Below are 136,157 nucleotides of genomic sequence, written 5' to 3' on the forward strand. Positions count from 1 at the left end.
GTGGGAGAGCAGTTGTCTCTTCCTGACTTCCATGAGCAGCCCTATCGTGGGTTGAGGGCTGTCCGGACCAAGATCATCTGGGATGACCTCTGGTGCCTCTACCGTAAATTCCACCTGTAGACTTTCTTCACATTCTGGGGGCCAACTCAACTGGGAAATGGCACAGTTTCCAATAAGGGCATGGTCTGTTGGAGACACTGCTTTTAGGTGACAGAGGTCCGGTCCTTCCTATGTCTCACTTAGGGCAATTCTGCTGCCAGCCCGTGCTGTCATCCCCACTAACACAGCTTTAGGCAAGCCACTGCTCCTTGCAAAGCCACTTTCCTTGTACCGTGAAAGTCTGCCCATCCCTGCCCCAGCCCCGTCCCCTGGGGCCTGGGAGACACAAGGACCTTGCTGGGAGCTGCACTGCTGAGATGGCTCCAGCTCTTCCCCTGAAGAAGTGGGGGAGGGCACCTCACCGCGCTGCTCCTCACCCTCCCGTGGCCACAAAGCCTGCAATGCTTCACTTGCTCCTTTTTATTTGGCACTGTTTCCAGGACAGGGGCAGGGTACAGCAGGGATCAAAGCAGGGGCTTCGCTAGCCTCATGTCCCCCATGCCCAGCAGCCCCTGGAATTTGTCAGTAAGGGACAGGGCATCCGGGATGCCCAGCCTCCTCGCAGGGCTCACTTCAGTCTTGGATTTGTTGCCGCGTCTGGCCTTGACCTTCCTAGGGGTGCTAGGAAGAGCTGCGATGTCCAAGGGCAGATACCACAGGGCCCGTCCAGCACTGGGGCTGGGAAGGCGCTGAGAAGCAAGAGCCTCCTCAGTGTGGAAGAAGGGGAGAGAGGGAGAGATGATCAGGAATGCAGAGGGCATAGCTAGCCCTTCCCCCAGGTGCTAGGCAGCCCTGACCCTGGGACCCGACACTGTCTGCAAGTCGCAGTTGGAGGCCCACCTTTCTTGGCTTCAGCCCGCCAGGTGCCAGCTTGAGATGAGAGTTGGGTGGGAGGGAAATGAACACCTTGGCCGTAGGTAGAGTCATCAGGGCCTTGCCTGTGGTCGACAGGGCCTTAGAGCCCAGCAGCTTGTGGGGCTGCAGACTGAGGGCCTGCCCCTGGGCTCCGAGCACACGGGAAGAAGGCAGCCGGGCCTTGGCGTGGAGACTGGGGAGGTGGTACGGGGCTGCGGGAGCAAGGGCGGCTCTGAGGGCTAGGGAGGGCCCAGGGCCGACTAGCTGCCCGGTCAGTCAGGTGTGTGCGGAAGGTAGAAGGGTGGGGTAGGGTGGAAGGGCAGGGACATGGAGCCCTCCCGGGGCCTTCTCCAGGGACAAGGGGGGGAATGCAGGGTGGAAAGTCCAACAGACCTTGGTCTGCATCCCAGCTCTGCCCCTGCTGAGCTGTGCAACCTCGGGGAACTTGCTTACATTTCCTGATCCCTCAGCTGGAAAACGGGGGTAACAGCACCTATCTGGTTGGGCTGCTGGGAGGACAAAGGAGGCTGGGTGGTGGCAGTGTGGCAGCTCAAGGCCCCTTCCTCCCGAGGCTACTGTGTGCAAGCAAGGGCACAGCCTGCATCGCCGCCTGGAGTGGACACAGCTAGGAAAAAGGCTCCATGAGTGTCGGCTTTTACTTTGGCAGGGGAGGGGCTTGGCAAGTGGGACCCTGGGGTGCTTTGGGAGAATGGTCTTACCCAGGGCCTGGGGGTTCTTCGGGCTCAGTGGCAAGCGATCCAGGGGGTGGGGGTGCCTGTCTCCACTAGCCCAGGTCATGGTGAGAATGCAGCCCATCCTGGAGCTGGTGGGGTCCCACTTGCGCAGACTGGGGTGGGCCAGGGCCTTGACACTTCTCGCCTTGCCTTTCTTCCCCTTCCCGGGGACTGCGGTGACGGGGGTGAAGTCCGACTTGTCAGCATGCCTCTGGCTTCTGGCCCTGGCCGCATTCCGAGAAGAGGTGGGGACCCCCGAGTCCTTGCCTTCCCCAGAGCCTTGCTGGGTCAGCAGGTGTGGGAATGCTGGGTGGAGTCTGAGCCGCCTGGGACACAGTGCCATGGGCTTCTTGATGGTGCAGCCCTCCACCAGGAGCCGGGTACCCATGTACTGGGGCACTTCCACAACAGGCTGTGGGCAAGAGAAGACCAGGCCCACTCAGTCCTCACCGCCCAGCAGGACTAGGGCTGAGGCATGGGAAGGAGCCCCACAGGCAGTTCCTGCCATGCTGCCCGTCCCCCAGCGCTGCAGCCAGATCAGCCCTGGTGCGGGTGTGGGTCACTTCCATGATGAACATGGGCTAACCAGATCCTGCACAGACAGACAAACGGCAGCAAGGATGCCCAGGAGTGAGCAGAGGCCACAACCTTTAGGGTGGCAGCATGTGGAGAGGACAGGCAGCTGATGTGGCGGGCAGAGACCAGGCCTGTGGGAGGTGATCCCATACAGTTAGTTCTTCAGGCCTGTGAAGGCAGCTGTGCTCGGGGGGATTCACAGCCTCCTCTGAGCTTGGCATTGTATGAGGGGCTCCTGACTAAACACCCTCTGAGCAACAAAACACATGGGAGCCTGTTGGAAGTAAAGCTGTTTGCATGTTCTAGCCGCCCCTGCCAGAGAGAGAAAGCTCACCGGTCAGGATCACAACCAACAACAAGTGGAGACCTGGTTAGAACCTAGCCACTGTGCAACTGTAACTGCAAGAATCAAAACCATCAGGGGAACAGGATGACAGGAAAATGTGTCATTTGCATACAGCCTAAATCTCACCTTACAGTATAATTAATCATTGCCAAGGGGAGGGTGCAGCTTATCACCACCATGATATCTGGCAGCTGCTGCCTTAGCCCACGGTCAAGTTCGACACCAGTAACAGGGAGACACTGAAGGTATGTGCCTTGTGGAAAACATCCTGTCTCACCAAGAGGTCTGACCTAGCATCTGGTTTACAGAACATGCAGACACAGAAGCTGGAGTTCAGCACCACCACAAGGAGCCAATCAGACAGATCCAGAATGTGGGGCGGCTGCCTGGCCCTGTCCAGAGGCCCACCCAGCAATGAGATGCAGATGGCCTAGATTCAGACAAGAAATAAAGCAAGCAGCACAAGGCATGTGCTCTGGTGACACTCTGGCCTGACATGGAAAAGCTGACCAGCACTGAAAGGCCAGCTGAGGGCCATGTGACACTGGGCGAAGCAGAACAGCCCTGGGTCACATATCCAGGGCAGGGCCCCGGCACCACAGTGGAATCCTGGCCTTGGCTATGTTGCATTTTTCTGCCCTGATATTTTCTCTCATTCACATTCCGTCAATCTGAAATGCCAACAACATTACTTTAAAATATCATCAAGGGAGGCTGTTGCTGTGGCACAGTGTGGGAAGCTGAGACACCCACTTCTCTCCTGGCTGTTCCTTCTCTGATCCAGCTCCTTGCTAACCTGCCTAGGAAAAGCACCGTCAGATGGCCCACATGCTTGGGCTCCTGCACGCAGTGGGACAAGCCTGGTTTTGGCCTGGCCCAGCCCCGGCGGTTGCAGCCGTCTGGGGAGAGAAGCAGACGATGGCTCTGATTCTTGCTCCCTTTCTGCGTCTCTCACTTTCAAAGAAATACAATCTTAAAAAATGTAAAATAAGGTATCATGAGTAACTGTCACAAAGAAGAGGCCCCTCTCTGTGCCCAGAACAACAGCAAATGCTTCATATCATGATCATCATCACCATCACTGTAGCTGCTATTAAACACCTTCAACTGCACATCCAGTCACTTAACAAGTGGAAACCCTCCCAAGCTTATGAGGCAACAAAGACAGCAGCAGAGCCCTGGGGGGCAGGGAACTTCACTCAGTCCCTGTGGGACTGAGTGCTAACTTTACCTTTGCTTTACAAACAGGAGACCCACGACCTCCTGTGTCCTCATCTGGGGTCACTGCTTAGGGACCGACCTTGCTCCAAATGCTATGCTGTGCATGTCTCTGGAAATACCAGTGAGTGGGTATCATGTAAGGTCAGGGGCCAGCAGTTAGCCCAGCGCCCAGGCACCTATATTCTGTGACAGACTGCCTGGGTTCAGAGCCTGGCTCGGGTTCTTGCCCCCAGCTGCCTGCCGACACACATGCTAGGAGGCGGGAGGCAATGGCCGAGGGACATGGGTTCCTGCCACTAACATGGGAGACCTAGACTGAGCTCGGGACATCCACCTGGCTGCAGCCCAGACCCCAGCTTCTGCTGCCATTTGGAGAGTAAACCAGCACAGGGGTACTCTCCCTCTGTCTGTCTTGTCTGTTTCTGTTTCTAAAAAAAAAAAAAAACTCATGTTGATTTTAGTATAAAACATTTTGAACTCTTTGAAAAACATTTTCCATGATCTGACGCCCCCTAATGTTACCCAAGCGTTAATGCAGTTCCTTCTCCCAGACCCCACAATAAGGGGGTACTACCCTGCTATATAGACACTGAGCCCAAGGTCAAGGGGCAGGACTAAGCCTAGGGCCTGGGTCTCGAACTTGGTCTGGAGAAAGAGGCAATCTCCCAGAGGCCCTGCCTGGGCCCAACCAGCTCACCTGCTTATAGATGAGTTCGAAGGCTCCTGTGTCGCAGGTGCGGTCCAGCCGCCGGTCAATGACCACACGTAAGGTGTCAGCTTGCACACTGGCACAGAGCCGCGAGGTGACGGGCGTGGAGGGTGCCATGGAGGGGCTGGCATTGATCTCGATCAGCCAGGGGCGGAAGTCCTCACCGAACACAAAGTCAGCCCCGTAGAGCTCAAAGCTGGCCTTGCGACATTGCACTGTATCCTGTGAGGTCTGCAGCGCATGGATCACAGCAGCCTTCATGCCAGGCACGATGATGGTGGCCCAGGCATGCGGGGCCCCCATCTCCTTCAGGTGGGCCTGGAACTTCTGGCTGCACCACATGTTGTCTGCTGGCAGCAAGGGATGCCGGTGACATGAGGTCTCCAGGTGTTTCTGGATGGAGTTGTTGCACAGGTGCACCGCACTAGGGCAGAGGGCAGGATCTCATTGAGGGAATAGGACACAGTTGGGCCTTCCACATACCTTTGGGGCTAGAAGCCATCTCAGCTCTGAGTGGACAACACCTGGGTGCCACACTGAATGATCTGGGTTAGGAGGGCAGGAGGTGGCAGGGGGAACACTATGAGAGCAGCCAGATGCACTCAAGGTTCATCATTGGCACTGACCGGGGTCTCAGGCAAGTCCTTAAGCTGGCAGGTTATAAAGAACAGCTGAGAGGACGGACACACGGGGCTTCCACATTCATGGACATGAAGCCCCACCACATGTGAGTGCCCACCACTGGGTTTCACACTAATGCTTCCATCGTCCACATGTGGACATCAGCCTCCCAGGAGTTTCTGTTGGGCAAAAGCCACCCAGCCTGGAGGCTGCCAACAGGGAACCTGACCCCGGCCCATGCCCCATGAGATGCTACGGCTTACCTTGCCTATCTCCGGTATCCCCTGGCCTCCCTTCACCCTGCCTGACATCTGCTCTTTTGGAACCAGTGTCCCTGTAAGCTCTTAGGTTGCTGTATTCCTCCACACACTGCTCGTCTGCCTCTCCCTCCCAGGCTGTGAGCTCCCCAGTGTCCAGAAAATGTGTGGGGTGCACACCCAGCCAGTATCTGTCAGCTGTTGCGTCTGGGTGACTCTGCTGTGCCCTCCTTGCCTCTTGACCTGCCAGTCCCCACCACCCCCCAGACTGGGAGCCCCTAGGAGCTGGGCAGCAGGACTCACTTGTCCAGGTTCTTCAGGGAGAAGGGCTGTGTGGAGAAGCGGATGTAGCTGTGGCGGTAGAACCACACGGTCAAGGGGTTCCAGTCAGTGACCAGGAACCACTGTCTCAGGTCAAACTTGGTGCCGAAGATGAGCAGGGGCCGCTCGATGTACTTCTGCACCACCCACTTGCCGTCCTTCATCATGAGCGGGTTGCAGTCCACCAGCTTGAGCATCTCCTCCAGGTGGTCCATGCACATAATGCCTAAGGGCGAAGGAGCAGCCAGGGGTCGAGGGTGGGCTGGGGCCAGGGAATAGAACACCCCAAGTTCTCATCCTCACAGGACGAAGGGGGCCCTGTGGGTAAGGCAACCTCTTCCACCTCAACCTGTTCCCTCCAGCAAAGCAGAGAATTTGTAAGAATATAAGTTTTTAAAAGTTTCCTGGCCTGGTACGATAGCCCAGTGGCTAAAGTTCTCACCTTGCATGCACTGGGATCTCATGTGGGCGCTGGTTCTAATCCCAGATGTTCCACTTCCCATCCAGCTCCCTCCTTGTGGCCTGGGAAAGCAGTCAAGGACGGCCCAAAGCCTTGGGACCCTGCACCCATGTGGGAGACCTGGAAGAGGAAGTTCCTGGCTCCTGGCTCCTGGCTTTGGATTGGCTCAGCTATGGCAATTGTGGCTGCTTGGGGAGTGAATCATTGGACAGAAGATCTTCCTGTCTCTCCTCCACTCTGTATATCTGACTTTGCAATAACAATAAATAAATTTTTAAAAAGTTTCCAGTTTGGAGCCTGGCACAATAGCCTAGTGGCTAAATCCGGATCCTATATGGGTACAGGTTCTAGTCTTGGATGCTCTACTCCTCATCCAACTTTCTGCCTGTGGCCTGGGAAAGCAGAAGATGGCCCAAAGCCTTGAGATGCTGCACCTGTGTGAGAGACCCAGAAGAAGATCCTGGCTCCTGGCTTTGGTCGGCTCAGTTCTGGCCATTGCAGCCATTTGGGGAATAAACCAACAGAAGGAAGATCTTCCTGATTCTTGTTCCATATGATCTGCCTTTCCAATGAAAACAAATAAATCTTTGAAAAGTCTCCAGTTTGGTTTGATTGATAACGAACCTACATATAAATAAAAATGTCCTGAGTGCTAGGTTTTTGTGAAACATGAATACATACAGTACTTACTCCCTCCACTACCCTCACCTCTGTGTCACAGCCTATAAGGAGGCACTGGTCACATCCGACAGCCCTCTGGTGATGACTGACTGAGCACTAGTGTCACCACATCCACATAAGGTAGGTGAGGAGGGGCCTGCTTTTATGGGGAGATGGCTCCAGAACAGCACCAGGCTGGGTTTCCCATGGATTCCCCCAACTAATCCTCACCCCAATGCAAGTGCCAAGTATCACCACAGAGAAAAAAGTGGGGTTCAGAGATGTGCCACGACACATGCATGGCCATGCAGAGCATTGGTAACAAGGCTGGCTGGACTTGTACCCAGGGAAGTTTGCCTTCAAAAGAGTACACTCGGGCCCAGCAGCATGGCCTAGCGGCTAAAAGTCCTCTCCTTGAACGCCCCGGGATCCCATATGGGTGCCAGTTCTAGTCCCGGCAGTTCCACTTCCCATCCAGCTCCCTGCTTGTGGCCTGGGAAAGCAGTCGAGGACGGCCCAATGCATTGGGACACTGCACCCGCGTGGGAGACCTGGAAGAGGTTCCTGGTTCCCGGCTTCGGATAGGCACGCACCAGCCCGTTGCGGCTCACTTGGGGAGTGAAACATCGGATGGAAGATCTTCCTCTCTGTCTCTCCTCCTCTCTGTATATCTGACTTTGTAATAAAAACAAATCTTTAAAAAAAAAAAAAAAAGAGTACACTCCACCAAACTCCCTGAGCCTACAGTGGATAACAGACATGACAGAATGTCAGGTTTTGGGAGCAAGGGCGGACCCCCACCTCGTCCACGGGACTTGGCTCCTGGCTTCACAATCCACACGTTGCGGTCTCCCTCCATGTCCATCTGGGGCACCACGGCCCGCAGCCGCTGCAGGGTGTCCTCACAGCGTTGTACCTGTGTCTCCAGGTGCCTGAGTTCCGCTCCCTCACTGTGGGAAAGACAATGGAACTTGGGCAGGGCTGGGCCTGGGGGCAGAGGGGTGGACAGGTCTCTTCCATATCCTCTTCCACCCTCAAGCCACTCCCTGCAGCCCAACACCGCACCTCTGCCACCTCCCTTCCTGTTTGTTGGAACTGCTCCTGCAGACTGCAGTCATTCAAGCTCCAAAGATTACTGTGTGATAGGCACTGTGCCCAAAGTTTTCCACACGAGGGATCCTCCATAAGTTCATGGAAGATATGCACCCAGAAAAATTAACACACATGCATTTCCAAACTTGGTTTTCATAGCAAAGTAAATACCTTTTATTCCCTTTTTTCATGAGCTCTTTGAACTTGCCTGGCATTCTAACTGGACAGCTGCTCCCTTTTGGAGAAGAGCAAACTGAAGCCTGTGGAGTTTGGAGACTTGCCCATGTTCTGCTGAAGCTGGGCCAGGACTGGAACCACCTGACCCTCTGCTGGCAGCTGCCCACACCCTCCCTGCCCTCAGAGTCCACTCCCTTCAGATCTGCACCAGGGGCTGGTTGCTGATGGACAGGGCCCCCCTCATTTAACTCCTTTAGTGCACCTGTTCTCTTCAGGCATGATCACTGAACTCCCGAGGGATTCTGAGGGTGCCTTCTGTGAACTCCTCACTGGATGGCGCCCCGGAAGCCTGACCTTGTCTTTCCTCCAGTGCTTTGCCAAACCCCAAGGCCAAGCACTTTGTGAGGCATGGATCAGAAGCTCAACAGGCAGGCTAAGGGAGCAGGTGCCTGGCTTGGAAAGTTCTCTGATTCTCTGGAAACAAGCTCCATCCACTGTAGCATTTGAGGAGTGAACAGCAGGTGGAAGTGCACACCCCTCCCCAATACTGCCTACCATGTAAGTTAATGAATCTTTAAAAACAAAAAGGCCATTCTGTTTTTTTTTTTTTAATTTACTTATTTTAAAAGCAGAATGACAGAGAGAGGGTGTACAGACTTTCCCGTCTACTCCACAACAGCAGGGCTGTGCCAGGGCCAGGCCAGGAGCCTGCAATTCCACATGGGCCTCCCACCTGGGGTCGGGCCTGAGCCATCTGGCAGGAGGAAGATGGCTCCGAAGTGAAGCAGCCTGGACCCCAATTAGCACTGGGCTATAGGATGCCATGGTCACAAACAGTGCAACACCCAACTCCCCCAACACTTTTTTTCCTCCCTCCCTCCCTTCCTTCCTTCCTTCCTTCCTTCTCCCCTCCCTTCTTCCTCAATTTTTAAGATTCACATATTTATTTGAAAGGCAGAGATAGAGACAGAGAGAAAAAGAACAAGAGTGAGCAAGATTTGAGCAAGATTTCATCTGCTAGCTAATTCCCCAAGTGGCCATAACTGTCAGGGCTGAGCCAGGCTGAAGCCAGGAGCCGGAACCTTCACCCAGGTCTCCCGTTGTAGGGGGGCATGAGTACAAGCAATCAGCTCCCCCATTTTTTTTTTTTTTTTTTACTACTTTTCAGGTGTATTAGCAGTGGGTTGGACTGGAAGCTTAAAGTGGGGACTCAAAACGGCATTCACATGGGATACCAGCACTGCAGCCGGCAGCTTAACCTATGATGCCACAATGTCAGCCCTCTCTCTCCTATCAGGAGAAGACAGTAGCCATTGGAGCAGTGCCAGGAACAGAAACAACCAGACAGCAGGGGCTTGGCAATGTTCATGCCAAAGTCCCAACACTCTCTCCCAGTCCCGGGTACAAAGTGCCTTCTCACAGGAAGTGTGATGGAGCAACTCAGAAAAGTCTCAACACAACGGTTTTCTTTACAGGGTGGCAGGGTGAGAGGGGGGATAGAGGGAAATCGATCTTCCAGCTACTAGTTCGCTTTCCATATGGGAACCATGGCTGGGGCTAGGAACTTGGAACACTCCATCCTGAGTCAAAAAGACCCAAGCACCTGGGCCATCCTCCACTGCTTTACAGGTGAAGCTGGATTAGAAGTGGAGCAGTCAGGACTCAAACTGGTACTCACATGGGATGCCAGCCATTGCAGGTGGCAGCTTAACACACTGTACCGCAACATCAACCCCAACAGCATGGTTTTTGATTTATTAAAAAGGGAATAAAACCTATCAGGGTTTTATAGAGTCACCTTGTTAAAAAAAACTTGCTGATGAGACAGATCATTTAAGGAAAATATAGGGTTGGTGTGGTAACTTTACAGGCTATCCTCTTGCTACATTTCCAACACCCCATATGAGCACCAGTTCTAGTCCTGGCTGCTCCAGTTCTGGTCTAGTTCCCAGATTATGGCTTGGGAAAGCAGTGGAGGATGGTTCAAGGATGGTTCTTGGGACCCTATACCCACAAGGGAGACGAGGTAGAAGCTCCTGGCTTCAGATTGACTCAGCTGTCTGGCACGTTGGGAGTGACCCAGGGGATGGAAGAACTTTTTTTCCCTCTGTTTGACTGAATGTATAAATGTGATTCATGGGTATGGGGCCACAGGAGGCTGTATTGGTTGTGGTCGGCAGTGTTTTAGCAGTAGCCTCAATTTGGAGGAGTTCATATGGCCCTGTGGAGGTTGCCCTGGCACTGCACACACAGAGGCCTTGCGTGCAATGCTGTGTGCCCTGCTGAGACCCGGAAAGAAGTTCCTGGCTCCTGGCTCTGGATTGGCACAGCACCAGCTGTTGTGGTCACTTGGGCAGTGAATCATCGGATGGAAGCTCTTCCTCTCTGTCTTTCCTCCTCTCTGTATATCTGCCTTTTCAATAAAATAAACAAATTAAAAAAAAAATGCTGTCGGTGCCCGGTGCCATGGCCTAGTAGCTAAAGTCCTCGCCTTGTATGCATCAGGATCCCATATTGGCTCCAGTTCTAATCCTGGCAGCCCCACTTCCCACCCAGCTCCCTGCTTGTGGCCTGGGAAAGCAGCCGAGGACAGCCCAAAGCTTTGTGACTCTGCACCTGTGTGGGAGACCCCCCAAGAAGCTCCTGGCTCCTGGCTTCGGATAGGCACAGCTCTGGCCATTTTGACTGCTTAGGGAGTGAATCATTGGATGGAAGATCTTCCTCTCTGTCTCTCCTCTTCTCTGTATGTCAGCCTTTCCAATAAAAATAAATAAATCTTTAAACAAAATAAAAGCAAAAAAACTCATGCTGTGTCAGGGCCAGCATGGTGGCCCAGCAAGCTAATCCTCCACCCCTTGGCACTCACATCCCATATGGGTGCCAGTTTTAGTCCTGGGTGCTCTACTTCCTAACCAATTCTCTCTTTATACCCTGGGAAAGCAGCAGAGGATGGGCCAAGTCCTTGGGACTCTGCACCCAAGTGGGAGACCAGAAAAAAGTTCTGGTTCCTGATCAGCTCAGCTCTGCCATTGTAGACATTTGGGGAGTGAAACAGTGGAGGAAAATCTGTCTCTTCTTTCTGTAAATCAGCCTTTCAAATGAAAGTAGGTCTTAAAAAACAAAACGGAACTGAACAAGAACACACAGTGGCATCTGAGAAAAGCAGAGCTCATGTTCCCGAAGTCTCAGTTTGAAAATTGCCAAGCCAGGACTTGAACTTGGGAATACGTGGTGGCACAGGCCATGACTGGGTGTAACTGCACTACATGAGAGTGCAGAAGAGTGGCTGGTACCTGGAAGGTGTCAGGAGCAGGTGGGTGCCCCCACCCCTACCCCCGCAGCAGGTACTCACTGGACCACTTGGTAGTAGCACTGCAGAAAGAGGGCCCAGCCATCGGGGCCCAAGTACAGGGGGACCCCCACATCCCTGTCGATGTCCAGGTGTGCCAGGGTGCTAAGGTGCTCCTCACACACACTCAGAGCCTTGTCTACAAACTCTGGGGTCACAGTTGCTATCTTCTTCTCTCCCTTCTTGAGCTGTTTTTCTCCTGCAGGGAGAGGGAGTTGCCTGTCACTGCTGCATTCACCGCAGGTAAGCTGACATGTGCCACCCTCCAGCGTCCCATGGCCTGTCACCAACAAGGCACAGTGCAAACCCAGGCTTCCTAGTGCCCTGTGAATGTCACTCCCTGAAGCTTTGCTCTCGACTCACCTGAGATCTCAGCTCTTAATTTTGGGTTTCCCTGTTCCAGGGCCTGTTGCATGTTTGAGGATCTGTGCTAACTGCCCCCATGGCCTTGATGGCATGTTCCCAGCATGTACCTCTGGCCACTCTACTGCTGGGACCCCTAACACACTCAACGATGTCTGAGATGCACTTGGGAAGCCTGGCTGAGGTGATCCCCCACATATGTGACTTCCTGGGTCTTCCTGTGCAAGAATTCTGGGCCCACTGCCAGAACTCTTGAGTATGCTTCGGAGTGCAGGATGAAGAGACGAGCAAATGGTGCAGGGCCAGCAGTCAGAGGGTCCTCAGGAGCCCTTCCCACTCCAGCAGGCTGCTTCCTACGCACAGCACAAGAGGTCCCTGAGCCACCCTCCACCACCCTGCCTCCTCCTCAGCTATGCAGGTTCCCACAGGCTCCTTCCTGGCCTCACCTCTGGGAGGACCAGCAGAGGCACAGAAGTCAGGTGTGAGATGGCAGGGATGGAGGAAGGCCTGTGAGGGTGGTGTGTAAAAGGGCAGGAGAACCAGCAAATGGGGAGAGAAGCTGGGGAGCAGGCAGGTGGAAGAGGAACCTGAAGGCAACCGCAGGTGGGTGAGGAGACCATAGTGGCATGAACAGCACAGCGCACGGGCTAGTCAGCACGTGGTGGGGTGGTGCATGAGTAGATGGAGCAGTGGATGGACATGGTGGTAGGCAGGCATGCTGATGGCCAGATGGGCATGGATGAATAGGAGGACACACAGCCAGGGGAGGGGCGCTCACCACAGCACCCACCTGGGGCCTCTTCCTCCTTGGCCTGGCGTGAACGTGACTTCCTTTCGGACTTCACCACCAGCTTGAGCACGCTGCGGGCGGCCGTCAGCCAGAAGTCCTCTGCTCCCGGGGCAAGGAACACCCTGGTCAGCCCCAGGCTTGCAGCCTGCTCTGGTTCCGGAACCTCATCATCACCTGCCCCATGGTGGATCTGGAACCTGACCCCACATCTTCTGACTCTAGACCCTGCTTTGGAGCCTGATTCCCACTTCAGCCAGACAAGTAGTCTGAGACCTGACCTGTCTTGGCTCGGGTCTGCCATCGGGATCTGTGTTCTTCCATTCCTGCTTAGCTTTCCACACTTGCTCCTGACTGAGGCCCCGGGCCAATTTCAGACTGGGAATGTAATTTAAACCCAACATCTAATCTGAATCTACATTCTGATCCAACCAGAAGGTCAGCTGCAGATGGACCCTTCTCTTCCTTGGAAGCTCAAAGTTCATAACTTGTTTAGACCGTGATTCTGCCAACAGAACTTGTAATAGGCCTGGAATCTACTCTGGACTCCAGACTCTGCCAGTGCAATGATGCAATGACTTCAGTTAGCACCTGCTCCGTGCGGGAATGAACCCACTGAGGCTCATCAGGAGGAGAAGGTGTGTTGAGCTAGGAAGCTCATTGAGGGCAAGCACATTAGGGAGACTGGGACAAGGGCAGAGAAGGAAGTGTGCCCAGCAGACACGGGTGGGTGGAGAGGTCAAGACCAAAGCTTTGCAATGGGAGTCTGGGGCTGTAGCCTGGAGACAGGTGTCTCCTTACCTATGAAGGCCTTCTTGTCATCCCCGGCCCCCAGGCGATAGCAGCGTGGGAAGAAGGAGTCGGCATCAGCTTCGTCAAACCAGGGCAGGTTACGCAGGTTGAGACACAGGCCTACCTGCAGAGTCGGCAGCTGAGGGGCGGGCTGGGGACCGGCCCAGGGGGCTCCGGGACAGAACATGGCATGGCGGCCTCAGCAGGGCACGCTCACAGCCCTCACCCCGCCTGCTGGGCCTGCATGATGTGCTCCAATCTCTTCCCCCGCCCCCAACAGTCCAGGAATCCTCCTCATGTACCCCAACAATCGGATGGCAGATGCCTCCTACACAAAGCTCTCCCGCTCCATGCCCTTGGGTTTGGTGTCTGTTCTGGCTCCAGACCCACTGGAAACCACTCTCATCATGCTGTCCACACCCGCAAAAGACATCTGTGCAGAGGCCTGCCGCTTCACACTCCAGGGTACGTCTCGCCCTCTCCTGAGAACTTTCCTCTTGTCACGGGGCAAGGGGCCCCAGGCTGCCCTCCGCAGGAGCCCACCTTTGTGGTGAAGGCACCAGCCCGGGCGTAGTGGTTTATTATCTGGTCCTTGCAAAGGAAACGGCAGTCCAGCACATCCCGCCGAGTGGTCCAGATGAAGTAGGGGGTCTCATTGCGAACCATGCGGGACTGAGAGGAGAGGGAGACAGGGAAGCTGGTGAGGGCAGCATGGCCTGCAGCAGTCCATCCCATTGACCAGCACGGAGAGCTGGGGGTGGGGCAGGCACAATGTGTTGCCTTGCCCACAAGCTCCTTGTGTGAAGTGAGAAAACACCGCTTTCTCAGAGGCATACCCTAGATGAGCAAGGAAGAGGCCAGTGGGTGGCCTTCCTGAGACTGGGTGATAAGCACTGACCAAGCTCAATGACTGAATGCTATGCAGTGTTCTGGCCCCTGGCTATCTGCGATGTGCCCAATTGCAGGACAGTGGAGTCAAGGCTGATGGGTACACAGCATGTCACAGATGCTCCTCTGTGCACCCACGTCTCTCCCTGTTCCCTCAACTCTGAGGGTTAAGAGAAGGAGTGTGCAACAGTGCTGTGTCCCAGGCCGTGTCCACGTCATCTCAGTCAGTCCTCGCCACTACCCCAGCAGGTGGGGACCCTGGTGATTCTTCCATCACAGACAGGGAACTGAGGACCAGGGAGAGTGACAGGCCCGCCTGAGGACTTGTGAGGCTGAGCTGCAGGATCAAGTCCTTGGAGCTCAACCCTTCCTGACACGGAGAAGGGGCAAGCACATTTAGCTATTCTTTCCAAGCTGTGGTACCTAACCTGGTTATGAACCCCTGGCCTCAGCCGAGGTGCATGTAATACACATGGCCATACCTGTCGCAGTAACAGATCCTAAGGCCCCCTGCTGAGATGAATAATATGGAATTTGGGGGTTTTCTAAATCATCTCAGAGGCAAAGGAGAAAGACATATGGATAGGCAGATGGACAGATGGAACTGCCATTAACTAGTTTACTCCCCAGATGCCTGGAAGCCAGGAACTCAATCCAGGCCTTCTTCACGGACGGTGAGAACTCAACTATCTGAACCAGCTCTTGCTGCTTCCCAGGCTGTGGTGAGCATCAGGAACTGTGATGGAGCCAGGCCTTGAGTTAAGCCAGATACTCTGATATGGGACATGGGTGTCCCTGCAACTGGCTTCATTACTGGGCTAGATGTCCACCCCAAACCACAGGGCTTTTATCTGGAAGGAGGCTATGCCAGTTGCTGCCTCCCCAAGCAAAGTTCTAAACTCCAAGCCACCCTTGTCCCAGCTCTGCTAAGCCCCTCCCCACTCTGTGGCCCACCCTGCCTTCACACAAGGCATCGCTTCTCCTTACCACTGGGGAACTGAGAAGACAGAGGGGATATGATAGCCCTAACACTAGCCAGCTGTACCCCAGGGCTCACACTCCCTACCACAGCCCCCACTGTACCCCTGCTTCTCCCAGCCCCCAATTTCCAGCCTCACCATTAAGGCATGCATCCCTTCCACATCGCCACATTCCAGAAACCCTTCGAAGTTGAATGGCTGTGGTGGTTGAAACTCTTCCTGGTCGTCTTCATCCTCTGTGGGCACAGAGCCTGGTGAAGCCCTTGGCCCTGCCCTTGACCCTTATCAGGCCTCAATCTCAGGACAGGGGGCCCCCTCACCATTCTCGGGGGTGTCGCTGTCACCTGCTGCCGAGTTGTCCAGCTCCTTCTGGGGCGGTAGCAGAGCCGGGGCGCCCATATGATGGATCATCTTCTTCTCCACCCAGCCCCTCTGGCGCAGGAGGCAGCGGATCACCGGGTAGTGGCCCTGGATCATGAAGATCTTCTTCTGCTGTAAGGGGAGTGATGACGACTGGTTTGAAAAGCACAGGCTATGTGGCTGCTGCCAGTGGGCAGCTGGGTGCCAACGACCCAGCCCTCAGGACAGCGCCACATTCCAGCAGGAGACACTGCTTATTAACGAGGAGAGGCAGCTCAGAAACACACCTGACAGTGGTGCAACAGTTCATCCGTACCAAGCAACTACTACATGAGAAGCACTGAGCATCCCCAGCAAGCACGCATGTACGCTTCTGTAAGCCATCCCACTGTACTGGTTATGAAACTAAGGCACTGAGACATTGAAGAGCTTGCCCATGGCCGCGCAGCAGTCAAATAAAAGGGCAGTAATTTATATTCAGGCAGTCTGGCTCCAAAAGTCACAGATTAACAGGGATTCAGAGAAACCTAAAAATATGAGGGGACCAGGGTACAGTGTTGTGGCACAGCAAAGAAGGCCACCACTTACAACACTGGCCTTCTATACAAGCACCAGTTCAAATTCTAGCTGCTCCACTTCTGATCTAACTCCCTGATACTGACTCTGAGAAGCAACAGCAGATGTCACCCATGTGGGAAACACAGATGAAACTCCTGGATCATGGCTTTAGTCTTGACCAGCCCCAGCCACTGTGGCCATTTGGGGCAAATGGAAAAATCTAACTGCTTCTCAAGTGAATAAAATAAATCTTTTATTGGAAAGGTCAATTTACAGAGAGGAGGAGAGACAGAGAGAAAGAACTTCCATCTGCTGGTTCACTCTCCAAGTGGCCACAATGGCTGGAACTCAGCTGATCTGAAGCTAGGAGCCAGGAGCCAGGAGCTTCTTCTGGGTCTCCCACACAAGTGCAGGGTTTCAAGGCCTTGGGCCATTCTCTATTGCTTTCCCAGGCCACAAGTAGGGAGCTGGAAGGGAAGTGGAGCAGCTGGGACACAAACCTGCATCCATATGGGATCCCAGTGCATGCAAGACAAGGACTTCAGCCACTAGGCTAGTGCGCTGGGCCCATAAAACAAACAACAACAAAGAACAAAACAGGAGTGGACTGTCAAAAGTTCACGGAAATTAGAATTAGTTTATTTTGGTGCAAATTTTCTGAAATCCATGCCATGTTTCTTTTATTTGTTTTAATTGGAAAAGCAGATTTACAGAGAGAGACAAAAAAGATTTTTCATTGGCTGATTCACTCCCCAAGTGGCTACAACGGCCAGAGCTGAGCTGAACCCAAACCAGGAACCAGGAGCTTCTGGGCCTCTGACGCAGTGCAGGGTCCCAAGGCCCTTGGCTGTCCTCTACTGTCCTCACAGGCCACAAGCAGGGAGCTGGATGGGAAGTGGAGCAGTTGGGACACCAACTGGCACCCATATGGGTCCCGGTGCATGCAAGGCAAGAATTTAGCCCTGAGCCATGGTGCCGGGCTCCATGATATACATCCTCCCTGAGGTTATGAAAGGCCCCTTTGTACACAGCCAGGGAAGTGACTGGGAGCCAGGTGGATGAAAAAACACACACAAAGGCCTTAAGGCTAGAAAGAGGCCAGCAGGAATACAAAGGACTTCAGAGCCAGTGGAACCTGGAAAACGGGAGAACTGGGGCTGCCATTGTGGCACAGTGGGCCAAGGTGATGCCTGTAATGTCGAAATTCCATATGGGAGCCAATTTGAGTTCTGGATGCTCTACTTCCCACCTAACTCCCTGAAACGCACTTGGGAAAGCATACGTGGATGGCTCAGGTGCTTGGTCCTCTGCACCCATGTGGGAGATCTGGAAGAAGCTTCTGCCTAAGCCTGGCCCAAGCCTGCTGTTATAATCACCTGGGGAGTGAACCATCAGATGGAAGATTCATCTCTCTGTAACTCCATCTGCCAAAGAAATAAACCTGAAAATATGGGAGTGTTGCAAAGGCTGCAGCCAGGCTGCAGGGGGCTCTGCTGGCCTGGGAATGGACTTGGACTTCGCGCTGAAAGGAGCATGAGAATCAGGCTAAACTAAGAGGGAGCATGCTGCAGGCTGTGTGAGTTTACATCACTGCTGTGTACAGGACAGACGGATCAAGAACCAGGTTGCCAGTCAGACCTATAGTTAGAAGGCTGCTGTGGAAGGCCCCTAGGCTAACCCTCCATCTGCAAGCACCAGCATCTCATATGGGTACCAGTTAGTGTCCTGGCTGCTCCACTTCCCATCCAGCTCCCAGCTTATGCCCTGGGAAAGCAGTGGAAGATGGTGCAAGTCCATGGTAACCTGCAGCCACGTGGAAGACTCAGAAGAGGTCCCTGGGTCCTGGCTTCAGATCGGCACAGCTCTGGCCATTGTGGGCATTTGGGGCTTGAACCAGCTGATGGGAGATCTTTCTTAATCTCTCCTTCTTTCTGTAAATCTCCCTTTCCAATTAAAATAAATTAATTAAAATAAACAAAAAAGAAGGGCCCATCACGATGACTCAATGGCTAAAATGTCACTTTTTAAGTGCCAGGATTCCAAATGGGTGCTGGATCATGTCCTGGCTACACTTCCCATTCAGCTCCCTACTACTGCACTTGGGAAAGTGGCGGCAGATGGTCCAAGGGCATGGGCCCTGACACCCCTGTGGCAGAGCAGAATGGACTTCCTGGCTTTGGACTATTTCAGACCTAGCTGTTGTGGCCAACTGGCAGGGGGTGTGAACCAGCAGACCTCTCCCTTTCTTCCTGTCACTTTTGTAATTTTTTTAAAGATTTATTTATTACTTTTTATTGGAAAGTCAGATATAAAGAGAGGAGGAAAAGACAGAGAGGAAGACCTTCCTCCACTGATTCACTCCCCAGGTGGCTGCAACTGCCAGAGTTGAGCTGATCCAAAGCCAGAAATTAGGAACCTCGTCTGGGTCTCCCACGAGGGTGCAGGGCTCAAGGTCTTGGGCCATCCTTGACTGCTTTCCCAGGCCAAGCAGGGAACTGGAAGGGAAGTGGAGGAGCCAGGATAGGAAAGGCACCCATATGAGATCCCAGCATTTGCAAGGCAAGGACTTTAGCCACTAGGCTACTGCTCTAGACCCCCATTTTAAAAAGATTTATTTATTTTTATTGGAAAGGCAAATATACAGAGGAGCAAAGACAGAGAGGAAGATCTTCCATCTGCTGGTTCACTCCCAAAGTGGCTGAAACAGCCGGTGCTGTGCCAATCCGGAGCCAGAAGCCTCCTCTGGGTCTACCACAAGGGTGTGGGGTCCCAAGGCCTTGGGCCATCCTCTTTGCTAGACCACAAGCAGGAAACTGGAAGGGAAGTGCGGCTGTCAGGACAGAAACCAGCACCCATATGGGATCCCAGCGCATGCAAGGTGAACACTTTAGCCGCTAGACTACTGTGCCAGGTCCCAGTTTGACTTTCAAATCAATAAGCCTTTACAAAATGGAAGGGGGTCCTGACAATGATTGGCAAAGGTGTGAGGGTTGAGATTTGGGTGAACGAGAGATTTCTATCTTGAGCAGCTGAGAGATGGGGTAGACCAGAGACTGCGGAGAACTGTGCGTAGCACAGTCGCAGGAAAACAAGGGGCAGGAGTCTGAAATGGGAGAAGTAGGACTGGATCTGGGCGCACCAGGCCAGGCTGGCGAGGACAGAGGGGGTTGCATGGACCCAGCTGGATTCACAGTCGAGTACATGGGTTCCCAGCACGTACTTGGAACACCCACAGACAGTGCCCGGCTCCCAGTTTCAGTGTGGCCCAACGCTGCCCATGGCACACACAAATGTGTGTATTATATATGCTATATATACAATATATGTTATATACATAAGCAAAACAGAAGGAAAAGGGAAGCGGAACCACGTCTAGACTTCTGCCAAGTTCTGTGGGGAGGTAGTCTTTGTTGTGGTGGTTAAGAATGCAGGCTGGGGCCCGGCGGCGTGGCCTAGCGGCTGAAGTCCTCGCCTTGAAAGCCCCAGGATCCCATGTGGGCGCCGGTTCTAGTCCCGGCAGCTCCACTTCCCATCCAGCTCCCTGCTTGTGGCCTGGGAAAGCAGTTGAGGACGGCCCAATGCATTGGGACCCTGCACCTGCGTGGGAGGACCCGGAAGAGGTTCCTGGTTCCCGGCTTCGGATCGGCGCGCACCAGCCGTTGCGGCTCACTTGGGGAGTGGATCATCGGACGGAGGATCTTCCTCTCTGTCTCTCCTCCTCTCTGTATATCTGGCTGTAATAAAATGAATAAATCTTTAAAAAAAAAAAAAGAATGCAGGCTGAGCTCCCCCCACTCCGGGGACCCATCTAAGCCCCCCATCAGCGCCCGCTGACCTTGACAGCTCTCTCCACGTGGATTTTGGCATTTTTGAGGCGGCCCATGTGGTGAGACACCTTGGAGAATCCACCCCACAGGCAAGAGGAACCTGCGGAAAGATGCCAGGCAGGGCAGGCTGGGGGCACAGCCTAGTGCTCTCTTCTGTCCCCCACCCAGCATCTTCCTTCTCGCAGCAGCCCGTCCAGGCTGTGCGCCATTCCGGGCTCACCGTCCCGCGGCAGGTCATCATCTAGGGCCAGAGAGTGCAGGGGGCCCAGGGAGCGAGGATCTGAGGTGCTCTTGGGGTGCAGACCCTGGGAAAGCTTCTCGAAGGCTTGATCCAGAGGGTGCGCAGGGGCAGGGCTGCCGCTCGCACAATCCCCCTCCGGCTGGGTGGAGGCGGGCCCAGGCCACTGTAGCTGCCCGGGTGATGGTAGCCCCTGTCGCCGCCGGGAGTGGCGCACCCAGGGCCAGCGGGCAGCGGAACTGACGCGGGGCTCAGGTGGCTGTCGTTCCCCCGGCCAGCCGTACCCCAAGCCGCCCTCTGGGTAGCACCAGGAGGCGGAGCCCAGGCGCGCAGGCCCCAGCTTCCCTGCGCTCAGAAGCAGGAGTCCGCAGCCAGGGCCCTGCATGCGCCCTCTCACCGCCTCCCTTGGCGCGCCGCAGCCTTGGTGAGCGGGGCTTTTGGTCCCAGGCCCCGCCCTCTGTTTACTGTCGCCTTGGAAACCATTCTCTAGGCATACAAAGTGTGGCAGCCGGTTCGGGAGCTGCAGTGGATCTCTGGGGGCTCCAGTGGTTCTTCTCCCCGCGGGTGGGGATCCAGGCCTCACCTGCCAGAAAGGCAGCTCTGAGCTGCCCGTTAGTGTGGGCATGCTGGTTTCTCAGGCTGTTCCTGAGAGCCCGAGGCTTGGGTCATTCTCCCTTCATTCTAGGGTACCACACACTAGGAACAGGGTATGCACTGACAAATGGCAGCTGATCTGAACTTCCAGCTCAACAGGAGTTGAGGTGGGGGCATGAGCAAGCAAAGGAATACAAGGGCTGCAGGTGTTAGGTGTGTTGATGAAGCTACTTGAGCTCCACAAAGCAGCTCCCAGGAGAAGGGGAGGAGCCTAAAGGCAGGGCATCTGAAGGGGATGGGAGGGGGCAATCACAAGGGGCAGAGCTCAGCTCCAAGCCCTGAAACTTGAAAAGAAAAACCCAGCTCACTGTGAGTCAGCTGCAGAGGGAACTAACGGGTTGCTAATTGGTTAGCCCCTGGCCAGGCCCATCAAGCCTTTCTGGAGAGGCGTCATCCTCTAATACACCAAGGCGAAGAGATGCCAAGTGACTGGCCTCCTGATTCACGGAGAGGTGATCCTGGACACTCAGCGAGACGGCAGCTTCCCCCTTCGGTGGAGCTGCACCGTATCTGTCAGCTGCTCACAGAGGCCCCAGGCAAGGGCAATGCAACACCATGTGCAGCTCGTGTTAGTCTCAGGATATAGCTGTTCTTACTGGGAAGTCAGTTCCCCCTACCTGGTTTGAAGACGAACCACACCATCACCTTCCAACAACCCCCAGGCCCCAGCCCAGGCTCGTAGCTGTAGCTGAGCTTCCTGAAAGAAAGGCCCCCGGGCTGGCCCTGGCAGACACGCAACACATTCTCATCAGGCTACCAACCTGGTTTTAGGAACTTGGGACCTTGAGGGACAGATCTGTGAAAACCCAGGGTTCTGCCTGGCTGAGGCAGACAGTGCCCTCTTGGGACAGGTGCTGAGCAACCAGCCGCCATGTGCACGTGTCCACCCAGTTTCACCGGGAGCACCCCGCTTACGGGCTACAAAGCTAGAATGCAGCCATGTGCTCGACAGATGGTGTGACAGCTCAGCAAGGCAGAGGACAGGGAGGTCACAGAGGTCCTGTCATAAAGGGCTGACAGCCATACAGGCCATCCCCACCCCAACCCTCCCTCCCCTCACTTGCCCCTTGGAAGTGTCCCGGACAACCTATCCTAGAATTCCCAGAGGCCCCTGCCTGGTGATAGTGAAGCCTGGTGGCACTGCCAACTCTCACCCAAGGCAGGGAGGCTGTGCCCACTCGCAGCCTGGAGCCAGCCGGCATCCCACACTGGGGGATGCTCGCGCCACACCTCCCCTCTGCAGAAACTGAGGCGCTCAGCACCACGTTCAGAACCGAGTCAGGACACGCACACGTCTGCTTTCCTTCCCGTCCATCCAGCTGTCACTTGCGAGTCCTAGCACTATCCAACCTCACTTTCTGGTTTCTGGAACAGCAGTTCTGTTTGTCACTTGAGCTCACAAGCACCTGGCATGCGACAGTGGGACTAAAGAACAGATTTTAAACTTTATTTAAATTGAAACAAATAGTTCCATGTGGAAAGCCATTACTGCTTTAGCAGAGGCAAGATCCACCTTCTTGCTCCAAGGTCAATAGGTTTGTGATGAGCTACTGGAGCTCGTCCAAGTTCTTTGTCCCTAAGACACTGAGATCCCTGCTTCTCCCAGGCCACCTTTAAGTGCACCTGAGACCATCATCTGACAGCACTCAGCTCTGGACAGTTACCAAGTGGCTTCAGAAATACATGGAGCCTGGGTGAGGGCCCTGGGAGGGCTAACAATAGGACCAAACAGTGGGCTGTGTATGCTCGCCCCTACACACACACACACACACACACACACACCACAGACCTCATGCAGCCCCAAAGGGGCAAGAAGAGACTTTAATCAGGAGGGAGGGCCACCAGAACTGGAAGAGAAGACAGAGAGTGTGGGTACAGAGGGGCCAGAGCAGGCATTGAAGACAGCGAGCCAGGACGCTCTGGGGCACTCACCTCTCCCCCTCCGGCACAGGCACTGCACTGGCAGGACAACAGGTTGACCCTTCAGCTGAGAGACCACCAAACAGCCCCTGAAGCCAGAGGGTGCCTGGTTTCTGGGCCCCTGCTCCCAGGCATGGCTGGTGGTCACCAAGTCAGCCTTGTCCCCAGCCAGAGCTAGGTGGCTATCTGCAGAGAGCTCAGGAAGCTGGTAGGGGATCCCCACCACTTTTACTGGGCCCAAGGAGGATCAGCACTGAGAGGGCCGGGCAGAGCAACCCGAGTCGGGAACCATGTGGGGTGCTACTGGGGAGAACAGTCACCTTTGGCTCCAGGCCCGCCCAGACCCACGGCGACCAATAAGGTACGATCACTAGGACCAGTCACAGCCACCGCAGTGGAGGGTGTTTGTTAAAAAAAAAAAAAGAGAGAGACAAAAAGGTAGTCTCCTACAAGCACAGTTTAAATTTCAGACTTAAAAAAAAACCCGTCCCGGCCCAGGGGACTGAACGTGACAAGCCAGCCTGACCAGGCACGAGTAGCCTTCGGGCACGCCCACTGCATCCTCGCCCAGCTAGCAAGCACACCACCCCCTCCCGCACCTATCGCCCACCCCAACTGGCTTCCCGCTGCTGCCATCGTCGCTGCCACTCTGGGGAGGACTTCAGGACGCCTTCGCAGACACACGCAGACATGGGGGAGTCTGAGAGGGAGGCCACGGGATTCAGCCAGACAGCTTAAAACTGTTGAGAGAACCAAAAGGCAGTGAGTGGTGGTTATCCAGGTATGCTGAGGGTCCTGCTGGGACGTCGCCAGCCAGCTGTGACCACAGGACATCTGGCAGCATCTTGCCCCGTGAGCCGAGCTGGCCTTCTAACTGAGGCTCCCAGGAAAGGGCTTGGGCTGCTGAGGACCCAGTGGAAAGCGTCGGGGCAGGGCTTTGTGTCCAGCCAGTACTGCCCAGGAGAGTCCTGGGTGATTTATACAGCCTTGGAGCTTGTGGGCCAATGCCTGTGGCTGAACCCTGCTCCGAGCGAGCGCTGTTTCATACAACCCATGTTCAGGAGAACATGAATCAGCTGGCAACCTTGAATTCGGGAGACTCCACGCACAAACACGGCCTCAGAGTTCTCCCGAAAACTGGAAAGTGAGGCCACCATGGGCAGAGCTGTGTGGCACAATTTCCTTCAGGTGAGGTGCATACACTGAGCCCATCCAGCTCACAGGCCTTGCAGACACTTCCTATCGGACCACCCTGCCACCACCAAGGCTGTAGCCTCTGCCAGACACCCAGCTGCCAGCTGAGACCTGGCAGGCAGACCCAGCCGCATGCTCTGGGTCCCAACAGACAAGGGTTGCTGGGAAGGCGACTTCATGTCCAGAGCCCTAATCTCAGCAGCAAAATGGGGGTGAAACCTGATCCAGAGACTGAGCGTTAAAGGGTTCCTTAGCTCTGAATCTGGTACAACTCTAAGTGCTCGAAGTAGCTCCACACTGGACACTCAGCTGCCGCTAGATGCCTTGTGGTGCAGGCCCAGGGCTCTGGAGCCCTCATATAGTGCTCAACTCCTCTAGAAGGAACCTACTTACAAGAGCTTCCTCATTATTCAGCTGAGGGACGGGGACCGACCGAGCCAGGCAGCCTGCAGTGGAGTGGGCTGCAGGGTGTTCGCAGGGTGTGCAGTGCCTCAGTGACTGCAGCTACCATGTGTGCCGGCCGCCGCCCCTCCCCCGGGCAGCGGGTGTGGTTTCCATTTTTAGACATGCATGCAGGCTCCTTCAGAGCCAGAGCTATACGCAGAGACAGGAGTACACACCACGTTACCATCTAAGGCTCACAGACAACTCTGAGCGGAACATGTCAACAAACCAAAGATTGTTTAGAAAAAAAAAAAAAGGAAGGCACGTCCCAAACATCTAAATAAAATAAAACCAGCTCCTCAGTGTAAACAAGGGCACTGCTGGCCTTTCGATTAGAAAGACACAAACAATCTAAGAAGGATCTGGAGAGCTAAGGCCCTTTAGTAATGAAAAACAGGTCAAATAAAGATGCTGAAGCAAAGCATTGAAGTGTGTGCCATGATGAACTAAGGCAGAGTCCTGGAAGCTCCCACATGCTCTTCACTCACTTCTGGGACCTGAACTGGCATAGCTGAGGTCCTGCGTGGGTCCCTCCTTATGAGACCTGGCTGGCGGTACACACCCCCAGCTACCGGAAACACCTCAGCAGGCTCCAAGAGGGGTCCCCACAGCCCCTGGTGGACCTGCCACGCACCTCACGTTCTAGAGGCCACAGGGATGCCAACAGGCTGCTGGCACAGTTTGTGGTGGGTGCTAAGTGCTCCTTCCCTGCCAGAAGGAAACAAGGACACCCTGGCCTTACGTTCTTGAGGAACTCCTCCGCCACGATCCGTGCCCGGGCATTGACCGACAGCTTCATCTCACTGATTTCCTTGTCGATCTCCTCCATGAAGTGGATCACAAAGTCTACCAGCTTGTGCTTGTACATCTGCTCGGTGTGGAAGTTGGTGATCAGGAAGCTGATGTCATAGCCCTGGGGGAGAGGCAGCAGCATCGGAAGTCAGCACCAGGCAACCAGCTGCCATGCTGCCAGAAGGCTGAGACCTGCTCCCGGGGCACACATCCTCTTAGCTCCGGGCGTGTGTCCCGCCTCCCCGTCAGCAGAGCCTGCTGGGAAACTGTGGTTGGAAAGCTTCACTGGGAAGACTATGGCCCAAACAGCTTTGTGGTCAGCGTCAGTCAGTGATGCAAAGGGATCTGTAATCTTGTTATGGAAGCAGCTACCCCTGTAGCAGAATGTGTGGTCCAGACAGACTCCGTGACAGGTTGGATCTGGTATCTTACTATTTGGGCAAAGCACTGTATATGAGTAACTGTGTCTGTTCAGGGTCATTCCGGACATTAAATCCAAGACCAGAGACAGACGCTGGCACATGGCCAGCCCACACCAAGTCTGGGACAGTATCAGCTCCAGCACTGAGAACAGATACTATGAGCTGACCTGGCAGGCAGTCGGAGGGGAATCCCAGCACACAGGCAGGCAGCAAGTAACCAGTGTCAACCAGGGCTCTGAGAGGCCACAACAGAGTTGGTGGCACATCTCAGTAAGGAGTCTGACTGCACCACGTTCTTTCTGCCCAGAGGAGTAGCAACTCTCCCTTCGGGGGCCGTTTCCACAGTGGAGGCAGACTCTACTCCCTAAGCTGAGCCCTGTGCTCAGCTCTGGCAGCCAGGGTACCAGTTCTAGAACAGTGACAGAATCCAAGGTCCTGCAAACACTGGGGTCACGGGCCCTCACCTCCACTGGTTTCCTTCGAAGGATAAAGAAGTTCTCTGCCCGCATCATCATGAAGCGCATGAACTTGTGACACAGAATCTTCTCTATTTCATCAGCCTGGTGAGAGAGCACAGGAGCAACAGAGTCCCTACAGCTGACATCCTGGGTCAGGAAAGCCCGGAGCCTGGGCTAGCCAGGGGCAGTGACTGCTGTGCTGGGGCACTCTCGATCGTCCTGACAGGAGGGTCGAGGGCAGAGTCTACGGCAGGGTCTTGCCTCACATGCGGAGGCACTACCTCAATCTCAGCACACCCACTGCACAGGCTAGCTCCGGTGACACAGTCCTCAGCCGCCCACATTTCATCCCACTCCTTCAGTGAGCAGCCAGGAACACTCGGGGTATCCGCAACAAACGTGCAACAAGACCCACAACTTCTGCTTTTGGATTCTGTATACTTGAAGGGACAATTTTGCCAACCACTTGTTAATTTTGGGCTTTAACAAGGAAAACAGATTTCAGGGTTAGGGTTTCCCACAGACAATAGTATCTAGTCTGAGCTTAGAAGCCCTGTTTTGCTTTCACTGTCTCTACTTCCCTTCTCCAACAGCAGGTGATTATCTTTCCCATTAAAGGCATAAAATCTCTTCTCAAACAAATTTGAGTAAAAGGAAGTAGTTCCATTTTTTAACATCTACCTGGTAAGCCACCCTTTGGAGGATACACACAGAACAGTCATGGGGTAGTGGGAAAGCAGCAGTGCTGAAGCAAACCCCAAGTCTCAGTCTGAGACCCTCACAATCCAATCACTCCCAGTGCGGTTAGCTTCCCCAATCACACGTTCTCTCCATTCCTAAGCTGCAGCTCTGCAACCCAACACCGAACCAGGCCCAGTGTCTCGGATGTTGCCTGTCCTGCCTTCTAGCCTAGTGCGAGCCCCACAAGATAGCACTGGAGTCCCCTTTTACCCTGCTGACCATTCAGTCTGGCAGATCACCTCCTGAATACATTCTAGGAAGCAGAGCCTGGAATTCCTGAACCCCCAAACCAGGAATGTGGGGATCCCTGCTGGACAGGCAGCCTCACCTGTTTGACAGCAATGCTGACCCGGACAGAATTGATGGAGCCCTCGATGAGCACCTTCTCCTTCTCATTCCTGCTGATCGTGACGGGCTGTAACAGGAGCTCCTTGCTACTCCTGAAAACAGTCGCAGAGATCTCAATGTCGCAGAGGGACACAACACTTGGGGATTCTAGGATCGTGGAGATCACGATGGCCAAAAAACACCGGCACACAGGGCTGTAGGCCAGTGAGCATGTTCCACAGCAGACAGTGCCCAACCCCTGGCGTCAGGATGAAAAAGCCTCGAAATGCAGCTTTGCCTGCCATCGTCTTTGCCAAGTTGCCCTGCCGAATCTCAATTTTGATTCCTATCCCACTGGCAACAACTGAGAGATCAAAAAGGGTCAAATGTCTAACAGTGTGCTGCCATATTCTGTGAACTTGACAAGAGCGAGCTGATTTTAACAACCGAAGACCACAAACCACAAGGGAAGCCCTCGGGAGATGAGGGCAGCATCTGCCCACAGCGGTCTCCTTTAACACCAACACAGAAGGTTTACTGACTCACCACTGGCACCTCGGTCAGTTTAGGACAGTGGATGTCTCTGGACCTCCAGAGACTTGCTGTGGGATCTAAGCACACGGTGTGAGCTGATACCACCATGAAATGCCCGCATCTGGCCTGATGGTTTCAAGATGCTGGTTTAGACACCACCAACCCACACAGGGATTACAATCCCAGCTCTGGCTCCCAATCCAGCTTCCTGCTTCTGCAGACCCTGAGTGGGTAGTTGGTGATGGATGACTCAAGTATAAGGGTCTATGCTACTCATTCTGGCATTCTGGGCTCTTGGTTTCTGCCTGTCCTTGCCCTAATGTTGGCAGATGGAAAATCTTGGTTTGCCTCTGTCTTTGTCTCCTCCATTTTACTCTGCTTTTCAAAAGAAACATAATACATACGTACTTACAATTTTTTTTTCAAGGACTATCTGGAATAGTATGAAAGAGAGTTCATACTGGAAGGAAAAAAAAATTCTTGATCCTTAAATTAGAAAAGTATGCAGGGGCCTGGCGCAGTAGCCTAGTGATTAAAATCCTTGTCTTGCACACTTCGGGATCCCATATGGGCACCAGTTCTAATCCTGGCTAATTCACTTCCCATTTAGCTCCCTGCTTGTGGCCTGGGAAAGCAGGAGAGAATGGTCCAAGGCCTTGAGACCCTGCACCCACTTGGGAGACCCGAAGAAGCTCCTGGCTCCTGGTCAGCTCAGCTCTGGCTGTTGTGGCCACTTGGGGACTGAACAAGCAGATGGAAAGTTCTCCATCTCTCCTGCTCTATGTAACTCTACTTTCCTTCCTTTTTAAGAACCATTTATTGTTATTGGAAAAGCAAATTTACACAGAGAAGGAGACACAGAGAGAAAGAGACACAGAGAAAAAGATCTTCCATCTGCTGGTTCACTTCCCAAGTGGCTGCAATGGCCAGAGATGAGCTGAGTTGATTTGGAGCCAGGAGCTTCTTCCATGTGTCTGGCCCGCAGGTGCAGGATCTCAGGGCCCTGGGCCGTCCTCGATTCCTTTCTTAGGACATAAGCAGGGAGCTGAATGGGAAATACAACAGCTGGGGCAGGAACTGGCAAGGCAAAGATTTAGGCACTGAGTCATCACTCAGTCCCCTCTCTTTTTTTTTCTTCTCTTACAGGTAACTTTACTAAGTTTCATTTCATTCACTATAGGCACACATTCCCATTCCCGTTGTTTTTCTTCAAACCCTTTTCTTAGGTTCATTTGTGAATTGCTTTAAGATGTGAATAAAGTTAGAGTATCAATTTTTTGCAGAAAGACTGCACAGTCCCTCATGCACCAAAGGGCTTTACTGTATTTCTTTTACTGATGTACTTTAACAATACACGTGTAGTCATTTTTAAAAAATCATTTTTTTTCGGCAGATTATACTATCAGTTGGTAGAAATTAAACAAGAAGAGGAAGACACAGCAAAGCAAGAAGCTATGCCCAAAACACAGCCAGGGCAAAAGAATTCCATAAGGTGAGCAAGGGCTCAGCCAGACGCTGCCCAATTCCAGTGCGTGAAACAGCCATCACACAACTGCTACATTTAATCTTCATTCTTCCTACAGAAACTTCAAGTCAAAAAACACTTGATGACTTCCTATAAACCAGTGTAAAGTTCAAAGTTAAAAAAACTTTTATTAAAAAAAAACCTTTTATTTAAGTTCTCCATGTTGCAATTCCTTCACTGTACACTGTAAAAAATAAATAAATAAATAAAATAAAGTCCTCGCCTTGAACGTGCCAGGATCCCATATGGGCGCCAGTGTTAATCCCAGCAGCCCCATTTCCCATCCAGCTCCCTGCTTGTGGCCTGGGAAAGCAGTCGAGGACGGTCCAAAGCCTTGGGACCCTGCACCCTCGTGGGAGATGTGGAGGAAGTTCTGGCTCCTGCCCTTGGATTGGCACAGCACCGGCCGTTGCGGCCACTTGGAGAGTGAATGATTGAATGAAAGATCTTCCTCTCTGTCTCTCCTTCTCTCTGTATATCAATTCCAAGCAATTTACTCTCAGATCTTTAGAGCCAAGGGGCTCCCCCTGATTCTTACGGTCTCACATCCTCACATAATGAATGACTAACTCTACTTATCAAATGAATCAATCTCACATGGGATCCCAGCACTTGGGAGGTGGAGGATTTTCCAGGTGGAGATACAGTTTCAGTCCCCCAAATAATTTTTTTAAACGTCATTAATCAAATTATCACACCTGATCCTAAGCTACCAGTGCCTCTGACAGCACCTCAGGAAACTCCGTCAACAGCCCAAGATATCCTGCAATCCCGGTTCCAGGGAACTTCTCCCCAGAGTTCCGTCCCATCAACCCACTGACCCCATTTCCCCAACTCTGATCAGGTCCCGCTATTCTGACAACTCCAGATCCAGGCTCCCCAGAGCCCCCAGCGCAGGGCACTACACCCCTTACCCACCCACCCCTTGCGTTCCTACCTGACTTCCACCTCAGGCTATTCTGACAACTCCAGATCCAGGCTCCCCAGAGCCCCCAGCGCAGGGCACTACACCCCTTACCCACCCACCCCTTGCGTTCCTACCTGACTTCCACCTCAGGCTTGTTGTGTCGTTCCACCACCTGAGAAGAGAAATTCTCCAGGCAGAGAGCAGCCTGCAGCGTGGCCCGCACGGCACTCAGGTAGGGGCGAAGCGTGGCAGTCTGCAGAAGGCCCAAGGGCAAGATTAGAATCCAGCTCCCCACATCCTTCCTTCCATCCATCTGTCCCTGTGCGCGCACGCACACATCTGGAGCTGCCTGGTTCCCATCCACCATACAGAACAGAACAGAGGAGGCCTTCGAGATGCCTTCTGGTCCCAGTCTAGCCTGGTGACTGCCAGGGGACAATTCTGCCACCTGCAGATGTGGGGGAGGGTGCTACTGACATCAAGAAGCAAGAGCGGGGCTTGGCGGCGTGGCCTAGTAGCTAAGGTCCTCGCCTTGATCCCATGTGGCAGCTGGTTCTAATCCCGGCAGCTCCACTTCCTCTCTATCTCTCCTCCTCTCAGTATATCTGACTTTGTAATAAAAATAAAATAAATCTTTAAAAAAAAAAAAAGCAGCAGCAGCATGAGCGGGCCATTCTCCGAGCGGAGCAGCCTGAGGCACCACAGAGAAAGCTGCAGCCCTTCACAGCCCCGAGGCTGACACCCACAAGCTGCACTAGGACAACAAGGATACAGGCGCTGGTGTGCCATTCCCCACCTCGTGAGAAACTCAAACAAGGAAGAGCATCTGCACCTTCCACTAGCCCCACCGGGTAGGGGGCAGAGATGACAGCTGTGACATGAAGAAACTGCCTGTCCTCTCCTCCAGCAGGAGACACTGGCTTGACCGGACACAGAAACAGGACCAGGCGCATCAGGCCCTGAGGAAAACAGCAGAGACCTCCCACTGCACACTGCAGCCAGTGCCTGGGGCAAGCCAAGTCCCCCCTCAGTGCCAGGGGAGGAAGGGGCTCCCACGCCTGCAGCCAGTGCCTGCGGCAAGCCAAGTCCCCCCTCAGTGCCTGGGGAGGCAGAGGCTCCCACGCCTGCAGCCAGTGCCTGGGGCAAGCCAAGTCCCCCCTCAGTGCCAGGGGAGGAAGGGGCTCCCACGCCTGCAGCCAGTGCCTGCGGCAAGCCAAGTCCCCCCTCAGTGCCTGGGGAGGCAGGGGCTCCCACGCCTGCAGCCATGGGCTCATGTCTCCGCGCCCCAGCCATCACACACATCTTCCTTCCTCACACGGACTCTGCGTAACTTCCCCTTTGTGACAAGGAACTCGGCCATCTCAGTGGACGGCTCTCCTCTGGAGAGTGAGTCTTAGTCTTGGCAGAGTAGGTATGTCTAGCCACAGCCCACTGGCCACACCTGGCTCGGCACCCAACCGTGTTCAGCAGGATGCATGAATGAATGGACAGGCGACAGATGCAATTGACTGAGGTTACAATAGCACAAAAGGCACTGTGGGCTGCTGAATGAGACACATCCTAGGTTGAGTACTGGTTTCACTCTGTTCTTGGTGTGGGAAGGCCCCATCGCTGGGGCTTTCTTAGGAGGAAGTGACAGAACTGCGCGTGTCCTAAGGGTCAGAGAATGGAGGGAGGCCCGAGGGAGGTAGACAGCGGAAGGGAGGCTCTTCAAAGAGCCCTGGACAGTGGCTGAGGACAGGACTAGCTCTGGAGGGAGATGGTCAAGGTGGCGACTGCCACAATTTCCAAGAAAGTGTCCACCCAGTGGACAAATGAAAACAAATAGTGACACATGTAAGCGAACTCTTATCCCAGGAACAAGGACAAGCTCAGAGGCGCTCTGCAACCGGAAGAGGCAGGGGACACTGACAAGGGTTGGGACAACTTGGTGGGGTAGCTCCATCTCCACAGAATAACGAGGCAATGTTTGTCAGCTTCCATCAGCACTAAGGGGTACTCCGGGGTGGCCTGTTCCATGACACCTGCCTTCTCACAAAGACATCTACTTCACTAAATCTGAGGCCCGTCCTCGCCCAGGAAAAAATGCTCAATCTTCTAGCTGAGGCAGGAACACGCAAAATGAGCCGAGACAGAGAAGCCAGGAATGAGGTGAGCCTTGAATCCCAGCCCAACTTCAAGGTGTCCACCGAAACCTGCTAAGAGACCTGGGGAGGCGGACCGAACCCTCACCGGGCACAGGTGGTCCATGCAGAGGGGAAGCAGTGGACGGCCGGAGAGCCGGGCCCCGGGGGGAGGCGACAGAGACGGGGAAGGGGCAAGGCTGGAGGGACGAGGAAATGGGGGCGCCCGCCGGCCCCCCGCACACCACTGGCAAGCCGCGGGGTCGCGAGGCCGCCAACGTGCCCCGCAGCGCTACTCCCCGCGGTAGGCCCACTTCCGGCTTCCTCCATGATCCAAGACGACCCCCCAGCCGCCTCCATGGCCCGTCCGCTAGGCCGCCCCCCACCAGCCGGTCTCCCCGACTCGCCCCTTCCTCACCCGGGCCCCCGCCCCTCCCTCCTTCTGTCACCCTCTTCGGGTCCCCAACATTCCCGGCACCCCACAGCCGCAGGCCCTCCGCAGCAGAGCTACGTCTCCCCCAAGACCCACAGCCGTGAGGCACAAAGAGGGGGTCCCCGGCCGGGGGCCCGGCTCCCTCACCATCGCGGGCGCTGGCTGGGCCGGAAAGCGCAAGTACGGAAGTGGCCAGCCCCGCGACGACGCCTGCCCTTTCTCCAGCAGCGCAGCCGCAGTCTCCGCCAGGACTTCCGGACGATACCATCAGGCTTCTGAAGGGGGAAGGGAGGAAAAAATCTGTGGGACATTGGTATCTTCAAGGCGTTCTCCCGCTAGGATTGTCTTGGTGTTTTCAAACTGTCGAAGTTATCGTTGTCTATGCAAGCGCCTCACACCATCTGTTGGACTGCCGCTGGTGCCTTCACCTTTTCTCTTCGCCTCTGCTACAGCTTCCCCCCCGGGCAGGCAATGGTACAGGCCGACCTTAGGTTGGGCACCAAATTAGGCCAAACCGAGGCGGAGGAGGCCCACGCTGCTTCCGGCTGTGCGCCCCCATCCTGCCTCCGGGCCCCTCCCACCTGCCGCCCCGGGGCTCGGCGGGGCCGATTGCGGCTCCCGGGTCCCGGACGTCGGGCCCCGCCCCCGCCGGCCGCGCTCCAGGCCGCTCCGAGGCCCGCACCCCACGCCCGCCCCCGAGTCCCCCGCAGCAGGCGGCCCGCCCACAGCCAGTTCCGGGGCGGTTGCTCCGAGCCCGGACGAGGAGGGGGGGTTTGCAGTGAGGAGCTCGTTGGGGGCAGAGGCGGCCTAGGGGGTTCGTGGAGCACAAGGGGCCTTCGAGGCGGGGCGCTGGGGCGACCCGCGGGTGGAGCTAGCCAGTAGGCAGTCCGGGCACCGACCTGGGCTGTGGTCGGGCATCGTCTCTTAATCCTCACAGCACCCCAGGGAGGTAGGTACTGCTGTTAGCCCTGTGATAGGGGTTCAGAATTTGGGGGGGGATGGAGGAGGGAAACGACTTCTTTTTGTGGCCCCATGTTCCAGACAAGGAAGACTGAGTCTAGGGGCCCCTCAAGTAGAGAATGGCTTGAACCCTGGGCATGTGTATGGCTGCCCACCTACTCTTGGAGACAGAGAAGGGGAGAAGGTGTAGTGGGGGGCGACAGCATTCAGAGAGGGGCTGGAACAGTGAGGCAGCGAGCAGGTTGGGGAGGCAAAGGAGGGTGTGCTGTGGTGGTTACACCGCCTGCACTTTGCTGTGGTTTGTTTTGTTTTGAGATATATTTACATGAAAGGAAGAGTTAGACCAGTCTCCCCATCGGCTGGTTCTCCCACTGGCCATGGTAGCTGCGGCTGGGCCAGGACGAAACTAGAAGTGTTTCTCCCACGTGGGTTCGGGGGCCCCGGCAGCTGAGACATCTTCCACTGCTTTCCCAGGTGCATTAAGAGGCAGCTGGATGGGAAGTGGAGCAGCTGGGAGTCCCAAACAGTGTCCACATGGGATGCAGGCAGCTTCTTAACACGCTACACCACATTGCCGGCTTCTCTGTATTTTTTGCTGTTGTTATTCTGTCTTTAAAAGAGACCTTCCATCCACTGGTTCTGTCATTCCCCAGGTGCCTGTGACAGGTCAAAGCAAAAACCCCATCTGAGTCTCCCACGTGGGTAGCAGTCCCCAGTCCCCTGCTACCTCCCCAGTCATGTGACCAGTAAGCAGGATTGGAAGCAGCACATCTAGACTTGAACCGGGTACTCCTAGCTGCTGCACCAGGTAGCTGCTGGACCTCTGTGCCCACTGCCCTGCCCCAGTTGGGCACCTGGCACCTGAAACACTTGCTTCTCATATGGGAGCCGATTAATGTCCCGGCTGCTCCACTTCTCATCCAGCACCTTGCTTGTGGCCTGGGAAAGCAGTAGAAGATGGCCTTTTGAAACCTTGGGTGCCTGCATCCACGTAGGAGAACTAGAGGAGGCTCCTGGCTTTGGATGAGCTCAGCTCCGGCCACTGCGGCCATTTGGGGAGTGAGCCAGCAGGTAGAGGATGTCTGCTTCAGTCTGTACATCTGCCTTTCCAATAAAATAAATCTAAAAAAAAAAAGGTCCAGTGGTTCTTGCTCTTGGGCATAAGCCAGTAGGCTGCCCTGGGCCCCTCTGGGTGCACTGTGGGAGCTTGGTGAGTGGGCTCATCAAGCCCAGCTGTTCCTGGCTGGAAAGAGCTGTGAGGTATCTTCTAGCCTGTTCGTACCCCACCCATGGCTCGCTCCTCCACAGCTCTGCAGGCTCCCGCACCCCGGGCCATGAGCGAGCTGAAGGACTGTCCCCTGCAGTTCCATGACTTCAAGTCCGTGGACCACCTAAAGGTCTGCCCACGTTACACGGCTGTGCTGGCCCGCTCCGAGGACGATGGCATTGGCATTGAGGAGCTGGACACGCTACAGCTGGAGCTGGAGACGCTGCTCTCCTCTGCCAGCCGGCGCCTGCGCGTGCTTGAGGCCGAAACCCAGGTGATGGCCCACAGGGGGCTGCTGGCGGGCTCTGGGCCAGGGTGTCGGGTAAGGCCCCGGGTTAGGGAGCCCTACGCCAAGCTCACGGGACGTGAAATGCCCTTGCCCTGCTGCAGATCCTCACAGACTGGCAGGATAAGAAAGGTGACCGGCGATTCCTGAAGCTGGGCCGGGAGCACGAGCTTGGCGCACCCCCCAAGCATGGCAAGCCCAAGAAGCAGAAACTCGAAAGCAAGGCAGGGCATGGGCCTGGGCCCGGCCCCGGGCGGCCCAAGTCCAAAAACCTGCAGCCCAAGATCCAGGAATACGAGTTCACTGATGACCCTGTCGACGTGCCCCGGATCCCCAAGAATGACGCCCCCAACAGGTTCTGGACAGAAAGGGAGGCATTGGGGATGAGGGAGGCAGGGGCCAGGGCTGACGTGGGACCCCGCTTGGGACCTCCTTCCCCTTGCAGGTTCTGGGCCTCCGTGGAGCCCTACTGCGCCGACATCACTAGTGAAGAGGTGCGCACGTTGGAGGAGCTCCTGAAACCGCCAGAAGATGAAGCCGAACATTATAAGGTAGGACCCTGGACTCCGGCAACCCTCCTCGCTTTCCTCCGCCCCACTCCCAGGGCACCTGTTCCACACAGCAGCCTGCCAGGTGTGGGTCCTTGTGTGCCTTACCCACAGGCCAGCTGGCCCAGGCCAGCTCTGACCACACGGTGCCTCTGCCATGGTGACACTCTGGATCCCCTGGCAGGAGGCAGATCTCCCCGCGACTGCCGTATCACGTATCTGAGCCAAAGAGCAAACATCCGAGAGGCAGATTGGGCAGTCATGTGCACATCCCACAGGGCTGTTTCCAGGCTGCCCTGCTGAAACAGGCCCTGCCACCCACACAGAAGACCCAGATGGAATTGTCAGTTTAGGTCTGGCCCAGCCCTAGCTGTAGCAGGTGTGCTTGCAATCTTGCTGGATAGGCACTCGAAAATTCAAGCAGTGAAAGGAGAAATTCCTCTCATATGCAAATCTAAACCCCTAGTTCTCTCTGGATGGAGGTTGTAACCCAAGACAGTCTGTATAAGCACCAAGCCATGACCTGTGCCTTGATAGATTTTTCTGGATCGTCTTCTCCATGTTCCTTCTTCACATGTCTGTTGGGCTAGGGATAGTATGTCTGCTCCATTCCTCTGATGCCTGGCACTGGCCCCGACCAGGACTGCGGGCTGGCGAGAGATAAGCGAATGAGCAAGCAGTTCCGCAGCAGTACCAGGCGCACAGGGGGAGCCGCGTCCCTGCTCAGGGCCTGTGCTACCCTCCCACAGATCCCCCCACTGGGCAAGCACTACTCCCAGCGCTGGGCCCAGGAGGACCTGCTGGAGGAACAGAAAGATGGGGCCAGGGCGGCAGCTGTTGCCGACAAGAAGAAAGGCCTCGTGGGACCCCTGGCCGAGCTGGACACCAAAGGTAGGTCCTCAGCCTGCCTGCTCCAGCCAGGTACAGAGTGCCCAGAACTCCACCCCGCTGCCCTCTTGCTCTGCCTGCTGCAGATGTCGATGCCCTGCTGAAGAAGTCAGAGGCCCAACACGAGCAGCCGGAAGACGGATGCCCCTTCGGTGCCCTGACCCAGCGCCTGCTTCAGGCCCTGGTGGAGGTGAGCACCCCCTGCCCGAGCAGCCACCACATATGCCTGTGCTCTTCAGGAGCAGTGCCAAAGGGAGGCAGCTGTCCCCTGTCTCTTGGGGAGGGCTGTCTCCAGGAAGCAGCAGGTGGGAGGGTGATGGGAGATTGCTGGCTTCTGAAGAAGCTCGGAGCCTGGAGCACAGGCAGCTGGAACAACTACTGCACCCTCCCCTCCGCTGCTGCGGCCTACCAGGAAAACATCATCTCCCCCATGGAGGACTCCCCCATTCCTGACGTGTCTGGCAAAGAGTCAGGGGCCGATGGCGCAAGCACCTCTCCCCGCAACCAGAACAAGCCCTTCAGGTGAGTGTCAGGAAGCTAGGGCGACCCAGTCCAGGTGGTGTGATCCATTCTCACTTCAGATACACATGTGTGCATGTGCGGGAAAGGCTGGGAGAATAGCGGCTGGGCGATGGGCAGCCGGGATGGACTGCCGTCTGTGTCAGGCGGCCTGGGGGTGTTGTAGGTTCCTCTCAGCCCTTGCACTGTGGATTTCTGTCACTTGTGTTCATGCACAGACCCGGTGTGGGTGTCTCCATAGATACAGCTTAATGATTTTATTTATTTGAAAGACAGAGTATAAAGATCTGATTCACTCCCTAAAGAACCGCCACAACAAGGGCTGAGCCAGACCAAAGCCACAAGTCAGTTTTCTTCCTGGTCCCCCACAGGGCTGCAGGGTCCCAAGCACGTGGCCATCCTCCCTGCTTTCCCGGGCATATCAGCAGGGAGCTGGATGGGAAGTGAAGCAGCTGGGTCTTGAACTGACTTCCTTATGGGCTGCCAGTGCTACACAGGGCAGCTTTACTCATCTTGTCATGTGCTGGCCCTGTGTCTGTATTTTTGTATCTGGATACACAGAGAAAGGCGCCTGGGGCAGACTCCCCCCAGGGCTGACATCGGTGTCCTGGAACCTGAGGGTCTTGTCCTCCCTCCCGCCCCCACCCCAGCGTGCCACATACCAAGTCCCTGGAGAGTCGCATCAAGGAGGAGCTGATTGCCCAGGGCCTCCTGGAGTCTGAGGACCGCCCCGCGGAGGACTCAGAGGATGAAGTCCTGGCCGAGCTGCGCAAAAGGCAGGCCGAGCTGAAGGCCCTCAGTGCCCACAACCGCACCAAGAAGCATGACCTGCTGAGGTGAGCGGGGAGGGTGACTCATGCCAAGGAGGGGCCCCTGGGCCGCAGAGCAAAGCCAAGGTGTCATGCACCTGCAGTCACTCGACTGACTCGAGGGCCTCTCTAGATAAAGTTTGCCATCATAGCCATCGCCATGGGTGTGTTGCAGCCTGAGAGTGTGAACATGAGTGCTGGAAGCCTCCTGCTGGGTCAGTCCCGGTAACTCTGGCTGGATGTGTGACAGTTACGGCTCTTCAGCAGAAAGCAGCCAGGGACTCAGTGCCAGTGCATCAGGTCTGCACATGGCATCTGGAGGGAACCACCCTCCTGCTGGGAGGCAGAGCGGCAAGGCAGCCAAACAGGCTCCTCGCTGTGTCATCCCCGAATGTCCCCTCTCTCTCAGCACCTGTTGTGCTGGGGGCGGGAGGAGAGGCGGAAAAAGGGACTGGCCATCTGCAGGTACCGCCTGGCCAGGTACACAGGTGTCGAGGCATGTGCATGCTGAGTGCCTGTGTGTGTCAGGATGTAGCTGCCTGCTCTCGCGCAGTCCCCCAGCCAGCCCTCGGGGAGCTGGAATTCTTCAGGTTCACTGAAAGCTACACACCCTGTAAAGAGCCGAGCTGAGGCTTGAGCCTGAGATGGAGTCTGTGTTTCTTACAGTTCATGTTCCTTTCAGGGGTGAGAAGGGAAAATGTAGATGAAAGGAGGTACCAAGGGGAGTGGGCAGAGAGAAGTACGGCCATTGTTCATGTCTGAGCAGCAGGAAGCAGTCCCCAGGCCTCCAGAGTGAGCTGTTGCTTCTTATCTGACAGCTGGGCACCAGGCCAAGCCCTAACTGCACCACCTCCCAGCCAGCTGCCATGCATCTGGGAAGGTAGTGGGAGATGGGCCATGTGCTTGTGCCCCTGCCACCCACACGGGAGACCCAGATGGAGCTTTTGTTCCCAGTTTCTTCCTGGTGCGTCCCTGGCTATTGTGGTCCCTGGGGGAGTAAACCAGCAGGTGAAAGCTTGATCTAAAATGTTAGGATGCAGAAAAGATGTAGAGAAGTGGAGCTGGCTGTTGCAACAGGTCTGTCTCACTGTGGAAGGGCGTTGGCCTTTCTTTTCTTTTTTTAAAAAGATTTCTTTGGAGGCTGGCGTAATAGCCTAGCAGCTAAAGTCCTTGCCTTGACCGCGCTAGGATCCCATATGGGCACCAGTTCTAATCCCAACAGCTCTGCTTCCCATCCAGTTCCCTGCTTGTGGCCTGGGAAAGCAGTCAAAGACGGCCCAAGGCCTTGAGATCCTGCACTCGCGTGTGGGAGACCCGGAGGAGACTCCAGGCTCCTGGCTTGGGATTGACTCAGTTCCGGCCAGTTCAGCAGCTTGAGGAGTGAATCAACATACAGTTCTTCTTCTCTGTCTCTTCTGCTCTTTGTATATCTGCCTGTCCAATAAAAATAAGTCTTAAAAAAAAAAAAGATTTCTTTGTAAGAGTGACAGAGAGGCAGAGACACAGATCTTTCATACACTGGTTCACTCCCCAGGTGGCCACATGATCAGGGACTGGTATAGGCCAAAGCCAGCAGCCTAGAACCTCATGAGGGTCACCCATCGTCCGCTGCCTTCCCAGGGAGTTGGATCTGAAGCAGGGGAGCCAGAACTGGAACCACCACTCCAAAATGGAGTGCTGTTACTGCAACTGATGACTTAGCCCACGGGAACATAGTGCCAACCCTACTGTGAGATTGGGTTTTTTTCAGAGGGCTCTTAAATAGCACATTGGAGAGCAAGGAGTAGAGACTTCTTCATGCCCTCTCTCCTCACCATGCATGGTTCCCCCACGGTCCACTTGATTTACTCTTGGAAAGAAGATACAATAGTGCCCAGCACACAGTGCCATGGAACATGGATCATGACTTCTATTTTGGGTCATGAGCATATGAAAGGCCCAGGTGTGCCAGTGTAGACAGTGTGTGGGCTTGGGCCGGCAGGGGAGAGGCTGGCCACAGCACATGGCTGCTGGTCCCCACAGGCTGGCCAAGGAGGAGGTGAGCCGCCAGGAGCTGAGGCAACGGGTCCGCATGGCTGACAACGAGGTCATGGATGCCTTCCGCAAGATCATGGCCGCGCGGCAGAAGAAGCGGACCCCCACAAAGAAGGAAAAGGACCAGGCCTGGCGGACGCTGAAGGAGCGTGAGAGCATCCTGAAGCTGCTGGATGGGTAACGCCCTGCCACCTGCTGGGGCATCTTCCTCCTTGGGAGTACCCTCTGGCGGCCATAGGCTCTACCGCCAGGACTCGAGCCCTGCTGGGCTGGCCTCAGGCCCACTTCCTGTTTGGTCCCTGAAATGGGGCAGGGCATCTGTTCTGGTTCTTCTGTCTTCCCCTTCTCCCCTCCCTCTCTACCCTGGCCCTCCCCACCTCTCCCACCCCAGAGACTTCTCCCTTGTGGTTTTGTAAAGTGCAAATTTAAGGATAAAGCGACTGCTGTGGTTTTAAAAAAAAAGACACCCCACCATCATTGAACGTGTTCCCTGTGTGTGGTAGGAGTCTGGGGTGGGGGGCAGGGTTCAGGGTCGTTGGGCCCAGGGCTACTCATTGTTCACGCAGGAATAACTGTGAGGACACGTGGGCTACAGGTTGCAGAAAGTGTTGCCAAGGCCTGGTGGCCCTGGCAGGGTGCCAATCAAGGTTGGCCAATCTAGCAGCTCAGCAGGGCCACCAGGAGTCAGGTGTTTCCACATGGCCTGCCCTGGGGTCAGCTGCTCTCCAGCTGTGGGGTGGCAGTGAGACACAGCATTCAGGGCTAGTACTTCCTCACTTACAGTCAGTGCAGGAGAGAACAGGGGCTAGACCCTTTCCCACATCCCCTTCTGCCTGAGCTGGAGTCCATAGCCTGCTGCTTGGCCATTGCAATGGGGCTCCTGCTGCAGGCTCCAACTCACCAGTGCAGCCTGCCCCTCTAAGCACCAGGCCTGGGGCGAGAGTGTGGAAACCAAGCAGCCAGGCGTGGGGAGAGAGGGGTGGAACTTGCCAGGCCTCCACAAGCCCCCTTCTACTGCCAGGGCTGGCGAGCTGGGCCCCAGCCCCATGCCTGAAGTACTCTCCCTCCTCCCCTTCTTCCCTACCTCAAGTTGTTCTATTCCCAGATTAGTCAGGATTTAACAGGCAGTTTATCATGGAAAGGTTGAGGTCCAGGCAGTGGGGAGGGGAGTGGTACCCTAGGGAAGTGACCTATAAACTGAGCTTCTTTATAGAAGCAGAGCCCCTCTCTCTCCACGGGTACAAAGGCCCCTCCCACTCACGTGGTTTTCCTGGGACTGGCAAGTCAGGGCGAAGGCCAGCTTAGCAAGGCTCAGTGCCGCCAACAGCTGTGGTTGATTAAGGAGTGGACAAGGGAGGCCACCACTGTACCAGGGGAGGAGAGGTTAGCACTGGTCAAGTCCTGGTCACATGTGGCCCACACAGGGTCTGTGTACCCTGCCTGAGAACAGAGTTGGGTTGCAGAAGCAGATGGAGAAGACAGCCAAGTCCTGAGGGTGTCGGGGGCCCTGCAAGTCCTGCTGAGCTTCCCCCTCACTTCAGGCCACAAGTGCTGCTTTTCGGTTTGCAGTTGGTCACCTGTAACTCAGACATGGGTAACACAAGGTGATTTGGGGGCTGGCACTGTGACAGAATGGACTGTCACCACTTACAGTGTGACATCCTATATGGGCACTAGTTTGAGACCCAGCTATGCCACTTCTGATCCAGCGCCCTGCTCACAGCCTGGGAAAGCAGTGGAGAATGGCATAAGTGTTTGGGCCCTGGTACTCACGTGGGAGACCTGGAAGAAGCTCCCGACTCCTGGCTTTGGACCAGCCCAGCTCTAGCTATTGAGGCCATCTGGGGAGTGAACCACCAGATGGAAGACTTCTCTCTCCCTCTTTCTATAACTCTGCCTTTCAAAAAAAATAGCATAAAAAAGTGGGTTGTAATGACAATCAAGGAAAACCGCTCTACAGAGGACAGCACCAGCCCGCCCCTGCCAGGTGTAGCACCAGCAGTTTTCCAGCAACGTCGCCAGCTTGCTTAGGGGCACTTCAGGCAGATACAAGAGAAGCCAGTGCCAATAGCAATGATGACCAAGCACTCGGCACACATCAGCTGAGGCCCAGGCGCCGTTAATGGTTCCTACCAACCGCCACTCACAGTGAAAAAACCACGGCGGAGCCAGCTGTGTCCCTTGCTTGATCAGGATTAAAATTTGCCTGTGCGACTCACACACAGTCTCTTCACAACAGAACTTGCCCCGCTAACAGTCTGTGAGGACAGCAGCCCCCACACTTGGTCAGTGTACGACCTGTGCAGCCCCACAGGGCAGTCCTGCATGCAAGCCTCGGCCCTCCCTCAGCCTCTGTCAAGAGCATACGTTTGGTAGGTGTTGTGAACAGAGAATTCTAGGAACAAAGATGATGTGGAGGAGGCGAGGCGGGGGCTGGTGTTCCAAAATTGGGAGGAACTGTGAGAGAGAGGGGGAGGGAGGGACTATAAATGGAAGAACCTTCGAAGAGTGACTGGGACTGGCTCATGTGGGTTGGTGGGGAACCTTTCCTTCCTCACCTCCTTTCTGCCAGGCTGTTACCACATACCTTGGACACGGCAGACATGGACAAGGTGAATGGCGACACGCCCTGTCTGCAGGAACCAGTTGTCACCGCCCTGTAGCACCATGGTGACAGACGCTGAGCCTGTCCCAGGGGCTCTCCCTTGTGGGGGTTGGGTGTGCTGTGTGTGAGAAGCTGGGGTCACCTGAGGAGGGGGAAATGTGTTCCAGGAACACAAGGCTCTGATTTAAATAGGAAACAAGGACTTTGGTCCCAGGAGGTGTCCCTAGTGCCCAAGATGATTGTTTTGTTTTTCCAAGGTTGGGTGTTTAACCTCATGGTGAGGCACCTGGCCTGGATCCTGTACCTACCCCTGGCTTATAACTTCACTCCTGGCTAACAGGCCAGCATACGCAGTGTGGCTCCTGGCTCCCGGCTGCAGCCTGGCCCAGTGCCAGCATTTGAGGGCATTTGAGGAGTGGGCCAGGGGATGGCAGTATTTACTTTTTTTTTTTTTTTTTTTTTTTAAGATTTAGTTTATTCTTATTGCAAAGTCAGATATACAGAGAGAAGGAGAGAGAGAGGAAGACCTTCCATCCGATTATTCACTCCCCAAGTGACTGTAATGGCCAGAGTTGTGCCAATCCGAAGCCACGAGCCAGGAACTTCCACAGGTCTCCCACATGGGTGCAGGGTCCCAAGGCTTTGGGCCATACCCGACTGCTTTCCCAGGCCACAGGCAGGGAGCTGGATAGGAAGTGGGGCTGCCAGGATTAGAACCGGTGCCTATATGGGATCCCGGTGCGTTCAAGGCGAGGACTTTAGCTGCTAGGCTATTGCGCCGGGCCCAGGAGTGCTTATTCTTAAATAAATGTGTATATACATATATACTTGTTATTATTTAATTTAGCCCACAAAAGCAACACCTGCTCCTGCACAGTTCTTGACCAGGGACTTTGGGAAGCACCATGGGGAGAGTGGGGAGGTTAGGCCTCTTCCCACAGCAGGTCCCCAGCACCCTGGGGACTGGAGTGCAGGGGCCCAGGTGTCTGCTGCCAAGAGGGGCACAGAGGCTGGAACCCAGTCAGACAACAGGTTCCTTCCCTGGCCTGGGGCTCAGGACCCCATGAAGATGGTGGGCATGCAGGACACAAGCTCATGTGTGTCATACCCTCATCCAGGTGCTCCACTGGCTCCTCCCCTCCTACTTGCCCTCCGTCTTTACTCATTCCAAGTTCCCTTTCGCACTTACTCAGTGCCCTGGCTGAGAGCTGCAGAGGAGGGCCAGGATGCCACTGGATGATCAGAACCCAAGGTGGCAGGTATGCGGCCTGCAGGGATCCCAGCAAGGCAAGGATTTAAGGAAGCCTGTAGGGCCAGACAGGAAGCAGCTGGACAGAAGCTGGCATGCCAGACAAGGAGGTGTGAACAGCTGGCCTGCTTCAAGAGAGGTGGCAGCTCCAGTGTCACCTGAGCCCCAGGGGTGTGGCAGGGAGGGAGCTGGAAAGTAGGCCGAGAGCAGGCCAGGCCAGGTCCCAGCATGGTTCAGCACTACCCGGGACTCTGATGAGAACGCACATCCTCAGGCCCCATCAGAGAGAACCAGAAAGTTTGTGGGGGTCAGGGACACCCAAGTCCTGTTTCATCCTCCACTTGAAGGCGTGTTGGCATTCTGCAATATTCTGGGGAGAAATAGTTTGTTTCCCTCATTCTTTCAACTTCAGGTGCCCTTTACAGTTTATGACTCACAAGCAGGCAGGGAGCCAGGAGCCAGGAGCGGCTTATTAGCAGGACAGTACTATACCACCCTTTTGAATGACAACGGACTCTGGGGCCAGAGAGAGCAATATGGAGGTGGGGACAACCACACCATCCAAAAAACTGTGAGGGCAGGTATAGTCTTCTCAACACAATTTCTGGCGGAGAGAAAAGCAGAAGAGCATCTATCAGAGGGCGAGATGAAAACCCACCCCAAGGCCTGTCCAGCCAACCCGCAATACACAGGCCATCAGAGAAATGCCTGGGAAACTTGTGAATGAAAAGACAGGTCCCTACCTCCCAACCCTGAGAACCTGTCCTTGCTAAGACAGCTTTTAGAAAATGCCTGTACACACTCTACTGAAAAAAATAGAGGCCAGAAGAACCCAACCACAGCAAGACTACACAGCCCATACAAGCCAGGACACCTTCAGTACTTGTGTCACAAGACTCCTATACCAATCCATCATCACATTCCATCTGATGAAGCATCATAAGGCATACTCAACTAAGATAACTGCTATAGAAATAACAAAGACTTGAGCTCAGCACAGTAGCCTAGCAGCCAAAGTCTGGGACCTCTTTGGGCACTGGTTCTAATCCCGGCAGCCTTGACCCGGAAGAGGCTCCTGGCTCCAGGCTTCAGTTTGGCTCAGCTCCAGCTGTTGCAGCCACTTGGGGAATGAATTATAGGACAGAAGATCTTTCTCTCTATTTCTCCTCCTCTCTGTATATCTGACTTTGCAATAAAGATAAATCTTAAAAAAAATAAAGACTCATCACAACATAAGAAACCCAGTCTAAAGGACTAGTCACCGTGACCACAGCAGCTGCTTGCAAGGGCATGGCAAACAGCCGAGGGCAGTCCCCTGCGTGGTAGACTCACATCCAGGATGTATGCTCCTAACTGCAGCACTGCTACAGTCAGGGTGAACTTTCAGTGGTCCCACAGGCTTTACCAGGTATGGGTGGGGCTGGGAGCTTGTCCCTCCTTACCTCAGAGGAGGCCACCAAAGCACTGGAACCACAGTCCACACAGATTATCTGAGACACTGCTTTCTTGGGGGTTCTCTCAGAGAAACCAGACCAGGCCTACCTGGCACACCAACACTCTTCAAACTAGACTTGCTTCCTTGCCTTCTCTTCTGTGCAGGTGTGGTGTCAGGAACAGGGGTAGCATGCAACACCCTGAGGCCAAGCAAGAACCCTGGGAAGTGCAAGAGCTGGGTGGAGGTAGTGGGTACAGAGGGTTAAGTTACAGCCTGAGACTCTGGCATCCTACATTGGAGTGCTGGTTCAAGTCCCAGCTGTTTCATTTTCAGTCCAGCTCCCTGCTAACACACTGAGAAAAGCAGAAGGAGGCCCCAGTGCTTGGGCCACTGCACCCACGTGAGAGACCTGGCCCTATGTTTCTCCCTCTCTCTATGTCATTTTTCAAATAAATAGATCAATAATGATAATAATAATAATAATAAGCAAAGAAAGAAAAAGAAGGAGGCTCCACTTGCAAATAAAAGTGGGTTAAGCTGCTACGTGTGGTGCCAACATTCCAGCAAAACACTGGTTGTAGTCCCAGCTGCACTGCTTCCCATGCAACATCCACTAACTCCGCCTCCAGCCTAGCAGGTGACGGCTAATGTGTTCCATCAAAGATACCCCTGTCTGTGGGAGATCTGGCTGGAATTCCTGGCTCCTGGCTTTAGCACTAGTCCAGCACTGGCTATCACAGCCATATAGTAGGTGAACCAAACAAATCTTTAAAAAGAAGAACAAGCGAGTATTAGAACGCCAAGTATACCAGATCTATGTCCAGGGTGGGTGGGGTGTCACTGCTTACCCACAGATAGTGGGGGAGGGGACCAGAAGGGAACTAGGGTTGGAACCTGTGTCAGAACATTCTTCACGCTCCTTTTGTGCCTCTTCCTGGGCTGTCCCCACACTATCAGATAGCAACGAAACATCACAGCTCACCCGGTTTGCCAATAATTTCTCGTGTGGAAATGCTCTGCTGCTTGTACTACTGATGAGCCTGCTGAGGGGTTGGGAGGACTTGTAGGAGGGTCCCAGTACTCTGCACCTGCCTCCACTCCCCACGGCAGAATGGCCACTCACTCCCCTTGTTTGTAGACTAGGAAACGGAGTATCACTGGTGGAGAGGCAGCTTTCTTCATAAGTCAGGTTTCCAAGTGCCAGGGTCTTCTCCAACATGTCCCTGCCCAGGCCCACTAGTGCCATCCCATGCACCATGGCAGGCATGTGGCGAGAGGGCAGAGAGGATCGGAGTAAATGCAGGAGAGCCTTCGACCCCCAGGGCATGCCCATGTCAGCTGAAAGAAGCTGGCAAGCACTGCAGGGCTCCTTGCAGGCTGTCAAGGCTGGCTGCTCCTGGAACAGTGGCCACAGTAAGAAAGCAGCAGTGGCCAACAGGGACCCCCAAGGCACAAGACTGACCGCAACATGTGGGGCATAAAGAAGGCAAGAATCATTTGAGAAGAGCGTCTGTCTCGGGGCAGTGGACCTCTCTTGTGCTCTGTGGGACAGGTAACCACAGCAGGTGGGTGCTGGGGTCCCGACAGCTGCAGGGCAACCAGCTGGGGGCTGAGACCCGCTCCCTGGGCTGTGTCACCCTCAGTCACCCAGCAAGGCAGGCATGACCAGAGTAAGCTCACGTCAAGTTCCAGGTGGGGAGACGGGCGTCGGGTTTCTGCAGCCATCAGTGCTTGTACCACATCCACAGTCCGGAAGGAGAGGTTGAATGGGCAGAACAGCTACATCCATCTCACTGTAGGGATAAAGGGAATTTTTACAAATTTTTAACATATTTAAAAGGCAGAGAGATTGATCTCATCTGCTGGTTCACCCTCCAAATGCCTGCAGCAGCTGGCAGGGACCCGATTATTGGAGTCTTCACTGCTGACACTCCCAGGGTCTGTTTGTGTCAAAGCAGGAAACTGAGTCAGCAGTCAGAGCTGGGTGCAGAACCTGGCCTGGGTACTCTGGCTAGGATGTCATCTTCATCAGCATCAGAACAGCCAGGTTCAGTGCCAGCCCCCACTGCCCACCCCTTACTCACACACATGCCCCCAGACACTGGACAGGCAGTTGATGAAACACTGGTTATCTGTCTTAGCTGCTCGCCCTCTCTGCTTTGCACAATCCACCACTTTCATTCCCTACGGCTGTGCCATGACTGGCATCCCCAGCGACAGCGCCATGACCTAGTGCTTCCCGCCCGATACCAGGTTTGAAAGGGGGAGGGGAGTATGCCACTCTCTTGCTTGAGCTGAGCTATAGGGGTGCAGCTCTTTCTGTTGTGGGGGAGTTGCAAAACCAGGGTGACTGTACCACGTCCCCGCTTCCCGCCAGATGGAGATAGATGGTCATGGTACATGGAAAGAGGGACCAGCAGATGGAGAGGAACTGAGGCACAAGGAGAGAGGTGGGAAGGAAGCTGTCTGAGCGCTGTGGCTGCAGTTGCAGGATTCCAGGCCAAGCCAGGCCCGGCCAGCATGGGCTGGGGTTTTTCAGCCAGCCTCCAGCAAGATTCCTCCCGGATGACATGGCCATGGTGGGGAACCTGCTGCTCACGAAGGAAACAGCAGCAGTTGTGGCCTCTGCGTGAAGTTCTAGCATCTGATGGCTCTTTACTGGTGGTGACCAGTACTGGCGTAATATTTAACAGAAAAAGGACTAAGAATGCATTTGGCGAGAAAGAGAGAGAAGTTCCAAAGCAGGCAGAATGTAAACCAGAGATGTCACCCAGGCCCCCACACAGCAGCCAACTTATTAGCCAGCAGAGTGCCATCCACACCAACAGGAACTAGTGGCAAAGTTTCACCAGCTCAGTGTGTGGGGGGAGGGGCTCCCTGGTCCCTGGGAACGAACTGATCCTCAGCGATGCTGGGGGACACGGACCAGGTGGCCACAGGCATCTGCCGCCCCGTCTGTGAAATGGGCATGGCAAGGCAGTGCAAAGCCTGAGGAGACAGGACTGGGAAGAAGCACTATCGTCGTCCCATCTGCAAACGAATTCAGAAGCCGGGAGCCACACCGGCAAGAAGTGGGAGGGGTCCTCAGCAGTGTGTGCCCCCAGGGCTGGCCTCAGTTCACTGAACTGCTGCCCACCGGAGCCTTGCAGGCCCCATGGCCCCTTGCCTGCTGCCAAGCCCTTGAGCTTCCTCCTTTCCTCCCCAAGCTGGCCCTCGGCCAGGGTCCCTGGAGCCTGCCTAGTCACGTGGCACTGGGGTCCTCTTTAGGCTATTCCTTCGGCTCCAGATTTAACTCCGCTCCCGTGGGGCTCCAGGCCCCTGGGGATGCCTCCTCCACCCCTGTCTGTCCAGTGGGCCCAGCCTGTAGGACTGACTCCTTCGCAGAGCAGCCTCTTCTGTACTGTGCAGCCTGTCTGGCCCCACATCAGTCTCCCGAGGGCCCAACGCCCTTCTGGGTACAACAGGGGCGGGAGCCCTACAGGAACTCCCAGCACTGATCTGCCCGGAAGTCCACAAGGCCCTTCAGAGCCCCTGGTCAGTTTTTGGTGCCGGACAGTGGTGGGGCGTGGGGCCCTCTTCAGCTCCGCCTCTGACCAGCTGTTGATTTGGGGAGTTCACTGTTCCTGGGCCTCAGTACTAACTTCTGGGAAATGGGGTCCTGAGGAGCCAAGGGGCGGGGAGCAGCTAATAGGGGTCGCCCGGCCAGCGGGGTCCGGCGGCCGCGCCCCTCCGCAGCCCGCGCGTCCCTGGGCCCAGGCTCCTCCTCCGTTGACATCAGAGCTGCGGGCGGGCGGGCTGGCGCTGGGAGCCGCCGCGCTCGAGCCCCGCGAGAGAGCGGGCGGCAGCGGCGAACGGCGGTGGGAGCTTGCGCCAGCACCTCGGCCCTCGCAGCCAGCCCCGCGGCTGGGCAGCCGCAGGTACCGCCCGCACGGGCGCCCCTGCGCTAGGGATCTCCCGGCCCAGAGCGGCGCCCGCACCCTGGCCAGCACTGGGCCTCTCTTCACAACCCCTGCCTCAGGCCAGGCAGGTGTTGGACAGGCCTGAGAGCAGTAGTGGGCAGTGGGAGGGAGGATGCAGGCGAGCAGAGTGGCTCCTAGGCCAGCGGCGGGATGCAAAGGGCCCCAGTGGGTGGGGACGCCATTGCGGAATGTGTCCAGGTACTGTGACTGGGGGCTGGGTGGGTGTTGTGTGGCAATAGCCAGCTTGGTCAGAGGCAGGCTGGGGTTCCATGTGAGCAGAATTTGGGGTACAGAAGCTTCGAGGTAACAGAGACGTGGGGGGTGTTAGTTGGGTGTGAAAGAGGGGTGTCTGCGGTGGATGGGTGTCCAGGCAGGTGTCCAGGTGGAAGGGTGCCTGGAGACGGTGTGTGTGGACAGTGAGCTGTGTGGGATGCCTTGTCACACAGGATATGGTGGGCACAGGCCTTGCCATTCAAGGGGGTGCATGGGGCTGGCTGTGGGAGGTCCACCCCCATGCCCAGCCATCTGCCCAGGACCCCTAGGACTCTACGGCTAGAGCTTACCGTCAGACTCCTGCCCTGGCCATTTCTGGTCCTGGCATGGGGACCAGGTGTCCTTGGGAGCAGGGCAGCATCCCCTGCAGGGAGGAGTGTTCCACGAGGGAGAGGAGAGGAGGCCAGGCACCGCCCCTCCCCCGCTGCATGGTCCTGCAGGGGAAAGAAGCAAAGTCCCACCTTGTGCTCACTCCACATACCAGGTCTGTGTTGGCCTGCAGTGGGCTTGAGAGAACCCATTCCCCCAGGAGCCTCTGCCATGGCCTTAGACCCCTGCAAGTCTAGCCAGACCTCTTGGGCAACACTGAGCCCAGCCCCTGCCCAGCTCCTAGCACTGTCTCCCCGTTCTTCCTGCCCCTCCTGCCTGGGGAGCTGCAGGCTGGGTCAGGGTGCGATGGGGCCGGCCAGGAGGGGACCCAGATGTGGAATGGGGAGCTCCAGCTGTGGCTGCTGTTGCTGTGGCAACAGTGCAAAAGGAGCTATATTTAAAAACGTGGCTGAGATATTGCTGGGAGCCCAGGCTGCCGGAAACCTGATTTCCGAGAGGCCGGGGTGGGTGGAAGGAGGAGAGAGGAGGAAGAGAACGAGGAGACACTCCAGCAGTCTCCAGGGTGGGGCTGGGCTGTGGTGGGTTAGGTCCACAGAGACACCCAGCAGGTGTGGCACTTCTGTCAGCTGCTCTGGGGTCTCCACCGAGGGTACCCAGGAACTGGGCAGTGAGTTTGACTGATTGAATAAACAAATGCCTGACTCTGTGGGAGAATCTCATTGCCACCATAAAAGCCATTTTTGGAGGCCTGAAAGTTGCTGAATGGAAGAATGCGCAGATGAATGGAGCTGAAATGGTTTTGTCAAATGAACGTACTGAGGGATCAATAAACATGGGCCAGGTGGCTGAGGGCCAGCAGACAGGAGCCTGGGCCCTGAGTGCCCTGCACCCCTGCCCTTCCCAGGAGCCCTGGCTGTGGCTGGGGGGCAGTGGGCCATGCCGGGGGCAGTGGATGGCCCCAGCTGGAAGCAGGCGGAGGACATCCGGGACATTTACGACTTCCGCGATGTTCTGGGCACGTGAGTTTCTGGCTGGACAGACTGGGAGCACCCTTACCCCAAGCCTTGGTACCAGGGTAGGGTGGGCAGCAGAGTCCAAGGTGCGGCCTCCTCTGGACAGCTGGGCTGACGGTGAATGGGTGAATGCTTCCTGTTTCCTCCAGCCTGGGGAACATATGAGCAGTGCAGAAAGAACTCAGAATAAACCGGTGTCTGCCTTGTGGGGAAGACAGACCCAGCTCCACAGGAAATGACCCAGGGTTGGATGCGACCACCTCTGTAGCCAGCCCTGGGACTCACCGGGGAGGCTCATGCCTCCTCCTGGGTCTGGATTCAGCCGGTGGGAGGATGGGACCCAGTTCCTCACCTAGCCAATCCCCCTTCCCTGCAGGGGAGCCTTCTCTGAGGTCATCCTGGCAGAAGACAAAAGGACACAGAAGCTGGTGGCCATCAAGTGCATCGCCAAGAAGGCCTTGGAGGGCAAGGAGGGCAGCATGGAGAACGAAATTGCCGTCCTGCACAAGTGCGCATGCACCTGGGCCCGACCCCACCTGACCTTTCCCGGTCACCCTACCTCATACTGCTCATGTGTAAAATGGTGTAGATCACCAGCTGGCAGGGATGTTGGGATCACTGGCGGCTCTTGTCCCAAGTGCCTGCAGCAGGACAAATATTGACAGCTATGACATCAGAGTGCCCTCGCCATGGCCAGAATGTTCAGAGTCCAGCCTCAGGGCCCCTGACAGGTTCAGAAATGCCTTAGTACTGGGACCCCACCTGAACAACGACCCCACTGGCCCTTCCTGCCCCCTGGCAACCTCAGGGTCTCTGATTTCCCACCTTCTCCCCCAAACCACCTTGCACAGAAGAAATGCTCATCTCTATTCTCTGAGGTGAGCCTGGGTAGGGGGTGGAATGAGGCTTTCTGAGAGCCAGTCTTCCTCCTCATCAAGACAGTTCCATTGTGATCATTTCCTGAGTGCTACGAGTACCTATGCTGAGAAGCTGCACTTGGTGCAGGCTGAGTGCCAAGCCTCTCCTCTCCTTTTAGGATCAAGCACCCCAACATTGTAGCCCTGGATGACATCTACGAGAGTGGGGGCCACCTCTACCTGGTCATGCAGCTGTGAGTGGCCCCGCCCCTGCCCCTCCTCAGCAGCCCTCTCGCCGTGGCTGCCTCAGGCCAAAATTGCCCTCTGCCTACCACAGGGTGTCAGGTGGGGAGCTGTTTGACCGCATCGTGGAGAAAGGCTTTTACACTGAGCGGGACGCCAGCCGCCTCATCTTCCAGGTGCTGGATGCAGTCAAGTACCTGCACGAGCTGGGCATTGTGCACCGGGATCTCAAGGTGGGCCTCCAGGAGGCGGGCCTGTTCATACCCTTCCGCCTGACTGACCCCTGTGCTGAGCAGAGGCTTCTGGTCTATACTGCAAACCTCCCAACTCCTGCGCTACCTCTTTTGGAAGGGCCCAGAAGCACACTGTGCTACGGCTCTGACCACTCCTATTTGTGCTTTCTGCTCATGATTAAAGTCCCACCTGTTTGTAGAAAACGGGCAGGACAGCAAAGCCTGGACAGGAGTCAGGACCCCTCCTTGCCTGAGCCGGGCCCCCCAGACACTGCTGGGCTTCTGCTCCACAGCGCATCCACAGCTGAGCCAGGGAGACAGAGTGTAGCCGAAGTGGCCCTGCCACAGCTTTCCAGCATGCAGCTTTGGGGTCGGTCACTGTCCTGCTCATGAAAGCAGGTTCCTCACAGGAAGCAGGTTTCCTGTGGAAAAGGGTTTCTTCACTCTGGCCCGGACAGGGAGCTGTGAAGGATGAGACCCAGCCAGCGTGCAGGAGTCCTTTCGGGATGTGTCATGCATACCTGAGATTAAAAAAAACCGGCCCACCCTGACTGCTGCTGGGATGGCAGCCATGAGGCCACAGCAACTTTCCCGAGTGGGTAGGGGTGTCTCATGTGGTGCTCGGGGGAGGTGGGCCATGTCAGCCTCCGGCAGTTTCTGACTCCCCTGGCTCCATGTTTGCACCCTGACAGCCAGAGAACCTGCTGTACTATAGTCTGGATGAAGACTCCAAGATAATGATTTCCGACTTTGGCCTCTCCAAGATGGAGGACACAGGCAGTGTGCTATCCACGGCCTGTGGGACACCAGGATATGTGGGTATGGAGGGCTCTGGGCTGGGGGAATGGATGAGTGGGAGTCCAGCCAAGGGCAGCAGGGTGGACACATGTCACCGCCATGTCCCCTTCCTTCCACAGCCCCTGAGGTTCTGGCCCAGAAGCCCTACAGCAAGGCCGTGGACTGCTGGTCCATCGGGGTCATTGCCTATATCCTGTAAGCAGGGTGGGGCTCCTGCCTGCTTGTCTTCCTCCATCAGGGTCATTGGCTACATCCTGTAACTGAGGGACAGGGGGAGGGGAGGACTCGACTCCAGGTGTCTCCTGCCCAGCCTGCCCCCTACCTCCCTCAGCTATTTCCTCCTCCCGTCCCAAGTGACACCTGCCTGCTCCTTACTAATGTGACTTGGCTCAACAGATATGTTTCAGGCCCTACAAACATTAGCAATTTAGCAGAGAACCAACCACAGCTAGGGCAGGTTCTCAATGGAATGAAGCCTGTCAGATAGGGAAGGTGGGAACATGGTATGAAATAGACCAGGCAAACCCAGCAGGAACAGGGAGAACTGTTTAGGCAGAGGGAACAGTCAGTGGGAAAGCTATGAGGAGGCCAAGTTCAAGGAAGAGGGGCAGGCAGAAGGGGGCCTGTCACAGAGGGCCTCTATGCTGCGGGTCCCTGCTCAGGCTCTGTGGCTACCCTCCCTTCTACGACGAGAATGACGCCAAACTCTTCGAGCAAATCCTGAAGGCCGAGTACGAGTTTGACTCTCCTTACTGGGACGACATCTCCGACTCTGGTACTCTGGGCTCTGCCTGCCTCCAGCACTGGCCCTTGGGTCCCCAGCCTCCGCTGACCCTCGCTCATCTCAGCCACCCAGCCCCAGATGGCACCTTAATATTTCTCTCCTCCCTGAGGCCTCCAATACCTTCCCACAAACACACATTTCCACACCAGCAGTCTTGGGAGCTCCCACCAATTGCAGCACTCCACAGTACCCTCCCTGTTGGCTGGGTGGCCCTGAGTAGGGTGGCACAGGGATGGGCCTGGGCTCTTTGCCTCCTCTGACGCCAGTCCGTGGGCACTGCCATGTTCTTTGCTTCTGTCTTGGGGGTGCAGCCAAAGACTTCATCCGGCACTTGATGGAGAAGGACCCAGAGAAGCGGTTCACCTGTGAGCAGGCCTTGCAGCACCCGTGGTGAGCACCCCTATGGGCTGCGGGTTGGGGTCCCTGGGCTCCCCTCTGCCCTCACCAGCAACCCTTCCCCACTCCTGTCCCAGGATCGCAGGAGACACAGCTCTAGACAAGAACATCCACCAGTCAGTGAGCGAGCAGATCAAGAAGAACTTTGCCAAGAGCAAGTGGAAGGTGAGCCTGCTTACCTGCCCTATCAGGGTCTCTGCAGGCAGGCCCACCTGGGCTGTCAGCACAGCACCCAGCCTCAGAGGGGAACGGGGGGAAGCACTCTAGGATGTCCATGGCAGGATCTTTCATTCACTCAACAAATGTGCCCCAACATGTGTCCCTGCAGAACAGTCTCCAGCACTTCTGTCCAGCCAGGCCTGGTGGACCGTGTCCAAGGCAGAGGGTGCCAGGGAAAAGTGTGTGGCTATTCTGGCATGTGAGGGGCTAGGCCAGACTGGAGTTGGGGGAGTGGTGAAGCTGGCCACTCAGAGCCTTGGATGCCACAGGAGGGTACCAGCTTTCCCCAGAGGAGGAGTCTCAGGGTGTGGAGGGAAGATGGGCAGACCACACAGGAGGCTGTGGCAGACATGCAGGCTTGGGCATGAGCAGCAGCTCAGGTCAGAGCAGAGTTGCACAGCAGGTGCTGAGGAAGAAGGACCCATACCCATGGAGGACAGGAGGCAAGTGAAGCCCAGCCCAAGAGTACCCAGGGACAGAGTAGATAGTGGTCTACTACTGGGATGATGATTCTTGGGGGCAGGGACATGTGTGTGTGTGACAGCAAAGTGGACATGCTGAGTAGCCAGTGAGGCGCATACACACCCAGATATATACACATACATATGTAACCCTCATGTACACATACTCACCCACTCCCACACACAATCCACACCCACACATCTGAATCTACCCATACGTACAAACCCCCAACACACACACCTATTACTTGTCTTCACCTCAGTGTCCTCTTTTGAAAATCCATGTACCTCAAAGAGGTCTGTGAAAAATACATGTATCACCACAAAAGGTTTTCTCTGACGTATAACCGTAAGCTGGTCCACGCGTGTGCTGTGGGAGCAGTGGTCCATATGTGAGCAGAGGGGCACAGCATGTGCTGGGAAGGACTAAGTAAAGCCTGCAGAGGCCCACAGACCCAGCCCCGGCGGTGGCCCCAGAGCCTGCTCACGCATTTCTCTTCCCCTCTCTCCCTCCAGCAAGCCTTCAATGCCACAGCTGTGGTGCGGCACATGAGGCGGCTGCAGCTGGGCACCAGCCAGGAGGGCCAGGGGCAGCCAGCCAGCCACGGGGAGCTGCTGACCCCAGCCGCAGGGGGTGAGCACAGGGCCTGTGGACAGGCACCTGGGTGGGGGCGGGTGTGTGCTCCACAGCCAACTCTATCCTCTCTTCCCATGCAGGGCCGGGGGCCGGCTGCTGCTGCCGGGACTGCTGCGTGGAACCGGGCCCGGAGCTTCCACCCACGCTCCCCCCACAGCTGTAGGGCTGGGATCTCCTGCCCCGGAGAGGTGGGGTAGCCTACTCTCCTTCCTTCCTGCCTGCCCCAGGCCCTGCCATCCTCACCATGTTTTCCATACAAATGTTTCTATTTTATTGTTCCTTCTTGTAATAAAGGGAAGAAGATAAAACCGTGGCTAGCCCTGTCTCTGTCCGTGGCATTGACACTGCATGGTTTGGGGGCTCCTGGCCCTGAGGAAGCTGCAGGTGTGGGAGAGTTGGGAAGGGAGGGGGCGGGCAGGCAGAGACGCCTGGTCCGGCAGGCCCCCTAGTCTTCTGGGCCCTTGGGCCCCTTCGTGCGCTTTGCTTGAGGCTCCTGGGCACGACAGGGGTGCTGGCGCAGGTCAGCACTGAACAGCACCTATTAGGAGGTGGGAAGAAAGAGGTGGGCATGCAGGGGTCAGGGCCAGGGATGGGTGGGAGCCCGTGCGGACATCCAAAGTGTCCATGGCATCAGAGCTGGGGGAGAAGTCCTCACTCACCGCTTGGGCCCAGCCTGCATATGGTCCCCACAGGCTCCGGAAAAAGTTTCCTAGGTGACAAGCGATGGGGCCCAGTTAGGGAGCGGCCCCTTCTGCCACGTGCAGAGCAGGGGGCCTGAGAGAGGAGTGGAGAGGAGGTTGGTCACTGCTGCCCTGTGCCCTGCCCCCTCTGCTCACCCAGCTCCTTGTTAGCCTGGGGGCTGGGGCTCTTGGCCTGAGAGGTGGTGGGCTGCCAGCCGTAGTCCCGGCGGGCGATCTGCCACATGTGGACGTCCACGGGCACTGCCTGTGGCTTGTCCAGGGCCATCAGGCAGATGCAGTCAGCCACCTGTGACGGGCACAAAGCGAGACATCAGAGAGAACTGGTCAGGTGCAGCCAGCCACTGGCCCCTCCACGCTGATGTTACTATTCTACATTCTTAGCCGACATATATGTTCTCTGGATAATTTAAAAATGCCCCACCATAACAGTCGCTACTGAATGAACCCCCACATGGGTCAGGTTCTCCCCCTGACTTGGAAGAGGGTCTTGGGCCCTTTTTACAGACGCGAGAGGCTCTGGAAAGTGAAGTGACTTGGTCAAAGTCATGTGGAAGAACCAGAAGTTCTCTTAGTCTGTTGTCCAGAGCCGACTTTCCGTCTGCAACCCCAACCAAATCTCTAAGGGATTTAAGGCATACTAGGTTGAGCCGCTGACTGCAATGCTGGCTTCCCATATAGGCAGCCATTCTAGTCCCAGGTACTCTACTTTCAACCCAGCCCCCTGCTAATGCACTTGAAAAACCAATGGAGGGCCCGGCGGCATGGCCTAGCGGCTAAAGTCCTCGCCTTGAAAGCCCCGGGATCCCATATGGGCGCCGGTTCTAATCCCGGCAGCTCCACTTCCCATCCAGCTCCCTGCTTGTGGCCTGGGAAAGCAGTTGAGGACGGCCCAATGCCTTGGGACCCTGCACCCGCGTGGGAGACCCGGAAGAGGTTCCAGGTTCCCGGCTTCGGATCGGCGCGCATCGGCCCGTTGCGGCTCACTTGGGGAGTGAATCATCGGACGGAAGATCTTCCTCTCTGTCTCTCCTCCTCTGTGTATATCTGGCTGTAATAAAATGAATAAATCTTTAAAAAAAAAAAAAAAGAAAAACCAGTGGAAGTTGACCCAAGTACCTGGGCCCCTTCCACCCAGGCTGGAGACCCGGATGGAGTTCCAGACTCCCGGCTTCAGCTTGGCCTATTTCTAGCCATTGTGGCCTTTGGAGAGTGAAGCAGCAGAGGGTCTCTCCCTTGCTCTCAGTAACTCTGCCTTTCAAATAAATGCATGAATCTCAAAAATCTCTAGATACAAACTCATGTTTTTCAACAACAGAAAAGTATACAAAAGAAAAAGAAACACCAGATGCTGTGCCACCTTACTATCCGTTAACTCTGCTGACATTTTCCCAAACATCACTGGGTTCCTTGCAATTCTTTCTGGAAACTTGTGTGCACCTGTGAGTACAGCAGTGTGTACAAACACCCCAACAAGCAGATTAACTAAAACCCATTCAAAGGGGAAGTCTTTTACACTTGTGGGTTTTTTTGTTTGTTTGTTTTACCCCCAATGAAACATCTGCTCACATTCTGTCTCCTTCTATCCTGTCCTCAGTAGCCATGCCTCCCCTCAGTGCCCCGGCTGGCCTCCGCTCCCGTCCCCAGGGCCTCACCTTGGTGCCCACCCCGGGCAGGGCACAGAGGGCCTTGTGGGCCTCCTCATAGGAGGCCGCTCGCAGCTGCTGCAGCCAGGCCAGCCCGCCCTGGCCTTCCAGGATGGCTTGGGCGCTGGCACTCACGTAGCGAGCCCGGTACCCCAGGCCCAACTTCCTGAGACGAGCCTCCACTTGCGGCCCTATGGGCAGTGGGGAGGGAAGTGGGGCTCAGGCATGCTCATGTTGGGGGTGTGTGCTCGCCACCCCACAGGCATGCTCTTCCCCAGGGTCCCTTGTCATCTGAGGGCCTATGGGAGACAGAGGGACACCTTGAGGAACAAAGCAAAAAGTTACATTCTGGGCCCGGTGTGGTGGCCTAGCAGTTAAAGTCCTCGCCTTGAACGCACTGGGGTTCCATGTGGGCGCCGGTTCTAATCCCGGCAGCCCTACTTCCCATCCAGCTCCCTGCTTGTGGCCTGGGAAAGCAGTCAAAGATGGCCCAGGGCCTTGGGACTCTGCACCCGCATTGGAGACGTGGAAGAGTTCCTGGCTCCTGGCTTCAGATCAGCACAGCACCAGCTGTTGCGCTCAGTTGGGGAGTGAATCATTAGACGGAAGATCTTCCTCTCTGCCTCTCCTCCTCTCTCTATATATATCTGACTTTGCAATAAAAATAAATAAATCTTAATAAAAAAAAGTTACATTCCAGGTGCTGTGTACCTCCTCCTGCTGGGCTCCAGGACCAGGACTACCCTGGAGGAGCCCCTTGAGTGCGTTCCTGACCCTTTCCAAAGAGCATTCCCAGCACGCCAGGCTGCAGACCCATCACCGCACCTGGGATGATGGCTCAGCTGCTGTCTCCAGGCACCGACTGCAGATGTGGGCGCAGGTCTGGACGCCTGCCCCCAGCCTTCTGGCCAGGACACCACACCACCCTTCCAGGGCCCTGCTGCTCCCACTCTGTGAACAGTAGAAGGTCTGCATTGTGGCTACAACCCTGAGGCCTCAGCCCAGCTTTCTAGGGCACCAAAGCACTCTCCTGGCCAAGCCGTTTTCCAGGCCTACCGCCAGATTGGTGCTTGCCTCCACCTGCAGGACTGGCTGTCTGACTCGGGAGTTGCTGTGGACACAGGCGTTCTCAGATACACTACTGCCACAAGCTTCCTGCTGAACACCATGTCACCCGCAACATCTACAGGCTTTTATTTAACCCGGGTGACAGCTGCTGGGGAGGTGTTGCTGTCACCACTTCACAGAGGATGCTCCCACTCCATGGTGTGCAGAGTGACAGCTGGGCTTGAGCTCCTGGAGGTCTGTCTCCAGGAGACTCACTAGCAACCCCAAATCGCTGCCTGCTCCAGGCAGGTGTTTGCAGCTGTGGCCGCAAAGTGTAAACCAGCAAGGTGCCAATGCTGGGCCAGCAGAGCTATGGAGGATGAGGTGTGACGGGGCAGACTAGTGGGGGGTCAGCTCTCAGGAAGCTGGGACCCTCCAGGAGGGGAGACGCCAACAAGGATACAAGTGGGAACTGACAGCGGGCAGACCCACTTACCTGCCAGAGCCTGAAGGCTGGGGAAGCCGTAGTAGGTGACATCATCGAGCTGAGCAAGCCGGGGCCCGAAGGCCTGGCATAGCCGCTCTACCATGCCGGTGATGCGCGTGATGTTGTTGTTGGAGGAGCAGATGAAGGAGAACAGGCATTCGACAGGGTCCTGGCGTAGCAATCGCACCCCTGGGGACCAGACGGGCAGGGTGTGGGACAAGTACCTGCTGCCACAGGCCACCCCCTGCCACCCTCCTACCAGACTCAGGCATCAGGGCTGTAGGGCTTACCCACCTGAGCACCCCGGGGGCAGGCACTCATTCCGTGCACTGCTGTATACCAGTCCCACAGCAGGGGCTCTGTGTGCAGTCAAACAACCAGCAAAATCACCTGCCCAGGACAGGCCTTTTTCTTTTTATGAAATTTTAGACTAATCTTATTTATTTGAAGAGTCACAGAGAGGGAAACAGACATAGAGCTCTTTCATTCACTGGTTCACTCTGCAAACAACTGCAATGATGGGGGCTGGGCCAGGCCCAAGTCAGAAGCCTGGAACTCCATCTGGGTCTCCAACAGGGGTGCCAGGGCCAAGTAACTGGACCGGAAATGGAATCATGGGGACTAGGACAGGCGCACACATGGGGTGCTGGAACTGGCTGCACGGCAGTGCTGCTCCCCCCATACACAGGGTTAACATCCTGGTCACTTCACTGGGACACTTCGTGGAATGACAGGATATCTGGTTATAGTGGCTGTGCGCTGGGCACCTTCTAAGCACTTCACCCTTCAATCTTCATAATCTCATTTCACAGATGGCAAAAGCAAGTCACGTCTCCGCCTCTCCACACCTTGCCTCCCCTCACTCCCCAGTCAGCACCCCAGACCCCTGTGCTCACCTGGGTATCGCTGAGCCACCTCTTGAAAGTGGGAGTCTACGGAACCCCAATGGCTGTAGAGCTGGGCTAGGCTGACGTCCAGCTGGAAGTACTGGTGAACCGCCTCCAGCTCCCGCGGCGTGGGCTTGCCGGCCCCTCCATAAGCGGTGCAGTGCAGGTGTTCCTCCGTCTGCGTCAGGGTCCACACGCGATCAGCCAGCACGCCGCTCCAGTGCGCAGGGCTCTGCTCCCTCCACCTGTGGGTTCCCACGCACACACGGTTACTCCATCTGCCCTCCCCTGCCACAGCCCCTCCAGGTGGCAAAGCAGCAAACTCAGGGCGACCATTCGTGTGTCCGCACGACACCTCATGGACTTGCCGACTCTACAAAGGATGGTCAGGCGTGATGACCGTCCACACCCGTGACCTCCGTGGCGCTCAGGGACTGGGCGGGGTCCCAGGGGAAGGGTCCCTCAGGTTCAGTTACTCACCGGAAGGACTGTCCGGATGCCAGAACCAGGTCCAGGCGCAGCTCGGAGCGTGGACACGGGATGGAGGCCCACAGGGCCGGGTCGGAGGCCAACGTGCGGTGCCGCATGCCACCCTGCAAGACAGAATGGCCGGCGCTGCCACACCGTGCGGGCCCACGCGGAGGCCACGCCCCGTGAGTCCTCGCCCACCCGGTCCCACTCCGTTCTATTGCTCCACTGCCTGCAGGCTCCGCCCCGTGACGCGCCCAGTGCTGCTCTGGACGCTCGGGTGCCGGCGCGTTTCCGGCTTCCCCTGGGCCGCCTCGCCATCCCCGGAAGCCGGGCTCCAGAACCGCTCATTGGACCCGACGTGGCCAATCCGAGGGGAACGTGAGGAGCCAAGGGGCGGGCGCTGCCGAGGCGGGCGCCCTGCGGATCCCCAGTCCGCCGGGAGCCTCGCCTTCCCTACCCCCGGGGCCCCTGTCCACTGAGGCCTCGCCTCCCCTCCCCCCTGCGGAGCCCCAGTCTGCCGGGAGGCTTGCCCCCCCCCGCGGGCCCCTGTCCGGTGCCCGTGCGCTCCCGCTTCACGGATGGCCGTGGTGTTCAGCTGGACCCGCGGGCCCTCCGCCCCACCTGCCCATGGGCGCGAGTGGCCGTGCTCCCCTCACTGAGGGCCGAGCTTCAGAGAGCCAGCTGTGCAAACGGACGGGAACCCCGCTGCACTCTCGGGCCAGGTTGCTGCAGTCTGCGGAGTGTCAGCGCACCTCCCCCTCGCCCCCACCAGCCCCCCAGTTCCAGCAGGTGGGGTGGAACCAAGGGTCTTGGGAACCCAGAGCCACCTCTGGGCCCAGTCCGTTCGCCTTCCGGGGCACACAGCCTTCCTTGGGGACCCTTCCACCCTGGCAGTGGAAGCAAGAAAGAAAACAAACTATTTTCTAAGAATCAATATATTTTCTTCCTTTGAAATAAATACAAACCAGTTCGAAAGGTAGGGACAATCTATGGGCAAGAGGAGGAACATGGGGACAGACCCCAGTCTTTTTTAGTACCAAATGACTCTGGCGCGACCCGGAAACGCAGTTACAAATGAGAATAATTTAAATTCTCCAATAATTACAGTATGTACAGCAGCAGGGGAGGGGGCACCTAGTGCCCCTCCTCTGGGCTGGGCCCTTGCCTGCTCACCTCCCACCTGCAGGGGCCTCAGGCCTCCAGGCAGTTTAGGATTCTCCAGGCCCCAGCCGGCAGAGGCAGCAGGGCGGCCTGTCTTATGCAGTGTCCTAACCGTGGCCTACTGCCCCACCCTCCGCCCTGCTGTAAGGTGGCAGGCTCACTGTGGCGCTGAGCCACTGCCAGCCCCTGGAGTGTCTGTACAGCCCAGCTGCACTCAAGGCGGGAGGAACCCCCCCACCCAGCTTCCCCTGAGAATGGCCCCAAGACCAGGATGAGTCAGTGCAACCGGTGCCACTCCAGGCAGGGAGCAGTCAGTCGCTGTCACTGGTGTCACTGCTCTGCTCGCCCTGCACTTTGCTGCGGTGCTGCAGGGCCCGGTGGTAGGCGATCTGTACTGATTTGCGGATGTTGGATTTGCGGCCCTCCAGCATCTTCTCCTTGTCCAGGTCCTGGTTCACACCCAGAGGAACCAGCTTGGTCCTGGGCAGCCATTGCCTACAGGATGAAGTAAAGATCAAAATCGGCCATCGCCGGACAGCAAGAACCAGCCCTCCTCACTCCACGGGCTCATCACCCCCTAATGGGTACTGGGGTACAGATACCAGCAGGTGCAGGGGACCTCTCACAGTCCAGAGCTGACAAGGGCCAATCAGTCAAAAGCTACATTAGAGGGGTCACCATGGTGTATTATGGGTACTGAGGAGAAGCCCTGATGCCCACTGTTGTCTGCAGACAACGAACCCGTGACCTCGGGGGGGGGGGGCGGGTCAGAGCCAGAATGTGTGTGCCTGCTTCACCCTCACTTTGTCCCCGGGAGGCTGAGGTGGGGAAACCAAGTCTCAAAGCCTCCAGAGTCTGAGTGGGATCCTCAGCTGAGAGCTGAAGGTCCTCTGTTCTCTGGCTACAGCTACTGGTCAGCTACTGCCCACTCAGCCTCTCAGACTGCATCTATACAGCCAGCTTGCCTCCCCAGTCTCAGGCAGAGCTTCTCACAGCCTGCCCACACAGCCCACTGCTCTATCTGCAGCATGAGTCGCCCCACAGGCTCCCTGCTTCCTTTACCAGGTTCGTTTGTTGTCAAAGAAGAGGACGAGGTAGAGATGCTCGCGAGCTTCCTGGGTCATCTGTTCCCCTAGTTTCAGCACCTCCAGTGGGGGCACAGGGATGGGGACTCCATGGTGGAACACGCCTTCTCGGGGCATCTTTGGGTCAATGATCTGAGGATGCAAGAAGAGCCTTTTGGTCTAGTCTGCCCCTTCCCTGCCACACTGCTTATTTCAGCGCCCAAGGACAAACAGCATGAAAATGGAAAAGGAGAATCCGACTGGGAGCCTGCCAACAGCCCTGGGGCAGCACCTGCCCCAAAGTGGTCTGCCAGGGAGTCCCATGCCCACAGCAGAAGCGCCTACCAGAGCTGGGTACGACGGGTACCCGCGGCACTTGGCCCACACGAGGTCCAGGGCGTCCAATGGGGAATCTTCATCTTCGGACAGCCAGCCAGTGCCCCGGCCCAGACTCTTCCTCACCACTACACAGAATGTGAGAGAGGCCGATCAGCAGGTGGGGGGCTGGCAAGGCCGTGACACTGGGACTCCAGCATCCCTGGCCTTGGGCAAGGGTACTTACTGCTGTGGCCCACGCTGCGGCCAGCACCCACAGAGTAGGCCTCATTCTCAGTGCCTGAGGTATCTTCACTGCTGTCTTCTGGGAACGTGCCTCGGGAGAAGGAGGGCTTACCCCGGCCTTGCTTTGAAGGTGTTGTGCTGTGGATGGAAACGGGGAATGGCATGACAGGTGTCCTGGCTCCAAGCCCCAGGCTTGGTCAGTCTTAGAAAGCAGAGGCTACAGGAGGGAACTTCACACTCCATACTGCCAGGTCAGAGGCTAGCCCACGGGGTGGGCACTGCCCAGCAGTCAGCAGCAGTGCACGCCCTCTCCTAAGGCAGCACTGGCCAGATCCAAGGAGTGTTACATCTTCAGACGGTATCTTTGTCTTTTTAAAAACAGATTAAATTTTTATTGGAAAGGCAGATATACAGAGACAGAAGGAGAGACAGAGCAAAATCTTCCATCCATTGGCTCACTCCCCAAGTGTCCGCAATGGCTAGCGCCCAGCCAATCTGAAGCCAGGAGCTTCCTCTGGGTCTCCCACCTGAGTGCAGGGTCCCAACCTTGAGCCATCCTTGACTGTTTTCCCAGGCCACAAGCAAGGAGCTGGACAGGAAGTGGAGCAGCCAGGACATGAACCAGCACCCATGTGGGATCTTGGTGTGTGCAAGGCAAGAATTTCAGCCACTAGGCCACAACATGGGCCCTGGATTTATTTTCTTTCCTTTTTTCAATGCATTGCTGGCCAAACAAAACAGCTCTGCAGACCCACTCCAAGGCACTGTGGCTCTCACACAGCTGATTCACCCAGGACATCTTTCTGCCTCCGACACTGACCTACGGCGTTTATTCTGTAAATAGGAGCCATCCTTCCCCGAGACTGCTGCCACCCACTTTCTAGAAGGGTTCTACAAGAGCATGCCCGGGGACCTGCTGTGATCTGCAGGGTTAGTACCTGGTCCGGTCAGAGGCGGCACTGCTGCTGCTGCTGCTGCTGGACTCAGAGTCAGAGCTGCTGCGGGGAAGGTTGCAGTCATTCCGGTAGACCAGGAAGCTCTTCTTCACGGGCTGGCTCCCCCCGCTGAAGCCGTTGGCAGGTAAGTCTTGGTGGGGGGGAGGGGAGGAGGGAAGGAACCGGTCAGGAAGATAAAGAGCAGAAGTAACGTGGGGAGAGGGACTCAAGAGCTTGGGCTCCTTTTCTGTGCTGGAAAATTCCCCCAACCTTGGCCAGTGGGTGCTAGCTGTGAGCAGCACCTATATTGTGATTGGCCAGAGTTCTGTCCCTTCCCCACTCCCATCATTAGCTACTCATCCTAGGACACAAGTGACTTAGGGCAGGAGATTCCCAAGGAAGGTGAGAACAGAAAAGGTGAAGGAATGGGAGGGGGGCTGGCTGGGTCCGTGTGTCGGGGCCTCATTTGTCCCAACTCTAAGATGAGGTGACCACATGAAAGGAAGCCTAGGGGGTCTCTCCAGCTCTCTCTCCTATGGCTGAGGCTGTGTGGGGTCTCTGGGGGGCTGGGTGATGGTGAGGCTCACCCATTGGGGGGTCTTCTGTGGACTTATCACTGTCGCTGTCTGAGCTCGAACTGGGTCGGGGGCTCCTACCCCGCTTGCGCTGACGCAGGGAGCCCATGATGGGGAGCTGGGGGGGCCCCACAGGACTGCCTCCGTGGCTGGGGGTCATCTGGCTCTCCCGGTTTTTGGGGGGCCGGCCCGGCCTCTTGGGCGGTCCAGCTGTCTTCGGGTTCTTTTTGGAGAACAGAACTGAGGTTCTCCTGCCCACCTCATGTGCGGGGGTTGAGGACATGTTGGGACCCAGGCCTGGAGCAGAGAAAGAAAGAAGGAGAGTTGGTGAGGGGCCTGCTGGGGGAAGGGCAGCTGTCCAGGACCCCGCCCTGGGTAGACAGGACCATTTACCCCAGCTGGACAGGGGACAAGACTATGCGGGCATGGACTGGGATACAAACAGCCAAAGAGGCAGCTAAGAGGCCCCTGATGGGAGGATGAGGGAGAAAGTATGGCTAGCTGTGCTGGAGGGACCTCTGCCCGGGGTGGGCAGGTACTGAGGCTATGCTTGCTTTGGGGTCTGCCTTGCCAGGGGGTTCAGACCTTTGCTCGTCTCCTGGCTGCTGCTCTCCTCTGCTGCACTGTCCGTCTGCCCATCCTTGTCACAGGCCGCCGGGTGCGGGGTGAGACTGCCTCGGCTTGAGGGGCCATGCCGCTCAGGCCCATCGCGTCCAGTCTCCCGCTGGTGGGCCAGCTTCCGCCGCAGTGCCGTCATCTCCTTCTTGATCATCTTGGCGCGCCGTGAGCGGCCCACGCTCTGCTTGCTGGCATTCACCTCGTCCAGCCGCTCCAGCAGCAGCTGCAGCTGCTCTTCCACAGGTAGGTGTTTCTGGTGCTCCAGCAGGAGCAGTCGCTCATCCTCCACTGTGAGAGGCAGGGCAAGAGCAAAAGGTCAGCTGGGGGCAGTGCTGGAGCCTGGCACACAGCAAGGAAGTCACTCCACCCCGTACCTTCTCGCCAGCCAAAGCTGGAAAGCAGCACCGGGATGCAGAACGTGGGCTCTGCATTCCTAGGGACAGCCTGCTAGTGCAAGGCCCAGCTGCCTTCTGCCTATACCACCCACTCTCGGCAGCCAACCACCCTGGACACTGGCCTCAGTGTGTGACTCATCACCTACCATCTTCAGCATGCTGTGGGGCCTCGTCACCAGCCAGGTTGTGTGGGATATGCATGCCTGTCTCAAAGTCAATGCCCATTTTCTCTGCCTGGCGCCGGGCCTGGCGGAGCACAGCGCCACCTTGCTCACGAAGCCGCACTGCTGCGCGGTAGAAGATGGTGTCCTTGGCGTTGTACTTGAGGCAGTTGCTGACAATGAGGTTGAAGTCTTCCTCAAAATCATCAAAGTTCAGGTAGCGGTAGGCCTCCAGGTTCTGCTTCATGGTGAAAAAATCCATGGGCTTTTTGATGTGGTCTAGGTAGTCAGGGACCTGGGAGAGCAGGGTAGAGTGTCCGAGTGGAGGTGTGTTCCTGACTCCCCTGAACCCTGCTCCTAAAAGAGCCCCTCAAATGCCCCAGCCACCTCCTCCCACAAGTTAGAGGCAGGTGATGGGTGATGAGTCACACACCGAGGCATGTAGCACTCGGGAAAGGAAAAATGTTGTGTAGTCCTGGCTTTACCAATCCCAGCTGCATGACCTCCCTGGGCCTTGCCTGGGAAATGGTGACTGCACACCCTCTTGTAGAGGTTTCTGGAAGGAAATGGCTACGGCCACACTCTGAAACACCATGTCACACTTGCTAGCTCTCTGAACTCCAGACAATGTGTAAAGAGGCTGGTGCCTCAGGTCTCTCATTCTATTTCTTTTCAAGAGAAGAGTCTGCCAGTCAGGGCCTAGGACTTCAGAGCTGGTTCTCTAGGTCCTGAGCCTTGTAAAATCTCTGTTCTAGGGTTCAGCACCCCACAGTGTCTTCCTGCTGGAGTTTCCCACCAGGCACTCTGGGAGAGGTATGCAGACTGCCTCCCACTCTGGGCCCTCAGGGTGGAACAAGGATAAGACAGGGACCAGGTGAGACATGTGCCCCAGAGCCGCCAGGCCCTCTCCTCAAGTCAACACCTGGTCTCTGGCCCAGACCTGGAGCAAGGATCCAGCAGGGAGAGGAACAGAAGAAAGGATGAGGGGAAGGGATTCTTACTTCGTCCAATTCGGTTACCTCAGATAGAGGGACCGGCTCGCTGAAGATGTTGCCCGTGTCCTTCTCCTGGAGCTGCTCCAGGGTTTTGCGGAGGAGGATGAGGAAGGGTGTCAGTTGCATCTCCATGGCGATCTGCTGGACCTTGATCTGATAAGGACAAGACCCCATCAGTCAGCACCAGGCCAGCCTGTGGCATAGACGGCTGGCTCCGGATTTGAACTTTTTACCCACCCCGACCTGAAGAGACCTCGTCCCTCCCTACTCTCCATTCCCATTCCACCGCCAGGGGCTTCACAGACCTGAGGCTCACGCCGGCCCTGCTGTCTCCCAACTGGGTTCTGTTTCATCCTGTGTAGAATGGGGCTAGCCCAAGAACACTCACCGTCTCCCTCTTTAGTTTCTCTCGCTTCCGGATCAGCTCCACTAGCAGCCGGGCTCGCTCCAGGTCATGCCGGAGCCGCTGCCAGGATTTCAGCTGCTCCTTGAGGGCCCAGTTCTTATCCTCTGAATCTCGCTGCTGAGGGAAAAGGGGGAATCAGGAGATGGGAAGAGGAAGGCCAGAGGACAGCAGGGAGCCCAGGACTCTCAGGACATGGTAGTTCCTCAATCTGTGTGTCCCCAAGACCTCACAAAGCAAATGCCTGCTCCATGTTTGTTGAATAAATGAAAGAATGAATGAATGACAGGAACAACGCCTTCCCGCCAGACTTGTCATCCATAAGGACTTCACGCAGGGCCTGGTCTGCAGGCTGCTGGTAGAGGGCAGAAAACAGCCTATGCTCTCTGCTCTGGGAAGCCACAGCTGCCAATCTTGGTCTTCATTCCCTGGCCCTAGTTTCCCAAGCCTACAGGGCATTGGACACGGTACCCCAACTTGTTCACAGTTCCTCTGAGACTGCAAGTGTGTCTGTAGGCGCCGTAGCAGCGGTACGCCGTTCCGTGACTGCCGCTTCAGTGTCCAGTAGCTGTGCAGCCTCTGCATGAACTGGCTCTTCCTCGGGATGGTCAGGCGGTTGGTGATCTTACTGAGCCTGGGAACATGGAAGAGAGAATACCCTTGTAGGCCTGGGATGCCAGGCTGAGAGTGAGTAAACAGCATCGTGCGTGGCCTCACAACAGATGGGATATGATGCTCCCAGCCGGAGCTGGACTGCTCGCCGCATGCACGGGACACTTGGGTAGGCCTAGCCCTCTGCTGCCACCACTGCTGCAGCCCAGAGCTTTCTCCAACCTGGTAGACTCCCTGAGGAAGCGCCTGCAGAACCTGTACCAGTCAACCCAACGGTGCGAGACTTCAAGGTAACTGAACAGCACAGCCCAAATAAGCAGCAGTTCACACCCCACAACTCCGTCCCCTGTTCCTGTTGCTCCTATCTTCATGATCAGGCCATTTCTTCCCACGGTGGCTGCTGGGTTCCATCCTCTTTCTTCCTAACTGAACAAAGGACACCATCCGCATGAAAGGCAGTTTAAAACACCTGTGTGGTCTGTCAGCTACAGGCTGAGGTTTCTGGTTGTCAAGTATTCCATTCAGCTGACCTGCTCAAGACAGCCTGCTTCGGAATTTGGGTGGCATTTTGTTTTTTCAACTACTTTATTATTTTAGTTTCTGACAGAAGCACAGAACCCAGCCACTCCATGTATCCTACTGGGCTGTCCCTTGCTCTCCAGGAGGGCTGCTGCGTCCCTCACCTGCCTATCCACCTGCTCCCCGCATACCTGTGTGGTGGGATGCAGGGCACCGATACCACAGGAGCTGCTGCCCGCTTCTCTGCCAGGATCTTTCGCGCCTTCTTCATCTTGATCCGGGATTTGGCCTTGGCCTTTTTGACCTTCTCTGAGCTCCAGCCCTTACCCTCATCCTCCTCTTCATCCTCATCTTCCTCACCCTCACTGTGGGACAGGGCGGGCAGACGGCGTGCTGAGCCCGGGGGGGTATGGATGTCACAGTAGGCTGTCTTTCGGACACTGAAGGAGGTGCCATTGGCACCTGTCTCCCGCACAGGTTCCATCTTCATGTACAGGCCAGCCTGCTGGGCGCAGGTCACGTGGAAGGCTGTGTAGCAGTTAGCTTTATGACACTGTATGCATGCCCCGGAGCCCCGCTGCTTGCAGATGTAGCAGGTAAGCTTCCAGCGAGCTGGTGGGATGTGCTCGATGCTGTCGATGGGCTCCAGGAAGACTGTGTTGGCGAAGCAGACCTCGGGGATCCACAGGGCACACACCACGTGGGCCCAGCGCCCATCATCTGTCTGCTTGAAGGCACCACCCTTGTTGGGGCACAGGGCACAATCCACAGCGCGGGAGGGTGACTGCAGGCAACGGCGGCAGAGCCACTGGCCCTCGGGGATGTAGGGGACGCCGTAGCACTCCTGGTGCACGGCGAGGTTGCACATGTCACAGAAGAGGATGACATTGCTGTTCTGGCACTCACCGTCATTACAGATACAGCACACGGCGTCCTCGTCCACAAGTGCATTGGGGTCACCTTTATTGTGACTCTCAAAGTAGGACTCCTTCTCTAGCCGGTCCATCAGATACTCGAAGATCTCCTGTGGAATGGGGCTCACGCCCTCTGTCTTCCGCCGTTCATTCATGATGTCCAGCCAGATGTAGTCTTCCTCATCCATGTCATACTCAACCTCTTCATCCAGCTCCTCAGCTGACTTCTCGATGTACCTGCAGTACACACAGGCAGCTCGGTGTCACATGCCTGCCACTTCCTCCCTGACCAGGGAGGTGGCCCGCGGGCAGCCCAGCACCTGCTGTGTGCTGGCACAGGCACAGGGATGCCCACCTTAGCCCAGGAACTCAATCCCTCCTGTTTTGCAGAAAAGGGCTCAAGGCTGTGGGCAGGGGACAGAGCTGCCTGCACTCCCCTGGGGAATGAGTCCAGGCCTGATGCTCCAGAGCTCCTAACCCAGACACAGGACACCACTTACGGAGCTTACAGAGGCTCACTCAGATGCCCAAGAGGTCAGGCAGCAGGGACCCACGGGGTGGTCGGGATGAGGGCGCCAGGCTGAGGGAGGGAGGAGGTCCCTGTTTGTTGCTGACAAACCACAGAGAGGCTATTCAGCATAGCTGCCAAGGCTTCCATGTCTGGGATTCCCTCTAGGCTCAGGGTCCCCCAAACGGCAGGTGCAGTCAGTCCCCTGGACAGCCCAGTCAGGTAAACTTAGAGCAGTAACAGCTCAGAGAGCCACCAGCTGGGCAGTCTCAGGACAGCCACGCGGTGGTGGTCCTGCTGCCCAGCACACAGCAGGCTACAGCAGGGCTGCCTCTTTATGTCCAGCTCCTGCACTGAGGCCCAGGAGACACCCATCTGGGTGACCTGGACTCTGGTGCTAGGATTGCAGGGGAAAACGGGGTGGGCTTCCGACAAGCCTGGACTGAAACACTGCAACCTTCGGGACATCACTGTCCCTCTCAGAAATTCTGTGACCCTGGAGGCACAAGGAGGTAGTAACACCTGTGCACTGAGACACTCTCAGGTCTGGGTGGAATAACCAACATGACAGGCTGACTTGAGCAGCCCCAGTAGGCCCTGGAAACCTCCCAGGTCCTGTCACTCAGCTCCTCTCTGCCCATAGCAGATTGGCTCTGCAGCCACGGTGAGAGCAGGAAGTGAGTGACAGCTCAGGACATTGACCTCCGTCTACCAGCCCTGCCTGTACCACCTCACGTTACAGGACAAATGCGTGGACGCTGGCTGATTCACCCCCCCATGGGTGCTCGCTACTGCTCACTTGATCTCTCCCCTCCCTTGTGGGCGGAGGAGGAGAGACTAGAACTCCATAGTAGGCAGCTCCTTCTAGGCTAGTGCCTCTTGCCTGAGGTGACTGCAGCCGCCTCCTCTCAGAGCCCTATGACTCAGGCCTCATGAGCATCTTCCCCCTCCAGCCTGGCTGCCAGCTTGCTCAGCACCAGCTCTCGCTTTTTTCTTTGCTGCGACACACAGGGCATCATGGGATGGTGCCCAACACCCTCCCACGGCCTCTCCTTTGGTTGCTGTGGCACAGAGAAGGCAGGCTGCCTGTTGGGGACAATTCCTGACATAGTAGCAGATCGTAATGCAGGCAGAAGGCAGGGTCCTGGAGAGACCTCAGATTTGTCAGATGCACAGAAGCCATTGTTGTGGCGTGGCCTAGCGGCTGAGGTCCTCGCCTTGAACGCCCCGGGATCCCATATGGGTTCTAATCCCAGCAGCTCCACTTCCCATCCAGCTCCCTGCTTGTGGCCTGGGAGAGCAGTCGAGGACGGCCCAGGGATTTGGGACCCTGCACCGGTGTGGGAGACCCGGAAGAGGTTCCGGGTTCCCGGCTTCGGATCGGCGCAGCAACGGCCGTTGCGCTCACTTGGGGGGTGAATCATTGGACGGAAGATCTTCCTCTCTGTCTCTCCTCCTTTCTGTATATCTGACTTTCTAATAAAAATAAAAAATAATAATAATAAAAAAGCCATTGTTTCTGAAACTCAGGCAGTCTCACTAACTGCGGAAACAAATGACAAGCAGCATGCTAGCCACCTGCTGGAAGGGCGCCAGTGGAAAGCCCCTGGGGAGGGCAGGTTCCCCAGGGGAGAGTGCCTGCGAGCTGGGCTATGGCCGAAGAGTGGACCGAAGAGCCGGGAGGATGAGGGATTATCATGGGTGGGAGCAAGTGCAGTGGTCAGTGCCAGGAGAACCGAAGACGGTGGAAAGGCAGAAGGAGAACTGAGCTGAACCGATGGAAGTGAAGCGGGTGGGGGCCTGTGTGCAAAGCGGGAAGGGTGCCCCTGGGCAGACTGCACTTCTGGTAAAGACATGCTTCACTGCACAAGGCCTTCCCAAGAGACCCTCCCGAGGGGCTGGGCTGGGCGTAAGCCCCAGATGAGGCCAACAAAGGCTTCTCTGTAGGTAAGTAGCCTGTCTGAACGCGGAGGCTCCATGCAGAGCTCAGGCTGTGAGCCATTCTGCAGCTCCGACTTCTGTCTGTGGTTTTACAACCAGTCCCCAGCCCTGTGCAGGACAGAAGCAACCACGTGAGTAAAAGGGCCCCTGGAGATGAAAACACCAGAACAGTTGACCCTTAACAGCACAGACGAGGGGAAACTTCCCTTGCCGAGAGCGGGCTATGTTCAGGACCTTGGGCCCACAGTGGCCCTGGCCTTGACCCTTCAGCAGGCAGAGGCACACCTCACAGGGAAGGGGCAGCAGGACACAGAGCAGCATGGGGCAGAGCAAAGGAACAGCTTAGCCCTCGACTTACGCACAGGCACTGGGCATGTAACTTCCGGCATATAACTGTCCTTAGGCCAGCCACACTCTAACTGGTTCCTATACCTGTGAAACGAGAACAGTACCTCCCCGACAGCTGTGAGAACACGGGAGCAACTACACAACACTCCACACAGGACCAACATGGGACTGTGCCGGACAAGGGCCTCCCTCAGCAGGTGCATGGTTGGTTCCTCTCACTGCCCTTCTACCCTGCATCGCAGCGACTCTCCTGCCCAACATCCCGCTGGCTGCTGGGCCTTGTCTGACCAGTTTTCCTGAAGACGCCGGCAGAGATGGTCTTACCGGTAATAGGAAGTGGGCCGGGGTGGGGCGTCAGGAGTGTCCTGCTCCAGCTCCCGGTATACCACCTCTGGCAGCTTGGGCGTGGTGCTGGCAGAAGCGTGGTGGTGGTGGTGGTGGGAGTCCTTGCGCTTCTCTTTGTTCTTGTGCTTGCCAGCCTTGGGGGTGGCAGCCGGGGCTTCCGCATTCTCCTTGCTGCTGCCGTTCTCGGGTGCCTCCCCAGGGACCTCCTCATCCTCAGACACCACATCCAGGTTGTCAAAGATGCTGATGCGGTGCACACGGCCATGCAAGTCCACCTCCACCATGCGCTGGGCCTGGGCGTAGCTCATCACCTCACGGCCTGGGGACTGGGATAGCTCTGAAGGGCTGGGTGACTGCTTGTTAGCGGGGCGTGACTGGCGCCCCTTCTTCTTGTGCTTGCGAAGTGGGGTCTGCTGCGGGGGTGGTGGGTTGTCGTGGTCATAGTGGTAAAGGTGGTACTCGATGCCACTGTAGCTCTTGTAGACCTTGCGGCAGGTCTCCACGGGGCACTCGTACGGCGGCTTAGTTGCCCGCAAGTTGTGGCAGAAGGTCTTCACATCAAAGTCCACCCCCATGCTGTCAGATCTAGAACAGAAGGAGCAGTCAACACCGGCCTGGAGGAGAGGTCTCGGTCCCTGCACCCTGACCCGGTGCTCGTGAGCCCGCTGTCCACCTCTACAGCAGCTCCAGTGCCACCTACTCCACTGTGTCCTTGGCCCGGGCTCCGCTTCCCCACCCTGCATCTCACACAGCAGCAACTGCCATGTCTGCAGGCTGACCAGGCCTCCTGCAGCACCTAGTTCCTGCAAGATCATGCCCACCTTCTCCAGGATGGCACTCACGGCGCTTTCCATGTGGGGCTCTGGCCTTTCCTAAATGCTTCCCACCCATCCAGCTCTGCCGCCTCCTGAGCAACCTGCCTGCCCTGCAAGACAGCATCTCTGTGGAATGTTCCCATCCTCTCTGAGCAGTGCGTTTCCACTTGTTCTGGCTCAAAGGACACTTCTGTTAAGATATCTTAAGCCCTCCCATGGGGACCTGTGCACAGTGTTCCGTTCTCCCTCTCCCTGTAGCGCCCACCACACAGGAAACTCCCTGTCCACTCCCCCATGACTAGGAGCACTGCAGTGCCAACCCTAGAGCTGATCCGACTGTCCACCCAGGATCCAGTGTGCACCAACACTCGGGTCTCAGCACATGAATGAGCCACCTGTTGCCCAAACAGCTGCCCAGTGGGATCACCGGGGCCAGGAGGGCTGGGATGAGGTTCAGCTTGTGTCTAAACTCTCAACAGGAGGCTAGAGAATCAGTCTGGAATCCCAGCAGTAGTGGCCACGCTGCTGGCCTTGGCATTAGCCCGGAAGATGCACTGGGGACTGAGGGAACAACAAGGTCACTTTGTCAAGGACAATAGCACGTGCTATGTGGGAGCTCTAGGCCCCGAGAACACAGATGAGGATTCCACAGGGCAGACCCGCCCAGCCTTTCCAGGCAAGTGGACACAACAGATGGTCCAGCCTCCAGGACACCCAGCTCAGCCAATGCCTGCCCAGATGTCCTCTCCGCTGGGCCGAGTTCAACAATTCAGGCATGGCCACCCAGAACTCCCTGACCAAGCTGACCTGTTCCGGCCTCTCCCTTGCTGCAGTTCAACCAGGCAGGTGAGCTGCCCGGCCAGCAGCCCCTCGCTTCTTCGTCCACGTTCAACTCCACCCCAACGCCGAGTCCTACCTGCCTGTTTTATCTCCCAACACCAACCTACCAGACACACAAACAAGCTTCTCCCGTTTCCAAGTCGCAGCTGTCCCAGGTGACCGCAGAGGCCCTGGCTCTGCCGCCCCAGGCACTACATCCTGCTGGGACCGGCAGGCAGAGGCACACAGAGGGAATCAAACCAGGAAGCCCGCGGGGGGCAGGGCCCGGGACCCAGGGGTGTGGCACTCACATCTACCCGGGGGAGCTCCGGGGCGGGGGGATGGAGGAAGTGGGGGTGCTAGCTCTGTCTCCTCCGTGCCCGCAGCGCACGGCCGGATGCAACCACATTTCCCCTTTGTGGGAATGCAGCGAGTTCACCACGGGGCCCCCTCCTGCTCCAGCCACGGCCGCTACGAAGGCTACTGTTGGCCGGGGGGTGCCCACCAGAGCGAGGCGACGCACTGTCAGCTCCGCCGCGCCCGGCCCAGGGGGCCTCCCCGTGTCGCTGGCCACTCCCGCAAACTCACCGGCCACCTCGAGTCCGGACTCATCGCCGGGGGCGCCCGCCGGGGCTCCGACCCCTCTCGGGGAGGCCGGCGGGGGAAGGCGGGCCGTCAAGGGGGAACCCCACCTCCGTAGGCAGCGGACCTCGCCACCCCGGCCCCTGGCCACCCCCTTCCCCACGCTCCGACCCCGGCTGCCCGGGATTCCCGCGCTGACCCCCGGCCGCTCCCGGGCCCGCCGGCGCCCACAGGGGCTCCACTCCGTCGGCCGCTGGGCCGCTCCGCAGGTCTCTAGGCTGCTTGGCCTCGGGACCCGGCGCGGCCGCAACAATAGAGGCTCCCGGAGGCAGCGCGGGGACGGCAGCGGCGGGGTCCGTGGCGGCAAAGGCAGTGGCAACGGCGGCGGCAGCGGCGGCGTCTGCGCAGGGTAAATGCGGCGCCGCGGCGCAGCCGGGCTGCACATTCGCCACGGCTCCCTGCCGGCCCGCCGAGGCCCCCAGGGGCCGCGCTCCGGGGCCGGGGAGACTCCCGGGAGTCTGACAGGGCTCGTCTAGCACCTCCATCCCTGCAGCCGGGTTTCAGGGCCCGGCAGCCACGGCGCGTGGGATCCGGGGTCGCCGGGCCGTTTGTGGCGAATCTGCGGGCGCGGACAGCGAGCGCCGGGCTGGGTGTGAGGAGCCCGCCCTTCTCCCCTCCCCCTCCGGCGGGCGCGGCGGCCACGGCGGGGACCTGGCCTCGGTCTCCGAGAAAGGCGGCGAGGCGGGGCCGGAGGCACGGGGCGGGACTCGGGGGGCAGGCCCGGAGCCGGACGGACGCGGACCGGAGCTGAGGGGCGGGGCCTGCCTGCGGGGGGCGGTGCTGAGGAACCGCGAGGGAGGGGCCGGGCCAAGCCGAAAGGTTGGCTCCCTAGGGTACCGGGGGACACGAGGACGGAGCGCGGCGTGGGACCGGAGCCGGCGCGGACGACGCGGGCCTGAGGCGACGGGGTGCCGGTGGGAAGCGCACGGGGGCCGGACCCGGAGGGGCGGGGCCTCGGGAGCGGGAGTCGCGGGGAGGGGCTTACTGGGGGCGGGGCCTGGGGAGCAGGAGCGACAGGGGAGGAGCTTCAGAGGGGCGGGGCCTGGGGAGAGGGAGTCGCGGGGAGGGGCTTACCGAGGGGCGGGGCCTGCGAAGGCGGAACCTGGAGAGCGGGAGCCACGAGGAGGAACGTGGTCATTCGAGGGCGGGGCCTGGGGAGCGGGAACCGCGGGGAGGAGCCTCAGAGGGGCGGGGCTGTGGAGCGGGAGCCGCGAGGAGGAGCTTCGGCGGGGCGGGGCCTGAGTAGCGGGAGCCGCAGGGGAGGGGCTTCAGGGGGCGGGGCGTGGGCGCTGCTGGTGCGGCCTGGCTTGGGCAGTGTGCACCTGCCGGATGACGCAGGCCTTCCCCGGTTCTCCTCGGTTACTGAGCTGCACAAGGCTTTGATCCATTGCTGGGAGGCTTGTCCAGTGCTGCGTAGAGGCGCGCCAGTGGGACCCCAAGGTCCTCGAGCCCTCCAGCCCCGCCCCCTCGAAAGCACTCCTTTCCTCTTGCTGCAAACTTGGTCTAGGGCCCACCGGAACCTATGTGCTGTCATACGTCGTGTTTTCCAAAAAAGTCCACAGAGTTGCTTTCTGGGGAAGACCGTGGGATAGGAATAGAAACCGATGCGTCAACCGGAGGATTCATGAGATAATGGCTGTCCATCACCTATCAATGTCTAGCGACTGCTCTGAGAAAAATCTAGTCCCGAAGAACTCAAAATTAAGGGCCAGCACGATGGCACACTCAACTGACTAATTCTCCAAATGCAAGCGCCAGTATCCTACAAGTGCCAGCTGTTTCACTTTCCAGCCAGCTCCCCGCTTGTGGCCTGGGAAAGCAGTGGACGACTGCCCAAGTCCACAAGCCCCTGCAGCTTGTGGGAGACCTTGAGGATGCTCCTGGCTTTTGATCAGCTCAGCTCTGGTTGTTACAGCCACTTGGATGGAAGATCTTTCTGTAAATATGCCTTTCTAATAAAGGTAAATGAACTAAAAATGAGTGAGTCTCCGCAGTTACACGCAATGGCCAGCAGGTGAGCCCTCTGAGGACCCTGTAGCTGCCTCCTCCTGCACGTGGGCTCCGAGCCGGGGCACCAGATCCTCCCACTTTCTACCCCAGCCCCAGCCGACACTGCTGGAATTAGAGGAACTTTATTGGCGACCCGAAGGCCGACAGTTGACGGCAGCGGCGCGCAGAGCATGGAGGTGGGGTCGGGGGTGTGGTAGCCCTTGCTGGGGCTTCTAACTGGCTCTTGCAGGGAGCGGCCCTTGGCTTGTAACAGAAACAAGGAGACATGTGGGCGAGCTGACCGCGGGCGCAGAATGTGCAGACCGCTCAGGGCTGCTCCAGGGGCCAGGCCGGGGTTGGCGAGCCGACCATGGGCTCAGGGCTGCTTCGGGGCCGGGCCGGGGCTGGTGGGTGGTGGGGGCCGGGGCTGGATGTCCCTGGTGCGCATGTAGGACAGCAGCTGCTCCGGGATCTCGGCCAGCACGTCCTTGGCCAGTCGGGCCATGCTCAGCACCTGGTTTCCTGACCGGTCCACATAGTCTCGGAATGGCACGAACTGGGCGGGTGGGGACAGGCAGGCGTGGCCCCTTCTCACTTTCTATTTGACTTTCAGACTTGCACACCTGCTGCTGTCCACCCTAAGATCCCAAACTGCACACCAGTCCCTCAGACTAGCCTGTTGGAGCTGAGCGCCAGGGTTTGCTGCTAGCTACCCTCTTCCCACCCAGCTGCTCCCCCAACACAACTCATCCTTAAGGATCCCAGCCCCCAATACCGCCTTGTGTAGCCGTCTGCTTCCATCCGGGCCCCAGGGAGGCCTCACTAAGGGGTCTTCTGCTGCCCACCCAGGGAGACTCCCATGGCAGGTCCCTCAGTAGCACTCCAGGTCTGGGAAAAGACCCCCATCCTTTCCTGTAGCCAGCAAGCCCAGGGTGCCCTGCATGTGACCCCACTACCCACAGACTTTCCCTGACCCCTGTGCAAGATCAGGCCCCTCCTGGAGCTGCTGCCTCCACTAGGGGGTCCCTGGGTCCTCCAGACAGCATGAGAGTGCTGGGCAGAAGGGACTGCGGCTCCCACCCAGGCATCTCCTGTGCCCTGCCCCATGCCAGGTCTACCTGAACGATGTCCCGCTCGGCGTAGCGCCCCCTGGAGGACACACGCACGTCGTCGCCGTCCAACTCTTCCATGGCTGCAAAGACGACTTTGCTCAGCGCAGCCACCCTCAGTCCTCTTAGCTCTACCCTGCTGTCTTCGCTGGGAATGCTCACGGCTGTGTCAAAGCCCTACCAATACTAAACACTGACACAGAGCCGTAGAATCGTGCTTTCCCCATCTTCTCTTCTCCCAGGAGCCCCTGGGGGCTATGTCATCATTGCTTGTACTGGTGGGAAATGCTTGTACTGAGGTATATGGGGGAGGGCGTTCTGCGATGCTGCCAGCTTCCTCACCCTAGTCTTCCATGAGGTGTATCAGAATATTCCACAGCTCCCCTCCCTCTCTTCCCGGTTCTCAGTCCTGCTCACGAAACCTCGAAACCTCGCCCCTCCTGTTACATTCTTACTCACCTTCAAACATGGCTGGTCCCACACCAACAATAATAATGGACATGGGCAGTGAGGAGGCCTGTGGGAAGAGAAGGGGGAACAGCTGGAGCGAAGAAGGTGATCCCCCAGCGGTTGTGGGCAGGTGGGCTGTCCTGGTTAACGTAAGATCTCTCAGCCAGAACCAAGGACAGGCCAGCTTCCTGTCTGGTAGAAAAGGGGTCCTTTGCTGTGGTGCCCCCACCCTGGTGCAGGGGCCACATTGTCCTGTGGGGACTGGACTTGGAAGAGCCTAGCAAATGCTGCCACCCCAGCTCCTGCTTTTGCTGGGAATCACAGTCTCTGGACCAGGAATCTCGGCTCTTCTGCCAGCATCCAGCAAAATGCAGGGTCACACTTATGGCTCCCAAGCAAGGTCACAGTTCAGCCCCTCAAAGTCCCTCCCCTCAACCAAGCCCTGCGCCTCCGACTCACGCTGACAATGGCCTCCTTGGTCTGCGTCATGTCTGAGATGACTCCGTCTGTGATGATGAGCAGAACGTAGTACTGAGAACCATCTGAAATCTTGGCCGCAGCCCTGGGTGAGGGGTCAAGGTCAGAATGCAGCTCTAATGTAGAGTCGCTGTGGCAGCATACCACCCTGGGGCTCCCACAGCCAGCGTCTGAGCAGAGGGCAAGAGCTGGGCTAGGTGCAGCCCATGCCTCATCCGCAGGACCGACTGCTCGCCTCCCCCCAGCCCTTCCTGTGGGGACTCTGGACCCACACAAAGAGAAAAAGCAAATCCATCTCAGCCATTAGGAGGGAGACATGCTGATTCAAGCATCACACCAAGATGTGTAAAATCCCCACCATGCAGAGTGTGGGGTGGCAGGACACTGCTCTGAAGGTGTCCCCAGGCTGGGGACTCAGTAAGGGGGTCCTTTAAGGAGCTAGGTGACGCCAAGAGAATGCAGTGGGGATCACACAAAGCAGCGAGAGCAGCATGTACAGAGACCCTGGCATGGGACTGAAGGTAGTCCTCCAGGTATGCTGGTCAGAAAGAGGGGAACAGAGAGGTCTGATGGGCTACAGTGGGCAGGAGTAGAAGGGCAAGGGCCCAGGGCTCCCTCTCTCCACACCAAGGCCTTCTCTCCCTTCTCCCTATTGCCTGCCATGGGCCTACTAAGACAATTGACACGGGAGCTCCAGAAGGAGTCCAGGCTACTGGCTTCAGCCTGGCCCAGTCCTGCTGTAGTCATTTGGGGAGTGATCCAGCAGAGGGAAGACTGTCTCTTTTCTTCTTTCTGTCATTCTCCCTTTCAAATAAATATGTAGATAATATACACACATACATGTATATGTGTGTGCATGTGAATCAAAGAATTCTGTTTCTTGCTGAATATCCACATGCGGCTAGAGGGGAGGCAGGTGAGTGTGGATAGCTCAGGCCCAGTCTGCCGGAGCCTAGGGTGGAGTGGGTCAAAGACCTTCTGAATAGCCCTGCCCTCCTCACGGGCCTGGCCAGTGTGTTGCCCTGTCACACGCTACTCTCACAGTCATAGCACCCCTGCTGTGTGTCCAGCATAGCTCAGCATCAAGGGGCTGGCACGGTCCTGGGGAGACAAGTACTTATGGCACTGGAAGGCACCAAGGCTCGGGCCCTGAGGCCACGGGCAGCAGGTGTGGGGCTCGCCAGGGGAGTAGGGAGCAGGGCGGGTGGTGGATAGGTACAGGTGACGTGCTCCAGAAAAACAATGGCGGCTGCAAACCACGAGTCTCAGCAGAAGTCCTGTGGACAAGGGCCCCTGGCATGCAGGGCGTGACAGCTGGGGTCACCCACAGGCATCACACGGGCCCAGGCAGTCTGGCCCAGGAGCACGTGCCTCATGGGGAAGCTGAGGGCTGTGCTTGTTGGCACCTTAGGTGTACCCCCAATACCCGAGACTGAATCAGCAGTCACCTCCATTCCCAGCATGGGGGAGGTGCTGTGTCCGCTATTGTCTTAAGAGCCAAGCAGCACAGGTTGTGAGCAGAGAGTATGGCCACAGTTAGTGCTCCAGGCCCCTGCACTCTCCCACAGCCCTGGTCGGCCTCTGCACGCACCCACCAGCGGACACCTGCCCCGTTCTACCCCTGTGTTCCTCACAGGCCCACCTTCCCTCAGTCCTGCTCTGCTCTTCTGTCTCACTCGCCCTCCAGCTCCACCTGTGCCCTCCCTCTCCCTCTATCCCTAGGACACGGCCGCTCCACATCGGCACTGGCTGGCGTGTGTGCAGGGGGCACTCAAGGCCACAGGGCACACCTGTCCTACCCATGAGCTGGAGGCCCAAGAGCACTGAGGCAGTTTACAGAGATGCAATATGAGCAAGATGTAAAACACAAATCTCAAGTGAATTTTTAAGATGAGTTTTAAAAATGGAATAAGACTTCAAAGACATTCATAACCTGGCTGTTCTAGGCTGTGCCTCTGATTCCCTCCAGGGGGCGCCATCGCCAGCCTCTGCCCACAGCAGGTAATGGTTTATTTATACTTCTGTAGCTGCACCAGGCCAGCAGCTCCCAAGGGCAAGGACTCAAAGTAGTTCCTATGTGGCTCTCCTGTGCCTGGCAGAGAACTGAGCCCACAGCAGATGCCTCCTGAATAGCTGCAGCGGTGATAACAGGGAGAGCAATGCTCACAGGGCGCTGGGCAGGTGGTGGATGGACACTTGACCAAGTTCTTAATGTCCTCCCTCAGTCTCCACAAGGCTATTAGGATGCTCACATGACCAGTGAGGGATATCAACAGAGAGGTCAAGCCTACTGACCAGACAGCCACACAGCTGAGGGTGGAACAGGTGTCTTAGCTCCACTGAACACTGAATCAAATGAACAAATCCATGAATAGGTACAGCAGTCCAAGCAAGATAACACTTCTTGTCTGCTTCATAATATCAAAAACTACGTTCAGGCTCCAACACTCGTCTTAGTGGGAAAAAAAAGTCAGTGGGCTGGTAGGATGTTTTGCATAACTCGCCTGCACTTACTGATGGGAAGAACTCTGGCCACATGCCGTGTTCTGGTGTTTCTCAGTCCGTGGTGGACTGCAGACATGGTGCAGTGGTCCTGTGAGCTTTGAACCTAACAAACCACTGCCATTCTGTGACTCCAGGGTCCAACAGCTCTCCGTATGCCCCATGCCACAAGGCCCACGAAAGTATAGACTACAACCAACCGTGTGGTGTTGCACTTGATGGTGAGCAGCCCCAAGGCTGCTCTGGCACGCTCTGTATGTTACTTCCTAAGCAGCCTGGAGCATGCATTTGGCGCAGTTCTTACGATACCCTATGGTATGCCCACATCTGGTCCTGCTGTGACTCCAGCTTCCTGCTGTGTGCACCCTGGGAGGTTAGCACGTGATGGCCCAAGCAGCAAGGTCCCTGCCAGCGCTGGGCTCCTGGACTCCCCTGGCCCAGGCCTGGCCATTGTGGACATTTAGAGGAGGGGACCGGCAGATAATGGGAGCTTTCTGTCTATCTTTGCCTCTGCAATAAAAATGATGATGGGAATGTTGACTACACAGCAAACTGTGCCGTGTCCCCCCAGCTGCAGCCTGCCGCACCTCGTCTCCTATGCTGCCTGATGCCCTTTCCCCCCCAGTGCCTGCAGGGACAGCATGTGGTGTGCAGCCGACTGTTCCATTTAGGTGTGTGAGAGAAGACTAATGTCACTGTGCCCATCACTAGGTAATGTGTCAGTTACATGAAGCTGCTTTAGAAAGCTTGTGGAAATTGGAATTTAAAAGTTTATTTTGGGGCCCTGCGGCGTGGCCTAGCGGCTAAAGTCCTCGCCTTGAACACTCCGGGATCCCATATGGGCGCCAGTTCTAATCCTGGCAGTTCCACTTCCCATCCAGCTCCCTGCTTGTGGCCTGGGCAAGCAGTTGAGGACGGCCCAATGCATTGGGACCCTGCACCTGCGTGGGAGACCCGGAAGAGGTTCCTGGTTCCCGGCATCGGATCGGCGCGCATCGGCTGTTGGGCTCACTTGGGGAGTGAATCATCCGATGGAAGATCTTCCTCTCTGTCTCTCCTCCTCTCTGTATAACTGACTCTGTAATAAAATGAATAAATCTTTTTAAAAAAAGTTTATTTTGGTGCAAAAAAAGTTAGAAATCAATGCACAACTTTCCTGAAGTATGTATTTCCCATGAACTTAAATTTTTCTTTATGTTCTTTATCTGAGTGGCAAAGAAACAGAGAGACAAAGAAGCCTCTCTGCTGATCAATCCTTAGTGTCTACAACAACTTGGACTAGGAGGAGAAACCAACCCAGCTCCCCCACAAGCGTGTTCATGACATCACTGCTGCTGCCAGGGGGCTGGGACTGTACCCAAGCACTCTGATTTAAATATAGATTTACGGGCCTGGCGGCGTGCGGCTAAAGTCCTCGCCTTGAACGCCCCAGGATCCATATGGGCGCCGGTTCTAATCCCGGCAGCTCCACTTCCCATCCAGCTCCCTGCTTGTGGCCTGGGAAAGCAGGAGAGGACGGCCCAAAGATTTGGGACCCTGCACCCGTGTGGGAGACCCGGAAGAGGTTCCTGGTTCCCGGCTTCGGATCGGCGCAGCACCGGCTGTTGCGGCTCACTTGGGGAGTGAAACATCGGATGGAAGATCTTCCTCTCTGTATCTCCTCCTCTCTGTATATCTGACTTTGTAATAAAATAAATAAATCTTAAAAAAAATAACCTTTGTAAAAATATATATATAGATTTACAATTATATGAAAGACAAAGTGTGGGGGGAGAGAAAGAGCTGTTTCATCTGCCAGTTCACTCCTCAGCTGTGAGGAGTGAAAGGGCTGGTCCAGGCAGAAGCCAGGAGCCCCATCTGGGGCACTCATGAGAACAGCAGGGACCCAAATGCTTGGGTCATCCTCTGCTGCCTCCCGGGCATATCAGCAGGATGCTGGATCAGAACAAGGCACCGGACACGAGACACAGGCCCCAAAGGGCAGCTCGAGTGGCTGTGCTAACACACCCATCCCTTTCAGCAATGGCCTAACCATCCACAGCACCTGTCTGCAACCCCAACCCTTACATGTTCTTGTATGTCTGCCTTCCCAGAATTCAGAGCGGTTCCTCATCTGATTTCTTCATGTTAAAGATTTCTTGCAGCAGTGTATGCCACTTTTATGATTAAGACATATCATCCTCATTATGCACTAGAAAACAAGCAACTCCTCCCTGTGGGAGAAGGAAGTTTGTGGACAGGTAATCATCCTGAATCCTCACCTACTGGTCTCTTCTGTGCAGTGTACAGTAGGGTTTACTCAAGATTTCTATCCAGAAATTAGTTTTCTCTCCTAAGCTCAAGCAAACTTTACCCCACTTATATTTGTTGAAGTAACTTGATTTTGGTACTATCATTTTATTTTAAAAACTCTTTGACTTTCAAAACCATTTGATATATGACATGGATATTCTTTTGTATATTTTTACTCTGAAAAACCTGGAAGATTATTCTTCTAGTAGGTAAACCATTGAGTACCTACTGTGGGTCAGACACTGTTTCATTTATTTTAAAGATTTATTTATTTACTTATATGTTTGAAAGGCACAGTGACAGAGAGGGAGAGAAAGGGTAGAGAGAATTTTCCATGTGCTGGTTCTCTTTCCAAATGTCTGCAATAGCCAGGTCTTGCCAGGCTGAACCCAGACTCCATTTGGGTCTCCCACATGGCTGGCAAGGGCCTCAGCACCTGGACATCTTCCATTGCCTTCCCAGTGCTTTAGCAGGAAGCTGGCTCAGAAATGGAATAGCTAAGGCCTGAACTGGCACTTGCATGTGGGATGCCGGTGTTGCTGGGCGGGACTCTGATTCCTCTCACAGGGTGGGGATTACAGCACAGTATATGAAGCCACCACTTGGGATCAAGTTCCACCTCTACTCCTGACCCAGCCTCCTTTGGATGGATGTGCATTAGGCAGCAGATGTTAGCTGAGGTACTGGGTCCCCATGGCCCACATGGGAGTCTGATGGGGTTGTTGGCTCTGTACTAGCCAAGGCCAGTTGTCACAGACATCTGGGTGGTGGAGCAGTGGATGGAAGATTCCCTCCCCGTCTCTCTGTCATTTGTAAATTCATCACTACTGAAGGTTGAATCAGAAGCTGAAATGGGTTGAGCGCCGCAGCCAGGACCACACCCAATTCCCAACACCAAAGCTCAGGCCTTCACCACTGTACCCAAGACCCAAACACAAGGCCTGGGCTTCATTTCCAAGGCGCTGGGATAGAGCTGCCGACTGGAACTCCATCTAGCCCCCAGAGAGGTACCAGGTCACTGCTTTGTACACCAAACCGTCCCCTTCCTCCCAAGTTCACCCAACAGCAGTCCTGACTATGCTCAAGGAGCCAGTCCCTGGTCTGCAGCCTGCCCAACCCCCTCACCTGGCCACCTGGTTGATGACAGGAGCAAAGTAGGTGGGCCCGTACAGCTGCACAGTACGCAGGCTCTGGAAGTAGCTCTCCAGCACACCCTCGATGCCCGCACAGTTGGGGTCCTCATCATTGTTGTTCTGTGAAAGAACGCCCAGGAGGCTGGTCTCTGCCCAGTCTGCTTTCCATCGCTCCCTTCCTCGCTCCCTCCAAAGCCAGCCCTTACCCCTACCCTGCCCCGTCCCCACTCTGCCAATGCTCTCAGCTTCCTATTTCTCCACAGACCCTCACCCTTCCAAGAAACTGGCCACTTGTGTGGACCAGCTGCCCCAGCATGGGGTACAGCTCTGGCCTGTGCCTACCATACCAGGGGAAACTGGTGGGAGATCCGGCCCTCAGGAGGCAGCTTGGCCCCAAAGCCGTAGGCTGGGAAGAGCTTGTCGCTGTCGTAGTCCTGGATGATCTCACCCACTGCCTTGAGGGCCATAGCGTAGGCACTGAGCTGGTAGGGACTCATGTAGTGCAGGGAGGTGGGCTGCAGGGGGTTCCCTGGAGGGACACAGGAGCCCCACCCCGGGGGTCACTCAGATTATCCATCTGTCCATTGACCCACCTCTCCACTCAGCCAGCCTTGATAGTATCCATTCACTTACACCTGGCTGTCCATCTGCCTTTCAGTCAACCTAAGCTGTCTGCATCCATCCTCCCCTGCTTTCTGCTGCACAGCCACACATCATCTGTCCACCTGTCTACCTGCCATTTCTCTCCCAATGAGTCATACAGCCACACAATTTTATCCATCTCCTCAGCCATTCCTAGCTGTCTAGTCTCATATTCACTCCCCCTCCCCTAATTAAATATTACTTTCCCAACATAAAGATCTGTCTACTTGTCTAGCCCTGTATCCATTTATATATCTACTTGTCCGGCTTCTTGTGCTGACTGCGACCTACTCTATCAACCCACCATCTTTGGTCATCTATCCTCCCAGCCACCACCCCATTCAGTTACATTACTCACCTACCCAGATCTTGTTGCACTCCTGTTTCCTCCCATCTTACAGTCGAGCCATCACTTCAGCCCTCTTGGACATTTAACTGTATCTTCCTTCCCCCTCTGTCCACTCTGGTAGCCCAAGCTCCCTCCCACACTCCCACCCCAGTTCTAACCTGCCTTGGCTTTCTGGAAGCCCAGGCTTCTTGGGGGAGGGACCCTGCAACCCTAGGGGGGCAATGAGGAGTAGAACTAAGGCCAGGCCTACTAATTCCCTCAGAAACTCCTGCCCCCAACACCAGCAAGCCATGTCTCCTTACCGTTGGAAGCTGTGAAGTCGATGGCTACTGTGAAGTTCAGCTGCGTCCTGTTGGGGAAACGGAGGGTGGAGGAGTGATGGGCTAACCCTGACTCGGCCAGAGCTCATCCAGTACGTGAGTGGATAGCCTGGCTGGTTCATGTTCAACTGCAGATTCAGAACCAGATGGCTTTGGGGTGCAACAGCCTCACAAGCTCCCACAGGCTGCCGTTGCAGCTGCAGAACTGTGTCTCCCTGTGATCTAACCTAACCCCTGTTCTCACCCCCCATTTTACACTGAAGGACAATGAGAAGCAAAGTACCTTTCCCAGGTATGCCTGCCTCCACCCAGCCAAGCTGAATGGTCCCTGGAGTCTGTTGGGCACATCTCTCTCCCTGGTTGCCCACCCTGCCTGAGCCCCAGTGAGGGGAACTTTAGAGCTCTTTGGCCAGGCAGTCAGCTCCCAGGAGGGAGCAGAGGCTGAGAACAGGAAAGCTGGCTGCCAGGAGGAGACCCAGAGGACAGGTGGTAGTTTCCTGGAGGTTCCCTCTGTGCTCTTATTGAGCCCTCACCCTTTATTAGAAGTGAAAGCTGAGCTCCCACATGGGCTCCGGCCCCAAGGTTGGCCCCAGGACTCACCCTCCCTTGATGTAATCGACAAAAGTGAACTCAGAGTCCACAGAGAAGGAGAGCAGCGTCACCTGTGGGAGACAGAGAGGCAGTCCTGTCACTTTGGCAAGGGAAAATGAGGTGGCAGAAGAGAGCAGCCAGTGATCTCGCTCCAGGCCCTAACCTGTCCCACTTGGCTCAGTCTCTGAGAGGGGACCCAAGGACATACATCATCAAAAACAGTTTTGGCTTTCCCAAAGCTTGGGAAATGCATCTTAAGGTTATTTTCATTTATTTCATGAAAGACAAAAAAAAAATTGTCCTGGGTTGAGAAAAATAAAAACTTAAAACTTTTAATGGGGCCACTCTGGGCACACTATGGTTTGTGCCCAATGGAGTCCCCAGCCTAGAAGGTGGACATCAGGTTGTGTTAACAAGAGGGGAACAGGGTGCACAGGCAGGGCCAGAGCTCTGGGCAGCACTCACAGTTCCCGAGTTGACATATTTCTTCTTCTTGCATTTCTTCCGGGGGTTGAGCACCTGAGGGGAGGAAGGCGGCTGCTGGGCTGCAAGCTGAGCGTCCTGGGGCGGAGGGCCCAGGCCACCTGGGCAGAGCAGAGGCTCTCACCTCGTACACCGTGAACTGGTTCTGGGCCTTGCTCAGCTCCCGGTAGCTGGTGGTGAACTCACCGATGAAATCGTGGCTGCAATGGGGCCAGAGATGGGGGCAGAGGGAGATGGGAGGCAAGCAGAAGCTGGGGCTGACTGGCTGGGAGACAGGATGAACCCCATTCCATAAGCTCCTTAGGGCAATAGGCCTGAAGCTAAAAGGGGGTCAGACTGAAGGGAAGAATGCAGGAGGAGCAGCCAAGCAAAGTCCTGGGCCCCAGGCTTTGGTATCTGGTGTGCCCCTCCACGCCTCCCAGGCTGTTCTGGGAGGGTAGCGCATATAGGAAGGAGCTGTCTGGGTGAGCCAGTTGTACCTTCCATCCCGGTCCCAGTCATACACATCAATCTTCACTGTTCTGAAAAGCAAGAGATAAACATAGGCTGGCTGTGTAGGATACATCCTCAAGACAGCTCCCCAATCCCCCACTTAATTATACCTTAGGTCAGCTTCCCATCTACCCAGTGGTCCTCTTCTCAACTCACTCATCTCAGCCCACCCGTGATCCATCTGCTCATTCATTGGCCTGTGTGTGGACCCCACCATCCAGCACCACTGCTCACCAGCATGCCTAAGGACCACTATTCCTATCCGAACACTAGCAGAACCTTCCTGTATTCCAGGCAGTGTTCTAAGTCCAGATTTAGTGTAATAACCCAACAAAGTACCGTCATTCTTATCTTTGGACAAGGAAGTAGAGATACCAGAAAAGTAACTGGCTATAGTTACTGGCTGTAGTCCTGCAGCTGGTGATGGAGTTGGCACAGAAAGACCTTGTGAGTCCACAGCCCTTGTTCTCGGTGCTCATGCTCAAATCTTGTGTGCCAGTGTCAAGTCCCACACCTGTCCTCCATCCACCTAGCCAACCACTGACTCACATGCCCATGAGTACATCTTATTGTCCATCACTTAAGCATACATCCAGTCATTCGAGCAGATTTAATGTAAGCATCTGTTTGCCTGTCCATTTTTCTATCCAAACACTGAACTGTATAAAGTCTGCTATGTTTATCTACTCATCTATCCATTTATTCTCCAATGTACTGCCCAATACATCCTTGTGCTTTCCCACTGACCCACCTGTCTCCCTCCTACTCATTAGTTTTTTGGGCCAGCTGATCCACCTACTTGGTACCCATCCATCAACTAACTCCTCCATCTATCCATCCACCTGGCTATCCACCTGCCTCTCCCCCACTCACTTCCATTCCCCTAACCCTGCCTCCCCTAACCCTAACACAATCATGTTGTGCCCACCATCACCCTGGGCCATAGGAGCCCTCTGTCCTGGTGGGGTTCCCTCTTTTCCCAGCTTGTGCCGACAGACCTGTCATAGTCGCCGTTACACAGGGCCCGCACAGGGATGCTGAATGGCTGCCACACAGGATTCAGTGTGTTCTTCACCACCTCTGTCTTGTGGCAGATGGTGAACCTGGAGGCACGGGAGAGGACTGGGACCCGCCTCTGTGAGGAGGGCACAGGCAGGATCGAGTTCACAGAGACAATGTCCCAGGACCCCATCTCCTGGGAGAACCCCAGCCCAAGCCCTCCCACGGCGACAACTCACGTGCCATCCTCGTTGCTCCTGTAGAATACGAGGAAGGGGTCTGATTTCCCAAAGAAGTCCTTCTTGTCCAGCTTGTTTGCACAGAGCTGCATGGTGGCGATGTCCTGGGGACAGAGAGGCCAGGCTGCTGACCTACACAACCAGCAGCCCTCACATGAGGAGGCAAGGGTAGGCACTCCTGGTCTGTCACACAGCTCCTACTGACCCGGCAGTTGCTCAGCTCCTCTGCGGTCAGCAGTATGGTTCCACACTTCTTTCCTGGCACACCCCTGGAAGCAGAAAACACTGCTCAGAGAGAGCGGGAAGAGCAAGCCCAAGGGTGAAGGTTCCAGAGTGTCAAGTCATGTCTGATAAGTCTCCGATGTCTATGAAAAGCGTGATTGAAAAACTACAAGGGCCAGTGCTGTGGCATGGCAGGTTAAGTCAGCACCTTAACACCAGCACACATACGGGTACCAGTTTGAGTCCTAGCTACTCTGCTTCAGATCCTGTTCCCTGCTAATGCACCTGGGAGAGTAGTGGAAGATGGTTCAAATACTTAGACCCCTCTACCCAATGCAGGAGACCCGGAAAAAATTCTAGGCTCCTGTCTGGCCCAGACCCAACTGTTGTTGTCATCTGGAGAGTGAATCATTGGAGGGATGACAATTTCTTTCTCTCACTCTCCCTCTTTCTCTGTAACTCTGCCTTTCACATCAATCACACACACATTTTTTTTTTCCTTGTATTTCCATAGACTCTTTTTTTTTGTGTGTGTGTGTGTGTGCAATTTTTTTATTATTATTAATTTCATTGCATAATGTGACACATTTGTTTTTATGCACTGGAATTCCCCCCACCCCTCCCCAAACCCTCCCCCCACCCCCACGGTGGATTACTCCACCTTGTTGCATTTCCATAGTTCAAATTCAGTTGACATTCTTTCATTGGAGGTTTTGACCAATCATAAAGTCCAGCATCTTATTGTCTTGGTAAGTTTTCTTGGTGAGACCATCTCTGGTCTGAAGGTAGAACCAACAGAGTATCATCCCAATCAAGTAAAAAACCCAACATAATATTTACAACCATTTACAACATTATGGCATTAATTGACATGGTATTGATTAACCAATATGTTACTAGAGAAACGCATGTTCTCAGCCACAACCTGTGACTTCCTCATGGACATTTCAATTTTGGTTTATATTTAACCATGTTCTATATACCTTAGAATGGCTATATATTGCTATTCAGCTAATCACACACACATTTTTAAAGACAAGAAAAGCTTTATTTTATCCTGACCCCAGCACGGGCACTTACATGTGCTAAAAGGTGACCAATAGGGACCACCACTGCTAATGTGCATATAAACAAGGGATAGCCCTGGGCTTTGTCTTGGTTCAAGATGCCATATGATTGGGGCTAGCACAAAGTCTCAGTTGGTTAATCCTCAACCTTCAATTGCTGGCACCCCATATGGATGCTGGTTCCTGTCCTGGCTGTTCCACTTCCTGTCCAGTTCCCTGTTTATGGCCTTTGAAGGTAGTAGAGGATGGCCCAAAGCCTTGGGACACTGCGCCTGTGTGGGAGACCTGGAAGAAGCTCCTGTCTCCTGGCTTCAGGTTGGCTCAGTTATAAATGTTGCAGTCAATTGGGGAGTAAACCAGCAGAGGGATGATCTTTTTCTCTGTGTCTCCTTCTCTCTGTAAATTTGTCTTTCCAAGAAAAATAAATAAATCATAAAAAAAACGAGGCACTCGTCCTGCCTTTGACTCATCCAATCTGTGATGGCCCACAAACAGACACCGCACCCTGCACGGTCAGTGCCAACCCTGGCTCTAGCTCACTGTGAATTTTGCAACCTGTCCCTTCCTCTTGGCTTCCTTGGGCCTGTGTTGCACACCATAATGGCATGTGGACAGCAGCATAACCCCAGTGAGATCCAGCTTTGCTGACCTGTCCTGCGCCAGGTGGCTTAACACGCACAGAAGCTAGCACAACCACAGGGCAGACTTAGCCCAGCCTCGAAGAGGTAGGTGCTCATCCCTACGTGGTGGGCCAGTGCACAGCCCAGATCATGCCTCACCACTGCCAGGCCTTTCTGCCTCTCCCGGGACCAGAGCCTGCCTTTCTCTCCCCATCCCCACCCCTGCGCAGGGCACCCGGCTTTGCATGTACTCAGCTGTTCCGTAGCTGAGTTCCAGGAGTTCCTGCCTGCTAATCCCAGCAGTCAATTTCCAGAGCTCATCGTATGTGAGTCTCACAGTATGTGGCAAACTTGCCACTCTCTCCTTCTTTTAAAACAGCATCTATTTATTCAAGAGGGAGAGAAAGAGAGACAGAGCTCCCATCCTCTGGGTCCCTTTCCACACACCTACAGCAGATAGGGCCACTTGGGGCTGGAACCAGGGGCTGGGAAACCCAGCCAGGACCTGCCCATGGGAGTCGGGAACCTATCATGTGACAAAGTTCATCAGACCAAATCCTGCCCTGACCTGCTCCCTTCAAACCTCATCCTTTTTCCTTTTTTTTTCAAATCAGGCTTTGCCACCACCCTTGACCCTGCTCTGCTTTACCCTATATCCCATCTGTCAGGAACCTATTGGCATTATCGTCAACACACATCCAGAATTTGGGGCAAGTGCTCAGCTCTGCAGGTGCGAATGCCCCCAGCTGATACTGGTATTCCTGGACATAGCCCTGCCCAGTGTAGGCCCGGGAGGGAGACAGCAGTGATGTCAGCCCCATGGGGGCACCCTGTGTCCGGCAGCTGCACACTGAGGGCATTGGAGGAGTTAACCAGCAGATGGGCACTGACGCTTCTCAAATAAATTAAAAAAAAAATGCCAAGAAGCACACATCTAGGATTGGCCCACTTCTGGTTCCCTGCTGCCACCACCTGGGGCACCCGGGGCTTGTCCCCTGCCCAGTGTTGGCACGGTCCCAGCCCAAGCCCTCCAGGGCCTCTCCTCTCAGCAGCTCCAAGGTGCTGACCAGGATCTCCAGGCCCTCTCAGGGGCTTTGGTCACACCTGCCTTCTCTGTTCTCAGAACCTGTTCTCCACTCTGCGATCACACCAGCAAGTTTGGAAGTTTCTTCCCCATGAGACCACTCCATCACCTCGTCCAGATGCCAGCTTCCGTTATCTGTTGGGGAGGTCCCCTCCACCCCAAGTACATACCTCTACCTACCTGGCACCTGCAGGATCTGCCTGTCTTCCCATGGCACCTGGCTGGCGTCTTCTGACAGGGGTGTGTGGGTGGGGGGCTGTTCCCCAGGTGAGTTGCTCTGCACTCCACCGCCACCCCCCACCAGAGCACACAGTGACACCTTAGATCCATGAACATCAGGGCCAATCCCTGAGGGGCTGACCTGGTCCAGGGAAGCTTTCAGTGGACCCTGGGGTGACAGCCTCAGAGACAGAGAGGCAGGGCTGAACTGCAGGCCCAACACCCATGGAACTCTGGCCAGGGAAGCCTCAGACAGTGCAGGTGACGCCCAGCTGGCCCAGAGCCGCCCAAAACAGGAAGGAGGAGGAGGGAACCTATGGGGAAGTCCTCCCCCCAGCTCACGTGAGGGGTCGCTCCACACGGCTGCCCTGGCCTCCGATCACCTCTCCCAGGGCCAGGAATGCTTGTCCCAGGAAGTCCTGTGCGGGATCACATAGGAGGGGGACAGTGAGGTTCGAGGGACGCTGTTGTCCCTGACCACTGACCGAGTAGTAAGGGCAAAGTCAGCCCCTGACTTGGGCTTGAGTGCGGTGGCTAGGCAGGGTCTCTACCTCCTGCTGCCACCCCTTTCCTCTCTTCTACCCACTGCAAGCCTTACCTTCTGCAGGTGCCAGCAGCCGCAGGGAAGGAAGAGGAGCAGTGAGGAAGGGGAGTAGGCAAGGTAGGGTTTGGGGCATGGGGCAAGGAGGGGCTAGAGGGGATCTGGGCGCTCCCCAGCCTCACCCACTGGATACCCGCTCACCGGCTTGGAGATGTTGGTCTTGGAGTCCACATTGTACCTGGGAAGGGTGCGGGTGTCAGGGATCGAGGTGGGGTGGGGTGGGGTTCAGACGTGGGGAGGTGGTGGTGCTGGGGAGGGTAGGGCCAGGCCGGGGGAGGGGCGGGTTGGGTTGAGGGCGGGGCCTCACACGTCGAAGCGCAGATTCTGCTTCTCTTCGAAGAAATAATCCAGGACAAATTTGCGCACGAAGTCCGGGTTCAGCGTGTTGTCAATCACCTCAGTCCGGCCAAACTGTGATGGGCAGCGGGCGTTGGGAGGTCAGCAAGGGGCACTAGGTGTTGTAAGGGGTTTTTTGGGTGCGGGCATGAGCCTTGGCGGCTAGGGGCTTTGGGTCTCACCTCCCGCCACTCCTGGCTGGCTCGGCTCTGCGTGTACAGCACGGCCACTGCGGGGAGGTGGGGCAGTAGGGAGGCGTCGGATAGTGCCGTCCCTTGCTGCCCCTGCCCACCCCCAGAACCAGGCCCCCCCTCCCTGCGCTGCAGTCTCCTACTGGGGTCGGACTTGGAGAAGGTATCGAGGTCCAGCAGATTCCTAGGCGAAAGCAAGAGACACCTTGCAGCCCCCCCCTTCTCGTCGCCCCCACGGGTGACGCTGGGGACCCCGACTCTGTAGGCTGGACGCAGGCGCGTCCGGGAGTGGGGTCGCCCTTAATTTATTCCCCTGGGCCCGGTTTAATGCACCCTTAGACTACTCCCACCTCACCCTGAGCCCCTTTGAGGGGTGGGGCTGCTCAGGAAACCCGTCCTCAGCCCCCCCCCACCCATCTTCACCCGCGATTCTCGGTCCTTGAGGCCTCTCCCCACCCAGAGTTGCAACCCCTGCCCGCGCAGAGCTGAGCCCCGAGCCGGCTGGGGTTGAGGCAGTGCCGGTGCAGGAACCTCCCCAACACGGCCCATTCACCTGCAGGACACGGTGATCTCAATCTTAGTGGCCGGGACGCTGCGCTCGGAGGCTCCGCCGAGAGACATGGCTGGTCTGGCAGCCGGAGCCGAGGGAAACTGCCCCGGAGACCGGCTAGGGGCGGCGTCCGTGGGGCCGGCCCATGTGCGGCGGCGGCGGCGGTGGCGCTCCCTCCAGCCTTGCGTGCGCTCCCGCCGCTCGCGCCCTGGCTGTGGCCACCAGCGGCAGTGGCTCCAGATGGCAGCACAGCACCGCCTGGCCCTGCGGGCGGCCCCCGCTTCATTGGAGCAGCCCAGAGCTGGCCGGGAACCTTCCCAGACCCCAACCGCCACCCCAACCCACACCTCTCAAAGTCCGGAGTCCCGCCAGGCGCAATGCAGGGGCAGGGCAAGCTAACCCAAGCCCCCACCCTGAGCTGTCCGCGGTGCTGAAGCACTTGGGCATCCGGTGGGTGCTAGCTGGTTGCCTCCAAGTCGCTCCCACCATAAGGCATCTCCCCTTGCCTGCTAGTGCCTGTCTGGGTCATGAAAAAAAGTTACATTTGTTGGTAAGGGTTATGACCTTGGACAAATGACTCAACACCCCTGTGCTCATTCCCATCGACAGGCCACACTAGCAGCTGGCTGGGGCAGACAACCCATGGGATCTTAGCACACAGCAAGCACTTCCCAGCTGTTCAATAGCATTACATCCTCTGGGCATTCAAACTGTCTTACAGGGTCAGGCCAGCAAAGGATATTTTATTTTTAAAGATTTATTTATTTAAAGATCTATTTATTATTTTTAAAAAGACACTTATTTCTTATTGGAAAGGCAGATAAACATAGAGGAGGAGAGACAAAGATCTCCCGCCCACTGGGTCACTCCCCAAGTGGCTGCAACAGCCAGAACTCAGCTGATCCGAAGCCAGGAGCCAGGAGCTTCTTCTGGGTCTCCCATGCAGCTGCAGGGTCCCAAGGCTATGGGCCATCCTTGACTGCTTTCCCAGGCCACAAGTAGGAAGCTGGATGGAAAGTGGAGCAACCAGAATATGAATCAAAACCCATATGGGATCCCAGCACATGTCAGGAGAGGACTTCAGCCATTAAGCTACAGCACCAGGACCAGATCTATCTATCTATTTATTTATTTTAAAGATTTATTTACTTTTTTACAAAGTCAGATATACAGAGAGGAGGAGAGACAGAGAGGAAGATCTTCCATACGATGATTCACTCTCCAAGTGACAGCAACGGCCGGTGCTGTACCAATCCAGAGCCAGGAGCCAGGAACTTCCTCCAGTTCTCCCACGCGGGTGCAGGGTCCCAAAGCATTGGGCTGTCCTCGACTGTTTCCCAGGCCACAAGCAGGGAGCTGGATGGGAAGTGGAGCTGCCAGGATTAGAACCGGTGCCCATACGGGAACCCGGCGCTTTCAAGGTGAGTTTAGCCACTAGGCCACACCGCTGGGCCCCTATTTTTAACTAGAAAGATTTACAGACAGAGGACAGAGATTTTTCATCCACTGTTTCACTGTCCAAGTGGCTACAATGGCCATAGCTCAGTCGATCCAAAGCCAGGAGCCAGGAGCTTCTTCCCAGTCTTCCATGTGGGCGCAGGGTCCCAAGGCTTTGGGCTGTCCTTGACTGCTTTCCTAAGCCACAGGCAGGAAGCTGGAAAGAGGGTGGAGCAGCCGACCCATGAAGGTGTCCATATGGGATCCTAGCACATGCAAGGCAAAGATTTAGCTACTAGGCTGTTGTGCTGGGTTGAATCCTCTTCCAGGTCTTTGGAAACGTGGATATTCTTGACCACCTTTTCCAGGCCACAGTGAAGAGCAGTGGTCTTTGAGACCCTCCTCCTCCACAGCTGTCCCAGGACTGGAGCCGAGCTGACTGCAGGACCCCTTCCCATTCTGAACCAGGCAAAGACCAAAGCCCCAGCAACCACAGGCTCTATTCAGGCAGCCCTGGGCACCTGTTTCCACCCCATCAGCAGTCCATGTCCCCTTTTCTGGGGGAAGGGTCCACTGTCACACACCCCGTTCTCTTCTGGTCTCACCTACACACATCCCATCAACAGGCCACGAGCCCCTTCCCCAGACAGCAATCAGAGGAGTACACAAGCTGCTGTTCAAAAACAAATTTGACTTTATTGTGTGATTGGTATCCAAACAGCCTTGTTTCAGTGCAAGTGACCCCTCCCTCCCAGGAAACCAGAAAGTTGGAACGAGTCCTACATGAAGTCACCTCCCCTGCAAGGACCCAAACCAAGACACAGTGGGCGGGAGGCAGTGAGGAGCAGGTGGCCAGCACCACTGGGCAGGGGATGCATCCCTTGGCCTTGGCCTGCTCAGCTTGGGGCTGCTGTGTGTGTGAACAGGGGAGGGACCCCCAGGCCAGGCATGGCTTTGATTCCAGGAAGGGCTCAGCTGAGAGCAGCAGGAAGCTGTGCTGGGCTCACTGCCTCACAGGGTGCTGCTGCTGGCGCTCCGCAGACCGACTCCACGAGCAAACTGCTCCAGCAGGCCCCCAATGGCACCTGAAGGACTGGGGGCTGCTGTGCGAAGCCCCACCGTGCTGCTGTACGCGGCCAAGAAAGCAGAGCGCACCTCCTGCAGCCGGCTCTCCCGACTGTTGAGGGCTGCAAGCCTGCGGGGAGGGAGAGAATGAGGAAATACGTCACCCTGACCCCAGCACTCTCAGCCCCATGCACTGCCTGGGAGTTCTGGCCAGTTCTCTGACAGCACTGCTGTCAGTCCTCAGGACCTGTGCTCATCCACAGCAGCAGCAGCAGCAGCAGGTGTGACTGGGGGAATGATTTGATTCCACCAGGAGACAGCAAGGAGACGCTGGGCACTTGCAGGTATAGCTTCCTCCTCTCAACAGGGACAGGTGGAGGCCCAGGTCTGACAGATATGTCTTCTCAGCTCAATGCCAGAATCTGACACCTCTTGGCAAGAGGGAGTGCTGTGTCTGCAAGGCCAGGGTGCCCTGCTGACACCTCCCCACAAAGGATGGGGCCTGTACCTTCAGGCTTGGGGATCACAGGGTCACCTGCCAGCACCTGTGTTCTGATCCTGTCTTCTTTCTCCCTTTGGGTCTCCACATGTATGACAAGGGAACAGGTACGCATACTCAGCTCTCCCGAGCATGGATTCCACAGGAGGCCTCCTGCCATGCAAGAGCCCCAAGGTACTAGCTATATCAAGGGTCACAGAGCTCCACAGCACATGCCCTCATACTCCCACCTACCTAACCAGTAAGGGCAGCCAAAGCCCTGACTTCCTCCGGAGGCCTCCCTGGGCTTGACAGACCGTACTCCCCCAAGTTTCAGCATCCACTGCCCAGAGTGTGGGGCCTCGAGCCTTGAGGGAGGTCAAATGGTGGGTGTGACATGAGACAGGCAGAGGAACCGCAGGCTCTGAGGTCTAGGAGAGGCTAACAGCTCCTTTACAAGTGCTCAGAAAGAGCCGAGGCCAGCTCCCCGGGATGCCTGACTCCCGCTGCAATCTGTGGGAATGTGGGGGTTTCATACAGCTCCTCCTATGCCCCGTGGGCAGACAAGTGCTAGTGGCTGACATTCCAATCCAAATGCATTCTCATGATCCCCAGCTCTGGGAGACAGAGCACAGACCAAGAAAGAAAACAAGTGTCCTGTGTCAGGGCAGGCTCACAGCTGAGTCCCTCACCTGCAGTGGAGCCTGGCCTCTCTAACCCCTCCACGACCTTCACACCTCTAGCATACAGCTCTCTCCCAGGAACCGCCCAGCACAGGTGTGTGCTTAGGAGCTCTGAGCACAGCTGGAGCCTCAGGAGGTTCTGGTCAGCTGTGGTCTCCAAACTAATGCACACACACGTGTGTGTATGTGTGTACACCCTTCAGGAAGTGATGGGGGCATTCGGGATTCCTTTACCAATAGCTTTTAGGCACACTTGTGGGAAGCAGGAAGTTACTACAAGAGTCACAGGTTTTACAACAATCTACAATCCGGTTTCTGGCCCAGAGACTCAGCTGGGCCCTCAGCGACTGCCAAGCTGCAGAGTCAGAACCTGTGAATGCCATTCAAGGATGCCCTCAGTGGCTCCCAGGGGCTCTCTTCCTCCCCGCTGGCCATAGCACCTGGCCTCTGGTCACGCTGGGGAAGTCTCCCTGGAGGAAGCCACAACAGCAGGCTGGATCTGCAGGCCCCGGAGGCTTCCCTCTGCCTGATGAGCAGGGAGCAACAAAGCAGGCAGGAGGCAGGCAGCTCCCCTGGCAGCAGCAGCTGCTCTGTCAGGCGGTACACTCCAAGAACTAGAAGCCTCGGAGAGAGTCTCCCAGGCTATGGGTCTAGTATCTCTTTCAACTCTTTGCTGCCTAGAGGCAGAAGCAGGAGGTGGGGGTGAGGCAGGGCCAGTCATGCCTATTCTGCCTGGGAGCACAGATGGGCTGACCCAGCACCATTCTGGCGTTGGCTCCCCACACCTGCCTTCACGACCTCACTAGGCTGCTTTTAGAGGCTTCTCATGCCGGCAGAGCTGTGGGTAGAAGCAGAATGTGCTCTAGCTGCAGTCCAGTCAGCTTTCCCGCAGCACATAAGCAGCATTCTGCAGATTTTGCAGGCAGCCTCAACATACTTCCCCAGCAGGCCACCAGTCTCTTCCATCAATTGGGGGGGTGGGGGGAAGCAAGGATGTGAGGCCAGCTCCCCTGGCCCAGCCTCTGCCTCACTCCTGAGCAGCTCCCCTGCCGCCTAGAGCTGGGAAGGGCAGGGGAGCATCCTGCCTCATGAAGTCAGACACTTACAGACAACTGTTAGGGAGCTCATCCGGGAAGCTGAAAGGCAGGGAGGAGTCTGTGTGCAGGACAGCCCGTTCCTGAATACTGCCACAGCCCGTGACCATCTGCCAGCTGCCAAAGTCTGTGGAGAGAGAGGATCCGGGCAGGGGGTGGTCCACTGATCTGGGGCAGAGAGGAGAGAGGGGAGACCATGCACAATGAGTCACACGCCTGACAGGGAGCGAGCGGGCGGCCCCAAGCCATGGCCAAGGGCAGACTGCAGCACCTGCCAGGCAAGCATTTCTGCATAGGTGCAGAAAGCTGGGCAAGCCATACCCAGGAGCAGAGCACAGAGCCGCCCAGCTGTGAGGCAGTGCTCTGCATGCAAACAGCAGCTGCAGAGGGCCGGGAGGGTCTGCTCCTGGGACTGACACAGCAAGTCCAAGCTTTGTGACACTGAGGCAGGGAGCACAAACCTACAAGCCCCAGCATGCAGCTCACTGAGGTCCCATTGGAGAGGAGGGAACATGGGCGTGTGGGCTGTGGGGAGTGCTGACCCAGATTGCAGGAAGGACAGCAGCCCCAAGGTCTCTCCCCTATGCCGTGCCTTCCAGGAGCCATCGTTTGTATTCAGGAGCATCAGCCCAGTAAACTCACTGGCCTTGCCCACAGGGAGGGGACAAACGATGCCAACAATGCGACCGCTCCATCAACCCTCTGCAGCTGGAGCCCTGGGGAAGGGGAGCTGAGCACTGCTGGGACGCACAGCTCTCACAGCCTTCCCACTTACAGCCATCCCTCCGGAGCAGAGGGGAGCAGCCAGGCAAGCCCTAAGCAAGTCCCTTTTGTTAACCCCTCATGTCCTGGGTTCCAGAGGGGCAGCATTTCAATGTTTCACCAGTGGAAGGTGCTCCCATGGGGACCCAGAAACAGAGCCTAAATGCAGATACGGGGGAGCAGGGCACGATGCTCAGGTGCCCTGGCCCACTCAGTTGCTACCCTAGACTGACTCTAGTGGCTCTGAGTTACACCTGCCTCCCAGCCAGGACAAGGAAGCAGTAGCCTCACCTGAGGCCTCAGCCAGTGAGTGTAAGTGGGCCACGGTCAAGTTGACCTGCAACAGAACCACCATGAGCCCCCGGTAGGCAGCCGGCTTTCTGTACCAATGCTGCCCTGAACAGTTCCTGCTACTCAGGCGCGAGATGTCTCAGTCTGTGACCTGAGGGAACCCTTAGTGCCAACAGCACAAGGCTTCCTGGTATCTGGATGCAAACACTGGCTCAGGCAGGGTGTCCCTCACAGCCTCCAGTGAGAACCAGCCAGGCTTGCCCAGGACTCCATGGGACCCCAGCCAGCACCAGCTTGCCAAGGTGCAGCTGGTGCTGGGGAGATGGCAGGAGGCCAACTAGAGATCATGTAGAGCCTGGACAGTGTCTCATGTCCAAACCCCAACCACGAAGGCTAAGGACCAGTGCTTCCAAAGGGCAGGCAAGCAGTGCAGGTAGGATCTCATGGCCGAGGCAGCAGAGGAGTGGTATACTCCTGGTCTACGCGAACAGCCACCTTCTGCAGGCCCTGTACTGTTTATGAGTGACCCACAGACTCCCAGGGACTCTTCCCCTCCAAAGGCCTATGTTCCAGAACAGGCCGCACGGTGGCTGAGTAGTCGCTGGGACGAAGAGAGGCCAAGGCTATGCCCAGGAGATAGGTGCTCATGAAGGGTTGAGGCCACACTTGCCAGTCTCACCCACCAGCAGTTCACTGCTTCCAAGATTTGCGATCCTCTGCCCTCAACCCAGGGGCCCAGACCTCTTCGCAGCTTAAGTCTTTCCCTCCCAACTTGCTAAGCAACTCAAACCAGGCCCATTCAAGCTAGTCCTTTCTGGAAGACGGGACAGGAACCCTGACAGAAGCAGAATAAGCTGGACCTAGGCAGGTACAAAAGGGCTTGGCTGGGTGACTGGAAGGGCTGTTCCTTGCTGCCTTGTGCCCAACACAGGCCCAAGGCCTCATGGGAATGGGTTGCACCACAACAAAACAATGAGTAGACAAGAAAAGGACATGTTTACCATGTGCCAGGAACTTAACCATATCCCTTAAACCTTAACTTCAGAGGCCACGATCATCACCCAAGGTAAAAAGGAATGCAGAAGCCAGAAGTTCAAGGGAATTGACTTTCTCAAGGACAGGGTGAGGACTGGCCAAGCTGTGACTGAAGTCTAGGTCTGACCAAAGGTCACTTCAGTCAATCACACACTGACATTTCCTCTTGATAGGGGTGCAGGGATTCTAACTGGGCAGGAACAAAACAAAAGGGAGAAAAAGGGACCCAGGAGCATGGCACTGTGGTGCAGCGGGCGCTGGGTCAGTGTAAGTTGTGGCTCCTGCATTTTCTGATCCAATTCCCCAATTCATCTAGGAATGCAGTGGAGGATGGCCAAGTGCTTGGGCTCCTGCCACCTATGTGGGAAATGAGGATGGAGTTCCTGGTTCCTGATTTCAGCCTGGCCCAGCTCCTGTTGTTGTGGCCATTTGGGGAGGAAACCAGCAGATGTCACCTAGACTTTTGTATAAGTAAATCTTCAGTTAAAAAAAAGGTGCTCAGACTGAAACCAGACTATCCACTGAAAGAAAAATGGTGGAGGGCTGGTACCTTGGTATACCAAATTAAGACTCTGTCTGCAGTGCTGGCATCCCATACGGGTGCCGGTTTGAGTCCTGGCTACTCCACTTTCCACTCAGCTCCCTGCTGATGTGCCTGGGAAAGAAGTAGAATGACCCAAGTACTTGGAGCCCTGCACTCATATGGGAGACCCTGAAGCTCCAGGCTCCTGGCTTCTGACTAGCTCAGCTCTGGCAACTGCAGGGCCCGTGGTAGCATAAATAAGTGCATGTAGTTTCAAACCATAACAAACAAATCTTGAGGGGAAAAAAAAAAGGAAGAAAAGATAAAAGGTGGGGCCGGCACTATGGTGTAGTGGGTGAAGCCAAAGCCTACGACAGTGACCATCCACATGGGCATCAACTCAAGTCCCAGCAGCAGGGGGTGGGGGGACTCTTGTGCGTCCATACTCTGGTCAGCCTGCTCCAAGCTGGGTTTCCCCATCAGCCGCTGGTTCCAGACTCTGCTAGAAACACCCTCATCCTGCAAAACCCGAGCTGGCACCAGAGACCAAGGCCCCACACAACTCTCTGACATGTGCACAAGAGCTGGTATCCCACAGCCATTAATTTCTGGCACCATCTCAGGCTGCTGTTAGTGCTGTGGTGCCTGATAACACTCAGAAACCACCAGCCTCGCACTGAGGATGCAGCTTGGGCTTGCCAACAAAGCCTCATGGATGACTCTCGTGGGGTTGGGGAGTCCTGCTCCCCAAGAATCAGGCCTGCAGAATGCAGCTGAGAGGTCCCATGAGGGGGTCCCAGGGTCGGATGGCTGTGCTACAGGCTGCTTCCTCCAGCCACTCCTATGGCATGACAGCCCTGCCTGGCCACTGTTACCTAAGAGGTAGGGAAGCTGAAGACAGACTCCCTCAGGCAATACAAGATAAAAGAGACTAAATTAATTTTAATGCTAATGGAAACATAATTAGAATGCTCCAAACTTGAATCATAAAGTCATTCAAAATCTCTGGCAAACAGGCATGCAGCTGAGAGTCGTCACCTGGGCCCAGCAGACACCCCCACACCCGGCACCTTATGGTGGCTGTTCACACACACTTGCATGCTGGACTGAGGCTCAAGCCTTCAGCCTCTTGGCAGCACCTAGGTAGCCATGCTGGATCAGCCTAAATGGGGCAGCTATCCTGTTGGGTGGAGGGCACCAGCACAGGACTGCAGAGTGAGATCCTGTGGCAGGAAGGGTGGGTGAAGGGCCCTCAGACTGGGGAAAGGGCTGAGAGCACTGCGCAGCCTCAGCACGAAAGCACCCAGCACTTAATAGGTCCACTCCAGGGCACAGATGACCAGCAACTGCCCAGGCTGCAAAAAGAGGCAGGAATGGCAAGTGGACCCATAGCTCACAACAGCGAGGGTGCCATGGCGAATGCAGCAGCTGAGGACAGGGGTCAGGGCAGCAGGGCATACGCCAGGCAGGGGAGCTGGCTGCCTGGCACCAAGCTCCCATGGGGTCTGACTCATGGTAATTCTCAGCCTCTGCTATGGCACTGACAGACACAAGTTCCTGATCCAAAGGGCTGACCGGGGGGAGCACCAGGGGGTGAGCACACAAAGGAGCCCTCTGCATAGTGACTAATGTCCCAAGCTCCCTTTTGTGAGGACGACAGTCCTCCCCCTTCCTGAGTTACCTGTCTTTACATGGTGAAGACCTAAGGAAGGGTGATGGGAGGAGGGCTCCATACAACTCATGCCTGCAGTGGCCTGGAGAGAACACGTCACAGGGGTTTGTGACAGCACAGAGGGCCTGGAATGTGGTGTGGACATGCACCTCTGCAAAAGGATTCTTTTTTCTCAGAGGCTAGGAAGGCTCTCTGATGCCTGCCTACCTGTCCCCTTACTAACTGCTCAATGTTCTCACATTTGAGAAAGCAGCAGAGCTGGAATTGGGCGGCAGGATACCACACGGGTGCTGGTTTGTGCCCTGGCTGCTCCATTTTCAAGCCAGGTCCCTGCTGATGTGCGGGGGAAGAGGAGCAGAGGGTGGCCCAAGTGCCTGTGCCTCTATACTTTCACAGGAGACCTGAAGAAGCTCCCAGATTTGGATTTTGGCTCTGGCCTGGCTTCAGTAGTTGCCGACATCTGGGAGTGAAACAGCTATGGAAGATTTCCAGCTCTCCCTCTCTGCAACTCTTCTCAAATTTAAAAAAGCAATTCATAGGACCCCTCCCTTGAAGGCATGAAATGGGACCAAGTGGTAATGAAATGCTGTCATTTGAAAATCCTGCTCCCAGGGAGCAGGTCATCCTGGGGTTCTAAGCTTTCATCTTACCTGAAACTTACTGTAGCCACAGGTGGGTGCAGCCGTCTTACCAGTCATTCCTCTGCCAGGAGTGGCATCACCCCTTGTTCCTCCCCTGACCACACATACATCTGGCCCAACTCTGTCATTTGGTTCTTCTTATTGCCCCAGCATTTGCCCCCAGAAAGAAGGGCCTCATAACAACCCATCACAGCCACCTGTCAGCATGAGGGTCACAGGGAACCAGGATCTGCCAAATGACAGGTGGAGGCCACCCATCAATCACATCACAACCACTTCCCAGAGCAGCTCCTGGATGCTGCCCTTGTTTTGTGCCCAAACACCAGCCCCTTCTCCAACAGCAACCTCACAGACTTGTCCATGCCAGCCTCCTGGAAACAAAGTCTCCTAGGTAGACCTTACTGCCTGACACACTAGCTTGGTGGCCTGCTTGGGGGGAAGGGTTTTGGGCTCCTCACCTGGGTTTGGGGACCTCTAGGGGACTGCTACCCATCCTGAAAAAGTTGTCAGAGTGGTTGGAGGATGAAGAGCTGGAGGACCTGGCTTCGAGTAGCCCCTGGTGGGAGGGCAGGCGGTCATCTGAGGGCAGTGGGCGGCTCCAGAGGACACTCTGTGGGGAAGATGAGTGGCTCTTCCTCCTGTAGGGCAAAGGGCAGGGGCTGCAGGCCATGTGAAGGCAACTCTTAGGAACAGGACACCCTCGCACCCCTCAGGTCTGCGGCCATGGGCTCTCCATGAACATGTGGGTGGGATATCCACCCACACTGGCCTACTGGCTGAGTGTGCAGCAGCAACTGGTACTTAACCACAGTTCAGTAAATGCCACTCCACCTGCACAAAGGGCTGTCAAGACCTGAACCACGGCTATTCCTCGGAGGGAGCAACCCCACCTCTCATGCCTGCCCAGTAGCCAGCATCCCAAGTGCTGCTTCCTTCTCCACAGGAACGGCCCTTAATGCCCTGGGTCATCTTGGGCAGTGGCCCCATCACTGACCAGATAGTTAACCAACAAGCCTGGCACAGACAGCAGGCGTGCAGCTGCGTTCTCCTTTATTCCCTGGGGCTCCAGCCCGGCTTCCTGGGCACAGCTGGCTGCTCACCAAGCTGCCTGAGTTGGTGCTCCTGCTGGGCCCAGCTCCACAGCCTCGTAGGTAAAGCTGCCAGCTGCTCCTGGGGAGCTCTCCAGGACCAGTGAGAAGTCACTGCCAAGGCTGGTGGTGCTGCCGCGGTCTTTGCATCCTGAAATAAGTTGGTTGTGTTAGTCAGCCCATACCCATCCACAGAGCTGGGAGCAGCAGCTTCTAGAAAACACAGGCCCACCTGAGGGAGAAAGGCCTGCTGGGCCAGGACTTACTGAGCATGCAGATGTCTTCCAGCGTGAAGCCTGCCTCCCGGGTCGGCAAACTCTTCCTTCTGTTGGCAGGACCCAGGACACTCAATTCCAGGTCTGACTGCATCTCTTCATGTCCTCTGTCCCCACCCCTCACCCCTCCCCATCACAGAAGGCAGCTCTGATGTGACAGCAACCCCTAGAGACAGGCCCAGCCTAAACATTACCATGAAATGAAAATCCCTCTTCTGGAACCCACCCCTGTGTGCCCCGTGTCAGCTCAGATCTCAGGGTCTAAGTCCAGCCCAGCACACGAAGAGCTTGGACCATGAAAGCAAACAAACTCAGTCAAGATCCGACTTTTACAAGGGTCTTAGAAGCCACTACAGAGCAAAGCACTCACCCCAAAGCCCTCCCTGCCACTCACCAGGGAGCCTGGACAGTGAGGGAAGCCCTGCCTGCCAGGAGGCAGTCCTCAGAAGCCTTGGCTGGCAGGGGAGGAGCAGGCTCTCTTACCTCGGAGTCTTCAGAACAGAGAACTCCTCGGAGGTGATATGCTTCAAAAAATTGAAGCAGAAGAAGAAAATCTGAGGAAGAGACCAAGACGTGGGTCCTAATGAATAGACAGCTCTCTCCAGGGGAGAGGGGCAGAGTGTCCAGCTCCCTGGGAGGACATTAGCCCTGTTTTGGGGGACTGGAGTCACAGTCTGCTCTACAAAGCCCGTGGGTGGCAGAGGGGGTTGAGCAAGGCATGGGCAGGTGCACTGGGCCTTGTTGCTCCCTAGGAAATGCAGCAGAGTGGCCAGTGGCCTTGCCAAGTCTCTTAAGAGCTGCCCACATTCTCACATTCCTCTAGGAGCCCCAGGGAGAGGCTAGCAGGGAAGGACAGGTAGATTAGCACCTGCAGCAGGAGCACACCAAAAGGGAAAGGGGTTCTGGGGGCACCCACGAGCAGGGTGGCAGGAGAGCATGGGAGCTGGGGGTACAGTGCCTGAGTCTGAGCTTAGTCCCACTTCCCACCTTCTCCCTGACAGCCCTATGTCGGGCCCCAGGAGCCTCCCCAGGGCCCCTAAAGGCATGGTTCACGCAGCCATCATCCAAGAGAAAGGCCCAGATGGTGTTCCCCAGGCCCCCTAAAGCTTCTCCAGAAAACAGGGGTTGCCCAGGACAGGCTGGCATGGAAATACTGTTACGTAAAATTACACAGGTGTTCCCACCACAGCCGGTTCATTTCAGTCTCTAATATGCTAATGTGTTCTGCCAACCTCAAAGGTGGGGGAGGGGTCAGAGTTGTTCAATGGGCCTGGCCTCTTTGGTTTCTCTTCAAAGCATTAGTGGCGCAGTGAGGATGAGAGGAAAACCAGCCCTGCAGCTGAGACCCTCCATCTCACTTATGTGGGGAGCTCAGGGGGTTGAACTTGGCCCCATGATCGCCCTGCGACTCTGAAGGCAGACGCGGTCTGCTGGGGTGAGGGAGGGGGGAGAAGCATAAAGGGCAGAATGTCCTGGAAATGTCCCCAAACGAGAGACTACAAAGAGGCTTTAGCAGAGATTTCAAGGCATTGGCAACAGTGTGCGGAGGCCTCTGTGGAGCAGGCTTAGGCACCCTGGTAGATGCGATAAGTGCTCAGAAGAGGGGATTGGGAAGAGGGGGACAAACAAGGTGGTGCGAGATAAGGCACCAGGCAGGGGAGAAAGATGTTTTGGGAAGATGGGTGGGGGCAGGGTATGCAAGAGAGTGAGAACCTGGGCCCTGGCTGAATGAGAGAGGAAGCAGGCAAGAGACTCAAGGTCAAAAGTAGGCAGCGTGGAAAATGCCACCAGAAGCATCCAAGTGGGCAGGGCCTGGAGGCAGCCTGGCAGACAGGAGCACCTAGGACTGAAGGGCTAGGGGTGGGGAACAGTATCTGCGCTATTAGTATGGGGGATACCAGAATGACTTGCAAACCACCTCCAGAGCTGAGTGCAGCAAACAGGGAGGCCCAAAAGCAGAAAGGTGAGGGGGAAGGACACATGAAGGGAGCAGGCAGTCCAGGACCGGCCAGCATGGTCGTGTGGGCAAGCATGCTGCCCCACACAGGACCTACAGGCAAGGTCCCCAGACAATGGTTGCCCCGCCCCTCACACCAGCCATGTGCAGGACTCACCTCCTCCCCCTTGCTGAGCCGATCTACCAACATGTGCCTGCAAAGAGGAGGGTGGGGTCAAAGGCAGCAGGCCGCACATGCAGTCCTTTCCAGGGTGCGGGACTGTCCTCATTTCTGACACCCGCCCCAAGAGCCACATCAATCACACCCCAAGCCTGGACATCCCTGCAGGCTCACCCAAAGAGGAACCAGTCGTAGGCCACAGTGAGGTAGAGGATCTCAGCAGGCTTCAGCGACGTATGGATGAGCCCGTCCTGGAACAGACCACAGATGGATGGGATAGCAAAGTAGCCTCCCCGACCAGAAGCCCCACCACATGTTTCACAGCTGCACAGGCCAATCAGCACCCTGAGAACGGTGTGAACCACTGCTCCGTCACGCCAAGACTTTTTCTGTTCTGTACATAACACCGGGCTTTGGGGCGGAGCTTGGCAGCAGCCCAAGGGCTCCCTCCCCCAGGGCCCAGCCCAGCTATACTCACAGCCCACAGGGAGAGTCGCAAGAGGGAGATGAACAGTGGGGTGCGGTCCCAGCCAGAGATACAGTGCACCAGCAGCCCGCTGTCGTCTGCTTGCCAGTGTGCAGGACACCCAGAAGGAAACCAGACAAGGCCAGTGAGGGGCAAAGCATTACTCCCAGACCCCTTTCCCTTGCACTCCCCATGGGTCTCCTCAGCCTTGCCCCAGAAGGGGTGTGTGGCAGGCAGACATCTTGCCTGTGGCCTTCCTCATTCTCTGGGGTCAGAAGTCCAGCCCCTATGACCCAGCCCTGCCCAGTACTGCACAGGGGAACGCTGCAAGCACCTTGGGAGAAGAGAAACCTTGAGATCTTTTAGTGTCTCTGGCCAGCATCCCCTCAGCATGGGCAGTCCCTACACTTGGGACTCAGAGAATGCTCCACTCTGACACTTCAGGACCCCTGTAAGGACAGTGCTATCAGCTTTGGGGGCAGGCATATGACCTCCCAGACTGTGAGGTCACAGGCAGGTGCTCGCTATCAATGGACCCGTGTGACCTCTGGCTTTTACAGGAGCTCCACAGGAATGGCTGCCACCAGAAGGCTGACGGCTCTCGGGATGCTCTCGGCCTTGTTGGTTAGGAAGGCCCACACAGGTCCTAACTGATGCTGAGGAGTTGGCGGTTTTAGCTCTGAGTGGGCTCCAGGGCACAGGTCAAGAGACCTCACGGGTTTGTGTGTTACCCCCTCCCCCGCCACCCTAGCTGGGACTGACTCTCAGGGAGGGGCTCATCCTGACTAGAACTGAAGGCTGGAGGCACAGCTTAAAGACCAGTGGGACCAGTATAGCACCTGTGCATGACATGATCACTATTGCTCTCTTGCTGACAGAAACTTCACAGAAGGCAGATCCCCCAGCCTGCAGGATTCCAGCAAGTTTGCAGCCCTTTCCCACAGGGCAAGCCACTGCTATATGATTCTAGCACAACACACAGGGGGAGGTCAAGAGGTGGGGACAGCCGGAGCCAGCGCAGTGTGAGAGCCAGGAAGACGCAGACTCACCATCCCTGCTAACTATGGACAGCAGCAGCCTCAGGTAGTTTTGTGTCTGTTGCACCAAGTCCCAGCTCTGTTGGGGAAGACAGACAGGAGGCCTAGGAATAGGTATTAACTCAGATCTGATATCAAAATGCTATGCACTGATCTGCGGCTGCAAGGAGAGATCCCGGGTCAGGGACCGGATTCTGAGTCTCATCCTGATTCAGACATTTATCTCCCAGCCCCCAGAGCTCACTAAAGCTCACCTGAGGCCTTCAATGATTCAGCCAGAAGGGAGCAGTGCAGACGGCCCACAGTCTTGCCCCCCCAGCATGCACTGAGCCGTGGCCCAGGTAAGCAGAGAGCCCAAAGCCTGTGGCTAGTGTGTCCAAAGGGGAACAGTCATTCCTCCATCTACCCCATCACGAAACTGGGCAGCAGCAGCAGCCCTCTCTGTACCACTACCCATAGCCCTTTGATGAATAACAAATACAGCCTGTTATACAGACAAAATCTTTTGGAATAGGAAGCCCACGTGGTGGGAGATGAAACATGAGCCAAAGCTACACAGGGATCAGAGCTCCTTCCAACGCAGTCGATCAGAGAAGCCTGGAATCCACGGCTAGGCCTGACCCAGTTCTCTTTGCCAACTTCCCTGCCTGGGGACAGCCCCTTCGGTGTTCTGGGGCTGGGGCACTTCCTGGGAGGAGGGGAACACGGCACCTGTAATTGCAGTGGTTTTCCCAGGAACCAAGAACAGGCTTATTTCCCTGACCCACCCCTGGCCCCTGGAGAGTTCTGACCCACTTTCCGTCGCCCCAGAGACACCACGGCAGCGCTGCGCTGATGAAGTCATTAGCGGCAGCAGCATCAGGGTCTCTCAGCTCATCTGGCTCAACGTGTCCCACCTGCCACGACCAACACCTTTCCTCAAAGTTGGGATTCTCCTAGGAGGGAGGCAGGAGCCACACAACACAAAGCTCAGCGAGCACCGGGCAGGGGGGTGGACAGGAGACACCCGCAGCCTGGTGTGCCACATGTCAACAACTACAGTGGCTCCCTAAAGCAGACGCTGAGTAGCTGTGAAGACAACAGATCCCATTGCTGGGGCTGAGCCATGCAGGGGGATGGAATGAGCTGGCCGAGGCCCACTGTCACATGGCTGAGCCGAGGGATGGGCCTCCCAATCCTGCTACACCAGAGTTGCCTGCAAATCCCAGGTAGGAGCCACACATCTGAGGGGACAGTGACTAGGAGAGGCACCTGGCCTATGTGCCAGGGTGACCCTGGTTTACGCTTGAACAAAGGGAACACTTTTCCTCTTGGCTGTAAAGTCCTTCTCCCCCACAGCACGACTACCTGCACTGTGGAGCAATCTGCAGCAACCAGTTACAGCCTGCTACTAAGGCAAGCTCATGAGGCCGTTCTGGCATCTCGATGTCTCAAAGGTCCAGCACATGGGGATCAGGAGGCTCTGGCAGAACCTTCTTCAGTGCCAGAGGGAAACAAAGCAGCCCCCGCAGTGGCCTGTGGGAGCAGACCTACACAAAACTCAACCCGACTAAATGCAGTAAGATGCACAGGTGGACTGCGTGCCTCGGCAGCCATCACAGCACACTGCTGCCAAGGGCTTGGCCTCAGAGGGTCACCAGACATTGAGGACAGGACTGGGGCATGCTGCTGTGAGACTAAGAGGAGGTCTCTAGGAAACTGCACCATCATGGGACTCCACAGAGCTGAGGGGCCCTTAGGGAGGGTTTCTCTAAGGTGTTGACATGGGAGTCAAAGGGGAGGACTAGGAGATGCAAGTGTGAACCTGGAGATGCTTACTGAGGAGCTGAAGGACAGTGGGGTTGAGGGGGAAGGGAACAGGAAGAGCTGGTGGGCTCCACTTGTTCTGAGGTTCTTATCCCCCACTGCAGGAGTGCCTGGAGCCGGCCCCATGCTCAGGCAAGAGACACTGGGAATGACAGGGCCTGGACCAGGCGATTCACAAGAGGTGGAGGCCAGAAGGACCTGCCCAGGCAATGCTGGGAGCAAATGGGAGAGGTGTTCCAGAACCCAGCACTAAGCAGCAGGATGTGGCTGGCTGTGGAGGCCTCACAGGGGAGGCTGCAACACAGTCCTCTCACTGGCCACCAGCAGTGTCTACTCCCAGGGGGCTACCTGATTGTCATTATAACCTGTTTAGCGACCACGTTCCCAATGACCAAATGTGGGTCTGGCAAGCCTACAATGAGGGTGCTGAGGCCATTATTTAAGGCCTTTAAGCCTTGGGGTTCCAGCCCCAGCAGGCAGAGTTGCCCCAATGCAAAGGATCCTTTGCTAAAGGGGTACCTATCCTAGGCAAGCCAAGGCACAACCCCACTACAGTCACATCTTATTCAGCAGTAATTTATCTGCTCCTGCCTGTGCCTGCGTGAGGAGCAAACAGGGCCAGCTGGGACTAGAGCAGAGCATGCGAGAGACTCTATCTGAGATCTTGGTACAAACCCTGTGAAGGAGCAAGATTGAGGCCAGCAGCTTAGATGTTACCAGTTTAGACCCATCATCACAGAGTGCATGGCACCCATTCTTGGCTCTGAATCCTGATTCCAATTTCCTACTAAGGTAAACCCTGGGAGGCAGCAGTGACAGCTGAGAATCGGGTTCCTGCCACCCATGCTGCACACCTGGACTGCTGCTGATGGCATGAGGAACAAGCCAGCAGAACACATCACAAATGGTGCATTACAAAGGAGTCCTGGTGCATGGACAGCCAACAGGAAGAAGGGTGCTTGCTGGTGATCACTGGGTCTAGGCCCCAGGCTGCCCTGGAATCAGCAAGGCACAAACTGTGGGTCCTCTTTCTCCTGGGGCTCAGAGTAATAACCTCTCAACCAGTGCCCACAGCTTGGTGGAAAACTCCAAAAAAAAACGCGCCCGGGGGTTAATGGGAATAGAGATGCAGGCATCCAACCTGCCAGAGAGAGGAAGAGGAGGTAGATGAGGGAAATCTTCCTAGTACAGAGCCAAATCCTGAAGGGCAGCTTGTCAGCCAGACAAGAGAGCTGCGAGCAGACTGGGAGCAGGCAGCAGATAAAGGGAAAGGGGGCAGGAATTATAAGGTTACTTGCCACATTGTTTTTTGATTTTTCGTTTTTCCTTTAAATACATGTACACACACACACATACCTTAATCTATCTGAAAGGAAGACAAAGGGGTTGGGAAGTATCTTCTCTTTGCTGATACGCTCTCTAGAGATGTATCATAGAGGATGCTGGATTGGAAGCACAGTTGCCAGGACACAGACAGCCATTTCACATAAGACACAGACACTCCAAGTAGCAGCTTAACTTGCTTTGCCATAATGCTCACTGCCACTCATGCCATCTAAAGCAGGTGGCAGTGAGGCTGGTAGCAGCCGTGGGCCTGTTCGAGCTACAGAGGGTGGGACACAGCATCCGCGGGTGACAGGACAAGTCAATGGAAACCATCAGACAGCTGCCATCAACAAACGAGGCCAGGCAGCTCTGCATTCCTCTTCCAGAACACACAGAAAATGGAAAAACATCATTGGAGCCTGGATCCAGAGCACAGACCTGATGAGCTCCTCTGGAGACAGAACCCCTGGAAGTGGCAAGTCTTTGAAGGAGTCACATTCAGAGAGCTCTGACTGGGAGCCAAGCACAAGCTAGAGCCAGGCGGCATGGTGGGCAACTCTTCCTCTCCTGAACTGTCAAAGGTCTATGGGTACAACTTGTGCCTAAGGACCCTGTGGTGCAGGAGCCAAGAGGCCCCTGTGTCTCCCCCTCACCTGATACTTGCTCCAGTCAATGTTCAGAGAGTGGGTCAGGAAGTTGGGGATGCTCAACGGGGCATCAACGTAGTCCTGGGGAAACAAAGACATCCGTGAGACAGCTGGAGAGAGTTTCATGCCTATGGGACAGGTAAGTTGCAGAAAGGCTGCTTCACCACAGGGCTCCTACCTGCTTCCAGTTAAATATCAGCCCTTCTGCCATGTAATCCCGATCCTTGTACTCCTTGAAGAACTCACAGCCTGGAAAAGAAGCACAGTTAGGCACACAGCCCCAGCCAGTCTCCCGAAGCAGCTCTGGCCAAGGCAGTTCTGAGTGCTGGAGGAGGGGAGGGCCTCATGCTCACACACTTCTCCTTGCTGGAGGTTCCCAGGGTCCAAGGCTGACAAGGTTGAGGGCTGGGAGGCTCAAGGACCAAGGACGAAGTTGAGGGTGCACCCCTGGTTTGTAGCTTATGGCCTGTCCACATGGCACCACCTTAATCTATTTGCCCCTCCTGTGTGTGTGCACAGATCACTGGCCACTTGCCCTCACTGTAGCTCCCTGTCTCACCAGGCCCTGCAGCACTGCACATGTGGCAAACAGCTTCATGTTGCTAGACGTCAGCCCCAGGTGCTCTGAGCACCTGAAACATCTTTCAAGTTCCCACCTAACAAGGTTTTGAGCTACCTGAAAGAGGTAAACAACACTGCTATTTTTTCTTTTTTAAAAATATTTATTCCCTTTACTTGAAAGTTAGAGGGAGAGAGGTTGTATTTGTGGGTTCACTCTCCAGATGGGGAAGAACTCAGGAGAAAGGAGAGGAGCCATGGAGAGCACAGAGCTTTGGCAACCTTCCCAGCTTCAATCTCAGCTTTTCATTCACTCCTGGCTGCAAATAAGCTATGTAACTACCCTAACACTTGATTTCCTATTTGCGAAATGGCTGTTGAAGAGTAAAGCAACATGTGGAGAACCCTGGCACAGCCATGGGGCAAGTGCACTGGCACCGTCCTGCCCATCCACCATCAGGCCACAGCTTGTCTCTGCTGAAGTCGACTGCAGCACAGGGATGACAGGGGACAGGACTAGTCAGAGAGCAGCGGCCTGTCATTTTCAGGCTCAGTCCCTCAGCAGCCAGAGCCTGCAGACCTCAGGGGCCACGTGACTCTCCACATGGAAGACGGGTGAGGTACCAAGAGCAACACACTCTCATCCTAATTCTGTGGAGGCACCCAGAGACCTCAGAGGAGCAAGCTCCCGTCAGAAGCCACCCACAGAACACAGGAATGCTCCAAAGGCCTGGTGAGGGTGGCCTACAGATACTCCACGCATTCCAGATCCTGCTTGCTGTCCACATGCACACTGCGACACTGTATCCCTGTGAAGCAAGGAAACAGCCTCTCCCGGGGCAAAAGGAGGATGAGAAACAGCAGACACAGGTCTAGAAGAGATACCAATTACCTCTCAGGGCCCTGGTGAAGTACTCGCTATTCCCAAATGTCAGCTGCGCCAGTCAGTACCGTCGGCTGCAGGCTGAGCTTGGCCCAGCCTCTGACGTAGCATGGTGAGAAGCGGATGCAGCTAAAATAGATTTGTGCCCAGGGCGCTGCCCAACGTTCATTACCTGAACAAGCTTCTGAACTCCCAGCAGGTGGGAAGACAGGGAGTGAGTAGCTGTCAAGTACCCACTCCAGGAGGAAACCAATTAGACGTGTGTGGTGGCGTTTTGGCCCCATCTGGCTTGGTGCCCTTAGAGATCAAGGCCAGGCCTAAACTGCAGAGGAACGCCAGCACCCTCTCAGGGCACACCACGCCTGAGCCTCAAGGTCACTGTGAGGTCCAACTAAAAGCCTTCAATGGCATCCAAGGGCCTTTCACAGTTTGGCATGGGCAGTGAAATTCTTTCCTATCCTTATAAAAATAATACACGGATTTTTAGAAACTAAAAAACTTAATCCAATACAAAGTGCTTCTCCTATGACCCCAGCCCTGGCGTTCTGGACTTCTAGCTCCTTTGCCCTTGGCTCTAATACACACACAATCTGCAGAAGTGCCACACAAAGTTACAGAAGAACGGAGAAATGTCAGGCACCTTCCTCTACCCCTTTCCACTGACTGCACTGGGCCTGCGCCTAGGCCTTCCTGGTGGCTGTGCACACCACCACGCACTGAATCGCTGTTCTGCTGATTGAAGGAAGACCTTTCCTGTGCTGCAATCACAGACAGATCCCAAGACAAACATTCTCCACCACAGATCAGCTGCATTACAACCTGATAAACTTGTCACTGCCATGGGGCTGTCACTAACCTGTCCTGGCTACAGCTCTGTGGCAGTGTACCAAAGCTTCTAGCATACCTGGAGCTGAAATATACACCAAAGAGGCACCACCAGGCTCTATTCCCAAATGTCAGTTGCCCAGGGCACTGCCATCGGGCTGTCACTAGCCTGTCCTGGCTACTGGCTCTGCTGCTCTGAGACTGAAGAAATGGGGTGCAAAACAGACACTTCAGGGATATGGGGAAGGCCCTGCTACCTTTGACAAAGTCTCATGATGATGTCTAGCTTGGGGACTTCTCTTGCTCAACAGGCAGCTGTGCCAGAATGCTTAACCGCCTTAAATGAGAACCATGAGTACACATCAGAAAGTTCATCAAAGGGGCCAGTGTTGTGGTACAATAGGTAAGGCCAGAGTCTGTAGCACTGGCATTCTATAGGGGCACTGGTCCAAGTTCCAGCTGCCTCACTGTAGTTCCCTGTTACCATGCCTGGGAAAGTAGTGAAAGATGGCCCAAGTACTTGGGCCCCTGCACCACGCAGAAGGTCCAGACAGAGCGCCTGGCTCCTGGCTCTGGCCTGGTTCAGCCCCGGTTATCATGGTCATGTGAGGAGTGTATTACTAGTGGATGCAAGATCTCTCTGTCTCACCCTCTCTGCAACTCAACCTTTCAAATAAATAAATGAATCTTCAAATTAAAAGAAATGCATGAAGTGGGGCTGGTGTGTGGCACAGCAGACTGGACGGCCACTTGTGACGCCAGCACACCACTTGCAAGCAGTGGTTCATGTCCTGGCTGTTCCACTTGTGCTCCCTGCCAGAGTGCCCAGGAAGGCAGAGGAAGATGGCTCAAGTGCTTGGGACCCTGACCCCCTCATAAAGGATGCAGAGGAAGCTCCTAGCTTTGGCCTGGCCCAGCTCTGGCTAACGTGGCCATTTAGGTAGTGAACCAAACTATGAAAGATCTCTTTTTCTGTCTTAGATGAATATTAAAAGTTCATAAGAAACAAAATTAAAATTTAATTTTTCTGCCACAACAAAACAAAGTAATTGAGAGTTGTCTCATCAAGTGCATGTTACACAAGCTTTCTGAAGACTCCACCAAGGCAGGACCTCCAAGTTTTTTTGGTACCAAGCTATATTTAACTTTTAATTTCATTTTCCATTCATAGTTTCAGCATGCAGCCCGGACTACAGAGTGCACACACATCCATGTGCCAGTGAGAAACAGCTTGTGGGTGCTTCAGTGGCACTTGGGTGGGAAGCTCTACAACATGGTGAGGTCCCTCACAATTATGGGTGCTAACAGCCTTGTCTGGAGTGATCTCCCTAAGAATTTAATAAGACATGCACAAAGTGCCTCATGTCCCCATAGGCCCAGCTGCTAACAGAGCACCGATAACATCACTTTACATTTCCACAGGATTTCCTATGCCAGAGCCTTTGACACACATGATCTAACCTACACAGCAAAACCCACAGCTAATGCTGCCACACAAGACAACAGGAAGCTGGGAAAGACAAGTGACAAGGAGCACTCATCTCCTGGGTTATGAATGGAAAGCCCGTTCTTGGACACTGTCTAACCCTAAGCAAGAGTGACTGTGTCTACAAGTCAAATGTCCTGTGCCGGCTGACACAAGCTTCTCCCAGGAAGTTCCTAGGGCACCGCACCAAGGAAGTCTGTCACACTAGATGAGGATACAGTGCCCTACCTGGATAGGGGATGGACAGGAGGGTGAAGTCGGCATAGCGCTGGGCCTTGTCCACCTTCTCAGAGGAGGTCACACTGCAAGCAAGAGGAGGACACAGTGTGTTATATCACCTCCCTACACACACCAGCCAGGCCACTCCTTAACTAGAACCTTCAGCTAAAAGCTATTCTTCAGTTACAAATGAGTCCCTTCAGTGTGGCTTGCTTTGAATAGATGAGAACTTAACTTCTGCACTCGCTGTTCTAATATCTCCAGGGAGAGCAATCACTCTCCTGATGGTACAAATCTCAAAGCAATCTGAAGTCGCAGAAACACCTTCCGCCTGAGCCCCACATTCATACCAAATGCTACTACTCTGACCCAGGAGGGTGGAGGGAGACAAGACTGAACATCAGAGTTCAAAAAGGGACCCTCTCAGGAAACACTATGCTCTACTGCCCTCTGCACAGCCACTGTGCCACCTAATAACTGACGGCACCTGAAAGGGACACTGGGAACTGTTGTAGCAGGTGAGGCGAGGCGAGGCCACAGGAATACCCAGACATCTTCAGGGGATGAGCTCTGGCTGCAGTGTCACTATGCTCGATTCTTCTCTACTCATTTGCTCTATTTTAGACAAAGAGACAAAGTCAGAGCTGCCACCTGCTGGGACTGGGCCACAGTGAAGCTGGGGACCAGGAACTCAGCCCGTGGTTTCCACTTGGGAGTCAGAAACCCATGCTTTCCAGTCACCACTTACTGTCTAAAACAGTGCACACTAGCATGGAGTTGGAATGGTAACTGAAACCAGGCTTGGGATGGAGTATTCCCAGAAGCACTTACTTTCTTATCCTTTTTTTTTTTTTAAAGATTTACTGATTTTCATTGGAAAATCAGATATGCAGAGAGGAGAGACAGAAAGATCTTCTGTCTGATGATTCACTCCCCAAGTGGCCACAATGGCTGGAGCTCAGCCAATCCAAAGCCCAGACCCTCTCTCAGGTCTCCCATGCAGGTGCAAGGTCCTAAGGCTTTGGGCCATCCTTGACTGCTTTCCCAGGTCGCAAGTAGGAAGCTGGATGGGAAGTGGGACCGCCAGGATACAAACTGGCAACCATGTGCAAGGTCTAGGACTTAAGCCACTAGGCTACTGCACCAGGCCTGTGGTACTTTTTAAAGATTTACTATTATATTTGTTTGAAAGACCTAATTAAAGAGGGAGTGAGAGATCTACCACCACTGGTTCACTCCCCCAAAGGGCTGCAATGGCTAAGCAAGGGCCAGACGAAAGCTAGGAGCTTCTCATGAGTCTCCCATGTGAGTTCATGGACCTTTCCTCTGCTACGCTCTCAGACGCCATTAGCAGGGAGCTGGGTGGGCTGCAGAACCAGTGTCCATGTGTGGTTTGACTTTTCCTGCTGCTCCATAACACTGGCCCTTCAAATGGTAACTTCATTGCTAGGTGAAGCACTCATCCCTGTCTGATTTTCTAAGAAAATTTTTTAGGATGTTAAAATACTGGAAATAACTATGATCTCATTCCACTAAGCAAAGGCTACCTTTTTAAGGAAGATTTCACATTATGAGACTATTTCATATAATCATTTTCACCAACAGCATTCAATAAAGCAAAACCTGAGAATGCACTGACTGTTCACCCTCCAAAGCCTCAAGAGGTCAAAGGACTTGGAGTTGGGGAAAAGGGTGTCTGACAGGACAGGGTAGCAGGGTTCTGGTCACTCGCCAATGTGCCTGTCACCACCTGACCTCATGTTTTTCCCTTTCAGCTTCTTGGAAATAAAAAGGGGTACTGCACAGGCCCTATGTGCGTGATGGCTCAATGGCTAAATCCTTGCCTTGCATGCGCTTGGATCCCATATAGCCGCCAGATCGTATCCCAACTGCTCTACTTCCCATCCAGCTCCCTGCCTGCAGCCTGGAAAAAACAGTTCAATACAAAGCCTTGGACCTTGCACCCGCCTAGGAGATCTGGAAGAAGCTCCTGGTTCCTGGCTTCAGATAGACTCAGCTTCATTGTTTTGGCCACTTGAAGAGTGAACCAGCGGATAGAAGATCTTTCTCTCTATAAATATGTCTTTCCAATAAAAGCAAATAAATATTTGGGAAAAATAGATAAGTTATTGGGTCCGGCGGCATGGCCTAGCGGCTAAAGTCCTCACCTTGAAAGCCCCGGGATCCCATATGGGCGCCGGTTCTAATCCCAGCAGCTCCACTTCCCATCCAGCTCCCTGCTTGTGGCCTGGGAAAGCAGTTGAGGACGGCCCAATGCATTGGGACCCTGCACCCGCGTGGGAGACCCGGAAGAGGTTCCTGGCTCCTGGCTTCGGATTGGCGCGCACCGGCCCGTTGCGGCTCACTTGGGGAGTGAAAACATCGGATGGAAGATCTTCCTCTCTGTCTCTCCTCCTCTCTGTATATCCGGCTTTCCAATAATAATAATAAAATCTTTAAAAAAAAAAATAGATAAGTTATTTTAAAAATGGGGAGTTACTGTGTGAAGACACAGCAAGATGACACACACAGCATGAGGTGCAGGGCCAGCAGTGGCACCGTGTACCCTCAGCAGTCCTGCAGGCCTGAACACCCCATCTACCCTCCTTGTAATGGTTCCCTGTACTTACTTCATGCCAAACTTCACCTTCTTGTTCTCCACCATCAGGTCACAGATGTATTTGACCGACAGGTAGCGAAGCAGCCTGATGTCATAGCCTCTGACCTTATCAAACAGATGCATGTCGCCACTTCTGAAATTAAGAGTGTGGGGGCGTGGAACAGTCACATAGCACGTTCACTGTGGGGACCGGTGCTGGAGAGCTCAGGATGAATGTCCCTGCCAGGAACCCGTACCCCTCCTACAAAATCTAAGACAGTGGAGAGGGTGGTAAGGCTGGCTGTTCCTAAGGAGGACCCAGGGAAGGTGACTTTCTAAGAGATTATCCCACTCTCTGGGACACATCTCAAAGAGCAGCAATCTGCAGCCAGAAACAGGGAAAGGCTCTCAGACCCTGCTTGACATTAAGAAGCCAGATAATCTCCAAGTTCTAAATAACAGCAGGCAGGTGGCTGACGGAGTCTGTGAGTCAGTTCATCACCCTCCAGCCCCTTTCTTTCCCCTATTTGTGATCATTTTTAGACACAGGACTTGCTTGACACATAGGAGGAACTCTTAGAGACAGACTTTCAGAATTGCTTTGTCCGTGACCGTCACCCGTAGGTGTGCTGAGCGGGAAGCCGTCTTTGCGTCTCACACACACAGGTACACACAGTCAGCAGCACCAGGCAATGGCATCCTCCACTGGGGAAAATGCGCACCGCAGCAGGTGACACGGCTGAGGCAGAGGCCAGCTGACCTGGGACAGAGCCCCACGTTTGCACAATGAGAGCTCACAGGCCGAATCCAGGTGCAGGGAGACACCCTGTCAGCACTAGCCATTATCTGGAGCTGATTTCACGGCAACCCAGAGACAGGACCACAGCCAGACTCTGCATGGGACACAAGCTAGGCCAGGAGCTTTTCTCAAGTGCTTGCTGAAACATCAGGACAGGAGCAGGAGGAATACTCATCACCTTTGGCCAGGGTTCACAATTCTCACATGAAGGTTGCTTAGGGTACCCAACATGCAGTCAAGCACAGAAGGTGGGGTGACTGGGATTGTGGCCCTCCCCAGTACCTCAATACCAAAGGTGCAGTGTAATAGGCAGCAGCAAACTGGCAGGTTTCGCAACACCACCCAGCATTGGACCTGGCTCCAGCAACAGGAACCTGGGGGTAACTTTCCCTTCTACGTCTTGACGTGTCACCAGTCAGGAGAGGACAAACTCGGGGATCCAGTGGTCAATGTGGGGAAGGATGGCAACACCCCTACCCCAGGGGCAGATATGTGAGTCAGGAGGCAAGGAGCCAGTCCCTCACCTGAGCCCCAACCCAAGTCCTTCCCTCTGCGGCCCAGCACTAACCGGAGAGCACAGTCCTCCTCCGTGATGTCCTCTGCATCAGCCCAGGCATCATCTGCACCCCCTGTGGAGAAGCCAGTGGGTCCTGTGGAGCCTGTGGTGCGAGCTGCCCCCCTCCCTGCCGGGCCGTGGGTGGGCTGGACCAACCCATAGTCCCCCACCCCTCCTTCTAGCACTTTGTGTCCTGTCAGTCCGGGGACCTCACCCCCTGGTGAATTCCTGTTTGCCTAGTGCCCCTGGCTCCACTCAGTTCTTTGGCACCTGTCACCTAGGCTATCGTGCTCTTCTTGCCCATGGGTCCTCGTTCCTAGTCAGAGGACACTACTCCACATTCACCTGAGAAAAAGTAGTTGTAGCCAGAGCGTCCATACAGCTCCCCCCATCCAGCCAGCGTGGCCGACCTGCAGATGTGCTGGGAGAGAAACAGCATTTCAGAGTCACGTGGTCTCTCACGTGTGTACAGCCAACGGAACACCTGGGACTCCAGATTCTTCTGGGCCAACCAACAGGTCCCGAAGTGCTCTGGGTGCACTCCTTGCCAGCAGTCAATCTGAAGGGTGCCCAGAACTCAACCACGGCCACCATGTTGACCGGGAAGTTTCCCGCCTGAGAGAGGCACCAGGAGTGTCTAAGATTTGGGGCACGTGCTGGGCAAGGCCTGCAACACTCACACCATCTTCTCAGAGGACTAGCACCACAGCCTGCGGGGAAGATGTGGCAGGTGGTAGACACTGCTGTTGCATGGCTAACAACGAGAAAAACAAGTGCAGGAAGGTTAAGGGAAGTAACAGGTCCCACAATGAGGGGTATTCACAGAGGGCCCAAACTCCCGTCCCTCTGAGGCTGGGAGCTTACAGTGCACAGAACTGCTTTGTGTGGGAGGGGAGAGGGGGAGCTGGAGTGTGTGTGTATACAGTGTGGGAGGGGCAACCATGGAGTGAGTATGTGGCTTTGCACACCGTCCCTTTCCAGCCCCCTCGCCAGGGCACCATGCTGCAATCACCTTAGCATTTCTGGTCAGTTTTCTGAGCACACATCCTCACTAGGGCTGTGGAACCGAAACTCCTTCTGTCCCCAACTCTCCTCCCAAACCCATTCTACCATCCCAGGGTTTGCAGGCAACAAGGCAGGAAGGCATGGGTCCAGTCAGATGAAGACCACGTAGCCAAGACCCTGAAGGAGGTACCAAACCCAAGAACAATCCCTGCACCCCTGCTCCGAGGCCTCACCGCCACAACTCCTAACTCAGCCTTTCAGCTCCACACTGGAGGAAGACACTCCTAGATGACTCGGCAGGCACCTAGTGAGGGCCTCCGACATGCAGGGCCAGCTAAGCCCCACCACACTGGAGGAAGACACTTTTAGACGGCTCTGCAGGCACCCAGTGAGGGCCTCCGACATGCAGGGCCAGCTAAGCCCCACCACACTGGCAAACAGCGAAAAAGGCAGGTCTCTGCTCCTCACTGCTTCAGGAAGAAACAAGATGAACTGCCTCAGGCTTAATGGTCTAAAATAGCAAAATGGCAGGCTGGCAGTCTTACCTTTCAAGGCTTGAACTGAGTCCTCAATATGTTTTTTTTTAAAGATTTATTCATTTTATTACAGCCAGATATACACAGAGGAGGAGAGACAGAGAGGAAGATCTTCCCTCCGATGATTCACTCCCCAAGTGAGCCGCAACGGCCGGTGCGCGTCGATCTGAAGCCGGGAACCTGGAACCTCTTCCAGGTCTCCCACACGGGTGCAGTGTCCTCAACTGCTTTCCCAGGCCACAAGCGGGGAGCTGGATGGGAAGTGGAGCCGCCGGGATTAGAACCGGTGCCCATATGGGATCCCGGGGCTTTCAAGGCGAGGACTTTTAGCCGCTAGGCCACACCGCCGGTCCCCTCAATATGTTTTAATAATATATTTTATTTTATGCAACATATCCAAACTACTGGCAACTTTCAATCACTTTAAAAATTAGTTTTTACTTTTTTTACACTGTCTTCAAAATAAGACAAGTATTTTCCATTTAAAGCTTTTATCAAGCAGGTTGCTAAATTTTTAGCATTTAAAGTAAACACAGATCTCCCCTCAAATATAACTATTTTTAATAATTCTTCAACATTGCTTTTGCCTTAAAATTTAAACTCTGTCAACTAGAACTGAACCTGCAGATGCTCGGCCCTGACAGCCATGATGGGCTGAGCTGTGAAGCGGGCAAGCTGGTTCTGCTCACTCCTCTCCCTGCCCAGCCTGTCACAGGCTCCCGGAGCAGGGAGGCAGTGACATGGCCACTGTTGCAGGAGTCGCTGACCGCTGAGCGCCCCACATCTGAGCACCAGGGCTGACTCACTAGAAGCCCCGCTCTGCCCATCTGTGCACAGGTCTGCCTTCCCCATCAGGAGACCTGCAGGGCACAAGGACTGTCCTTTTCACTTGTCTTCCCAGGACTCAGCATACATCCCAGTACTCTTGATCCTGGGGAAGCGCTGAACCGAGGCACTGTGTGCAGGTCAGCAAAGACAGTCGTAGGGTGAGGAGGTGGTCAGGAGGAGTGGCAGGACCTGGGCAAAGCTCCCACAAACAGTGAGACCCTCCTGGGCCACCTGATACTTAGCCCTCACTGCACCTGTGTAGCACCCTCAGTGACCTGCTGGCCTGATCCCTTCCCTCCCTCACAGGCCCATTTGGACACGCTCCTAGAGATGGACCCCTAGACTCCAAGAGCTTGGTGTGGCACCCCAGCTACATCCAGTGATGTCCTCACCAGGTCTCTGAACTGGACCTCCCAGAGCCTTGATGATGGAAGCGGGCACACAACCACAACCTTTATGAGTCTGGACACTGAAGTTAGGCCACTCTGGGAGCAGGCCTTCTCACTGCGTTAAGCAGTTAACATTTCCACCCGTACCGCCATGGGCAACTGCTGAGTGGAACACACTTTGGGAAACAGCCATTAGAACAGTTTACACGACTTCCACACATGCCTTTTCCAAAAAGGAATCTGTTCAGTCGACCTGAGCAGGGGACAGCAGATGGCGCATTTGGGGATCCACTGCATGCCGACTGGCCAGCATCCTTGCTCAATCCACCCCCTCGAACTCTCTGTACTTCAATCCTCCTGGACTGATTTCCCCCAAAATGCTATCTCCCTGCTTTATATCCTTGCTCCGGCAGAGTGCCACATTGCATCACCTGTCTGGGACACTCTCCTGTCAATCAGACTCCTGTTTGTCCTCCACTGCTCTGAAGTCACACTCTGCTCTCGACAGGTCAGCGGTCACTTGGCCAGTCTACAATGCTACTCTCCCTGGCAAGATCCTCTGACACCCTAGATGATGCTGCAGGTTGCAAGGTTCTGACTCCAGTTCTTCTGCTGTGTAAACTCAGGAAAAGTACTTCACCACTTTGTATACAAAAAGGGATTATCCCTTGCTCTCTAAGACAGGAAGTGGTGAGAAGAAACCACACCAGGCAGGCTAAGTAACTGTCAGTGGAATGTTAGCCCGTGTGGCCAGAATCTGCTTTGCTTCCCCTGCTGAGGTGTCTCAGGTGGGAAGCAGGGCCAGATACACCAAACACTTCCACTTAACACCTGGTCAATGACTGAAAGATAGACAAGCAACATTTTACTTACCCAATTTAATCTACTCCACAAACTTTTGATACAGGCAGTGTTACTACTGTTATTTTTTTTTAAAGATGTATTTATTTATTTATTTTATTGGAAAGGCAGATTTACACAGAGAAAGATCTTCCGTCTGCTGACTCATTCCCCAAGTAGCCGCAACGGCCAGAGCTGAGCCAATCCGCAGCCAGGAGCCTTTTCCTGGTCTCCCACACGGGTGGTAAGGTCCCAAGGCTTTGGGCCATCCTCGACTGCTTTCCCAGGCCACAAGCAGGGAGGTGGATGGGAAGTGGAACAGTTGAGACATGAACCAGTGCCTCTATGTGATCCCGGCACATACAAGGTGAGGATTTCGCCACTAGGTTATCACACCCGGTTCACTATTCTTATTTCTTAGAGGAGCAGACAAGTCTCACACTGGCAAGAAGTCTAAGAGAACTAAGCTCTGAACCTGGGCAATCTAGACCACCACACAAGAGGGACCGCTGTGCTCTGAACCTGGGCAGTCTCGATGACCACACAAGCAGGGACCGCTGTGCTCTGAACCTGGGCAGTCTCGATGACCACACAAGCAGGGACCGCTGTGCTCTGAACCTGGGCAGTCTAGACCACCACACAGGAGGGACCGCTGTGCTCTGAACCTGGGCAGTCTCGATGATCACACAGGAGGGACCGCCATGTTCTGAACACCCTCGCCACCAACAGTCCTTCTTCAATTGGATGCAGTCTGTTTCTGGGCAGACACCTGGTATCTCAGCTGAGATGCTGCTTAAGGTGCTCAGATCTCGAAGTAGCCAGCTTCCAGTCTGGCTTCCACTTCCAACTACAGCTTCCTGCTAATGTGCACTCTAAGAGGCAATGGTAAACGCTCCAGTGGTTGGAAAACATGCCACATGGTAGACCTGGCGTAAGATCTGGGCTACTGCATTTGCCCTTGCCCAGCTCAGGCTGCCATGGGCATTTCGGGAGTGAACCAATGAATCAAAGGCCTCTGTGTACTCTGTTTCTGCCTTTCAAATAAAATAAAAATAAGAATCAGTCTGGGGCCTGGCACGGTGGCCTAGTGGCTTACATGTGCTGGGATCCCATATGGGCACCAGTTCTAATCCTGCAGCCCCACTTCCCATCCAGCTCCCTGCTTGTGGCCTGGGAAAGCGGTCGAGGGCAGCCCAAAGCCTTGGGACCTTGCACCTGCGTGGGAGACCAGGAAGATGATCCTGGCTCCTGGTTTTGGATCGACTCAGTTCCGGCTGTTGCAGCCACTTGGGGAATGAATCAACAGATGGAAGATCTTCCTCTCTGTCTGTCCTCCTCTCTGCATATCTGACTTTCCAATAAAACTAAATCTTTAAAAAAAAAAAAAGAATCAGTCGCTTTCTCTGGCCTGCACCAGGTACCCACCAACTGCCCCAGCTGTTAAATACTGGGAACAAAACAGTCCTACGCTGTGCACAGGTGAAGGTCTTGGAGCATGAGGCTGTGGTGTGGGCCTTACCTTGCCCTTGAACAGGATTACCGGGCAGACAAACCGTCCCCTGCATCTGGCCATCTTGCTGCGGTTGATGAGGTCTTGCAACTTGCTCACTTGCACGGTGCTCTCAAACCTAATACATGAGTGAGAATGGCAAATTAGCTGGTTCCCAAGTGGGGACTTCATCCATACATTCTTCATGCAGACCCCAAATTAGGTCTGCTTATTGGAGTGGAATGTCACACAGGCTTTATTCTTATACTCCACGTCACTGGCAAATTTCTTCAAGAAAAGAAAAAAAATTACTAATTTTACATAACAAAATTTAAGTCATTTTAATTTCTAAACTAGATGAAAAGAAAAAAGCTAAAGACCCAGTACATAACCAAAACAAACATCACAAACTCACTGTTGATTATGCTTCAAATGTCCAGGCTTTAAGTCTCAGGGTACAGTCTGACGTTCTAGACACCTCTAGAAATCATGGGGCCCTTTTCGTGATCTTTGAGGGGTGGGATGAGATGGGAGCTCACATTCCCATGTGGTATAAGTTTCTTATACCTCAACAGCATCTGCCCACCACCCTAAAGAGCTCAAAAAACTAACAGGGCTGGGCACCTTAGGGCAAGGGAGGTGACAGAAGTCATCTGGGACAGAGCTGTTAATGACACAGTGTACTGAGAGCACTCTTACAGAAATGAACAAGTTACTCTTCCCTAAAATCAGCATCTACACTCAAAGACTCCCTTACCAACCCTTAAGTAAGGTCCTGCCACCAGCCCGTCAAAGCTTCCAGCGGCATAAGAAGCTGCAGACACAGACTCAGAACCAGAACCCCAACCATGAAGAGAACTGCAGGTTCCATGGTCTGCCATGGAGTGCAAATGCCAGAGCCGATCCTCCTCAGAGGCTCAGACGGAGCAGTGGACAGCACAATCAGTGAAAAACTGGGCAAACGGAGACTCTAAGGAGGACTACGTCAATCAGTGGATTCTGCGGCGACTTCATCGTGCTTGGAAGGGAGAGATTGGCAGCAATTCCTAACTGCTGAACTATCAAAACCACTGGAGTAAGACCACTCGGAGCATGCCCCACATTGGGAACCTGAGATGGGTGGGAGGCTGGGTGGGACTGCTGCCTTTATCTCCCCACTTACCCCAGATACAGAAAAACAAGAGAATGTGGAAGTAATAGTCTTACCCACTTACCTGTAGCCCTTGAACCTTTGTGCCCTCATTAATCATGTAAAGATTGTCAAAAATAAAAAAAACAAAAAAAGAAGTTGCAGACAGAAACATGAGGGAAGGAAGGTTTCCCAGCTATGCAGGGTAGAAATACAATCATCTTTCTTCCTGAAGGGTTAGCTTTGGGCAGACATTTGGCACACTGGTTAAGCTCCTACTAGGATGCCTGCATCCCATAGACCAGCACTTACAATTGGCCGGAGTGCCAGCTACTCCACTTCTGATAATTTCCTGCAAATGCAATCGTTAGGAGGCACACAGTGATGGCTCAAGTACCTGGCTCCTGCTACTCATGCAGACCTGGATGGAGTGTTGGGCTTCCAGCTTTGGCATGGCTCAGTCCCATTTGTCGAGGGGATCCAAGGAGTGAACCAGTGGGTGAAAAAAACAAATCTGTCTATCTCTGTACCCTCTCTGCACTAAAAATAAAATACTTGAAGCAATTTGAAAAGATGAGCTAGCGTTGTGGCCACATGGGCACCAGTTCAAGTTCTAGCTGGGCTACTTCCGATCCAGCTCCCTACTAATGTCCCTGAGAAAGCAGTGGAACATGTTCCAAGTGCTTGGGCCCCTGCACCCATATGGCTGACGTAGATTAAGTCTTGGCCCCTGGATCCAGACTGGCCCAGCGCCAGCCACTGAAGCCCTAGGATGAGCCTTCATGACACATGCTGCAGAAGGTTGAATTGATACATTTTCAAACTTCTCTAAGGATCTGTGTGTTAGTGCATGGCTCCCCATATGCGCCTAAACCCAAATGCTGTTTCAGGGGGAGGAAATGAGCTGCATTTACTTGTGTCTGGAGGCTGATGATATTAATAGCAGAGACTTCAAAATTCTGCTGGGGCCTGACCTCCGCTAGCCAGCCCCATGCCATTTGCTCAGATCCCATCATCCTCCAATTCTCTGCACACACTGCACAGGCTAGGGACTCCAGGCATCCCAAATGCAAACATGCGCCTCTTCTGGTTGGGCTGTTCATTGGTTTATCCTTTCAACTCCTCTCACTAAGGAGCAAACTCAGCCTGTGTTTTCTCTCTACTTCTTACTTTTATTACCCCTTGTCCTTAGGATACTTCCATTGAAGTGCTGAGCACTGAGCTGTGTATAGTACATGCTACATCTGAACACATCAATGTAGATTTAAGAATTAATAAATTTGGGCTAACACATTACCAGGAGGTGAGATGTCTTGATGTTTAACCGAATTAACAGACTGGATGCAAGCGACATTTATACCCCATATTATTTTGAAATAAATCACAAAGTGGCTTTGTTACAAAAAGGACACTAGCAGAGCATGCCTTCCTTACATCCCCAAAACTTCCTCACAGAGGGTCATGGTGCTGCTCCCTGACGCCAGGCACAAGGTGGGGCATATGCCACCTCCTCTCAATTCATCCTGCAGAGGAAGCCCTCGGAGATGGCCAAGGTCCAAGAACAGGTAAGAGGGGCTCACGTTCCTCCTTTGTTTTTTCTTTAAAAATTTATTAATTCTTACTTGCAAGGGAGATTTACAGAGTAGGAGAGACAGATACCTTCCATTTTCTGGTCACTCCCTAAATGGCCACAATGGCTGGAGCTGAACCAAGCCAAAAGCCTCTTCCTATATTCAACATGGGTTCCGGGTCCCAAAGACTTCAACCAAATTCAGTTGCTTTCCCAGGCCATATGCAGGAAGCAGGACCAGAAGCAAAGCAGCTGGGACATGAACTGGTGCCCATATGCGATGCCTGTGCTTACAGGTAGAGAACTACATCCATTTATTTTTGCTGTTTGCTTTAGCCATTTTAAAACTTATTTTCATTTGAACTGAAATGCAAAGAGACAGAAAAAGAGAGACAGGCAGACACACACACACACACACCACACACACACCCCTTCCTTGCATTGGCTCAATCCATGATGTGCCTGCAGCATTCAGGTCTGGGCCACCAAGAGTCAGGCGACAGGAACTCAATCTGGATCTCCAACATTGGTAGCAGAGAGTCAAGCACTGGGTCACTACCTCCTGCTCCTGGACCACGCACAGGCAAGAAGCTACACAAGAAGCGGGGTATCTGGAACCAAAACCAGGTACTTTGAGAAGAGATGTGGTTGTCCCGAGCAAGGAACAACTCGCACACTGCCCCAAACACCCAGCGCTAGGTCTGTCACTCTGGTTTTCATGCTACTGCTTACATACTAGACCCTGCGCTAAGGATTTCACTATACGCTGTCCAGCTGATACCTAGAGACTAGGAGAAAATAGTAATCAGAGGCTGCTGCTGTGATGCACCCATTAAAGATGCCGCCTTCAGTGTCAGCAACCCATAAGGGTGCTGATCCGAGTCCCAGCTGTTCTGCCTCCAACACAGCTCCCTGCTACTGTGCCTGGGAAAGCACAGGAAGATGGATCAAGTAACTGGGTAGGCCTCTACACACTTGTGGGAGATGGGCAGAAGCTTTCGGCTTGGATCTTTAGGTAGTCTGACCCAGCCCTGCCCATTGTGTTAATTTGGAGAATGAAGTAGTGGACAGAAGATTCTCTTTCTGCCTCTGTATCCTGCTCTCTCTCTTTGTAACTCTTTCTTTAAATATTTATTTATTTTTATTGGAAAGTCAGATACACTAGGAGGAGGAGAGACAGAAAGGAAGATCTTCCGTCCCAAGGCTTATGGCTATCCTCTACTGCCTTCCCAGGCCACAAGCAGGGAGTTGGATGGGAAGCAGGGATGCTGGGATTAGAAATGGAACCCATATGGGATCCTGGTGCGTTCAAGGTAAAGACTTTAGCTGTTATGCTATCGCGCCAGGCCCGTAACTCTGCCTTTCAAATGAATACATCCAAAAAAAGAGAGAGAGAGAGAGACAGACAGACAGACGAACAGTGGGCCCAGGGTGATGGCTCAATGGCTATATATTCACCTTGTAAGTGCCAGAATTCCAACTGGGTGCCGGTTCATGTCCCAACTACTCCACTTCTCATCCAGCTCCCCACTTATGGCCTGGGAAAGCAGTGGAGGATGGCTCAAAGCCTTGGGATCCTGCACCTGCATGGAAGACCTGGAAGAAGCTCCTGACTTCAGATTGGCTCAGCTCTGGCCATTGCATCCACCCCCAGTGGATGGAAGATCTTTGTCGCTCCTTCTCTCTGTAAAATCTGATCTGCCTTTCCAATAAAAAAGACAACAGCTCCATAAACACTGCTGATAAACACATCCTGACCAAGCTTCTATTTCCAAATAACGGACTGAACAGGGCACATGCGGGAACAGGAGGACAGCACTGCCAGAAACCAGTTCTACCCTGACTCAGTCTAACTGGTGCCACAGTAATACCAGAGCCAGTACAGAAAGAAGCAAAAATTCCATCTCTTCCTATGCAAGCTCCTTTTCCTTTAATGACAAAGAGGTGCTGCCCACTCAGTGTCATCTCAACACCACCTCAAGGCACTGCCAGAAGTAAAAGCAAAACCCAGCAGCTCCTCGCAAGTTAAAGATGTGCTCAGGTGCCCTGGCCTGGAGAGCCAGTGGACAAAGAAAGAAAATGCACCGGCAGGTACATGGAGTTGTGAGCAAGTGTGGGATTTAGGCCCAGACCACGCACTCCCTCAGTGATCTTGGGCCAAGGCAAGTCACTTCTTCAGGCTTTCACTGCCTTGTCTGTTAAATCAGAAGCAACAGTAATTAATGAAGTTAAATAATAAATAATTAAAAAAAAAATCAGAAGCAACACCACCTTCTTTGCTGGGTGGCTGCAGGACACAAATAAGCTAGTATGTAAAAGCCTCACAAGGGCCAAAGGCAATCAGTAACTATTGGTTTCGTTCTCCCTAGTGCTACAACAAATCAGCACCCGATGTGTTTTGCTCTGGAGAAACCTTCCTCAGTAGAAGGATGGTAAAGGGTGGCTTGCCACTCTCTGGTCCCACCTCAGATCTGCCACGCTGGCCTTAAGTTACACCCTGGGACCAGAGCTGAGCTGCAGGCCAAAGGGAGCAAAGCAGCCACCTGAGAGGCAGAGGAGCGGAGGGGCAGGGTGAGAATAAAAACAAACTCACCCAGCACCTCCTGCAAAGAAACTCTAGCTCAAAGGTTTAAGGAGCGAGGAAGAGGTAAGAACTACTAAAAGGGGGGTTCGTAACGAAGTCTGATTCTTACTGTTTTTTTTTTTTAAAGATTTATTTTATTTTTATTACAAAGTCAGATATACTGAGAGGAGGAGAGATAGAGAGGAAGTGGAGCCACCGGGATTAGAACCAGCGGCCATATGGGATCAAGGCGAGGACCTTAGCCACTAGGCCATGCCGCCGAGCCCCATTCTTACTATTTTTTAAAAATATATTTCTTTGAAAGCAAAATTATCGAGAAAGAGATCTTCCACCCACTGATTCATTCCCCATATAGCCACAACAGCTAGAGCTAGGGCCAGGGTGAAGTCAGGAGCCCGGAAATCCATCCAGGACACCTATGGAGGTGCCAGGGGCCCAAGCACTCGGGACAGCCTCCACAGTTTTCCCAAGCACTTCAGCAGGGGGCTGGATCGGAAATGGAGCTGCCAGGACTTGAACTAGAACCCAATATGGGATGCCGATGTCTTAAGCGGCAGCTTAAATTCATCAAACTGGTTCACCGTATGGTCATGTAATACACACATGTGTATTTAAAGTAGTGGTTTTACCCACTGTGTCCCACACTGGCCTCATAAAGCCCAATCCTTGAGGCGTGGGGACCCTGGTGTTCTTAGAGCATCCAGCTGAATCTAGGATACACCTTGTGTGTTCTATGTGTAACAGTCCTTACCCACAGCTTCCTCCTGAGAGGGTACCCTCACGGACACCTCCTGCTCACAAAAGGGTCAGCTCAGCTTGCATTAACTTCCCCACTAGGTTGTGCAGAATCTGCCCCACCCCTATCCCCTCATGGGCCTGAACTCTTAGCCTGTTGCATATGTTAGACACCTAGGAGATCATGGTGTGATCTCAGGGGACACTGGCACCACACCACAGCTGACTGCCACATCCACAGTTCACACGTCCAGGGACAGTGACCAGAACGCCACATAAGCTGGCTACAAAGGACATTTCAGGGACACCCCCGTTGTCTGTTAAATCATGCACCAGGTAGAACCGAACACTCTCCTGACGTGCTTACTGTAGGACTTCTAGAACCCTAAAGTGCCCTGGGCACCTGCGACGCTGCAGCTCCAGCCAGAGTCTGCCCTGTTGGCAAGCTTCTGGAGGTGTGGAGAGTCCTTCTCTCCTCACAGCGTTGTCCACATGGGGCCAGAGTGCCTCAGGTGGCTGACACCAGCTCCTGGGAACTCTAGGTAGTGGGCAGGGAGACTCACGGAGCTAGCTCTGATATCAACAGAGAGCACTTCCTGGAGCCTCAGCACTGTGCCTGGCTATCAGAGGAAGATCACTGCCATGGCCACTGCTAGCAGAGGCCCCAACCTGCACCTAGGGCCTGCTGTCGACCCTGCCACGACCCTTATTCCAGACAGCACTTAGTTAACGGGGACTCTTACTTCCAATTCCTGCAACATACCAGGCCTGGATTAGCCCCTTCTCTATCAATGGCTACATGGGTCACTTATCTAGAATGTTAACTGTCCTGGCAGTAAAGGGCAATTAGCATGGAGTAGAGAACAGAAAATTAAAAACAACAACTAAAGACAAAAAGGTTTCTTTGCTGGCCCAGAGCTGGTTATGCAGCCAACAACGAGCAGCCAGCGACTCAGCCAGGCAGCGTCTGTCTTCACTCAGCATACCTCCCAGGCAAGCGAATTTGCAGGCACCAAGTCAACTGTTTTAGGACAATAAGCTTGAGAAAGGAAGTGAAGAGATATGTAGGGCCGGAACTCCTGACTGTTTATTCCATGCCAATCTGACTAACCAAGCCCTGAGGTAAAGATGGGAAAAGTGAGCTGGCACCCAAACAGATGGAGATTCCCGGGGAGTTCAAGACTGGTGGCCACCAGTTCCAGGATGCTCACGTGTCTTTCTCCTTTTCGGAGCTCTCATACTCGAGGAACACGATGTGCCGGGGGTAGTGGCCACAGATGTCCCCATTCACGTTGGGAATCACGCTGAAACAGTAGTCTCGGCCAAACAGCTCCAGACATCTCTTCTCGATGCGCTCCACCTGCACCAGAGAGATAAACTGAGAACCGCGGCACAGCAACCGAGGGCTCTTAGGTGCTGTTGGGATCCAGGCACCAAGTGCGGCTCTTTAACCCATGTCACCTGCTGCTGGCAGAACAACCGCAGAGCTCCAGGGTTCAGTGCCGTGGCACGGTGGGCTAAGCTGCCACCTATGACATGAGCATCCCACCTGCTTCATTTGCATGCCAGTGACCTTTCAATGGGCCTGAGAAGGCACAAGACAAGCCAAGTGCTCCGCCCCTGCCACCCTGTGGGAGACCCTCATGGGGCCCAGGCCTTGGCTTTGGCCTGCCCTGCCCCGGGCTGCTGTGGCCTTTGGGGAGTGAACTAGTGGACAGATCATTTCCATCTCTCTCCAGAACTCCACTTTTCAAATAAAATAAATCTTGTTTCAGAAAACCAAGTGCAGGACCTTGCCCAGTATGACAGCAGCAGGCTTCCCACCATCCTCCCCCGTCCTCCAGTCACCCATCAGTGATCGGGAAGTCCTCGGTGTGTCCACAGGGAGCGCTGGCTCCGTGGACACCATGTGTCTGTGGAGTGCAAGGAACAGCTCACCCCGAAGCGGCTCACAAGAAAAGGGGTGTCAACTGTACAGCACATACGCAGGAGTGCGACAGGCTCCAAACGGCTACACAACTCAAACTCGACCCTCTCCAGAGACGTGCAAGAGCCAAGGGCGTTCAGGAAAACCAGGTTTTGTACAGCAGGCTAAGGAACTGGCTTCCACCAAAGGCCAGCTGAGTATTTAAAACATCTCTCAGACGCCCTACAAAATTATCAGCATAAAAACTGATCAGGTTTTGAGTCCCGTCTACGGTGGCCAATTGCTATCTTGGGCTTTCTGTGGCCCTCGAGACTGCAGGTGCATGCCCCACCCAAGTGCAGCCCCTGGGAAAAACTACCTAGGAGGGAAAAAGGAAACCACAGGCTTCAAACAGCGATCCTGGTTTCGCAGCACATGCCCCAGATCAACAAGTCCTGCAGAAAGGACCGCGAGGGACTGGGCAACCTCACTTCTAACAGGAGCCCTGGTGGTCCTCTGGAAACCGTGGGGTCCTGCTTAGTGTGCCCCAACACAGGTACCTCCCGGAACCCCGATCCTGAAGCTGCCAGAGGCACCCCGTGAGAGCGACACCCCACATCCCGGCTGGGCTCCCGTGGGCTGCCGGCCAGAGGAACTGAGGAACTGAGCCCCGCTCTCAGGGAGGCCCCGAGTCCTCCTGCTCTTTGGGGAGACGCAAAGGGACGGCCTTACCAGGGGATGGCTGCTCGGCCCTCGCCGGTCCCTGCCTCCAGCCATCCCCCCGCTGACCCCCTGAGCTGAACGAACGAGCTCGGCCCGTTCTGACAAGCGACCCCTGGCCAGCCGTGTCCAGCGGGGCCTCCTTCCGCGCCCCCCACAGTCCTGCACACACAGGCTGCTCTCCCTCCAGCCCCGTGCACACCACACTGAACGTCACGCCTCGCGCTGAACGCGGACCCACCACTCCAGCTCACCTTGGAGCCGCTCGTGCCGCCGCCGTCCTTGGCTCGGTATTGAGTCCGGGAGAACTCCTCCAGCAACTCCGCGAGTCCCGGCTCCTGCGGCGCCCCGGTGCTGGAGGACGCCGAGGAGCCTGCCGACGCGGCGGCGGCGGCTCGTGCGCCGGCCATGGTCCAGCCTTGCGTCCCCTCAGGGCGCCTCAGCCCGGCCCATGGCTCCTGGAGGCACCGACTCTCGACGCCGGAACCTCCCCGGCCGCCTCAGCCACCGCCTTCCGCGCCCACTTCCGGCTCCGCCCCGCCCCGCCGGATGTTGATGCAGGCCCCGGCCAATCGGAGCCCGGGACTAGCGCCCGGCCCACCCCTGCCTCGCGCAGCGGCCACGTGATCTGAGGAAGGCGCACGCTGCGCCACGCAGCTGCGCGCTCCGCCCCTCGGGGTTTCCCCTGGGGAAGCCGGGCTGAACCATTGAGGTTCTCGGGGCGGGGGGGAGCGATGCGGCGCTGGGTGGGAGGCAGCCTGGGGACAGGCCGGAGGAGCGAACTAGACCAATGCCGGGGGGGAAGGCGGGAACGCGGGAAGCCACCGCTTGTGATGGCCACGGTCCCCACGGTGGTAACCCGAGCTATCAGGAAGCGCCTCTTCTCCCGCCGCCCTCGCATGTCCCGTGGAACGTAGGGCATGCTTTCACCGTCCTTGTTTTATGGAGGTAGTCGGGGGTACAGTGACTGCTTGAGACTGAAAAGCCCCTCACTCCTCCCTCCTTTCTAGGGGCATTTCACGAGGGGGGACCTCGCGGATCGGTCCCAACGGGACTCATCCCAGCCCATCTCTGCGACGTGCTCAGCCCCGCCCCATTGCGGGAACTGACGCGATTTTATCTCCGAATTCCAGAACTGTCCTTACAAAGCAGAATAGTGACGCACCAGCTCAGCAGTGACCATGCTGCGTCCGATGGGCTGGCTTGCCATCCTCAGACTCTCAAAGGGGGTCCTTTGCCTGACAAAAGCCCCACCGGCCCTCACTGTTTTCCTTTTTGTGCCTCCCAGGTAACCCCACGAGGCGCAGGTCGCCTTTGCCTGTCGGTGACCTCCACAGTATCTGCTGGGTGGCTACTTTCCCTCCACGTAAGCTTGTTGAGTTTAGTTTGTTTCCGAGTGCATTCCTTGTAATTGTTATTCCATTAAATGCATACACGACGACCCCCGTTTGGTCATTTGCTGGCTTATTATGTTGTTTCAAGGCTTGGGTTATTAAAATAATGCTCCTTTGGATTATTCAGAGAACTTCTGTCTCGTCCATACAGCTCTGCAAGAGTGTCCCCAGGTGGTCATGGCATTTACATGTCCATCTGCTGCAAATGGGCATTTTGGGAGGTCCACCTCCTTGCCCACACTTGGTCCTTCCTTTGATTTCAGCAGTTCTGGTGAGAATTCTGTGACATCTTCAGCTTGAGACGCTGACACTGTAGCAGTTTAACCCACTTCCGATCCAGCTCCCTGCTCATGTGCTGGGAAAGCAGCAGAAGATGCTCCGATGCTTAGGATCCCCCATACACTTGCAAATAAAGCAAATAAATATATCTTTGAAAAAATTTAGGCATGAATTTCAATATTTTTTGACTAAAATAGATTTCTCTTTATCTGTGCACTTTTGATAGTACCCTCCTAAGTTTCCTGCTGTTTTTTTTTTTCCTAGAAAGTTCTACTGTCATTTATTTTGAGATCTAGAATGACCCATCAGTAACC

General features: G+C 55.3%; 7 protein-coding genes and 1 long non-coding RNA gene across 33 annotated transcripts; 2 read left to right on the forward strand and 6 right to left on the reverse strand.

Moving 5' to 3' along the window:
* Window positions 1–504: 504 nt before the first annotated feature.
* On the reverse strand, window positions 505–33,036 carry LOC105941520 (actin-related protein 2/3 complex subunit 4). 17 transcript variants are annotated; one of them, XM_058679021.1, is made up of 16 exons: window positions 32,892–33,036; window positions 30,323–30,441; window positions 27,224–27,335; window positions 26,161–26,256; window positions 15,608–15,779; window positions 15,426–15,523; window positions 13,963–14,091; window positions 13,429–13,543; window positions 12,631–12,729; window positions 11,481–11,676; window positions 7,661–7,809; window positions 5,722–5,965; window positions 4,529–4,964; window positions 1,674–2,100; window positions 1,348–1,463; window positions 897–1,166 (listed from the first exon to the last, which is right to left on the reverse strand). In XM_058679021.1, the coding sequence occupies exons 1-16, from the start codon at window positions 32,892–32,894 to the stop codon at window positions 1,026–1,028; spliced, it is 2,652 nt and encodes an 883-aa protein (XP_058535004.1). In that variant the 5' UTR covers window positions 32,895–33,036; the 3' UTR covers window positions 897–1,025. The 17 variants fall into 17 exon arrangements, 14 of the variants coding, with proteins under 14 accessions (XP_058535002.1, XP_058535001.1, XP_058534995.1 ...); XR_009247394.1 differs by lacking the exons at window positions 26,161–26,256; window positions 27,224–27,335; window positions 30,323–30,441; window positions 32,892–33,036 and adding exons at window positions 650–788; window positions 20,041–20,132; window positions 20,253–21,110 and having other exon boundaries at window positions 940–1,166; XR_009247392.1 differs by lacking the exons at window positions 26,161–26,256; window positions 27,224–27,335; window positions 30,323–30,441; window positions 32,892–33,036 and adding exons at window positions 664–803; window positions 20,041–20,132; window positions 20,253–21,110 and having other exon boundaries at window positions 940–1,166.
* Window positions 33,037–33,263: 227 nt separating this feature from the next.
* TADA3 (transcriptional adaptor 3) lies at window positions 33,264–40,491 on the forward strand. Its single transcript, XM_004581291.4, has 9 exons — window positions 33,264–33,693; window positions 35,013–35,245; window positions 35,362–35,612; window positions 35,703–35,808; window positions 36,555–36,696; window positions 36,780–36,883; window positions 37,106–37,215; window positions 37,863–38,048; window positions 40,044–40,491. The coding sequence occupies exons 2-9, from the start codon at window positions 35,039–35,041 to the stop codon at window positions 40,234–40,236; spliced, it is 1,299 nt and encodes a 432-aa protein (XP_004581348.1). The 5' UTR covers window positions 33,264–33,693; window positions 35,013–35,038; the 3' UTR covers window positions 40,237–40,491.
* An 8,614-nt stretch (window positions 40,492–49,105) lies between these two features.
* CAMK1 (calcium/calmodulin dependent protein kinase I) lies at window positions 49,106–55,858 on the forward strand. Its single transcript, XM_004581290.2, has 12 exons — window positions 49,106–49,261; window positions 50,811–50,925; window positions 51,296–51,427; window positions 51,956–52,030; window positions 52,114–52,252; window positions 52,945–53,071; window positions 53,170–53,245; window positions 53,713–53,825; window positions 54,146–54,224; window positions 54,308–54,395; window positions 55,427–55,544; window positions 55,628–55,858. Exons 2-12 carry the CDS (start codon window positions 50,843–50,845, stop codon window positions 55,708–55,710), a joined length of 1,113 nt encoding a protein of 370 aa, XP_004581347.1. The 5' UTR covers window positions 49,106–49,261; window positions 50,811–50,842; the 3' UTR covers window positions 55,711–55,858.
* Window positions 55,859–55,940: 82 nt separating this feature from the next.
* Window positions 55,941–61,033, reverse strand: OGG1 (8-oxoguanine DNA glycosylase). 2 transcript variants are annotated; one of them, XM_058679023.1, is made up of 8 exons: window positions 60,793–61,033; window positions 60,322–60,557; window positions 59,720–59,815; window positions 59,435–59,614; window positions 57,901–58,082; window positions 56,384–56,534; window positions 56,207–56,256; window positions 55,941–56,085 (listed from the first exon to the last, which is right to left on the reverse strand). In XM_058679023.1, the coding sequence occupies exons 1-8, from the start codon at window positions 60,897–60,899 to the stop codon at window positions 55,993–55,995; spliced, it is 1,095 nt and encodes a 364-aa protein (XP_058535006.1). In that variant the 5' UTR covers window positions 60,900–61,033; the 3' UTR covers window positions 55,941–55,992. The 2 variants fall into 2 exon arrangements, with proteins under 2 accessions (XP_058535006.1, XP_004581712.2); XM_004581655.2 differs by lacking the exon at window positions 59,720–59,815.
* Window positions 61,034–61,700: 667 nt separating this feature from the next.
* On the reverse strand, window positions 61,701–75,200 carry BRPF1 (bromodomain and PHD finger containing 1). 5 transcript variants are annotated; one of them, XM_004581288.3, is made up of 14 exons: window positions 75,061–75,200; window positions 72,818–73,423; window positions 68,974–69,933; window positions 68,123–68,285; window positions 67,637–67,768; window positions 67,273–67,401; window positions 66,239–66,548; window positions 65,665–65,985; window positions 65,092–65,376; window positions 64,508–64,655; window positions 63,571–63,707; window positions 63,354–63,472; window positions 63,007–63,161; window positions 61,701–62,439 (listed from the first exon to the last, which is right to left on the reverse strand). In XM_004581288.3, exons 2-14 carry the CDS (start codon window positions 73,411–73,413, stop codon window positions 62,256–62,258), a joined length of 3,639 nt encoding a protein of 1,212 aa, XP_004581345.2. In that variant the 5' UTR covers window positions 73,414–73,423; window positions 75,061–75,200; the 3' UTR covers window positions 61,701–62,255. The 5 variants fall into 5 exon arrangements, with proteins under 5 accessions (XP_004581345.2, XP_004581346.2, XP_058534480.1 ...); XM_004581289.2 differs by having other exon boundaries at window positions 67,255–67,401; XM_058678497.1 differs by having other exon boundaries at window positions 67,255–67,401; window positions 67,637–67,771.
* Window positions 75,201–77,359: 2,159 nt separating this feature from the next.
* CPNE9 (copine family member 9) lies at window positions 77,360–94,277 on the reverse strand. 2 transcript variants are annotated; one of them, XM_058678969.1, is made up of 20 exons: window positions 94,075–94,277; window positions 93,665–93,705; window positions 93,513–93,559; window positions 93,302–93,405; window positions 93,136–93,172; window positions 92,736–92,812; window positions 89,387–89,450; window positions 89,182–89,285; window positions 88,942–89,046; window positions 87,931–87,972; window positions 87,576–87,651; window positions 87,434–87,487; window positions 86,978–87,039; window positions 86,360–86,406; window positions 85,414–85,595; window positions 85,059–85,186; window positions 79,122–79,224; window positions 78,672–78,729; window positions 78,222–78,295; window positions 77,360–77,659 (listed from the first exon to the last, which is right to left on the reverse strand). In XM_058678969.1, exons 1-20 carry the CDS (start codon window positions 94,140–94,142, stop codon window positions 77,480–77,482), a joined length of 1,653 nt encoding a protein of 550 aa, XP_058534952.1. In that variant the 5' UTR covers window positions 94,143–94,277; the 3' UTR covers window positions 77,360–77,479. The 2 variants fall into 2 exon arrangements, with proteins under 2 accessions (XP_058534952.1, XP_058534953.1); XM_058678970.1 differs by lacking the exons at window positions 92,736–92,812; window positions 93,136–93,172; window positions 93,302–93,405; ... (1 more) ...; window positions 93,665–93,705; window positions 94,075–94,277 and adding an exon at window positions 91,538–91,848.
* A 1,902-nt stretch (window positions 94,278–96,179) lies between these two features.
* On the reverse strand, window positions 96,180–134,707 carry MTMR14 (myotubularin related protein 14). 4 transcript variants are annotated; one of them, XM_004581285.3, is made up of 19 exons: window positions 134,425–134,707; window positions 132,756–132,904; window positions 125,557–125,665; window positions 120,785–120,860; window positions 120,452–120,512; window positions 119,116–119,238; window positions 116,495–116,568; window positions 112,693–112,763; window positions 112,521–112,595; window positions 108,748–108,814; window positions 107,711–107,796; window positions 107,407–107,483; window positions 107,230–107,266; window positions 105,599–105,669; window positions 105,107–105,165; window positions 104,853–104,991; window positions 104,211–104,390; window positions 98,841–98,996; window positions 96,180–96,703 (listed from the first exon to the last, which is right to left on the reverse strand). In XM_004581285.3, exons 1-19 carry the CDS (start codon window positions 134,578–134,580, stop codon window positions 96,520–96,522), a joined length of 1,950 nt encoding a protein of 649 aa, XP_004581342.2. In that variant the 5' UTR covers window positions 134,581–134,707; the 3' UTR covers window positions 96,180–96,519. The 4 variants fall into 4 exon arrangements, with proteins under 4 accessions (XP_004581342.2, XP_004581343.2, XP_058534951.1 ...); XM_058678968.1 differs by having other exon boundaries at window positions 96,567–96,703; window positions 98,841–98,955; XM_058678967.1 differs by having other exon boundaries at window positions 96,567–96,703; window positions 98,841–98,991.
* Window positions 124,347–125,081, reverse strand: LOC131482886 (uncharacterized). The gene is made up of 3 exons (XR_009247376.1): window positions 124,750–125,081; window positions 124,656–124,702; window positions 124,347–124,512 (listed from the first exon to the last, which is right to left on the reverse strand). It is a non-coding gene; the product is annotated as an uncharacterized LOC131482886 (long non-coding RNA).
* Window positions 134,708–136,157: the final 1,450 nt, after the last annotated feature.

Source organism: Ochotona princeps, chromosome 21 (assembly GCF_030435755.1).
Source record: "Ochotona princeps isolate mOchPri1 chromosome 21, mOchPri1.hap1, whole genome shotgun sequence".
NCBI classification, from domain to species: Eukaryota; Metazoa; Chordata; class Mammalia; order Lagomorpha; family Ochotonidae; genus Ochotona; species Ochotona princeps.

Excerpts from the sequence above, each read along its gene's own strand:
- CPNE9 (XM_058678969.1), bottom strand. The coding sequence starts at position 94,142 with ATGTCTCTCGGCGGAGCCTCCGAGCGCAGCGTCCCGGCCACTAAGATT. Across the intron at positions 87,488-87,575 it reads ACCAGTTCACGGTGTACGAG|GTGCTCAACCCCCGGAAGAA; the intron begins GTGAGAGCCTCT and ends TCCTCCCCTCAG. Across the intron at positions 87,040-87,433 it reads AATATGTCAACTCGGGAACT|GTGACGCTGCTCTCCTTCTC; the intron begins GTGAGTGCTGCC and ends TGTCTCCCACAG.
- MTMR14 (XM_004581285.3), bottom strand. The coding sequence starts at position 134,580 with ATGGCCGGCGCACGAGCCGCCGCCGCCGCGTCGGCAGGCTCCTCGGCG. Across the intron at positions 105,670-107,229 it reads GGCTCAGCAAGGGGGAGGAG|ATTTTCTTCTTCTGCTTCAA; the intron begins GTGAGTCCTGCA and ends TCTCTTCCTCAG. Across the intron at positions 104,391-104,852 it reads GCACCAACTCAGGCAGCTTG|GAGGAAGAGCCACTCATCTT; the intron begins GTGAGCAGCCAG and ends TTTGCCCTACAG.
- CAMK1 (XM_004581290.2), top strand. The coding sequence starts at position 50,843 with ATGCCGGGGGCAGTGGATGGCCCCAGCTGGAAGCAGGCGGAGGACATC. Across the intron at positions 53,246-53,712 it reads GGGGTCATTGCCTATATCCT|GCTCTGTGGCTACCCTCCCT; the intron begins GTAAGCAGGGTG and ends GTCCCTGCTCAG. Across the intron at positions 55,545-55,627 it reads GCTGACCCCAGCCGCAGGGG|GGCCGGGGGCCGGCTGCTGC; the intron begins GTGAGCACAGGG and ends CTTCCCATGCAG.
- LOC105941520 (XM_058679010.1), bottom strand. The coding sequence starts at position 20,895 with ATGCCCACACTAACGGGCAGCTCAGAGCTGCCTTTCTGGCAGGTGAGG. Across the intron at positions 15,524-15,607 it reads CAGCGACACCCCCGAGAATG|AGGATGAAGACGACCAGGAA; the intron begins GTGAGGGGGCCC and ends CTGTGCCCACAG. Across the intron at positions 1,167-1,673 it reads GAAGAACCCCCAGGCCCTGG|CCCCGTACCACCTCCCCAGT; the intron begins GTAAGACCATTC and ends TTGCTCCCGCAG.
- OGG1 (XM_058679023.1), bottom strand. The coding sequence starts at position 60,899 with ATGCGGCACCGCACGTTGGCCTCCGACCCGGCCCTGTGGGCCTCCATC. Across the intron at positions 59,816-60,321 it reads GGTGGCTCAGCGATACCCAG|GTGATTTTGCTGGTTGTTTG; the intron begins GTGAGCACAGGG and ends TGTCCTGGGCAG. Across the intron at positions 59,615-59,719 it reads CCTGCCCCCGGGGTGCTCAG|GGGTGCGATTGCTACGCCAG; the intron begins GTGGGTAAGCCC and ends TCTGGTCCCCAG.
- BRPF1 (XM_058678497.1), bottom strand. The coding sequence starts at position 73,413 with ATGGGGGTGGACTTTGATGTGAAGACCTTCTGCCACAACTTGCGGGCA. Across the intron at positions 64,656-65,091 it reads CACAGAAGACCCCCCAATGG|ACTTACCTGCCAACGGCTTC; the intron begins GTGAGCCTCACC and ends CCCCCCACCAAG. Across the intron at positions 63,473-63,570 it reads CCGCAGCGTGGGCCACAGCA|TGGTGAGGAAGAGTCTGGGC; the intron begins GTAAGTACCCTT and ends CATTCTGTGTAG.
- TADA3 (XM_004581291.4), top strand. The coding sequence starts at position 35,039 with ATGAGCGAGCTGAAGGACTGTCCCCTGCAGTTCCATGACTTCAAGTCC. Across the intron at positions 35,246-35,361 it reads TGCTTGAGGCCGAAACCCAG|ATCCTCACAGACTGGCAGGA; the intron begins GTGATGGCCCAC and ends GCCCTGCTGCAG. Across the intron at positions 37,216-37,862 it reads AACCAGAACAAGCCCTTCAG|CGTGCCACATACCAAGTCCC; the intron begins GTGAGTGTCAGG and ends CCCCCACCCCAG.